The 144,179-nt window shown below is 35.4% G+C and overlaps 3 protein-coding genes across 6 annotated transcripts; 1 reads left to right on the top strand and 2 right to left on the bottom strand.

The window, feature by feature from the left end:
- Window positions 1-2,811: 2,811 nt before the first annotated feature.
- LOC149410130 (putative peptidyl-prolyl cis-trans isomerase dodo) lies at window positions 2,812-9,390 on the top strand. Its single transcript, XM_089648510.1, has one exon. It carries the CDS (start codon window positions 3,066-3,068, stop codon window positions 3,549-3,551), a length of 486 nt encoding a protein of 161 aa, XP_089504636.1. The 5' UTR covers window positions 2,812-3,065; the 3' UTR covers window positions 3,552-9,390.
- A 4,817-nt stretch (window positions 9,391-14,207) lies between these two features.
- On the bottom strand, window positions 14,208-62,455 carry LOC149410129 (uncharacterized). 4 transcript variants are annotated; one of them, XM_089648478.1, is made up of 7 exons: window positions 62,098-62,455; window positions 61,443-61,737; window positions 31,308-31,748; window positions 23,721-23,966; window positions 20,739-21,278; window positions 18,440-18,667; window positions 14,208-15,014 (listed from the first exon to the last, which is right to left on the bottom strand). In XM_089648478.1, exons 2-7 carry the CDS (start codon window positions 61,635-61,637, stop codon window positions 14,418-14,420), a joined length of 2,247 nt encoding a protein of 748 aa, XP_089504604.1. In that variant the 5' UTR covers window positions 61,638-61,737; window positions 62,098-62,455; the 3' UTR covers window positions 14,208-14,417. The 4 variants fall into 4 exon arrangements, with proteins under 4 accessions (XP_089504604.1, XP_089504606.1, XP_089504607.1 ...); XM_089648480.1 differs by lacking the exon at window positions 62,098-62,455 and adding an exon at window positions 38,420-38,433 and having other exon boundaries at window positions 61,443-61,573; XM_089648481.1 differs by lacking the exon at window positions 62,098-62,455 and adding an exon at window positions 38,420-38,461 and having other exon boundaries at window positions 61,443-61,520.
- A 13,069-nt stretch (window positions 62,456-75,524) lies between these two features.
- Window positions 75,525-137,847, bottom strand: iav (transient receptor potential cation channel subfamily V iav). The gene is made up of 20 exons (XM_089648951.1): window positions 137,721-137,847; window positions 133,523-133,677; window positions 131,479-131,701; window positions 119,012-119,325; window positions 116,256-116,481; window positions 112,691-112,806; window positions 109,246-109,482; window positions 106,888-107,039; window positions 104,877-105,007; window positions 104,697-104,782; window positions 104,036-104,197; window positions 102,281-102,469; window positions 99,853-99,968; window positions 96,756-97,003; window positions 94,321-95,144; window positions 92,774-92,936; window positions 91,391-91,616; window positions 84,107-84,291; window positions 76,667-76,808; window positions 75,525-75,741 (listed from the first exon to the last, which is right to left on the bottom strand). The coding sequence occupies exons 1-20, from the start codon at window positions 137,845-137,847 to the stop codon at window positions 75,525-75,527; spliced, it is 4,239 nt and encodes a 1,412-aa protein (XP_089505077.1).
- Window positions 137,848-144,179: the final 6,332 nt, after the last annotated feature.

Below are 144,179 nucleotides of genomic sequence, written 5' to 3'. Positions count from 1 at the left end.
AAAACGTCCGAAAAAAAAATTCGCGTATTACAAAACATCGACTTTTCTCTACTTTCTATAAATATATGTAGTGGTACCCCACTACGCCAAGCACCAAGGTACCTAGGAGCTTATAGAAACATTCTAGAAATTTCAGCCGTTTGTTTGGCAATGTTTGCCATAGCAACTAGAATGTTCGGAAACGTTTTTCACCGCGACAGCGGGAAGGAATTCGCCAGCCATGAATTAGCAGTCCGCCAGTAATCAATTAGCATTTCTACAATCAACAATCAGCAGTGACCAACTTCCGAGCCTGCTTGATGCATGCTTGCTGCCTACTGAGGCGGCCGGCCGCTACGGCCAGCGCCGGATCCCCCGCGTCGCGCCCCACCGATACTCCACCGCGCTGTTACCCGGAACTACTTGCCTATGCCCGGCTTTGCACGGACTAGAATTATCATGGACTCCGCGGAATCACATCAGCGACCTGGCTATCATCCCTGGCCTGCGCTCCTTATGCGCCTAGACCCTGCGACACCTTCGCTGAGATTCCTGCGACATCTGCGACATCACATCCACCTTCTGCGACATCTTCGTCGATGGATCCGGAGTCATTTCAACTGCGCAACTCTACTGACTCAAAGTAAATGATGTGAAATATCTATCATCTTTAATTGTCTCACTACCAGATCCCCAAATATAATATGCAAGTATTATATGCATAAAACTTCCGGAAGAATATCTCTAAATGATAGTGGAAACCCTATTAAAATCCGTTGCGTAGTTAAGAAGAATTAAGCGCACAAACAGACAGACGCGGATAACGACTTTATTTTACTATTTAGAGATTAATCAAAATTTATTCTGGAGAAATTCAGAGAAAAACATTTTTTTTCGTTCAATAAAATTTGATCAACTAAAACCTAATGGGCGCACAGACCATTCAATTTGATTGACCAGTTGTATCAATCCGGATGAGTTGAACGTAAAGTTGAACCGTGTGGAGGTGTGTTTATGCAATAAGGGGGCGTGCCTATTAAGTTAACGGTTTTACCGCCAAAGCATCCAACCACAATCCAATAGGTAAGTACTTCATTTGCAATAAATGGGCAAAACCAATGTTTTCATGCTGGAAACGATATATATCTTATATATCGTAGAAGTGTTGGAACACACACTACATAATGCACGTTAATAATTACTTCATATTATCCATACTACTAAATTTCAATAATATGTAATTGTAATCCTCAGCACGGGAGATTCCAGTGAAGATCCGCTTTCTGCAATGCTCCACCAAATCTTGTGCAGTCAGCCAAAATTGAAAATTTTGAGTCGCAGATGTGTGGACAATATAAATAACACAATAATGACATTGGTATGTCAGATAATTTGTATTTGATTTATATTTAAAAAAAAATAACAACTTAGAACCATAACAGCGCATTCATAGAATGAAAACCGTTTAAATTATAATATATTTCTTCATGTATTCTTGGTTTGAGGCCCGTAGTAAGCGTTCAAACACGGTTTGAAAGGGAGATATGTAAAATCTTGTCGAATGCTTTGTCTAATCCTGTATTTTTCATTTTATTGTATTCGTGTTATTATTTTGTAATTTGGACGATGTCCGTTAATAAATAAATAAAATTTTCATGAAATCTAAAACAAATAATAGTGCATAGTATATTATACAACTAATGAGATATATTTTATTTGTTTAAGAATAAGTGACAAAATTGGCACACACTATATTTTTTACAATACAACATATTTCTTGCAAGAACCGTTCCATGATAACTCAAGCTAAAGCAATGAAAAAACTAACATATAAACCTAACCTATTTAACCAAGATTTTGTTGCATCACTTTATATCAATTTTGAAAGCTGTGTTGAATTGTCATTAATATGAGTTATCCGTTCACAAAACATACCCTTGTTTAATTTCGGTAATTATTTCTCTAACCGCCGCACTTTTAGGCACATATTATGGAAATTACACTCTGTTTCAAGAATTACTACGAGAAACAACTATTTACGTGCACAAAATAGGTTCTTAGTTTTGGTTAATTAAGTAATTGGTGCGTATTTAAACTGAAATAAACCCCTCTTAGGGTTATATATGACCGAGCGTCTATATTTTATTAAAGTATTTTTATCTTTTTTTCTATCATGAAAAACTTGCTTTCTCCCTATGAAATTCAAAATCCCCCAGATCTGGGGACTTCTCCCCAGACACACCATCACTGATTTTTCCGCGGGAACTTCTTGACAGCAAATGTCAACGATGTGGTAAGTAAAATAAGTAAGTTTAAGCTTTTTTTCAAATTTGAATGCAACTACAATCGCCATGATAATTTCTATGCGGAAAATTAAATTATTGAATCCGAAGTTAATGTTTGTTTCGAAACGTACTAATAATATTTTTTCTTTTAATACTTTTGCCGAATATTAGGTTTTTATACAGATTCTATGATCTATTTCAGGGGTGGGGAAACTACGACCCGCGTTCACTTTCGTTTACGGTCTGTTTGGGTCTGTTGAAAGCACCGCAAAAAATGTATTTGGAACACGATGGTAGTTTTTTTTCACGGTGTGTCAGATACATATAGTTAAAGATTTTTATTTGGGGTTCCAACGTGGTATCGGTATGAAAAAAAAAATTACTGCAAATATTTATTAAATATAGTCGGTATTGGATTATATCTCCAATCTGCACAATCATTATCAAACAATCATATTTCCTATTTTTTGCAGGAAACGGTCCATTGCAAAATGAAAGAAATTGTCTATGATTTTTACAGAAATTTTATTGTATCTATGGTCAGTCCCCTGTCAGAATGCGTTTTCTGTTGGCGTTGTATTAATTTTACTGCAGTTATCAAGCACCCAATTCAACGTTTCGCATCACTTTCCTCTGTAAACAAACGTTCCAAAAGTTTTCGTGTTAAGTTATTGCAAAATCTGTCGAATTCTAGTTCATAAACTTAAAAACCCACCGTTCTTTGAGGTTATAAGGAGGGTACGCGCCGTTGTCTCAGGGGAAGAGCAAACCGTCAAAATTGCGGACTCAAACTCTGAATCGATGGCAGACGACGAGCGTCCTCTGCCATCGGGTTGGGAGAAGCGCCTAAGCCGCTCCACCGGCCAGCATTATTACCTAAACATCTATACGAAGGTGTCTCAATGGGACAGGCCGGAAAAAGCAGCGGAACCCGCCAGTACAGAGGGGCCGACTCAAGTGCAGTGTAGCCACCTCCTGGTGAAGCATGAAGGCTCCCGCAGGCCTTCTTCCTGGCGGGAAGAGAACATAACTCGATCAAAGGACGAAGCGCTGGACCTCCTCAAGTCTTACAGAGAAGACATCGTTTCCGGAAAGTCGACTTTTGCAGAATTAGCGCAGAAGTATTCCGACTGTTCCTCCGCCAAGCGAGGAGGAGACTTGGGACTGTTTGGACGGGGTGCCATGCAGCGCCCGTTCGAAGAAGCGGCCTTCGCGCTTAAGCTCGGAGAACTGAGCAACCCTGTAGACACTGATTCTGGAGTTCACATCATTCTGAGAACGGCTTAACTAGATTTTGCCATCGGTACCTACTTTTAAAATTATTTGAAATGCTGGTATCATTATTTTTTATTTATATTTTGTTCTTTTTTAAAATTTGTTTTTTGCAGACTTTCACATTGACCATCAAATATAAAAGGTTCTTGAATTCATCTAAGAAAAAAATTGTTATACCATCTAATTTTTGAGAATTAATTATGTTAGTTTTTTTGGTCAAAATTAACTATTTTCATTGAAGTTTGATAATGTTTTAATCTAATTTTAGACGTCCATTTTTCGCATTTATAAATATTTGCAAACTGTTTTAATTAGGTTACTAAATTGCATTGTAAAACTGTTTCTAGCACTGAGTGGGACTTGCTATGGCTTAATGTGAAGTGATTTATTTTTTAAATTTAAATGTTTAGTATTAATCTCGATAATCTCGATGTTTTGCTAATTTGAGTAAGTTGCACAGAAGCTTAATTGATACATTAATAATACCCCCTCAATGTCACTGAATTAGAAGAAAAAAAAGAGTTTTTAATTTCACAGAAGAATATATCCTTTGGTTTCGCTTTTACTGTAACGCACAGAGTGACTTGCCCTCGATGTTACGCTTCCTCGGATAGCGTGTGTTCATCATCAGAGCAGATTGTAGATTGCGCTTCAGTGCGTGTTTACATATATAAGACACCGTGTTGGAAGCGTTATCCTGTTAATGTGGTATAGACGGCTAATACCGTATACCAAGAACTATTAAGCTTAGCCCCCTTGTCCCTACTAATATTAATAAGGTTTTTAAATTGCCTCCATAATTAGGCTTGCTTGACGCATTTTGTTCAGGCATGAATACAAAGTAATTGCTGGTTTCAATTAAGTGTTCGGCGATTGCCGATTTGTCCGGATGGCCGAGTAGGCACGCTCGAAAATATTCTGATATTCTTTTGGAGATTGTCCGTCCTATCTGACCTAGGTGTACCTGTATAAACTTAGCTGTTTGGTAGTATCACTTCTACCCAAATAAACACACTTCACCACAATGTAACCTGATGATGGGCACTGTAACGCTATCTGAAACATCGGCTAAAGAAGGAGGAAGCCTAACACGACACAATAACCCAAAAATTAATCACTATTAAATGTAAAAAATTGTAAAAATGCTTTTTTTTTTTAATATTTGCTTCGTTTTTTTGAAGTTATTTTTGAAGATTCCTAAATACTACACATTAGATTACAAAATGTGCACTTATAATTCAATTGAATGCTATCTCATCAGTATAAAACTGAAATAATTCTTATGACGCTAATAAAATTTTTAGATAATGTATTGTAAAAGAGTAATGGCCAGAAATTAATGCACCTAGCACTTGCGGAAATTTTATTAAGCATAAGTCTAGGATAGATTGTGTTTGTCTATTGTTATTAAATGTAATTACGCTACTGTCAGACTAGTAAAAAGTATTTAGTATTTTATAATAAGATAATAAAACTGCACTGAAGTATTCGTCTAGTAATAGAGCGTTTGATGGAATTTTTGCACATAGTTATTATATAGCTTGGCGTAATGAAGTCATTTACAGCGGGATTAGTCAAATTGCTACTTGCGAAACCACACATCACAAACAAACAGCCACATTTGTACAAGTCATTGGACATTTTGAAATAAAGTGTCTTTGTAAATGGATGATGATTTCAGTACTGCCCTGGCGGAAGGCACTCATTTAGAATTGAAGAATCGGAGACTAAGTCATTTAGAGTATGTTGTGAAGCTAAAGTAGGTACCGTGTTTGGTGACCAAAAAAAAGGCTGGTACTCCCGCCTTCCTTATCTCCTCTCTCACCCGAATACCTTCAGCCTCACAAAGTACCCCAATTGGGAATGCCATAGTCTCATTGGCTCCAAACGATTAGGAGCAGTTTGGACTCTGCTGTGGTATTCACAAAAAAAATAAATACATATATACAGGGTGTATCGGCACGTACCCGACAAACTTTAACCAGCTATTCCTTAGCACATTTGGAGTAAAAATGTTATGGGCACTTTGCTGTCCGGTAACGTTTTTTTTTTTATTAAAAAATTATTATTCATATTTTCACCACATGTCACCACTGTTTTATCCTTTATCAAAGTTTGAAAACCCATCTGGCAATATTTTATTTGAATTCCGTTGAATAATGCACGTGTGTACCTATATTGGCGCGCTTTTACAATCACAACGAAATGGCACGGCACCATTCGTCTCATTTTTAACTATTATTATTTAGTGTGTGCGAAAGAGCGAAGACGCTTTTCGACATACTTGCTTATAACAGCTGTTGAACACGAAAAGCAATGCCAATGACAGTGATGCAGTGTGAAAATTTTTAATTTTTTTGTTTTTAATTGAAAAAAAAATGCTACCGGACAGCAAAGTGCCCATAACATTTTTTACTCCAAATGTGCTAAGGAATAGCTGGTTAAAGTTTGCGGGTACGTGCCGATACACCCTGTATATATAAAACATCACATGGACGTTTTTTTACATCAATTTAAGTCAAAAAACTAAAATGTGGGCATTATAAAATTTAATTGCCAAAAATCTATTGCATTTGGGCTTGGATGATTTTAACAGATAAACATGTGTGATGGGGCTGACAGATTAGGCTATACGCATCATGACTTAGCCTATTTCAGCATATCGCTCGCCATACAATCCCAATGGGAATGTACGGTGAGCGATGTGCTGAATTAGGCCAAGCTACAAGAATATAGCTTGGTCTGTCGATTGATAAAAAAATCTTTTCTGTTTGTATATCTTATTGACCTGGAAGATAGAAATTAGCCCACAAACTATCAAAAATGACACTACATAATTTCCTCAGTACATCTGTTCCAGTGGTTTACTGCTAAATGCATAGGCCTCATTTTCAGTCCTTCACACTAAGTTAGTGGGCCTATCTGCCAATTTTATCTCAATGCTTTCCATCGATTCGCCATTGATAATACCTAGGTTAGAGAAATAGTTGTTAATATTTCGACATGCCCTATGTTAAGTCAAATTTACAAGTCTACAGCAGGTAATCTGAAGTATTTTTTTCATAGTTTTCACAAAATGCTGAAAACCTATTTGTATTTCTACTTAATAACCACTGGAGCATTTTTAACAACATTTTGGCCAATTTGAAAACACCCACGAGCTTTCCGCTGGCCAAAATAAATGCTTAAAAATTTCCAGGCGCTAAAGGCTGAAATTGATTATACATATATCTCCAGTGGCTAAAATCTAAAACATTACACAGGGCAAGTTGATTTGATATTAAATATGTGTACTTTTTTTAACACATCACCATTTTTAATGATTTTTCACCATTTTTATTCAAGAAAGACAACAATAGTGAGGAAAAATACATTTAAAATGTCTTTAATTAGAATAATATTATAACATTTGTGCACTATAAAAAATATTGTAATAGCTGTTATAATCCAATAAGCTACGTTTCATTATTAATCCATTCTGATTTTAATTTTCGTCATCGTTATTCACATGGGATGTCGATATACAATGTCGTGCAAGTGAGACAGAATGCATGCTAAATGGGCTAGAACCACAAGGAATTAAGTCAGTGGTGACATTGGTTTCCATTCAAATCTATGTGGAATGAATCTAAATCTACAGTGTTATGTATTTAGTGGTTATAAAGATCAACTTATCTGTATGTAGTATTTGTATGGGGGCGTTGCAAATAGAAATTGTGGATACAAAACTTTATGTATTTAAAAATAGCTCATTTATTCGTTAGTTCCTTTTTTGGCCACCTGCAGATTTAAGCGTGTCAAGCTCTGTACCTAGCTTTTATTTTTAAATAGACCATAAAAGTTAATAGTTCACGTGTTCATTGGAATTTTTTTTATACTGTTGTGACTTGTAGCACAATTTTAAAAATGTATATACAGTATTCTCTCAGTAATCCAACTATAATCTGCTGTTATTTTTTTACTAGTTGAAAGTGCAAAATCAAGCTCTATAATTGGCCAGTATTCGTTTGTCAAAATTTTGTAGACCGCCGCGTGTCTAACCTTGAGCACACTCAGTTACTATTCTACCGTCTAGCTTGCTAGAACTGACCATTTTACCTGTCGTTAGTGTTCATTATCGTTGTTTTAGGACATTTCGAATCCTCTGTCTATTCTAGTAACTGTTGGGTGTGTTTCGGTTCATTTCATTCCGTCACGTTTTTTGTTTGAATAAGTTTACAAAATGGAGTCTTCTCGCAAGCGTAAACATAACAATATTATGATTTATTTTCGGGGTGTTATGCTGTGTTGCGCTACCTCCTGCTCTAGCTAACGTTTCAATGTAATTACATTATACATTACACACATCTGCCCTGATTATGGATACTGTAATGCTGTCCGAAACGTCGGCTAAAGAAGATGGTAGCATAACACGGAATAATATTCCAAAAATAAATAGCTGGACACCTTAACATTAAACCAAAAAATAGAAATTTTGCCAGAAGCGGTTTTTCTTTGTTTTTAAAAAATATCTGTTATAATCTTTAGCGTATTTTGTATGTATGCACTTAGTAGGAGTACTGTATTTTAAATTTTTACTCTTCAATTTCTTGTTTTTTGCCATAGATTTGAATGATGTGCCCAAAATTATTATTGACTTTCTAAGCACAGCAATTTCAAAATTACACGTTAAACAATGCCATTTTTGAAACTGTTTTGTTAATTCTACGGGGTATTTTCACAACTTATGAATACCGTTAAAAACGTGATTTACAGTTTCTCTGATTCTGGTCATTATACGAAAAATGAAATTTTCATTCATAATTGATTTGAAAAACCATACATTCTGAAATGGTTCCAATTGGCCACAACATCATTATAACATGGAAAACGCTAATGTCTGGTAAGACAGCTGACACCAACGTTGCCCGGCGTGATGTCAATGCCGCCGAATTCACAAATAAATACTAACATGTCATTTTGGCGGCAAATCGAAAATGTCTGAAAATACCCTGTCGTAATAAAAACTTTATAACTATTTTCCACTTATTTATTTGATACTACACCGGTTTCACCCGCTACGGGCATCTTCAGATCTGCGAATGATCCATATAAGTTGAACAAAGTTGTAAAGTTTTAAATTATAAAATTAACACACTATGTCTGCTATCTGGAATTGCATTTTTAAGAATGCTAGTTTGTTGTAAGGGTACTTACAGTTTGACAATAAACTGTAGAAATTAAACTTAATTTTTTTATTATTGTGGCAACACTGATTTTGGAATATTATAGTACATCAGACCTGACGTTATTCACAAAGACTCATTTTGGTAAATATACAGAAAGTAAGTACATGCTTAGTATGCGTATTTTATTTTAAAATACTTCGCAGTAATAATGAGATGAATCCATCAATATTTTCCATTTACAGAAACTGAAATACTCATTTCTCATCATTATCTAACTAATACGAAGTGTTTTTTTAAAATGAAAGGCGCGCAATAAGCGTGCCCCTATTTTCTACATATTTACCCTAATTTTATTCAATTCATTTACCTTGGAACCAACTTGGAGTTGCCGTTCAAAGCAATTTAAATTCCCCCCACATTTATTTGTCAGACTGCACAGCATCTAACAGAGGATTTGTTATAGTTTTCTGTAATCTGATAGTTAATAACGTATTGTTTTGGTAAATTGCAATTTGATTATTCAATGTTTAGTTAAATAATAATAGCGTGTGGTGTTCTCTCAGCTCAGATAGTTCGTTCATCTCTAATTATATACTAATACTGTACCGTGTAATTTTTAGAAATAATATTGTATAAACGTTTAGATCGGCCAACTTGTGGAAAATTGGAAAAATAAACTTTCGTAATACTCGAATAAGATTTTTTATTTCTATGATTTCTGTATTAAAAAAATAATATTAATCATTGACGAAGAGGATAATGCTAACAAATCTAAACCAAACATGAAACAGAACAAAAGAGTGGTGTTGGGAGGTGCTGCTGGAATAAGCCCTACGCAACACATCCGAAGATCCCAGAACTAACTAACTAACCATCACGCCGTTTCCGAAAGGGTAGGCAGAGAGGACAAACCGCCAAACAACTCGGTCTTGGCACACACTCCTTGCCTCATTCACATTCATACATACTCTTCTATTATTCTGACTCTTGACATGGCCTGACTTAAGTATCTGATTCACTTGATCGTGCCATGTCTTCCTCGGGCGTCCCCGACTTCTGCTACCATTCACATTTGCATCGTATATTCTCCTTACATTCCTTTCTTCGCTCATTCACCCTACATGCCCTTATGTGTCCCTTTCTTGATCTTACTCATGACGCGTACATCAGCCTTGCACTCTTTGCGGATCTCTACATTTCTCACACGATCACACATGGTTTTACCACACATACGCCTCAGGGATATCATTTCTACAGCATTCAGTCTACTTTCATCCTTTCTTTGCCAGCTCCATGCCTCACTTCCATACATCAGGGTAGGTACCAGCACTCCATTGTGGACTGCTAACTTCGCTTCTTTGGACAATTTTTTGCTAGCGCCAACTACGTTCAGTCCTCCATTAATGGAGTTACCTGCATTTACCCTTCTTTCAATATCTCATAAACATACTCCTTAAATACACAAACTCATCCACCTGCTCCAAGTATTCCTCATTCACAACTATATGAATAAACATTGTTAATTTATAATTTTTCAGAACTATGTTAATTGCAATTGTGTTATTGGGACAATTTAATTTTATGCATCTGCTAAACTTGATACAGTATTCCTCATTGTTTTAAACCTGGGGTTAAACAACTCTAAACATGAGATAAGCCCCCAGATTGGAGTACAGGAAAAAAGGAACTCGTCGCAGTTGAGGCCGCAAACTCTGGTAAATTCTGGATGCACTCGGAACATGAACGTTAAAATGGTTATGTTATACATTAATCCTTCCTGTCTGAGATTATTTTACACTGAGCCCACAAATAAACCACTCACTAGATTGATATCATCGGGCTTTTTGTATGAAACAAATTGGTCCTCTATTTGACCATAGATGTGCCAATATATAGACTACTATTCTCATTCGGAGCCTACTTATTAGCCTAAAATACTTTAAAAATAAAAATGTTTGAAATGGCGAAATATCACCTCAAAACAGGAAAATGAAAAACTCAGTTACATGTTAAGTATTTTTATTCCAGCAAGACAATATATTATAGATACAGCTTAAATCACTAATGAATAAGGTAGAACGATAGAATTCTACCTGGCACGATATAATCACAATCCAGTACGGCCTCCAATTTATTCTGTAGACTTTCAGAGTTTTTCATTGGTGGATATAGTAAGGCAACAATATGAAGTCACAATATTCACAGTTCCAATTTTCGATAGGAGTTATACCAACTGCACCATAAATAAACCATTCGATAGATCGATATCTTCGGGCTTTTCGTATGAAACAAATTGGTCCTAAAAAAAATCATAGATATGCCAATATATAGACAGTAAAATTATCATTCGAAGCCTACTTATTATACTACACACTAATGAAAAACTCTGAAAGTTTATCCCATAGACCAGGGGTCTCCAAACTACGGCCCGCGGGCCGTATCCGGCCCGCCAGTGTCTTCCATCCGGCCCGCGACATCTAATGACCAGTGTCATCAAGGACCCGTGACAGCTAATGGCTAAGACCTTGCTCAGAAGGGGCGAAAACTCCGCGAATTTTTTCGTGCGAATAAATAAATATGCTCGTTGGCGAGGTACTTGGCACCAATACATTGCGACCACAAGTATCGCGCGAAAATATCTAGAGGATTTTTTTGAAAAATCTTTATTTGATTCGCAATGATATCAAGGTCTGAGAAACGAGTATCAAAAAATATCTTCAAAGCTACGTTATCTAAAGCTATATTTTCATCCCTGAAAAGTCTATTGTCTACCCCCTCCCCTCCCTAGGACAGAAAATATGGGTGTCTAGAAATTAAAACGATTTTGGCCCTCCGAACTCACTGGAGTAGTCAATGTGGCCCTCCGGCTGAAAAGTTTGGAGACCCCTGCCATAGACTATACACCAATATACTATACTATACACCAATGAAAAACTCTGAAAGTTTATCCCATAGACTATACACCAATATACTATACTATACACCATTGAAAAACTCTGAAAGTTTATTCCATAGACTATATCCACAAATGAAAATCTATGGAATAAACTTTCAAAGTTTTTCATTGGTGTATAGTATAATAAGTAATCACACATCTGCCCTGTCAATGGCACTGCAATGCTTTCCGAAACGTTGGCTAAAGAAGGAGGTAGCGCAACGTGGCATAATACCCCAAAAACAAATCACTAACCTAAAGGTATTTTGTTAATTTCGTTGAGTGTCCACAGAGATTTACATTTGTGTTGGTGGTAAAAATTTCTTGAGTACCAGGGCAACAATAATGTCTAGATAAAGTGTCAATGAAGTCCCACCTTTCTATTCTTTCTTTTACTGTTGGTAATTTTAGTTCCTCGAGTCTTCATTTTGTCAGTTTTCTCGTCGTATCGTCTCTGTAGCAAGGGGAATAACTCCGATTGAAAATTGAACCGAAATATTGTGACGTCATATGTTTGTCTAACTATATCCACCAATGAAAAACTCTGAAGATCTATGGAATAAACTTTCTAAGTTTTTCATTGGTGTATAGTATAATAAGTAGGCTCTGAATGAGAATTTTACTGTCTATATATTGGCATATCTATGGTTTTTTAGGTCCAATTTGTTGCATACAAAAAGCCCGAAGTTATCAATCTATAGAATATGATTAATGGTTCCAATTTTCGATATTGAGATGTTCTATCCACCAAGTCTGCGAATGCATACTTACCAATCCCATACATACAATCTGACGCACAGATGGGGCCTTAAAGATTCGGCGATGTGTGAATGTGGAGCGGTGCAGACCATCGAACATGTGGTCAATGAATGCCCGCTCCATTCATTCCCCGGCGGGATTGATGAGGTTCACATGGCGACGCCTGAGGCCCTAGACTGGCTCTCAGACCTAGATGTCCCCCACCATACGAAAGAAGAAGAATCCCATACATATTGCTTGAAAACAGAGAAAATAAAAATATAACAGTCTCAACTGGGAATCGAACCCAGGATTTCTGTGTCTTTAGTATTATCTTCTTCTTCAATAATATATTACATTCCTTCCTCCTTTCCTTCTTTCCTTTAATAGTTAAAATATAATATCAATCAACAGTTTGACGACTTCTGCTGGTTTGCTGATTGATGGGAAACTATCTTATATGACCTTATTTGATGGCCTTCTTGGTGGAGAGGTAAGGCTCTCCACAGCAATCCGAAGGTTGCGGGTTCAAATCGCGACAGTAAGTAAGTAAATTTTATTTGATGAATTTAATTAATATACAGGGTATATCGGCACTAACCTGACAAACTTTAACCAGCTATTCCTTAGCACATTTGGAGTAAAAAATGTAATTGGCACTTTGCTGTCCGGTAGCATTTTTTTTTCAATTAAAACAAAAAAATTAAAAATTTCCACACTCCATCACTGTCATTGGCATTGCTTTTCATGTTCAACAGCTGTTATAAGCAAGTATGTCGAAAAGCGTCTTCGCTCTTTCGCACACACTAAATAATAATAGTTAAAAATGAGACGAATGGTGCCGTGCCATTTCGTTGTGATTGTAAAAGTGCGCCAATATAGGTACACACGTGCATTATTCAACGGAATTCGAATAAAATATTGCCAGATGGGTTTTCAAACTTTGACAAAGGATAAAACAGTGGTGACATGTGGTGAAAATATGAATAATAATTTTTTTATTAAAAAAAACGTTACTGGACAGCAAAGTGCACATAAGATTTTTTACTCTAAATATGCTAAGGAATAGCTGGTTAAAGTTTGTCGGGTACGTGCCGATACACCCTGTATAGTATACTTGAGGCACTTTCCAGAATGGAAGATACTCTCAGTATCGCCCTGGTGTAAGACCACCATTCAGAATTGAAACATTGCATGAAATGGCTTTAGCCGTGTTTGGTGACCAGATCCGAATAGCCAGATACTACCTCCCTACATTCTTCTTCTCTATCTCCTTCCCCTCCACACTACCTTCAGCCTCACAACATACCTCAATTGGAGATGCCATAGTCTAAAGATGGTTGCGCATTTATTCACATAAAACAAAAAATAAGATTGGGCAAAGAATTGATATTGACGAATGCGATTACTGTATATGCAACATACTCATTTGTAAGCTGTAGAGCGTCCTTTGATCTGCGGCAGCCGTCAGCTCGCTAGTAACAGTTACACCTCGCAGATAAGTACGCAGCCAGCGAGACAATGACGTCCCCAATTCGTTTGGGGAATGCGACGGACTAAAGTGGTGAGTTTTGGGGTTATTTGTTGTTAAAGTGTTCAAATAATTTAATATAACGGTGATCAACTAGCCAAGGTGGGGCACAGGTTCAACAAGTCCTCTCGATAGCCGCTGCAGTAAAGCTGTTAGAAAGAAATTTACATAACAACTAAAGGCCGCACGCCAAATGCGCACAATTTCACTCCAGGCAGTTGACTAAATTAAATGAAAGAAGGGTAGCACAAACAACAACAAATAAATCAGCACAAATTATAAAAATAACAGTAATCATTTTATTTGATTCAAATATAAAAATGTATAAAAACTTCAAAATATCTAATCAACAAATAACTTATGTAAAAAAATATATCAATATTGTATAGAATATTAATTCGTTAATAATGTGTAAAAAAATAAATATTTGTAAATATATTAATTTAATATTATTGTAAAGATAATATAATATTGTTATTGATTTTTAGTATATTACGCTCCTAAGATTAATGTTCGATCGACACTTCTAAAAAATCACTCGGGTTGATAAATACCCCTTCTCCTGACACGTCCGAACTGTCGCCGGCGGATTTGCTCTTCTTGTCGAATCCGTCGTAGCTCATTCGCTCTTTGGACGCTGTTTCTCCGAGTTCGGAATGCTGGCGCATGTGCTTCTCGAAGCTCGCCGGTTGCGCGTATTTCTTCTTACAAATGTTGCATTCCAGAGGCTTGCGTCCTTCCGGTTTCGTGGGAGCTTCGTTGGCGAATTCCGGACCATTTTGTCCAGGGAACTTCATCTTGGAAGTCGCTTGTTCGATCATTTTAGTTTGTCGTGCGACGATTTCGTCGAGCATGTGCTTTTTGAGGTGTTTCTCGAAGCTGGCCTGCTGAATGTAGACCTTCTCGCACATGGTGCACTGGTGGGGCTTGTTCTTCTCGTGTTCCTTCATGTGTAGCGCGAGGGCGGAGTGGGTGGACACAACGGCGGAGCAGAGCGGACACGAGATGGACGCGACAGGATGGGGAATGCCCGCAGGGGGGGCGAGGGGAGCTTTGGAATTGAGTAGACTCTTCACATGTTGAAGATCATGAGGTAAATTGATCTGAAATTTAATACATCAATATATTAATACAATTAATTAAAATAATAAAATAATGTCTGTTTGCTCGCTTAGTTCTTCTAAACTACGCAACGGATTTTGATAGGGTTTTCACTATCATTTAGAGAATATCTTCCGGAAGGTTTATATATATAATACATGCATATTATATTTATAGAAAGTGGAGAAAAGTCGATGTTTATCACAAAATTCATAACCTCAAAACTTTACTCCGAATCATTCATAACCCCGCTTGTAGTATATTTGCGATTAAAAAAAGAACACATATAAATGGTGACAATTGATATATTTAGAAACAATTTCTCATGTGCTCAATCCAGGATACATTAGCATTTCATAATACGTAATAAATAATTATGAGTTTGCTAATAGGTAACAATAATATTATTATGAAATGATGTATGACACAAAGTGAAAGGTACAAGATGTCTGAGACGCCCGAGGAAGACATGGCACGATCAAGTGAATATAAAATTATGTATGAATGTGAATAAAAGCAAAATGTGCGTGGTGATCTGTCCTTTCTGCCTGCCCCTATGGGGAAACTGCGTGATGGTTAGTTGGTCACTAATGAATACCGCGTAAGCGCGTCCCAACAGCTCCCAACCGTCTGGAGCCAGTGAGACTATTGTATCCCAAATTGGGGTACGTTGTTTTGGGTACCGCCGCCCCGGGAACCATTTACTAGATAACCAACACCTCTGCCATAGGTCACCCCAAGTGGTTCGTCACGTTTGATGACTTAGCAGGGGTGCCCGGGAAACAGTGCGCGGCGTGAATTTTAGATACTTAGTAAATAAATTAAATAATTATAATAGTACCAAGCACATATTTGTTAAAAGTTTCATAACTACCTAATATAAGTGCATGCCTCATTGTTTTAAAATAACACAAAACTGTATTGTGTAAAATTATTATTATTATCGATTTCTTATAGTTACTACGAGTTAGAACCGCTGGCTGCAAGTGCAAGCCGGAAGATAGATATCTGACACCTATGAATTTTATTCATAATAACATATAACATAAAAATCAAAACTAATATTTTACCAGAATTGCTAATCACTTCATGCAATCTTTTTACTACAAACATTTTTGACTACAGGGTTTTCCAATAAGAGGTGTTATTTTGATATTCAATCGTAAAAGATCAATGATTTCGTTGCTTGTGTGGCACGTAGCGCCGTCTTGTTGAAAGTAAACGCTGTCCAGATCAATACCATCCAATTCCGGCTATAAAAAATCATTAATCATCTCTCGATAGCGGAATCCATTCACCGTAACTGTTGCTCCAGCCTCATTTTTGAAAAAGTGAGGTCCAATGACTCCGCCGGACCATAAACCGCACCAAACAGTCACACGTTGAGGATAGAGAGACTTTTCAACAATAACTCTTGAGTTTTCCGAGCCCCAGATGCGACAATTTTGCTTGTTGACGAAGCCACCGAGGTGGAAATGGGTCTCATCACTCAAGATGATTTGCATTTGATTCACTCAAGTGAATTTTAATAATTTTCAATGCGTTGTTGAAGCGTGTATTGTTCCATTTTTATTAATGGCGTAGTTTCTACTTGTCAAATGACTTCAATAATTGACTTCAATAATTTAGGCACATTTATCATGTTGTACAAAACCCTTGTTAGATGCCAACTAGAGTATAACTCTACATTATGGTCTCCCTTTTACAATATTCATTCCGATAATATTGAAAAGATTCAACATAAGTTCTTGAAGTATATAAACTATAAATTGCATATTCCTGTAGAAAACATTGATTATAACTACTTACTAGATAAATTGTCCCTATTAAAACTTTCTGAAAGAAGAATAAACACAGATTTAATAGTACTACATAAAATACTTCATTACAAAATTGACTGTCCTGAGTTACTCCAATTAATCAGCATCCACATACCCAAAAGATCTTGCCGAAATTTACTACCCTTTTATTTTTACAACACCAGGACACTGTCTTATCAAAATTCCCCAATTCCAAGACTTCAGTCTCGGAAATAAATACTCTGATCTGGGAGATATATTTCATCTTAAAAATAATCAATATAAATATTGTTTATTTCAATTCTTTTATAGATCGAGACACAAATAGACATCTATAATTTCCGCAATATATATATTTTTATTTTTATTTTGAATATCTATTTATGTGAGACTTCTTATCATTTTTACTAATGTATCTTATTTTATTATATGCTTTTGTTGTAACATTTAATATTTTTTCTTTTTTCGTTGTATTATGTTTCCTTTATTGTTTTAATTTTGTAGAATCTATAATAACTGTGATACTCTACTATTAAACTTTGTAGTGTGTAAAAGCCCATTAGGGCGTGTAATAATAATATTAATAATAAAAATGTCAAAAAATGACAGCTTCAAAAGTAACATCTACCGAAATAGCAGGCTATTCAAAATAACATACTTAATACAAATGTGCTGAAAGCGTGCTCGACGAAAGTATATCGGGACCGCTAACACACAAGTGTATCTCTTACTAATTAACCAATAAGCCGGGAGTACCTATATTGCAGGGTGCGTGTTTCAGTTAGCAGTGTCACGCTAACACCGGGATATAAATGGGATGAAAAAAAAAGCAGCGCGCCGGCAAGGCAAAGGTCCTGGAAAGTCCTAGATGCGACCATATCTTTATCTGATTTTTTAACATGGGTATTACAGTATTTTATTTTACTACAACACTCTTTTAAGGCGAAGCTTAATGCCAAATCACTATTTTGATTAATCTTTATAACGAATTGGTGTACATTATGAATACCAAAAAATATGCTTTAGAAATTGAAGGTTTTCCTATCGCTTGAGTAGAATACAAATAAAATAATAAATTACTCAATAAAAAATATAAATGCAAACTACTAAAAAAAATATTTTTTCAATAGAAATGTATGAACGCGTAAAGGAAACAACTTAAAAAAAAATACAGTATTATAGCTAAGATTATCTGTGACAGTTTCACTTGATTAACTTTTTTGCTTTCTTATAAAATTATTTACAAAACAAATAAAAACCAGTTTTTTGTTTGAAATCGAATGTTTCTAGACTCCGTTTGTCAAGCGATTTTAATGCCTATTGCCTACAATATAAGGTATACCAAGAATATACACATTTTTGGCTTGTAGCTTCCTCTTAAATTATGAATATGCTTAAATTGTCAGAAGGATTTTCACTGACTTGGTATTTCTATATAAAATTCTAAATTATGCATTTGATAGTTCAGAATTGCTTGCATTCGACTACGCAATACTACTATTACGAACTATTGTATGTATTCCTCATTGCCCAGAATAATTTGACCGAGTCAGTGAGCATCTTCAATTTATCACTTAACAAATACAAAAGATAGTTAATGAGGCAGTTGAGTTAGGTATAATTCTCACCTGCATAGACTTGGCTATGCCCCTATCGTCCTTCCTGGCGATGAGGGTCTTTGGTTGGCGAACAAACGCCTGCACGAACTTGGCGGCGTCGAACGGCTCGCTGGCGTCCACGTCCATCACGTGCTTGCCGGCGTCCACCTCCGTCACCTCCATCTCGTGCGTGCTGTCCGAGGAGTAATCTCCGCAGCTGGAGTCGCTGTCTGTCTCGTAGTCGGAGCGCATTATCACCTAAACAACACACACACACACAGTCACGGTCACAATGCATACTTTAGAAATGATTTGAGATTGTCATAAGTACTACAGGGTTTTCCAATAAGAGGTGTTATTTTGATATTCAATCGTAAAAGATCAATGGTTTCATTGCTTGTGTGGCACGTAGCGCCGTCTTGTTGAAAGTAAACGTTGTCCAGATCAATACCATCCGATTCCGGCCATGAAAAATCATTAATCATCTCTCGATAGCGCAATCCATTCACCGTAACTGTTGCTCCAGCCTCATTTTCGAAAAAGTAAGGTCCAACCGCACAAAACAGTCACACGTTGAGGATAGAGAGGCTTTGCAACAATAACTCTTGGGTTTTCCGAGCCCTAGATGCGACAATTTTGCTTGTTGACGAAGCCACCGAGGTGGAAATGGGCCTCATCACTCAAGATGATTTGCATTTGATTCACTCAAGTAAATTTTAATAATTTCAATGCGTTGTTGAAGCGCGTATCGTTCCATTTTTATTAATGGCGTAGTTTCTACTTGTCAAATGTCAAAAAATGACAGCTTCAAAAGTAACATCTACCGAAATAGCGGGCTATTCAAAATAACACCTCTATTGGAAAACCCTGCTATGGCCTTTCAATGTCGAAACGGTTGTGTTATGATTAATTTTTGGGTTTTTATGCCTTCTTGCACTTCCTTATATAGCCAACGTTTCAGACAGAGTTACAGTGTTCAAAACAATGGCTAAAGGAGGAAGTGCAACATGGCGTAGTAACCCAAAAATTTAACACAATGATGTACCAAATATAACACTGTCAAATCAATTAATAATGTTTATTTCTCAATGAGTTATTTGGGAGTGGCCTATATAACCATATCTCTCGCCATAAAATTCTATACATACTTAGAGAACATATTATACGTGTGGGCGTGGCCTAGATGATATGCCGTGATCTGCTAGTTGAGTGATATTTGAAAATTATGAATTAGCTGCAGTAGTCACGCTATCAGCTGTCGAGATGACAGATCCGGCGTAAAGAAAAATGATATTCCGTGCTCTCTTGAGGAAGATTATCCACTAGAGATGGGAGATTTCCAGGTGTTGGTTAATTAATCTAATATCTCCAAATATAAATATGGAAACAAACAAACTGATTACTACGGTTTAACCACTCAGAACATTAGAACGTCAAAAGACGTAAATATGATAATAGCGGTCAAGACATTAGAACGTGTTTTCACGTAAACGCGCAAGATTTTACAAAAATCGATTTATTTCCATCACTAGTATACGGATTGCCATGATTTAAAAAACAGAGTATCGATAATGAATAACGCTACGCGTCTGTATTCAAGAATATCTATGGAACGTAGAGGTGCATTATCTAAGCCGATTGAATCTGTCATCTTGTTCGTTCATAATTTATTGCGTTTCTAAATAATTTATTAAAAATATTTTAGTTTGGACGGTTAATATTTTGAGGTGACTAATAGTTTTTAATTATATTTCTTCAATATATAAAGTGTTATTTCTTTATGATACTCAGAAAAAAGTAGATTTTCCAGGCTTTGAAATAATGGTAAGCGATTTTTACATATTTTTGACGTTTTCATAAAATGTATATTTAGAAACGCAAATATTTACGTATAACAACACAATGCGATAGTGGATTTCATAATCTTTCCAAAACATTTTTCAGAATGAGGCTACGTTTCCCAAAACGTGAGTTATGAAGCTTTTAGCAAAACTCGTAAATAACACAAAAATTATCACGTTTTGACAGTTCTCAAAGGAACACATAGTAAATAAAAGTCTTTGTCTGAGAGGTTAAAGCCAATAAATCCACCTAGATTTCATAGTGTATACCATATTCCTATGTTTTATAAATAAAATTCAAAAAAATCTTTAATTTGAAAAATTTAAATTTGGGTAGCTATCGCTCGAGTGGAAATAGATTTAGTGTGAGACTAGAGCATATAATCTATATACTATAATATTTACTATGCAATGTATATAATCATCTTTGGGTTATTATAAGTAATTTGAAATGTTTTAGGTTATGAAGGAATCAAACATAATTTCACCTTTTTGGGTTGACTTTGTTTCCGCTTATTGGGTGTGACCGGCACACCCCTTGTATCCCCCGCCTCCTTCTCGGTGGGAGGGGGCGAAACCGACACCTCCTTCTTCTTGTGCAAGTCCTCCAGCCGCACATGCGGGTGTATCCGTGTCACGTGCAGCTCCAGGAAGTATTTCAACTTGAAGGACTTCTCGCAGGCCGGGCACTCAAACGGACGCTCGTTATTATGCGACTTGACGTGCATTATCAGATTCCGTTTCATGTTGAACTCGCGCCCGCAGATATCGCAACGAAACGGGCTTGTGTTGTTGAGCGGCAAGCCGATAGTTTGATGCAGGTTCTGCGTGTGGTGTTGTGCGTGGGTGAGGGCGTGCGCTACGAGCAGGCCGCGCGATGCGAAGGTGCGTCGGCACACGCCGCAGTCGAAGTGCGTCGGGGCCACTTCCCCGCCGTAGCCGTGCTTCTTCATGTGATTGGTCTTGTTGCGCTCGTACGTGAACTTCTTATCGCAGAAGTCGCACTCAATGAGTTTTTCGCGTTGCCCCTGGAATCAACAAACAGTCTATTATAGAATATTAATTATATTATAATATATTATTGATTGCTAGGAGGCTAGGTTTAGAAAAAGGCAAATACTCATATGATGAAATTGAACTAACTCTAAACCTCTCTCCTTTGGAAGTCCGTCGGGAAAGAAATGACCTCATTTGCTTCTTCAAAATTATAAATGGTATTATTGATTCACCTACTCTACTGCAACTCATTCCCTTCAATATCCCATCGCACAGACTCAGAAATAATGAACTGCTCTTCCTCAACCATCATTCGACAAATTATGGATATTATTCACCATTGTCCAGAATGTATAGACTGGTCAACTCAAGTCAAAACCTTAACTTTTTTGGGATAAGTCTGAATGATTTTTGCCGGTCGCTAAACAAGTGACGGAATATTATAAGTGTCCCGTGGTCCTGACCCACGGCGTATTCTTGACTTGATTCGACTTGTCACTTTATTTTCTTATATTATATCTACCATATGTCTTTGCTTTCATGTACCTTTGTCTACTCCTGTATTTTTCATTTTACTTTATTCGTGTTATTATTTTGTAATTTGGACGATGTCCGTTAATAAATAAATAAATAAATATATAAATATTTTGGAGAGTTTGTTAGTGGTGCGTTTTCTATAAACTAGAAATGATAAACACGCCGTATTGCAACATTTATGATGAACTCTGTATCGAATTCAAGAAGCCACTGTCCCTGGAGTGCTGATGTGGCTGTCACCTGTTTATTGTAAACTCCTCAAATAAAAATTGTGGAGTCAACGAACATTTTTATTTAGTTATAGATTACAATGAGCTAAGATGGATTTATTAGCAGGCGGTAGGAAATATTCTGGGCCCTGACCTTGAGCTCGCAATCATGTTTATCTCTTAAGCTTTATTGTTACCAGTGCCATCTATGAGTAACCTCTTAAACTACTATTTAGGACATCACGTCAAAAATAAATAAATTGTCCCGGTAAGACAGAGATCCTGGATTCGATCCCCAGTTGCGACCGTTTCCTTTTTATTTTCTGTTTCATGTTTCGTTTAACTATTAATTAATTAATTAATAAACTCTATGTGCATTTGTTACGTTGCCATTTCGCGGTAAATGGTTCTGTCTAGCTCAGTATCTTCGTGAGCCAGCTCCTGCCACCGTTCAGCACGGCGACGGCAGCCACTTAATAATATAACGCATTACCTAGTAATCTAAAACTTCCGCCAACGAACAAAAAAACATTGGAAAAAGCTCTTAAAAGCTATTTCCTCAGCAGTTTTATTAATGACTGACACATTCTTTCTTTGGAACTCCAAAAGAACTTCTGTGTTTATTTTTTTTATTTATATTTAATATAGATATAAATGGGTACAGTGGTGTTAAATAAATAACATATGGGTACAAAATATATTTATAATCGCAATCTCACCAAAGAAGAAACTGGTTCTTGTGCTTGGTGAGCGAGTTACACTAATTATAAGGAAAATAGAATAACATTATGCAATAGGTAAGTATATATATAATAGGAACAATTAAAAAATTTGGATCATCTATGTGTGTAGGTGTAGGTACATATATAGGATTCTGTTACATATTAAGTATTGAGCAATTAAGAGAGTAATTAGAAACATCTAAATAAAGTAGAGATGACTATAGACTGATAATAAATATAAAGAAAGGGGAAAAAACAGGCACTTATTTAATTAATTATTCCTGACAAGTATAACTTCAGTTTGTTATTACATTTATTTTAATGTATTTATGAAATATTTTCAATTTAACTATATTAAGTCTGTTTTAAAATCCATGTACACTGTTCCTTTGAACTCCCTTTTAAATTAGTTTTCTTGTCTAAAATAAATTTCTTTTATTTTATTAATGTTCTCTTTCACAAAATTAGTTTATTTTTTAACTCAGTGGGAATAATATATTATAAATTTTATAATATATTATAAATTTGAATTTGGCATTCTCAGACTATAAAAATATTACCATTTGTTATTTCGGCTACTGGCATTATACCTAGCTCTCTCATTCAAAATTTAGGCGTATTGGATCTATCAAAAAATTTATATATAAAAATGCAAAAATCAGTCATTTTAAATACATGTAGGATAACGAAAGATTTTTTAAATATTTATATTGAGGGATCAGTAGGATTTATAGGCCCTGTTAGGAGTTCTACCGATCCGAACCCTCTGATATGAAAATATTTGGAGTCGGTGAATTATTTTCCCATTTGATCTCTGGTGAGTTGACGTGTTGTTCTCGTATTGTTTTGTATTTATTTTGCTTATATAATGCACTTGCATAATGTTGATTGACTAGATGATCATTTGTGGAAAAGTGTGTGGAAGGATTTAGTTTTTCCTATGGGGAAGATTTAACCCGGACATAAAATCGGAAAAGACAAATTATTGTTATTGTTTTATACTCACGCTTAGTATGGAGAGGTCCATCTGTGTGGGCATGCCGTCCAGGCTGATGGGTGATGAGGTGTTGCGGTGAGGTGTGAGGTGGTTGAGGTGGTTGAGGTGTTGTGAGGTAATGTTATTTTGGCTGTAGGCTAATAGACTTAATACTGATTTGTTGTCCGCGGGCGTGGTCTGCATCGCTGGCTGCATCTCGCCACCTCTCTGGTAATCTACTTTGTTCTTTGGAATATGTATGCGGACCATGTGACCCTGGAATTAAACAATTCATATACTAAAGTTAAATAATCATTAAAAAACATTTGAGAAATCTCCTGGAATATGCTTTACAAATAATATGGAGTCCATATTTTGCAAAGGATAAAGATCTATTAGAGCAGAGGTTGCCAAAGTCGTCTATATGGACCCCCAGGGGTCAATATCGGCATGCTGGGGGTCTATGTCAGCGAGAAAAAAATTGAGGGTCCACGAGATTCAAATGGGGGTGCATACAAACGGACCCCCTTTTACCTCAAATCAACATTTAGGAGTTCCGTAAATGACACAATAGACCTAACACAAATATAATAGACTGAGAAATTACTTATTTGATATTTGTATTTTTATATTTCGTAAAGTTGTTAATTGAGGTATATAAATAGAGTCTACGATCCTTTTCTTGTCAGAATTAATATATTCAAGCAAAACATTGCACATTGGAAGCCGCCAATTTTCCTAGTTTCCCAACTTGTTTTTGTAAAACGTCCAGGGTAATAATGACATCCAACATTTAAATGCACTTCACACAAGACTTCAAAACTAAGTTTGAAGACATTTTGACTATGGAAATGCAACGTTGAAGAATTGGATATAATGTGACAAGAAGAACTGACCGGAATAAGCACTGACAAATAACTTAAGGGGCAGTTCTGTAGGGCCAGCTACAGAAAGAAATTCCCGTTGCTTATCCTGCTTCATTTTAATTTGGTGTAATACCTCACAAGGGTGCCCCTGTCTGCACAGTGTAAAGACAGAGGAACTATACCGCCACCCGGTTGTTGGACAGGCAAGGGAAGGGAATATTTTTACTAAAAAAATAAATGATTATTACATGGGACGTTAATAGTTTTAGGAAAATTCAATATTCGGCAGGCAGGGGGTCTACGGAAAAAAAAAATATTTGGCAAGTGGTCTACGGGGCAAAAAAGTTTGGGAACCTCTGTATTAGAGAGAGTAAAGATCATAAATCAACTTCTATAGATTGATAACTTCGTGCTTTTTATATGAAACCAATTTGTCTTAAAAAACCATAGATATGCCAATATATAGACAGTAAAATTCTCATACGGAGCCTACTTATTACACTATACACCAATGTAAAACTTTGAAAGTTTATTCCATAGATTTTCAGAGTTTTTCATTGGTGGATATAGTTAGGCAAACATATGACATCACAATATTTCAGTTCAAATTTTCAATCAGAGTTATACCCCCCTGGTGCAGAGACGATTCGACGAGAAAACTGACATAATGAAAATAGACTCTAGGAACTAAAATTACCAACACTAAAAGAAAGAAGGATAAGATGACGTCCCCATCACAAAAAAAGGCCTCGGGAATGATTTCTCCAGTGGTTGAAGATGAGGAATCTGACGGAGCATCGGACTATTCCGACGTGTCTGAAAATGAGAGTGAAATCCCAGTGTCCTCAGTCCAGATACTGAACGACACTGAAGCAAGTCTAAGAGCACTCCAAGATGTCCTTGCTGAAAAGCAGTCAAGAGTCTCAAAGGATCAACAACTGCGGATAAGCGCATATGTATCCGCTGTATTCAGATCAGTTTCACAGCAGTTATTGGAACGAGAGGGCTTCAAAGCTGATCTGGCAACAGTCAATGCCAAATTAATAGTGGCAAAGGGAGAGATCGCGATTGAAAAAGCAGAAAACCAACACAGGTTAGAAAAAATATTGCAGTTGGAGTCAGATCTAGGACCAGTGATGCGTAGAGTAGCCGATGCCACGGAAGCAAGCCTATCGTTTGCCGATATTGTGAAAAATGGCCCACAGAAGATGATACCATCAATCAACCGCTCAGGACTTAACGTTGGGACCCCCAAACCTGCTGTATGCATCTTCCCAAAGCTGGATTCTACAAAAGATAGCGACGATACGAAACAGCTACTAAAAGATACATTACGACCATCAGAACTTGGAATCCGTGTGACGGGCATTAGGAGTATCCGAAACAAAGGCGTTGTAATCCATACTGCAACACAAGAAGATCAGGATAAAATACTGAAAACCCCATGTCTAGCAAACTCGGACACTCTAAGCGCTCGATTACCAACAAAACGGCTTCCAAGGGTGATTTTCTTCAACGTTCCTCGTAACCTAACGGACGAGTGCTTCCTAAAAAATGCCTTAGCAGGAGCCCAGGACAAAGCAGGCCTAGATTTCGCAGTAAAAAGTTGCAAGCTAAGTCACCTTGCTGGCGCTCGAACTGGATCAACTTGCCACCGGGTCTTCGAGGTTCCTGCCCACATTCGTCACGTGCTGGTGGAGCAGGGGAAAGTCTTTGTGGACTGGAATGTGTGCCGTGTTCGTGACTTCATTGGACTTACAGTGTGCTCCAAGTGCCAAATGATCGGACATTCCTTCAAGTTTTGCAAGGACCAGCAAAGATGTGGACGCGCGGATAAACTGCCCAAAAGCCGCCGCCGAGCCTGTCTGCGCCACCTGTACAAGATTTGGGAAGCCCGCTGCACATCCGACTGGAGACAAGGACTCCTGCCCGGCCTACAAGGCTGCCCTTGCCAAGGACTTTGCAACTATTGATTATGGCGTCTAATTACATTGAAGAAGATGACGAGGTAGATTATGAAAATACTCATAATTTCTGTGATTGGCTAAAGGTTCATAGCAACTACAATATGGAAAATATTAATATTGTTCAGTTGAATGTTAGATCGATTTATAAATACTGGGATACTTTGAATGTCTACTTAAATACTTGTTGGAAGCATATTCATGTGTTAATGTTATGTGAAACGGCTATAACACCGAATCTTGTCTGTCTGTATAATATTCCTGGATTTAATTGTTACAACTATTGCCGAACTAAAAAATCTGGAGGAGGTATATTGCTATATGTTCGAAATGAATTCACATTTCAACAGAAAACAATAGAAACAAATCATTTTGAATGTGTGCTTGGCTCTATGACACTTCCAAACAAGAGTATTTTAAACATCATAGCAATATACCGCCCCCCCAACTCTAGCCAACCACAATTTCTTAATGAAATATCTGCCATTCTGCATACTATAAGCCCCAAAGAAAATGTTTTACTTATAGGAGATATTAATCTAGACTTGTTAAATTGTCAAAACCCTATTATTATGGCATATGAAAATATAATGTCGGATAATTATTTAATCAAATGTATTTGTGACGTAACTAGAGAAGCAGTTTTAGCAGGAAAAGTTACTCGTACTTGTTTAGACCACATATTTGTCCGATTTAACAGTGGATGTAAACAAAGCGATTCTCTTTCCTCATGTGTATGTAATAATATTACTATAGCGGATCACTTTTTAACTGCAGTTAATATTAAATATAGTGCAAGGAAAGAAGCCCCAGAACACGGGGAAAGAATTTCGTTTTTATCGCAAAACAAAATCGACAAAAACATTCATAATTTTAAGTGGCACTCCTTGCTTGAGGAACAAGATTGCAATATACTATACAGGGTGTCCGGAAACTCGTAGTACAAGCGGGAAACTGGTGATTCTACATCACATTTGGAGTCGATTTTGTAGTATATATTTTTTTTATTTGAGCTTTCGTTATCGAGTAAATCGAGTTTGAAGTTGATTTTTTTTTTTTTTTTTTTTTAATCAAATTCTTATAAATTATTACTGAAGATCAAAGTACCCAACTAATTAAAACTATTTGAAAGTAAAACAAATGAAGAAACTCGGATTTGAAGCATTATTTTGAAATCACCCTTCATTTAACCCGGTGTAATCATAAAATATTTCTGCTCTGCAGGGTTAAAACATCTGTTATTCAACCCTAAACACCAGAAAAAACTTTAACCCTAAAATAGCCGAAAAATATTTTTTTTTGGTTTTTTTTTTTTTTTTTTTGAAAATGCTCAAATCAAAAAACTTTATGTTTTTTTGGGTTCCCCATGTGGTGTAGATTCTCCAGTTTCCCGCTTGTACTACGAGTTTCCGGACACCGTGTATAGTAAAATTAAAAACAACTTTAAGAATTTGTATGAACAGAGTAAAATCGTTATGAATTATAAACCCAAAAAAAGACCTCTGTCAATAAAACCTTGGATAACTTCTAATATCTTAGAAAACATAAAAAAAAAGATTCATTGTACAGAAGGTGGAAGAATTTTCCTAGCAATCAATTCTTTGAATTGGAATATAAAACTTTCAGAAATAAGGTGACAAAAGAAATTATTAAATGTAAGTCTACCTTTTTTAACAATAAATTCAAAAATTATTTTGGAAATACAAAAAAAACTTGGGGATGAAATAAATAAATTATTAGGACGCAAGTCCAAAAGTAGTTGTGACGAAATAATCTCGAAATATATGTTAAATACGAATAATGAAGAAACCGTAGCAGATAAGTTTGTTGAATATTTTACAAATAGTGTTAGCTCTATGATACATAAATGTGATTATTTAGCATCGACCGTCAGGTCGAATGAAGTGCAACATAGTATGTACCTACCCAGAGCTACCTGCCAAGAAATCAATATTATTGTTAGCAAATTAAACAATTCAAAGTCACCAGGGATTGACAACATTCGAATGTTTGACATTAAGACACATATTAATATTTTAGGGCCTGTTATAACACACTTTATCAATTTAATTTTATCGCAAGCAGTAACACCAGATGAACTAAAAAGTAGCATCATTAGGCCAATTTACAAAGGGGGCAAACATACAGATATTCAAAATTATAGGCCAATAAGTATATTGCCAGCCCTAGAAAAAATACTTGAAAAATACATTTCCATAAAACTTAATAAATATCTAGAATCTTTCTCTTTGTTGGATCCCAACCAATATGGATTTCAAAAGAAAAAAAGTACGGAAATGCTGCTTCAGGAATTTTCAAATCACATAAATTATGAATTAAATCTAAAAAAACAAGTTTTGGTTTTATTCATAGATAACTCTAAGGCATTTGATACCATTGATACAAATAAACTATTAGAAACACTGGAGGCAATAGGAATTAGAGGAAAGCTGCTAGTTTTATTAAAAAATTTACTAACTGATCGACAAATAAGAGTAGAAATTCTTAAAAAATTTAGCAAAAGAAAATATATCTCAACAGGTGTTGCACAGGGGTCAATTCTAGGGCCAACCCTTTATATTATTTATGTCTCAATTATGAGAAAATTGTTTTCATTTGTTAAACATTTTGTATATGCAGACGATACGGCGCTCGTAATATCGCACGAAGATCTGGTTACTGCAATGAACCTTATGCAACATGATTTTATTGCCCTACTGAAATGGTCGCATGATGCAGGCCTCTTTATAAACGCCAAAAAAACTAAAATTATGCACATCAGATCTCCACACGCCAGATGTAATGTAATTCCTTCATTATATACACACACATTTGACTGCATACATAAAAATGTTGCACAGCCCTGTTCATGTGAAACCATTGATTTTGTCAAAAGTTATGTATATTTGGGTGTTACTATTGACTGCTACATGAAATGGGATGTACAAATTGCTAATGTTTGTAAACGTCTACGAGCTATTGTGGGTAGGATTTATAAAATAAAATATTTCGTGCCTATAAGTACTTTAAAGTTAATCTACTTATCTCTGGCTGAATCCACTATACGTTATGGAATTACTTCTTGGGGACATTCTTGTAAAACTAATATAAGCTATATACAAACATTACAAAACTCCATTATAAAATTGTTAATCCATAAATATGACAATCAACACAGAAGTAACATTAAATTAATATACAAGTCTCTGAATATTTTACCTGTCAGAGGATTATTGTTTTATAATATTGTAAGTCAACATGTTATATTGTCTGATTCATTGTATAGGGAAAGAGTTTGCCATAAACATAACACAAGATTCACTCAAAATGAAGGACTGGTAGTTCCGAAATGTACTAATAAATATGGTGAAAGAACTTTAAACTATATAGTACCCAAAATGTTTAACTTATTACCAATGACAATTAAAAATAATAACATGTATACTGCTAATGTTAAATATAATCTAAGGAAATGGTTATTGGATAATAATGATCTATACTGATGCCCCTGAAATGGAATTCATATTCTTAGAAAATGGAAAAACAATTATTTTGTAATACCTGACTACCTACCTCTATTTATGAAACTATTGATGTACTTGTTGATAATACTAATTTGTTCATACATTTATTTTTACTTGCTTATTATATAAGGCTTTTATGCTGCTATTTAAACTTTTCTGCAATGTAACCAATTTATGTAATTATGTACCGTTCAAATTGTATCTTATGAGTGTATAAATGTTGTCTCTATGTCCCTGCTGACAAACTACATAAGTAGTTTAGCGGGTTTAAATGTGAATAAATAAAAAATAAAAAAAATAAGAGAAAGGTGGGACTTGATTGACACTTTATCTAGACATTATTGTTGCCCTGGTACTCAAGAAATTTTTACCACCAACACTAATGTAAATTTAATTATTGAAGGCAATATTAGCGATTTCTAAACGAAAATCTGAAACAGAAAAATCAGAAAAGGATACGGTCACATCTAGGACTTGAACCCAGGACCCTTGCCTTGCCGGGGAACTGCTCTACCACTGAGCTAATGGGACCCTATCTCCTTCGGTCATATTTAACTGTATCATACTTCGAATAAGAACTACCAACATTGTCTTCATTTTTTCACCGCACATTTTTTATTGGCAACTATCTTTAGGTATGATCGCAAGATTCAACCCGAACTAAATGCAAATGTAAATCTCCGTGGACACTCAACAAAATGAACAAAATACCTTTCGGTTAGTGATTTGTTTTTGGGGTATCATGCCATGTTGCGCTACCTCTTTCTTTAGCCAACGTTTCGGAGAGCATTGCAGTGTACATCATCAGGGCAGACGTTGGCTAAAGAAGGAGGTAGCTCAACACGGCATAATATCCTAAAAACCTCTTTTTGGGGTATTTGAATCTCATGCAATGTAAGCGCCCGAAAATATGAGTTTTACGACTTCATTACAAAACATTGACTTTTCTCTACTTTCTATAAATATAATATGCATGTATTATACATATAAACCTTCCGGAAGAAATTCTCTAAATGACAGTGAAAACCTTATCAAAATCCGTTACGTAGTTTAGAAGAACTAAGCGCACAAACAGACATATACGGATAGCGAATTTGTTTTATACTATTTAGAAATATGTACCAACATTTTTCTTTTGATATTTAAATATTAATAATTTATTTATTTTCTATTTACTACAAATACTTTTTGTGAATGTATTGGATTGAAAACATGGGATTTACAACCTCCATGACTCTTATATAGGTACTGGTTTATAGTCACCTGCAAGTGAGCCTTCTGCGTGAAGGTCCTGTCGCAGAACTGGCAAGGAAAGGGCCGCTCCCCAGTGTGCATGCGCAGGTGCACGATGAGCGCCTTCTTCTGCGGGAAGCCCTTGAGGCAGAAGCGACACTCAAAGGGCTTGTCGGAGCGGTGCACGCGCGAGTGTTGCAGCAACTCTGCCTCGTGCGCGTAGGCCACGAAGCACACGGCGCACTCATGGGGAGTCTCCTCCGTGTGCAGGCGCAGATGGTGCACGAGCTGGAACTTGCGGTCGTAGGCCTTGGCGCAGTGCGGGCACGGGTAGCGCTTGCGCACGTCGTGCAGTTTCATGTGAATCAGGAAGGAGTTGCGCGATGTGAAGCGGCCCGCGCATAGGCGGCAGCCGTAGAAGAACACCTCGCCCGGGTGCTTCGTCAGGAACTCCAAATGGTATTCCACCAACTGCAAACACCAGACACAATCCGTCAGCAATGAAATAATATAATGATTTAATGGGATACTCTATTGTGCTCATAGATAGTCCGTACTAGGGACATGCTTAATATGCAGTTTATTATAGTTAGATAATAATGAGAAGTAAGTCTTTCAGTTTCCAGAAATGCATTAAAATCTATTGTTCACTTCACGGCCATTGTTATTGATATGAAAGTATTAAGGATATGATCCTAAAATAGGATCTGAGTTTGGGTTTAGTAAAGAAATAAAAAAAACCAGCTTAAACAAACTATTTTAATATTTAATGTCAAAGACCCTCTTCCCTCGTGGGATCTTTAGGGAACTAAGGAGGAGTGGAGAGGAGCGTTCCTATTTTACCCTAGTGACTACTCAATATAGACGGGAATTGTTGCTCTTTTGCAACCGGCAAAAAAATTCCGAATTGTGATTGACCACACTAGTTATGATCCCGTAGGACGGGACGACTTATCGGTTGAAACACGTGTGGGTGAAGGTACCCTACATAAGCAGCTCCCCCGCACGTTCCATCCACACCGGTTCCATCCCCAAAAAACAGAATTATATCTAGAGGTTAGAAATAATTACTCGGGGAGTGGAGAACTCTAACATCTCCAATACATTCATCCGTGATGGTAACGTCTTGCCTTGATGGGATGATGAACCAGGGTTATTATAATATATATATATTATAATAACCCTGGTTAACTGGGCTACTGTCGAAGGAATCGAATAAGGAGAAATGTGTTAGTGGGAGAAAGCGTAAAGACGTTAGGAACCGTGCAGAAGTACTACATAATGATAAATGTTAAAACACACACAATAAAGCTAAATATGTTAATATATATATTTTTTAAAAGTAAGATAAACATTCTCGGGTTACGGATAACCTGACAATATTTGAACTACCACACCACACTAAGTGGAAAATGTTGCTTGTGTTGTGATGGAGGACTTAGCCAGTCGAGGAATCGCTACGCCTGGGTGGGACCCAAACACAATGTCAACTCAGCCACCGACCGGTCAAACACCGGTCTACATATCTAATGCTGGTTGACTTTTATGCCCGAGCGACACGAGGCTAGTATTTCAAGCTAGACCAGTTTACACGATGGTAGGAAATTTTAAGCCAGTATCATTGCAGTGACTAAGGTAACAACATGTCCGTGTGGAAAAATGAACAGATTATGTCGGAGAAACACCGTTCACTAGCTTCGGCGGCCACACGAAGCTGAACGCAAAGCCAGGATATTGACTTCGGCGGATGGGGGCGTTACCAGTTCAAATAATATAACCATATCCTTTTAAATTATCCTGGCATGATATGCTAGCTTAATGCCTCCCTCAATAGCTTAATGTCATGAATTTGTGTCTAAATGTATGAAAAAGACATACGTGTATGAAAGAGGTAGCATGATTATGCTGACGTATAAAAGGGTATGTCTGCTTTATTATTACTATTATTACTACTATTTAGCATTTATCTTTCTTATTGTAGTAACTTTTACAACAGAGCAACAATAAATAGTATAAATATTATACTGACACTCTAATTATTATGTTCTTCCCAACATTAATAATTCACTTCATTATTCATTACTACATTTACTAGGTTAAAAGCTAAGCTACATGTAGCTAGAGTTTGGTAGATCCCTTGCTAGATTGCTAAGCTATTGCTAGCTTGCTGTCCTAGCTTGAAATACTAGCTTAGTGTGGCTTGGGCAATTACATGTAGCTAGAATTTGTTAGATTGCTTGCTAGATTACTAAGCTATTGCTAGCTTGCTGTCCTGGCTTGAAATACTAGCTTGAGCATTACATGTAGCTACAGTTTGCCAGATTGCTTGCAAGATTACTAAGCTATTGCTAGCTTGCCGTCCTGGCTTCAAATGCTTGCTTAATGTGGCTCGGGGATTAGGGTGATGGCGTCATGTTGCTGTTCTTACTTCTGTGCAGTGTCTATCAATTAGGAAGTTGTGCCCCGATGATTGACACCTCAAACATGTCCCAAACTTTGGCTCAACAAGGAGAAAGTGCAAACCATGGGTATAATATCAACAAACTACTGTAAACTTCACATTTAAAGTACCTATCTACATAATATGTGATCTTTTTTATGCTGTTCTAACCAGACTTATTCAATATTTAAATATCTTTCTACTGAGAAATTAGAGGTTTGATATTATACTCCCAAAATAATAAATACTGAAGCAATTATTATAAAATTCAATTACATACAATCTCTAGTATACTACAATAAAGTCGCTATCGGCGTCTGTCTGTTTGTACGCTTAGTTCTCATAAACTACACAACGGATTTTGATAGGATTTTCACTATCATTTAGAGAATTTCTTCCGGAAGGTTCATATATATAATACATGTATATTACATTTATAGAAAGTAGAGAAAATTCGAGCAAGCATGTCAGCTAGTTCAAACTAACACATAAAAAAATGCGTGTTTGACAAAAGCAAGATAACAAAAATTCTACATAAAAATGTCAGTTACCTACGAATTTTACATTGTTGTTACTTCTGCACTGCGAAAGCATTCTTTAATGTATGTTAACATTAATTAATTACCTTATTTAATTAAGAATCCAGGATATCTTAGGCATCAAACAAAAGGGCAGTCAGAATTCAGAATGAGGATACTAAAATTATAGTAGTACCTTGATCAATCTACTTATGAATATTATTAATAATAAATCACAGGTTAAGCAAATCCACAGAAAAAAAAACTTATTTTTTATAAGTGTTAATGTTCTACGAAAGATAAAGGTGTGACTCAAGAACTATATAAGTTTTTCAGAGATTAAAAACAAAATTCATATAACTATGTAGCTAATCAATCACATATTTATCTTCAGATCAAAAGATAAACAGAATACTTTTACATGATTAAAAAACGTTAAATAGAACTTACTTTCAAACTTGTAAACAACACATTTCATGACTTGACAAAAATATAAAAAAAATTGTTTTTTTTTTTAAATTGACACAGGAGGCCCTGATGAAAATAATTTCACTCACAGTCTATGTCATCTTTGGGGATGCTGTGTGGATGGTTTTTTTGAGGAGAGGAAGGAGTTAACATTGGTCTTGAAGAGACCCGTGTTGTAGGAGGGATGAAACAGAGGTGGGCAAATCGTTCCACAGCCGAGCTGTTGAAATCAAGAATGAGTCGAAATGACCCATTCTCATGTTTAACCACTCGGAACATTAGAACGTCAAAAGACGTAAATATGATAATAGCGGTCAAGACATTAGAACGTCTTTTCACGTAAACGCGCGAGATTTTACAAAAATCGATTTATTTCCATCACTAGTAAACGGATTGCCATGATTTAAAAAACAGAGTATCGATAATGAATAACGCTACGCGTCTGCATTCAAGAATATCTATGGAATGTAGAGGTGCATTATCTGAGTCGATTGAATCTGTCATCTTGTTCGTTCATAATTTATTGCGTTTTTAAATAATTTATTAAAAATATTTTAGTTTGGACGGTTAATATTTTGAGGTGACTAATAGTTTTTAATTATATTTCTTCAATATATAAAGTGTTATTTCTTTATGATACTCAGAAAAAAGTACATTTTTCACAGCTTTGAAATAATGGTCAGCGATTTTTACATATTTTTGACGTTTTCAGAAAATGTATATTTAGACACGCAAATATTTACGTATAACAAAACAATACAATAGTGAATTTCATAATCTTTCCAAAACATTTTTTAGAATGAGGCTACGTTTCCCAAAACGTGAGTTATGAAGCTTTTAACAAAACTCGTGAATAACACAAAAAATTTCGCGTTTTGACAGTTCGCAAAGGAACACAAAGTAAATAAAAGTCCTTTTCTGAGAGGTTATATAATATTTTGAATCCTTGCGAAATTATTTTTCAAACCAGCTGAATATTTGATTGGTGTGATCAATTTGAAAATATCTCATTTGGAGAAAAATATTTTTAGAAATTTAATATTATTGGTACTAAGACGGTCTGCATGGCTCCTATAAAAATCCTCAGGGTATCTACCGTGGTCGATCGATATATCCATTATTTATGGTCAGTTGACGATATTTGCGAGGACGGTCAGCATATGATTCTGACAGTCGGTAAGCAAAAGCCACCGCTTTTAGAAGATAAGTTGTCAATATACACAATTTTTTTTAATAATGTTGTTCGTTACGCAAAATTACTGGCTTATTAAGGAACGGAGGTGAACTAACGAAGCTCTCAGAATTAAAAGAAGTTGTGTCAAAATTACTGGCTTATTAAAGAATGGAGCTGAACTAACGAAGCTCTCAGAATTGAAAAAAGTTGTGTAAGCGGTCAATTGAATCAGTTCGAGTGGAAACAAAAGTTGTTCAAATATCACAAGTTATCTAAAGACCCTGTTTACTTATTAACTCCCTTTTTAGTCTAAAAAAAGTACATGCGGACTAACAATGTTTTTTAAAGTCGGTATTTTAATTCGACATTGTCAATTTATTCATATTTTACGTAGCCGTTTGACGTTCAGTCATGTCAATCCGTAGATAGATCCCCCTGTGTTGCCATCGTAAAACGATTTTTTATTAATTTTTCGTCAATATCAGTTTGGCTATCAACAGCCCAACTGTGCTAGGGATATCGATATAAAATCGTTGTAGGTTAAGCCTATCGATCCAATATTGTTAAGTTATCGAATTGACCTGATTACTAAAGCAATCGACCCCCAGAGACTTTAAAATATCGGATCGACGGGATTATTTACAGGATTATTTATACGGATTTTCCGAGCATGTTCGCGCTGTTGATATCTAGATCGATATTGGCAATGCGATAAATAAGAAGTCGACATATGATGGCAAGACTGAAGGTATTGTCCATGAATTGACATTTCGAAACGTTAAACGTCATACAGTTATGTAAAAATATTAATAAATTGGCAATGTCGAATTGAAATACTACCTAAATATGCATTGACAGTCCACATTTACTTTTTGTCACTAAAAAAGAGAGTTGATTAGTTAATGTGGTCTTTATTCACAATGCGTCATTGGCTCGAACGGATTCAACTGGCCGCGTATATGAATTCTTTCAATTCTAAGAGCTTCATTACTTCAATTCCAGTAATTTTGCATTACGAACGACATTATTTTTTAAAAAAGATGTGTATATTGAGAGTTAACGGAAGCTTACCTCATATTATGGAGGTTGCGCTAAAATTTGTCTATAGTCGGTAGGAATATTTCTTATCAATCGTTGACTGTTTTCGCAAATATTGCTAACTGACCTGAGAGCTTTATAGATCGTCCGTGCTAGAACTCTTGGTCGTCATAGCTAATTGTGGTATCTCCCATGTTTACCTGTTGACAGTACCTTTAATGAAGTACAATCACGGTTGGTCATGTCGGGTGTTTGACCATATCTCCTGGTTCCACAACTTGGTATGCAGCCCCCCCAAGGTATCTGAACCTGTTGACCGTCAAGGTGAGACACTGAACACCACCGGTGAATGGGATTTCAAATTGAAAACTGCATATACATATAATACGAAGATTGAGTCCGTAAGCAATGTAAGCATTCATTTTTATGATTTTAAATTTATCATTAGGTCTGCGTAGACCTATTGTCAAAAATGATTTATGTAGATGGTATCAGATATAGCCATTTACACCTAATGACCATTTGCACACACAGAATATACAAGGTGTCCGTAAACTCGTAGTACAAGCGGGAAACTGGTGAATCTGCATCACATTCTGAGTTGATTTTGTTCTGTATATTTTTTAATTTTAGCCTTAATTTTCGAATAAATGGAGTCCAAAGTTGTCTTTTAAATTTGCGTTGAAGCATAGACTTGGCTCCAAAAGTTATCTTAAACCTTTAGTTGTCAAAGAAAAAGGAATCAAAAAAAAAAAAAAATATATATATATATATTTATACAAGGTGTCCGTCAAGTGCACTAACTTCGGCAGGTGATTCTACATGATAATACAAGTAAAAAAGATAAATAACATTTTTAGAAATTACAACATTTTAAGCTTAAAAAGCTGAATTGTTTAAAAGGAAAAAAAAACAATGGAATTTCGAAAAAAGTTATTTATCACCTCCCGAAGTTTGTGCACTTCATATAGTCACCCTGTATATTGAAATACTCTTATATTTTTTAATGACTCGTGACTAGTTTTCTGCTTTTACTACGAGTTTCCGGACACCCTATATTAAATATGGTGACCGGATAAATCATCACAATGATAATTCATCACATCTTTAAAAAGTTATATGAAGTCATGGAAAGTGATGAAACAAAAACTTTTTTAACTGGGTTAAGTAGGTTAGGTTAGGATAGATTAAAAAAAAAAATTTCATCGTTTCTTATGACTTTATATCACTTTTTAAAAGTGTGTTGAATTGTCACTGTGTTGAGTTATCATGGAACCATTGAATATTCCTACCGTATTATAAATAAATACCTCATTTATACAAACAATTTTTAAAGCCATATATCACAAAAATAAACACACATTATTTACATCTACAAATAATAAAAATGTTATAGCGTGCTCAAATAAAACTATTAAAAACAACAAAGAGTAAAACTATGACAAAATTAACAATGACAACCAAAAAAAACAAAACATTTATCAGGTGAAGGAAGTGTACTAACTGTTTTTACACAATCTGGAACTCATCGACGATCACATTATTCCTGGCAACTCCCACATGGAAAATGCAACAGAAATCTTCATTACCATAGGGTTACACAATCATTTCAACAGCTTGACACACTTAACTTTGCAACCGCCACCGACAGCAAACTTAACTGTCTCAAGCTGCACTGCAAATAAGAAAGGAATGAAGATGATTCATGGTGAAATATCATTAGGTAAAACTCTATAAAAATCATTGAGCTATACAATTCGAGCCACTAATATCTCGTTGAAACGTGTTACGTTAGCGACAATCGGTGCGCACTGTGCGTAGACCGGTGTTAGAGCCTTGGAGGACAGACAAAAGTAGAACTTATTTTTAATACATCTATTTGAACATACATACAGGGTTTTCCAATAAGAGGTGTTATTTTGATATTCGATCGTAAAAGATCAATGGTTTCGTTGCTTGTGTGGCACGTAGCGCCGTCTTGTTGAAAGTGAACGTTGTCCAGATCAATACCATTCAATTCCGAACATAAAAAATCATTAATCATCTCTCGATAGCGCAATCCATTCACCGTAACTGTTGCTCCAGCCTTATTTTCGAAAAAGTAAGGTCCAATGAGTCCCCCGGACCATAAAACGCACCAAACAGTCACACGTTGAGGATAGAGAGGCTTTTCAACAATAACTCTTGGGTTTTCCGAGCCCCAGATGCGACAATTTTGCTTGTTGACGAAGCCACCGAGGTGGAAATGAGCCTCATCACTCAAGATGATTTGCATTTGATTCACTCAAGTGAATTTTAATAATTTCAATGCGTTGTTGAAGCGTGTATCGTTCCATTTTTATTAATGGCGTAGTTTCTACTTGTCAAATGTCAAAAAATGACAGCTTCAAAAGTAACATCTACCGAAATAGCGGGTTATTCAAAATAACACCTCTTATTGGAAAACCCAATCACTTTCCGACATCCGATCAAGCTGTAACTCAGCATATAGACTCGTTGTCGATGAAAATGCATTCTATCAACTTTTGGTAGCAACCACGAATACACTCGCAGACATTTACGCATAAAATTGGATGACAAAACAATTCGAGATTTCCATTTCCAAGATTTGCATTTTACATTCAATCCTGAAATCAAAAGTAAAATTCAAATATATGTATTTAAAAACAATATAATGGTCATCAAAGTTTTGCCAACACAATATTTTTGAATAACGAAATGGCTATCTTTTCGTTGAGTTGCAATAATCATACAGTATTGTTCAATTTGACCGCTTTAAAATGACAAATGGACGTTAAAATGACAAATGGACTGTTCCAACTTCCAGCGAACAATGGATTTTGCTTGCTAATTGGTATTTAATTAAAAAAAACACTATGTTTTAGTTAGATAACAAAGACGAACAACGATTTCGGGTCAATCCGCACCAAATCATCCAGAAAATTTTGGATTTGTCACCCACCATCTCAGATTTTGATGAAACTTTAAATTTTTAATCCTTCCATATAGATAAGAAAATATACCAAATTTTACCTTCCTACCTCAACTAGTTTTTTTTTTATGGGCAGTTGAAGTTTGGGCAAAATAAGCGTTTTTACATATTCCGAGCACTCCGGAAGAGCTTGTACCTTCAATGAAAAAAAATTGTATCTTTGTCATTTATAGTGCAAATGCAATGAAAATTTTCAATATTATCAAGAAAACTATGCTGATTGCAGAAAAAAAAATAAACCCTTTACATTTATCTACTTGACTTTAAAAAATTACCAAAAGTAATTTTTTAAGTAATTTTTGGGACGGAAAAGGTACTTTACAAAAAAGCAATATCTCGGGAAGGTACAGTGTTAATGAAGTATTTTTTTTTTTATTCATATCTACAAATAGCATAGAATCACATACAAAAATAAAATTCATGGCATTTTACTTGCTTCAATAAATAAAATCCATTTTAAACTTTTTTCAAACTTTTTGTAATTTTTTTTTTATTCTTATCTACAATAAACATAGTACAACCTAAAAAAATAAAACTCCTGGTATTTTGTGTGCTTCACAGTGTAGAAACGTTTTTAAAATGAGAAATCTTAATCATACAGAATTGTTCCAAGTTTTTTAAAATCTAGATACTGTATTTGCAAATAAAAAAAGTCAAACTTATTCGGTCCTTTACAACATGCTGGTAAGCTTGCAATGTAAGCTTAAGGCACCAACAAAATAATGTACCTTGTTCCTTACCCTGAATGCATACACCATAGCAATATTTTATAACAAGATCAACTTTTTAACTCTTTTCAATACAAAGTTAACTCTTTAAAAAACAAATACAATAAAAATAAAACAGGCAATGTAGGATTAGGTTAAATGAAAGTACATTACAATAATATTGTTTACAAATAAATGTTCAAGTTCATTTTTTACTTTTATTCTTGATCTGACCCATAAGATGGTTGAACTTTTGATCAGCATGATGAACGTCTTTTTCAAGAAAGTAGTAAGCTCTTCCTGAACCTTTTGTTGTGGGAGGGTCAACGATATTAAAAATATTTTGTAGTGGAACAAAACAAATATCTTCTTTTTGATGTGGCCAGTAAAAGGATGGAGCTGGGCCAAAAGGATGCATAAACTTGATTGATACATCACACTCGTCTTCATCTTTGGAAACCACAAGTCCAAAAAACCAATGGTTGTCATATACGCAAGCTACATAAGAGTTTGTACAAATTTGTACCATACTTAGTTGCTCAGAGCGATTTCGTTCCCCACTGAAGTTAAAAATCAAAGCATAATCTGAATCTGAACTTATCCTTTTTGTGCCAACTTCATTTTCAGACAGAGGAACAAAGCAGTGGAAACCTCGAGTGCCTGGTATTGTTTTAGCTTGTGAAAAACGCTGCTGTAATTGTTGCCTGCAAGTGAATAAGCTTTCTTTTCTCAGCAAGTAAAAATATATATTTTCTACTCTCGACTGACAAAACTTAAAAGTTTTGTCTACAGTTGTGATAGTGTTGCCAGGGCCAAGTTGCAAACTTTCTCTAGTTAGAAGACGTTTTACTGTTCCACCTATTCCATCACAGGGAGATTTCCCATGACTCGTAGCAAAAAACGACCAACATGCTTTCAAGTTGAAGTCTTTTTGATGGTGACACAGATTTAAAAAGTTTTTGCAGTTTTTATATTGCGTTGCGCAACCATCAGTAAAATAATGAACACTTTGAATTTGGGGAAATTTTTGATTTAAAAATTGAGCAACAATTTTTTGAGTTTCGTAAACGAAACTTACATCATGTTCCAAGTCATCTGAAATTACACACAAGCTTGACACTGTGAGATCTTTGCCAGGCTCTTCACAAGTGTAAATTACCACTGGGTGGAGTGAACAACTGTCTTGCGTCCAGTGGTAACCCTGGACTTCATTCTGGATAACATAGGAGAAGTTTTCACTGAAGTCTAATAACACAACAGCTTCATTTATCTGAAGCTGTGCTTTTAGGGACTCTTTGAGATATTTTGATTGAGACTTTGTTGTAAAAGAATGAGGAAGAAGTTTTACAAGACTCTTCACAAGATGTTCTACATATTCATGAAAGGGAACTGTAACTGAAACCTGCTGTGTTCTATCAGTAGTTACCCATGCACTGTATGTAATTTCATCTTCTTGGTCCCATTCTTCAAATTTTTCTAACAAATGTTTCTTAAGATTTTCACTAGATGTTGAACACTTATCGCAATGTCGAAGCATACAGTCTCTATTGTTCTTTGAGCACACTAAGTAGTCCATTAAATCATTGTACGTTTCTTCACTGTCACAAGCATTAAGAAGCAACACTACATTTTGATGAATTGCACAAACGCAGACAGAATGAGAGCCTGGAGAACCTACTGGCACACACCATTTGGGACGCAACCAACAAAATTTCGAAATCCCAATTTTTGAAGCAGGGTATTCAAACTTGAAGGTAGCATAAAGTTCATTCAGGTTACAAAGCAATAGTCTTTTTTGTTCATAAACATTTTTGGTTATGCTAACTTTATCTTTTTTCCCTGGCATAACACGAGAAAATTCATCGTTTTGGTAGAAATTTTTAACCAAAGTAACTGTTCCTTGGTCTAATGGTTTTCCTTTTTTTGGATCAGGTAAAGCAATGATACCATTTTCATTTAGTAGCTCTCGTGCTTTACGAACTGAGTATTCACCAACACTGAATTCTTCAGCAACCTTTTTTCTACTCCACGAAGTTGGAGCGAGAGTTAGAAGCTGAATTCTCTCACGGCGTGTAACTTGTGTTTCCAATTTTTTTTTAACCAACTCAACAAGCCTGTCCATGTCATTAGCTTTTTCTTGAATACATCTTGGTATTTTTGCATCACATTTTACTGGGGAAAATTCTTTTTCTAAAACTTTACTTACTTTTTTCTTTAAGGTTGAACAAGCAGAATCTAACTTCCGTTTAGCGTAACTAGACTTACTGTGGGATGGTATTGCATGTAGTTTAAATGGAGATTCTCCAATGTCAGTTAAAGAAGTGTTGATTTCTTGTAAAAAAATTTCTTTGTTTAAAACATTTTCAACTTCACTTATGTCTTCTTGAAAAGTGTTAAGCTCTTCAATTTCATTGTTAAGGTTTTGGCTCTTACTAATTTTTGCTCTGCATGCATTACAAATTTTTTGTCCAGGGATTGCTTTATTAGTTACTTTTAGAATGGTATTAATGTTCTCTGAAAATTCCAAGGATACTGTTCTTAAAGTTTTTGTAATTTTCCTTTTGTGGCTTTGGAACGGGTCAAAACAAGCTTTTTGAAATGTTTCATATTTATTTACGTTAAATATTCTGTGGTGCTCACAAATGTTGAAAACCAAGTCTGTAGATACAAAACTTCTTTGTTGAATAAGCTTTTTTTCAAATTCACTTAACAAATCCACACTCGTTAATTTCTCTGACTTAGTATAACTTTTTTTGTGACATTCAGTACCATTATGTTGTCCCACACTACATTTAACTAAACTTGTTTCGATTAGAGACATTTTAACAACGTACACCATAACATGAAACAACTACTGTATTTATATAGATGATCACTGCTTTGAAGCTGACTCAGAACTAAGCATGTCAGAGGAAACAAAGCATGTAGTATCCTGCAAACTTAGTGATGAGGCAGATAGTAATTTTCATGTTCTGTCTTGTTCTTGTTGCAGATACATCATTTCCATGTAGTGACTTGTCTCTAGGACTGTTTCTTTGATATTAGTCCATTCATTCAACCTATATTACTAGCTATATACCTAAACTATAACTTGCCCAATTACAAACTAAAAATAGATATAAAAAAATCACAAAAAGTTTGAAAAAAGTTTAAAATGGATTTTATTTATTTTTGTATCTAGATTTAAAAAAACCTAGAACAATTCTGTATGATAAAGATTTCTTATTTTAAAAACGTTTCTACACTGTGAAGCACACAAAATACCAGGAGTTTTATTTTTTTAGGTTGTACTATGTTTATTGTAGATAAGAATAAAAAAAAATTACAAAAAGTTTGAAAAAAGTTTAAAATGGATTTTATTTATTGAAGCAAGTAAAATGCCATGAATTTTATTTTTGTATGTGATTCTATGCTATTTGTAGATATGAATAAAAAAAAAAATTACTTCATTAACACTGTACCTTCCCGAGATATTGCTTTTTTGTAAAGTACCTTTTCCGTCCCAAAAATTACTTAAAAAATTACTTTTGGTAATTTTTTAAAGTCAAGTAGATAAATGTAAAGGGTTTATTTTTTTTTTCTGCAATCAGCATAGTTTTCTTGATAATATTGAAAATTTTCATTGCATTTGCACTATAAATGACAAAGATACAATTTTTTTTCATTGAAGGTACAAGCTCTTCCGGAGTGCTCGGAATATGTAAAAACGCTTATTTTGCCCAAACTTCAACTGCCCATAAAAAAAAAATGAGTTGAGGTAGGAAGGTAAAATTTGGTATATTTTCTTATCTATATGGAAGGATTAAAAATTTAAAGTTTCATCAAAATCTGAGATGGTGGGTGACATGGCCTGGATGATTTGGTGCGGATTGACCCTTTCAGTAACCAAAAATAGAAATAATATATTTTAGTAGATTTTTCGTTAAAAAAAACTGATAATTTCTCTGCGCCATGTTTTGACATAATAGTACAGGGTGTCCGGGGGTAAAGTGCGCTGACTTTGGAAGGTGATTCTACATGATAGTACAAGTAAAAAATATAAATAACTTCTTTCGAAAATTCAACATTTTAAGGTAGTTTTTAGGTAAAAAGGTTGAATTGTTAGTAAGAGAAAATAAATATACTTCTATTGAATTTCGAAAAAAGTTATGTATCTTTTTTTCTCTAACTTCTATACCTCCCGAAGTTAGCGCACTTTACCACTAGGGGTGACCGGGTATCTCATCAAAATGGCAGTTCAACACATCTACAAAAAGTGATATAAAGTCATGAAAGGTGATGAAACAAAAACTAGTTTAAATAGGTTACATAGGTAACTATTTAACCTAGTTTTTGTTTCATCACTTTTAATGACTCTATATCACTTTTTAAAGGTGTGTTTAAGGCGATACACTACGTTGTGTAATATTTTAAATTGGGCCGCTATCAATAACAACCCTTACGTAAATGGCGATAAGGTTTATTTTTGTTTCATCCGCCTGTTTTGATTTATGCAAGAAAAAAACATGGCCAAAAAGTGCCTTTTATTTTATTTTGTGGATAAATAGGCATAAATATATATTTTTTTTTCGATCATTTTATAAATAACTTAATTTTCCACATTATACAATAAAATCATAACCGAAAATGGGTTCGTAAGTGGGAGATTTTGAACTTTAAAGCAGTTTTCATAGGCCTTTACATTATTTTTTTCTGGGCTTATAAAAAGACTTATCTAAAAAACACTCGATTATTTCAAAGGCCAAGATGTATTCTACTCGCAGTATTTAATTAAAGCATCTGAAACATTTCTAGGCGAACAAATTTTCAAACCAAAAACACATGATTTTGCATTACTACGTATGGCATCGCCTTAATTGCCATTTTGATGAAATACCATGGAACCACCACTAGGACAACTATTAAAATAGTTTAATTATTTATTTTCTAACCAAACCCAAACTAAGAACGTGATAACCTATTTTTGGTTCATATTTTGGGTTTAAGAGAAGAAAAAAAAAACTATCTCTAAAACTTTCATATCAATAACAATAGCTGCCAAATGAACAATCGATTTTAATTTGGACGAAATACCTATTAAAATGTATTATTTTCCATTCATGGAAACGAAAATAAATACTTCTCATTATTATGTAACTGATACAAAGAAGTGGGTATTAACCGTGTGGCATTTTTCTGTATATTTGCTGGTATTTCATGATTGGGATATGGATATTGGCAACTTTGCTGTAGAGTAGTTTAACCGCTTAAGGACTGCGCCTGTGTCCTCTCGAGATAACTCGGGCAAACTTTACCTGCAGAAAATACCACTCCCGAATATACTCCGGTGAAAATAAATACAATTAATTTATTAATATAATACAATTAATTTACAATGAAAAATCTCCTGATAAAAGATACATGACGCCAACGGGACATGAACCCGTGTCCTTTCGATTTCCGGCCGACAGCTCTGACCACTGAGCTATAGCGGCTTATCTCTCATCCGCGAAATAATTCAATATATACTAGTGTTTCATTCAATAATTACTGCTTGTTACATTTTTTCACCTGAAACAACCAACTTTATTTTATATGATAAAGGCATTGTAAGTGCTAACTCTCTCACTAGATGGCGTCGAGACAGATTGTCTACATTTTTGGTGAAGATACTAGAACTTGTCAAATATTAATTATTATTTTTTTGGTAAACTAATGTTTAAGACAAGATTTTTTATGCATAGCACAAAGGGTAACAATTATTTTATAAGCAATAATTATTAGCCTGAAACACTCATCCACATTGAAAAATCTCCTGATAAAAGATACATGACGCCAACGGGACATGAACCCGTGTCCTTTCGATTTCCGGCCGACAGCTCTGATTAATTAATTTATGTGAAAGTGATACAAAAGACCGCTGCGATGATTTAAAACAAGGTACTACCCCCCTATCTCCAAATCTCCACAAATCGGGTTACATAAAGCGATGCGCAGTGTTTTTAATATTTTTTTTATTTTGCAAAGTTCAGGCACAAATATTTAAATGTTTTACGATCATTTTCTAAAGAACTTAATTTGCCACATAATACAATAAAACCATAACCAAAAATGGGGTTCGTAAGTAAGAGATTTTGAACTTCAAAGCAGTTCTTATGTGGCTGATACTTTATTTTTTTCTGGGCAAATAAAAAGACGTATCAAAAAAAATACTTGATTATTTCAAAGGCCAAGATGTGTTCCACTCGCAGTATTTTATTTAAGCATCTGAGATAATTCTAAGTGGTCAAAATTTCAAATCAAAAACACATGTTTTTGTGTTATGTACTTCTTGGTGCTTCGCCTTAAACACAAGTTTTCGAAATGAAGACTTGTATTTTTGTTAACTTTTGGGAACAAACAGTTATTATCTGCAGAGGCAATTTGTTGACTTTTGGGAACAAACAGTTATTACCTGCAGAGTCAATTTGTTAACTTTTGGGAACAAACCGTTATTACCTGCGGAGTCAATTTGTTAACTTTTGGGAACAAACAGTTATTACCTGCAGAGTCAATTTGTTAACTTTTGGGAACAAACAGTTATTACCTGCAGAGTCAATTTGTTAACTTTTGGGAACAAACAGTTATTACCTGCAGAGTCAATTTGTTAACTTTTGGGAACAAACAGTTATTACCTGCAGAGTCAATTTGTTAACTTTTGGGAACAAACAGTTATTACCTGCAGAGTCAATTTGTTAACTTTTGGGAACAAACAGTTATTACCTGCAGAGTCAATTTGTTAACTTTTGGGAACAGTTGGTATGGTCTCATAGAAATCGTCGTCTCCCTTACCCTCATGGTTACAAATATGAATTAAATGGTGTTAAAAAGAGAAAAAACCACGCTTTATATTCAAATATAGAAGTTCGTGATGACCACAGATTAATTAAAATGTAATCCTCTATGAAACCAAAGGTTCCGACCGCATTTTAAGAAAAATTAGTTTTTTATTAATTTTATTTTTATTTTTTATTGTTGATACATTTTTTTACAATATTTCATATTTCAATTCAGTAATGTTGGCCTCACTGGGTTGTTTACCCGTGCTGAGGCCCCCATTTTACAATTTAAGAAATTATTTACATTTTTTATTTGTCGGAATAACTTAATGAGTAAAACCCCAAATTGTAATATTTAATAATAATTATTATTGTGATGTTTGGTAATAAGTTGGGTTTTCAAGCAATAGATGGCACCAGTCATAAAGCTTACTCAGAGTCCGACAGATGTCGCTAGAGTGTAGCATTTGCCTGTGGGATATTATTGCCAGACAACAAGCTTCTAGAAACAGATAATTACCAACCCTCGGGTAATGAACAGTGTAGCTAAATACAGATTTATTTATTGTAACGTAAATAGACACAATTATTGTAAAGAACCTTTTACTTTTCACAAGAGTTCCCAACACTAAATCTGCATAGTAAAGCAGAGATATAACAATTATTGACGACAATATTAGCTATTCCTAAACGAAAATTTGAAACAGAAACATCAGAAAAAGATACGGTCACATCTAGGACTCGAACCCTGGTCCTTGCCTTGCCGGGGCACCGCTCTACCACTGAGCTAATGGGACCCTATCCCCTTCGGTCATATTTAACTGTATCATACTATTGGAGTCCTAGATGTGACCGTATCTTTTTCTGTTTCAAATTTTCGTTTAGGAATCGCTAATATTGTCTTCAATAATTAAATTATTACATTTGACAAAAAGGTGAGGTGGCAGTAATGTTTAAAATACATTTGTGTAATAAATTTTTTCATTATCGGTAATTTTAGTTCGGTGTTTAAACAAACAAACGTAAGGTGAGCCATTTAAAAAAATATATATTTAATAATAGAATGTGAAAGCGTATTTCATCACCTTTCAAAAACAGTTTTGGATTATCAGATACAATCAGAAATATTCCAATTATTTGGATTTTATTGAGAAGGAAATGCACACAAATTCTTCGACTTTCTGACAGCGTCTTTAAGAAACGATAAATTTTCCATAGGCCTGAAGAGTTAAAGGAGAGTTAGCTATTAATTACTGGTTACTCAATCCACTTCCACCCGAAGGTTCCCACTAAACTACGAATATTAAACCAGATCATTTCCAAATAGGTTAATGGAATTCGGTACTTTCACGTGATTTGGTATTTCAAATAGTTGACTACGAAAGGAAAGAGATGTTGTAAATCACTATATATATATATGTATATCCCAACTGCCCAGAGCCAGTGGATGAAGGAACCGGGGAGAGGAAGGAGATGGGGAAGTGTATGGCTATCCAGGTTTAGTCAATAAACATACTTAAACCCGTTTCAACAAATATTTCATTCTTGTACCAACAGTTCCAGTCTGAAACAAGGTAAAAACGAAGGGGAGAAACATTTCCTCAGGGCCTATGTCATCTTAGAGCAGTGTTTCCCAGCCTTCTTTATGCCATGCCCCACCATAGTCTTTTCAAAAGTCAGATTTTTATTTTTTTTAATTTTTTTATAGTGATATCTCACAAGAGTCCCAACTGCTCCCGTCTGGAGCCAGTGAGACTATGGCATCCCCAATTGGGGGATGTTGTGAGGCTGAAGGTAAGTGGGGAAGGGAAAGAGGAAGGTGGGGAAGTACCTGGCTATTCAGATCTAGTCATTAAACACGGCTAAAGCCATTTGGAGCAACGTTTCAATTCTGAATGGTGGTCTTACACCAGGGCGATACTGGTAGTATCTTCCACTCTGGAACGTGCCGCATATATACTATATATTATTTTAATTAATTAATTGTGAAATAACACAAATCAATCAAATAAAATTTATTTGCGCACGCCGGGTTTGAACCCGCGACCTTCGGAATGGCAGTCCAATGCGTTACCACTGGACTATGCCGGCCGTCAAATGCCCCACTGGCATCTTTTTTAATTAAACAGCAGGTAAATTTTCAATTCACATTGTAATATGTTTCTAAAGATATGAACCCCTATTCTAATAACACAAATTGAAAATGTAATTAAGTAGAAAAAAATAATAAAACACAAGTTACAATTACATTTTGGTACAAACACACACTTCATTATTAAATTCAGTTACGCTTGCGACAAAGAAATTTTATGTCCGGATCTAACTTATTTAATTTCAGTCTTAGGTCCCCTGTATTAGTTATATCCAATCGATTTCGTTTTTTAATGAGTAAATCGCTTATGGTGCTAAATTTTTTTTGTATGATTGATGAGTGTTCCCCTTTGTATGTGGAATGCCTACGTGTCTCATCTCTGAAGTGTGGTGCCCCACCTCTGAGGCGTTATGTCCCACCGTGGGAAACACTGTCTTAGAGGATGCTTTTGAGGAGAGGAAGTCTTGAAGAGACCCATGTTGTAGGACGAAGGAAACACAGAGGCCGGCAAATCGTTCCACAACCGAGCTGTTGAATTAAAGAACCACTTGTAGAAACAACCAGTTCTTGGCGCGTGTCAATGTTGGGCGCCTTTTTGGCGTGTTTTACAACTATGCCCCGGTGCCGAAGGGATCAATGACGCTATTTCTTCGAAGTACCTCCTACTGAAATACCGCTAAAGATTACAACCCGTTTGTTAAGATGCAAAGTCAAGAATTTTGGGACTCTAGACTGATGGCTGTCAAATTCAACAGTGGGTCACATTTTTCTACAGGGTTTAGAGCCAAGGAGTCTAACACAGACAGCAACAGAGGACATGAGTTTAAATTTACTGCTTTATAGTAAAAATTAAAAACACCAGCGCGGTTTTTAATTTTTTTTTTTTAAATATGACAACTAAATAGAAAAGTTTTAAATGAGATAAAAAAGATGAATGTAATCTGAACTTTTATGTATCATTTGTTAAATTTTGATCTAACCAATAAAATAAAATTTTAATAATTGTGTACTATCTTATCATAGATTGATAACATGAATTAAGAATGTTAAATCTATTAATTTATCAATGTTGCTACCAACAGTTTTAAAAGTCCTTCAAACTGAAAAGACTCACGGTCGTTTCCGCCGAGGTAGATCGCTATAAGATAAAATTTTACTCAAATGCAAAATCTCGGTGCAGGGCGCTGAGTCAAACGGCTCCTGGCGATAGGTGTTATCTGCACCTTAGCAAATTGGCGCCGGGAGCGGACTGCTCCAATTGCACCTGCACGGGGCCAGCCCTATCTTGGTAGTAAAAATTATATTTAAGCCGTCTTTTAGCGTGGATTAACATTTGCAACGACAATAGACCTGCTCATGAGGGAGAGGGAAACAAACGAAGTGACGGGGAGCGGGGAGATAGAAAGTGAATAAATGAATCTTACACTATACAGGCAACTCGCATTGTCCTATCAGTATCTTGTGTCCAAAAATATAATCTGTTCACATAGTCCTTTTTACAATGGTGTGTAAATTGCTGACTGCGTAAAAACCTTAATCGAAAATCTCAAATCGGGTAAAAAAAAATTTGGGCTCGTTTCCTAAATCAAATATTTTGTTACAGTATTTAATTACGTGTGCTTTTACGTGTCAAAATTTACTCACCTCACTCATGTTTACATCGATTGATTTGTAGATGGTTCGGCTAAAAATAAACATTCCGACTCTGCGCAGAAAAGTCCTACAATGGACTGTGCTGCAGAACAGTTATCATACTTTAGCAAACTTTAATTTTCTGCGCAGGCATTCTCGAACCCTCTTGGTGCCAAAAATATGGTCACATGGTTTGTCTCCAGCTCTTCGAAATGATACCCAGATTTTACATTAGGGCAAGTCTACTGTTTTGTAAAGTCTATGATCAAAATAATGTTTGCATTATTTTTTGCAGGTAAAATTCATAACGTTGTTTACAAAAGTGTGTTAAGGCGATGCCATACGTAGTAATGCAAAATCATGTGTTTTTGGTTTGAAAATTTGGTCACCTAGAAATGTTTCAGATGCTTTAATTAAATACTGCGAGTAGAATACATCTTGGCCTTTTAAATAATCGAGTATTTTTTAGATAAGTCTTTTTATAAGCCCAGAAAAAAATAATGTAAAGGCCTATGAAAACTGCTTTAAAGTTCAAAATCTCCTACTTACGAACCCAGTTTCGGTTATATTTTATTGTATAATGTGGCAAATTAAGTTATTTGTAAAATGATTGAAAAATAATTAAATATTTATGCCTGAACATCCACAAAATAAAATGAAAGGCACTTTTTGGCCATGTTTTTTTCTTGCAAAATCAAAACAGGCGGATGGTGTTAAGCGGGAATTTAAACATTATCGCCATCTACGTAAGGGTTGTTATTGATAGCGGCTCAATTTAAAATATTACACGACGTAGTGCATCGCCTTAAGAATGCAAACAATTTAGGTATACGCATACCAGAACTAAAAGATAAAACAAAAACATGTTAATATCACTTGAATAAATATTATTATTATTAACAGTTTTACTTTTGACAGTTTGTGTCAAAATTTCAAAGCAATCTGTGTAGAACTTTCGGAGATTTAAGATTTTGAACAAACGAACATTTACATTTTTATTTATATAGAAGATTTAATAATAATTGACTAAGCGTGGAGAAGTTTTGCATTTCTTGTCTGTAAATTTGTTTGTTCCTTTCATTTCAGTTTCAAGATGGTAGCCATTTTAATGGGTCAGTAAAGATTCGTTTTTCAAATGTGGAGCCCTCGTGTTTATTTGGACTTTCTTACTTGATTTTTTTAAAAATATTATGGTACCTATCTGCTCGAAGAATGTTTGAAAAAAGAATTGTCATTGAGATTATGACTTTACTTTGGACAAATTGAATGATTCCTTATTTGAAATTTCAAATATGTTACATAAAATGCATGGTTTGCAATTAAGTAGATATTTATTTAAGTACCTACTTACAAATCATACGATTACAGAGGAAATTTTAGTTCCAATTTATTAAATTGGAAAATTATTACTGTTTATAGAATTACTAGCTATAATAATTTATTTTTTTAATGTGAATACTGCCCAAGATTACTAACTGCTACTGCTCTGAACCGTATGGACCGTATTTTTTAAATATAATTAAAATATTATGGTACCTATCTGCTCGAAGAATGTTTGAAAAAAGAATTTTCATTGATATTATGACTTTACTTTGGACAAATTGAATGATTCCTTATTTGAAATTTCAAATATGTTACATAAAATGCATGGTTTGCAATTAAGTAGATAGTTATTTAAGTACCTACTTACAAATCTTACGATTTCAGAGGAAATTTTGGTTCTAATTTATTAAATTAAAAAATTATTACTTTTTATAGAATTACTAGCTATAATAATTTTTTTTTAATGTGAATACTGCCCAAGATTACTAACTGCTACTGCTCTCAACCGTATGGAGCCAGTGAGACTATGGCATCCCAAATTGGGTATGTTGTGAGTCTGGAGGTATTGCGGAGGGAAAGGAGATGGGAGAGAGAGGAAGGTGAAGAGTACCTGGTTCAGATCTGATCACCAAACACGACAGTATACTATACATTATTTTATATAAATGTTGTTGAGGCCGTGGTCGAGGGCGTAAGGCTCTCGACTAGCAAGCCAGATGTCACGGCCAGAGTGGGAGATACTCTCAGTATCGCTCTAGTCTAAAACTTTGAGACCATTATGAATTGAAATGTTGCTTGAAATGGCTTTGGCTGTGTTTGGTGACCAGATTTGAATAGCCCGGTACTTCCCCACCTTCCATCACCTTTCCCTCCCCAATATCTTCAGCCTCACAATATACTCCAATCGGGAATGTCATAAACTCCCTGGCTCCAAACGGTTGGGTTAAAACTCTGCAGTTTCGCATTAAAAAATAGAATGTACTTTTCAATAATACTCTCCAACTATCACAGCACACTTAAACTAACCAATTATAATATTCTGTATCTAAATTAGAATTTCTTACCAGATGTACATGTATATTTATGTCAGGTATTCACAATTCATGAGATGTATTTCACACCAGCTGCCAAATACTGTATCATCTACAGTCACACAAAATGCTTTCTTTTTGTTTCGCGGACCATTCGCCCCTGTTATGGCAATAAGCCACATCTGTAGATACAGTACTTTGGCTTGACGGCGCTTAACTAAACTTACTTATATAAAAATTTTATTGGCATAACTTTAATGTATAGTATCTAATAACATTGAAGAAGAAGATAATACTGATAAATCTGAACGAAACATGAAACAGAACAAGACACAGAAAACTAAAAAGGTAATGGTCTCGACTGGGAATCGAACTCGGGATCTCTGTCTTAAAGGGACAACGCCTCTAACCACTCGGCCATTATTCGGAGTCAGACGGTCGGAGTATTTCCGCTTTGCAATAAAATCCAAATAAACGGAATATTTCTGTACGTATCCGAAAACTAAAAACTGTTTTTGAAAGGTGATGAAAGTTGTTTTTTAAAGGTGATGAAAGCTGTTTTTGAAAGGTGATGAAAGTTGTTTTTGAAAGGTCATGAAAGATGTTTTTGAAAGGTGATGAAAGGTGTTTTTGAAAGGTGATGAAAGGTGTTTTTGAAAGGTGATGAAAGGTGTTTTTGAAAGGTGATGAAAATTGTTTTTGAAAGGTGAAATGAAGGAACGCTCTCATATTTGATTTATTATCAGAAATAAACATATATTTTTTGAAACACTAAAAATTTTGAATGCTAACTTAAATAAAAATTAAAATTGTAATGAAAAAATATATAAAAACACACTTATTTAGACAAATGTATAACAAACTTTGAAATGTATAAGAAACTACGCCATTAATAAAAATGGAACGATACACGCTTCAACAACGCATTGAAATTATTAAAATTCACTTAAGAGTGAATCAAATGCAAATCATCTTGAGTGATGAGGCCCATTTCCACCTCCGTGGCTTCGTCAACAAGCAAAATTGTCGCATCTGGGGCTCGGAAAAGAGTTATTGTTGAAAAGCCTCTCTATCCTCAACGTGTGACTGTTTGGTGCGGTTTATGGTCCGGCGAAGTCATTGGACCTTACTTTTTCGAAAATGAGGCTGGAGCAACAGTTACGGTGAATGGATTGCGCTATCGAGAGTTTGATTAATGATTTTTTATGGCCGGAATTGAATGGTATTGATCTGGACAACGTTTACTTTCAACAAGACGGCGCTACGTGCCACACAAGCAACGAAACCATTGATCTTTTACGATTGAATATCAAAATAACACCTCTTATTGGAAAACCCTGTATTTTTATAAATATATAATCACATTATCTGGTAAGACTAGACTATACAATTTACAAAAACATCATTTTGCAAAATACAATTAAGTTATTATGAAAATAGAATCAGCTGGCGCGCGGTAATAATTTAGCGCCGGCCATCAAGAAGTTAACGCACCCTGTATGCTAGACTTTGAATCCTTCCGACCACCCCAACATTTAAAAGACTCATTGGCACTCCACAAACTATCAACATTAGCAGATAGAAGAGATATGTCTGAACAAAAAATTATCCACAAAGCTGTTGACAACAATTACCATTTGGAAAATGTTCATTTCCACTATCCAGTTTAAAACACACAGTCAAACAAACTATTCCACATCCCACACTCAAAAAATAACTACATACAACATTCATTTTTCAGAAGGACGTGCACAAAATACAATAATATATTTTCAGATGCCGATATTTTCCTTTTGTCCCTAGTTCAGTTTACGAAATGCATATTGGAGAAAATAAAATCAAATTGTTAATTACGTACCCTCTCCCCTTGCTGTGTGTGAGATATCTAAGATATCTCAGTTATTTTCATTATGGTGTGTAAGATATCTAAGATATCTCAGTTATTTTCATTATTGTGTGTAAGATATCTAAGATATCTCAGTTATTTTCATTATGGTGTGTAAGATATCAAAGATATCTCAGTTATTTTCATTATGGTGTGTAAGATATCTAAGGGTGACCGGATAAATCATCACAATGATAATTCATCACATCTTTAAAAAGTTATATAAAGTCATGGAAAGCGATGAAACAAAAACTTTATTAACTGGGTTAAGTAGATTAGGTTAGGTCAAAAAAAAATTTTTTTTTCATCGTTTCTAATGACTTTATATAACTTTTTAAAAGTGTGTTGAATTGTCACTGTGTTGAGTTATCATGGAACCATATCTAAGATATCTCAGTTATTTTCATTAAGGTGTTTTTTTATGTGGAAACATGAATTTTATGTGGAAACTTCACTGGTTATAAAATTGAAAAACTGTTTGTTTCCTCAATAAACTTAAATAATTAAAAATGCATTAGAAAAACACACAAGGGAAAAAAGTTTATTGAAACTACTGGGATTCGAACCACAGAGGTTTAAATCCAAAAACAAAAATATCAACTTTATAAACTTTAGTTTTAATGAACCCAGAAATTAGATATAGTATTTAATGGTATGATGTTCAATTTATTTCATTATGAATAACTTGTAAAACAAGGATTGTAAAGAGTATAAGTTATATTTTTATATACCTACCTAAAAAGATTAGGTTTTAAAATAACACTCTATCTACTTTTAATAATGGTATTTTTATCTCTACTTGAAAATATGTTGATAAAAACAAGATTTAATAAAGTCAATGTACAAAAAATTAGTACATTATGTATACAGGACGACTGGTAATTGATATACAATATTGAAGGAAATTTTAATATATAAAAATTCAACCTGCATATGATACGTTTAAGCCGATATTACTGAAAATTTTAAAGTTTGTTCTTATTAGTGCCAATAGTATTTAGAGAGCAGTTTGAATGGTATAAGATGTCGGGGACGCGTGAGGAATACTTAACGCAATATCTGTGCATTGGAATGAGATAGGGAGTCGAATGAAAGTCGATGTAATGCAGTTTTTTTAACAGTAACATTGTAGTATACAGTAGTGAATGGTGAAAGAAGTTGGAGACACCCAAGAAGGACATTAGCAATAGCGAAGAATTGCGGGGTCCACTAGTTATTTATAAAAGTATCATGAACATGGTATCGTATTGATACCCACACACCCGCTATTCTCATACATGATATTTGTAGCGAAAGTGTATTTAAAAAAAAAATGTTTTAAGTGATAGAGATTTCTGGGCATTCAGTTTTGTATTCGACCGCGCTCTTTCCAAAAATCATACTTACGAATATTAATATGGAAACATATAAACTGCATACTGTGGTTTAAAGACAGTAAATCCACGTATATTTCATCGCTTATCTCATATTTTTAGGTTTTAAAGAAACAAAAAATTAAAATCTTTTAATTTATAAATGCGTGTATTCTGTATATTAATTAGCGAAATGATAACATATACTTATTTGGGACAATATTTGTCAACTTATATATATTCTCTGGAAATGTCTATAGTCAGACATTAAAAAATGATATTTTTAACAGGTAACCAGATATTAACAGTGGCGTTTACGCGACACAAAACATTATCTAGAATATTTCACGAGGAATTTTGGTATTAAATTGAAGCTTAATAAAGTTAGCAACTAAACATATTAGCTGGTAGCGGGAAGTACAAAATTTGGGTACCAATCGCTAAAGATTATTAGCAGTGCTGCCCAAATTTGGGTAGCTATCGCTCAAGATTTTTAGCGGTGCTGCCCAAATTTGGGTAGCTATCGCTCAAGTTATTAGCAGTGCTACTCAAATTTGGGTAGCTATCACTCAAGATTATTAGCGGTGCTACCCAAATTTGGGTAACTATCGCTCAAACTATAGCTATCATTACGGTGGTTATATTAAAGGAAAATGTATGAATATTCGGTTTATTTATTAACGCTTCACATTTCCTAGATCCATTGATCCTTTCTACTCCCAACAGATGCATATGTGAGTGTGTCTGTGCGTGCGAGTAGACAGTAACCTAGTAATAGTTCTACTACTTCCCTCAGTGAGTTTCTATCGATATTGAGTAATTGCCGAGCGCTTAATAGGAACTGGACATTACTTTTAATTTGTACCTGAAGTCCTGGGAAGACCCAAAACGCATTGAACAAACATAATTACGGAGGCAATCTATCCACGAAAACTCCGCTAATACTAATAGTTACGACGAGGCTAAGCTTAATAGTTCTTGTTATCCTGTATTTGACGGCTATACCAAAACAAAAAACCAAAAATAATTTAACTTATTTAATTATTATACTGAAATACCGGCCCTAAGATAGGATTATTTTTTTAGTGCGTAATACATAATATCAATTAAATTTTCAATTTAAGGCTCCGTAGTAAGTGTTCAAAAAGAAGAAGAAGATGGTTTGAAAGGCAGATAAGTAAATATGAATTATACAGGGATGGTGCTAATATAAAAAAAACGATAATTATCAAAATAGAGCAAAAATCTCTCGACAAATGCCTAAGTTGCATTAAGATACTGTGAATTTTTTCATGTTTATAACATGTTAAATAATAGAAAAAAATGTTGTTTTAATATTTTCGGAGCATACTTCATGATTATTTTCTATCAAGGAATTTCATATAATTACTGATTCAGATCTATAAATGTTATCGTCAAAACAAAACACATATTTTTTAGGAACTTATGGCAAGAGAAATTTGTTATACAGGGTGTATCGGCACTAACCCGACAAAATTTAACCAGCTATTCCTTAGCACATTTGGAGTAAAAAATGTTATGGGCACTTTGCTGTCCGGTAGCATTTTTTTTTCAATTAAAAACAAAAAAAAATAAAATTTCCACACTACATCACTGTCATTGGCATTGCGTTTCGTGTTCAACAGCTGTTATAAGCAAGTATGTCAAAAAGCGTCTTCGCTCTTTCGCACACACTAAATAATAATAGTTAAAAATGAGACGAATGGTGCCGTGCCATTTCGCTGTGCTTGTAAAAGTGCGCCAATATAGGTACACACGTGCATTATTCAACGGAATTCGAATAAAATATTTGCCAGATGGGTTTTCAAACTTTGACAAAGGATAAAACAGTGGTGATATGTGGTGAAAATATGAATAATAAATTTTTTATTAAAAAAAAACGTTACCGGACAGCAAAGTGCCCATAACATTTTTTACTCCAAATGTGCTAAGGAATAGCTGGTTAAAGTTTGTCGGGTACGTGCCGATACACCCTGTATATCGGTAGAAATTCGGAATGCGGGGGATAATGCATCACTTACCAAACGCCCTGTGTGGAGTCTGTTATAATTATTATGTTCTTTCAATCGTTTAGTTGCGGAACACACAATTAAATTAAAATTTAAGCTTTTTATCTATTAAAATGTAAAGATAAAGGTTCTATAATGTTATTCAGAGATATGTAATCATGTAACAAACGGTATATTGAAAACCAAACACATGTATATGGAATATTTAAAAATCCATGGAATATGGACTAATAATAAAAATAAATATTTCAAGAAACAGTTAGGTACTTTGATCTGTGTTTACTGTAAATACTGAATATTAAATTAAGGACTGTAATACGGGGTGACTTTTGAATCGGGGGGCGACTTTGATCATCGCAGAAATCTGCAACAATAGGGTATTTTGAGTTTTTTTTATTCCCGAAAAAAATTATGATAGTGAAGATATTTTATTTTTTATGTTGACGAATAATTTTTGGTAAACTTGTCGAATTCTGCTGCATGCAAAAGGCTCTTTTAAAAAACAACACTTGATTTCAACTTATATTTATAATAACAATGCATGTAAATATGCACAAAATGGGTTTTTAGAGTGTTAGTTTGGTATATTTTAATAATTTATGCTTATTTCCTAACCTTCAAGCTTAACTTTGATTGAGAAAAATGGAACTTTTGACATGACAGCCATCTTACCAGACACTGGCGTTTTCTATGTCATAATGACGTTGTAGCCAGTTGGAACCGTTTTTGAATTTGCGGTTTTAGATTGTTTTTGATATTAATATTTATGAATGAAAATTAAATATTTTTAATACAATAATCCTAATCAGAAAAATAAATCTTAAATGTTCCACAGATTTATAAAGGTATTTAAAATTTGTGAAAATATCCCACTGAAAGACACCATTCAGAATCAAAACGTTGCTTGAAATGGCTTTAGCCGTGTTTGCAGATCTGAATAGATAGGGACTTCTCCATCTCCTTCCACACCCCACTACCTACTGCCTTACAACATACCCCAATTGAGGATGCCATAGTATCACTGGCAGTTAAGAGCAGTTGGGACTCTTGGGCGGTACAATAAAATAAACAGGTATATATACAGAAAATACACATTTTATTTATAAAAAAAACTTTGTATCAGTTAGACATGGATGAGAATTGAGTATTTCAATTTCCAGAAATGAAAATAGCGTAATTTAATAGTTATGTTGTTAAAAAAACTGAAAATTTGATGACTTTTGTTCACGCCATGTTTTGACAAAAAAATAATTTTTTTTAGGCTCGGTTTTATTTATTTTTCAATTAAACCCAAACTAAGAATCTAAGAAGCTATTTTAGGATCACAGGTTAATATTTTAGGTTAAATAAGAGAAGAACAAACTAACCTTAAAACTTTGACATCAATAACAATAGCCACTAAGTGAACGAAAGATTTTAATTGAATTAAAAATGCATCATTTTTCATTTCGGGAAACTGAAATGCTTACATCTCATTATTTTCTAACTGATACAAAGTGATTTTAAAATAAAATTTGCATATTAAACGTCTCCCTATATATATAAATAAAAATTTAAGTGTTTGTTTGTTCAAATTCTTAAATATCCGAAAATTCTTCACCGATTGCTTTGAAATGTTGACACAACTTTGCTTTCGTTTACGCATGTGTTTTTATATACCTATATTATATAGATGTCACTTGTGACTTGTGACCGGTAAAAAACATGCTTTTAGGACGTAAAAGCAAAACGCGCTATTGTTTCTCTATCTACACAGATAGTCTGAGCCACAGCAACGCATGTCGGGGTACAGCTAGTTGTCTATAAATTTACCAAAGTTATTTAGTTTCAAAGTTGAAAATTGAAAAAGTCACCCCATTTTACGGTATGTAATGCCTCTGTTAATCATATTGAATTCAATGGTAGGTAGGTAGGTACTAAAAATAATTACAAATGGAATCATTTAAAAACATATATTTCTTGAAACAGTTATGTAGTGCAGGTACATACTATGAAATAATGTTAATATTGAATAACAAATTAAATAATATGTAATGAACACTTTATCTATTAAAATGTATAGATAAAGGTTCAATAATTAATGTTATTCCAAGATAATTATGAGAGTTGAGTTTCCTACTGTGTAAATTTCGTTTATGACTTTATGAATGGTAGCTAATTAAAAAAAATGTATAATATCACATGAAACAGTTACTTGAAAGCCAACTGAATATTTTACATGGCTACAGACCATCACAATAGCAACCAAATTCTTGTTAAAAAACCAAATAAATTGCAGATCTAACATGATTACTCTGAAAAATCTAAAAACTTACATGATTACTCTAATTTTAAAATTTTGAAATATAATTGTATTTAAGTTAGTGTGGCAGGGGTGCATTTTCGGGATTTTGCGAATTATAATTCATAAAACATAAACATAGGGTCACTGATTAGGTTGTTCATCCCACAACTATAATGGCTTAAAAACAAAAGTGTCCCCATTTCATTAAAATAAAAAAATCGGATGTTGAACTTTGATTGATATCAATAAATTAGGAGTGACACAATAATATGTAATTATAACAGTACTTACATAAATAAATAAAAGATTTCGAATGTGTGGATTATGATGCTGAAACGGGTCATTGTTGGCATGTTTAAGGAATTTATGATGTATGAATTAGTTATAATTATAGTAATTTACCGTTTTTACTTTTACAACTGGGTGGTTCGGGGAATTAGCGTCTTCGCTATCGCCTTCATTCTCCGTGGCCGTTCCGTCTTCAACACTTTCAAAATCAAATTGATCCGAACTTTGGTCTTCCTTAATATCAGAGCTCCCAATTAATTCTACACTGCCATATTTACTGACATCCGTAGCACTGTCATCTGTCATCATTTCTTAACCATCTTCCGCAACTTTACACGCATTAAATGTAGCATTTAAAACTAATTAAAAATAATATCACGCGTAAACCCGACTGAAGTAAAACTCCGATCTACGACATCAACGTATTACAAATTACAACGCATCTAGGGAGATCTTCCGTCAACTTTTACATTCTTTCGATAAAACACATCAATTCGAAAGTAGAACACTCGTAATAAATTATTACACCTTTCGATGAAAAAGATAATTTTGAAAGCTAAAACTTTGACGATTTTTATGACATCTTTTAAAGAGTTAAATTAGAATATCAATTGTAATAATTATTTAGCCCGTCTTTTTGAATATATTATTATAAATATAAAGTGAACCGCGGCCGAACATGGTTTGTTTTATTGAATCTTCTGAAACTGTCTAATAACGGATTATAAAAATACAACTAGATCAAGTCTAGTGTGGTATGCATTCATACAAGATATTTCCCCACGTAATTAGAACATTAGTGGCATTTTTGTTTGTAGCACCACTCCACTACTAACACCAACTACTTGACCTCAAAACTTTCGTAACTTTATCTAAGACGACGTTTCACTCGGATGAATTTAATATTATTGTCGAGACGGAGTTTGATTTACGAAAGTTAAAAAGTTTTCACGGCACACATGAACATCGAGACCGTCATTTTTAACAATTTCACAGTTTTCACACGCAACAAATAAAAGAACACGCCATAATAGAATAAAAACTAGTTGTGTTTTGTTGAAGAGAGATAGCATTCGTCATCTTCTCTTGTTGACATCAGATGACAGCTCACTACAGTCACACTTGTAATGTTTATTACACAACGGTAAAGTAGGTCTCTATAAAGTACATAATCGAGATGCGTAGGTAGATACGACTTTTTTCAAGAATTTTGTTCAATGAATATCATTAAACCGGAATCTAATCTGTAATTTATACAACTAAAAACACACTCAACCCTGGCGAAACGAACGTGAACTAAAACAACACACATCAACATTATTATTTTCAAACTAAAAATACTTTGAATAATTTCATAGTGTACTTTCATGCCGCTAGATAGTGCTGCTACAAATATCAGCGTCCGATACATTCACAAAATTACGAGAGCTTCCTGAAACGTCATCCATTGTGATACGTAAATATTGTAAGTATGTACGTGGATAGAATGTGATTCCTGTTATCGTGGAAACTTATTCACGTTAAAAATAATTTAAAGATCAGCGATCTTGGCGGGGAAAAAGCGAACTAAAAAAATAACTGTATCAAAATGTATTTTCGCATTTAATTACTTAGATGATTTTACTATTTAACATTCATTTTGCTAGATGGCGTTATTTAAATAGGTCAAATTACAAAATGTATCTAAATTGTTGGAGCTTCTCTAAACGCATAGATCATTTTGTAATAAGTATACCGAATAAGTACCTATGTTGTAGGAAGTAAAGTAGCCAGCTGTGAGCTTTGTAGCAAGTAACGAGGTAGGTACCTACGCCTTACCTACCTAACTGGTATGTAGGATGGGAGCAGCGAGTTTTGAGGTATTTAATTTAATGAAGAGGACAAGAATGCGCCCATGATTTTGGTTGAAGACTGGTTTGATAGGTTTTCATTGGCCTATTTGCCTTCAGCTGATGGAGCCAAGTGCATTTTACCGCTTAGAGACACACATATGAAAAATATGCTCGCGTGCAGCTCGATGTACCGATTCTACATAACATTACATTTCGAGCAAAAGAAGATTTATGGGATGCGAGAGGGGAGTGCCGCTCTCTACTTTAGAATAACTTATTTAACATCTATCAGTATAGAGTATTCCGTTTACATTATTCTAAATCACGAAAGTAGCGCTACAATTTCTTGATTTGTCAGTTTCATTATTATTACTTATTTCGTTTAGTGCTTTCTCATTATAATTATTATTTCGGACTAATTAAATTTGATGGAGATAAATCGCGTTGAGTAAATTAACTGGTTTCCTATCGCGGTACTTGCCTACAATCCAAATGTTTCCTCGAAGTGCAGTTAGATATTATATAGGCGTGTCATAAATAGTTGCGTAAATTTAAAAAAAAATACCCGTGAAAGAAACGCAAGTAACTTAACACTTTCAGGCCGTGTGTGTATTTGTCACCACCTCACTATCTAAAGCCATCCGATTTAGGCAGTCACCAAAATTTTGGCTTCCCGTAAATGTAATCAAAGACAATTAATTAAACACAGAAAGTACCTATGTAGGTACTTACATAGAACTTAATTATTCCTAATTATCATATCTACTGCGTTTTGGTAAAACCATTCAAGCTACATTATTTGGGAATGTCACTTTTATGTGGTTTCTTTCATATAGAATAGTTTTCAAAATATAGCATAATAAAGTAATTTTTGCTCATTGAAACATTGTCATTTTGAAATTATTTGTTGTTGTTGTATATAATATAATGTTACTAGATTTGTATTCTGTCTTTTACTTCATAAATGCTTAACTACAAAGCAACAACATTTACAAGGATATTACACTTAAAAAAAATACAACATATTGAAAAGGAAAAGAAAAATAAATAAGCTTTGTCGAATCCTACAAATTAGAGTAGCGTTGGTAAATTATTTTGAATGTTTTGTCTTAATTTATTTATTTATTTTATTTATTTATTTGTTAAGACATACACAGTACAATTAGATACAATTAGATATTTTTAGTTATTACATAGTTGTAGTACCTATTACGTATGTCCATAAAATATCATTATGTAATTTCGCCTGAGATTGTTATAAAAGGAAGGAAGTGTGTGGATAAAAATAAAAATAATAAATAATAAATGAATTGAAAACAAGAATTATAATAAGCTCACGAATTGTAATTGACTGTTAATAAATAGGAGTTTTGAAAATTGATGTGAAAATATTTTTGAAATATGTCATGCTAAGAAATTTAATAAGTTAGTTTTGTATGTTAGAAAGGAATCATGAAAGATGTCTAAATGTAGTAATTTTTCGTAATGGGTGTATGTTGTGATTGCGCGAGTAATAACTGAATTGTTTGCTGCATTGGTATTGTTGGCTTCAATATGAAATAGTGTAGTGTGCCTGGTACGCCTCGTTGGAACATTTAAACCAATTACGGATAGCAATTCGGGACAATCTATTTTATTATTTAGCAGATTATGTAGAAACAACAGGTCTGACAATGTGCGTCTTTTTTGTAAAGTTAACATATTATTTGTAGTATTGTTGTATTTCTTGAGTAAATGTTTCGAAAATTTATTCTGTATACTTTCTACTAAATCTATGTATACCTTATATTGAGGATTCCATATTGTGGAAGCATACTCCAGTGGACTTCTGACCAATGAACAAAACAACATTTTCAGAGTTTTAGCACTTTTGAAAACTTTGCATATTCTTAATAAGAAACCTAGCATTCTGTAGGATTTTGAAATAATGTGTTCAATGTGCTTGTCAAAAATTAATTTGCTATCTAAGTAAACACCTAGATCTTTACACGTAGACATAGGTTGTAAAGGTTTGTTATTCAAGTTGTATGGATAGATGATTTTGTTTTTATTTCTAGTAAATGTAATCGAGTGACACTTAGATATGTTTAAGGACAATAAATTTGATTCACAGTATATGCACAAATTATCAAGATCGCTTTGCAATTCCATACAATCGGATAAACACTGTATAGCTTTATAAATTTTCATGTCATCCGCGTATAAAACAAAGTAACTATTTTTAAAGCAAACGTAAATGTCATTTATATAAATATTAAATAAGAGTGGTCCAAGATGCGACCCCTGGGGCACACCTGAGACGATTTCCGTTAAGCAAGATGCAAAACCATTGACAACCGTGATTTGGTGCCGATTATTGACGTATGATGCGATCCATCTATAGAGGTCACCGTGAATTCCTAGACCTAATAACTTTTGTAAAAGAATATAATGATTAACACGGTCAAATGCTTTAGAATAATCCGTATAAATGGCATCTACCTGGCATCGCATATCCATTTGAGCATGAAGAAAATTTGTAAAAAATGCCAGATTTGAAGTTGTGGAGCGATTTTTGATGAAGCCGTGTTGATTATTTAAGAGTGAGGGTGAGATAGTTGAATATAATTGATCGTAAACAATTTTTTCCAATACTTTACTTAGTATTGGTAATTTGGATATAGGTCGATAGTTCGAGACATCATTTTTACTGCCATTTTTATATATTGGGGTAATCAAGGCTGTTTTCCACTTGTCGGGAAATGTTCCTTCAGTTAATGACAGTTTGAAAATAGCAAAAATGGGGGGTGTCAATTGTTTACTACAATAATTTATGAAGATCCCTGGAAGTTGATCGTCCCCTGGTCCCTTTTTGATATCAATGGACTTAAGGTATTTGAATGTGATGTCTTCATTGATCTCGATTGAGTTGATTATGCTATTTGAATTAGAGCAAAAACTGGCATTGCTTGTATGTGCAGGTTGAGCATTAGAAAATACAGATCCAAAATACTCAGAAAATAAGTTGGCTACTCCTCTACTGTCATTAGCAGTTTTTTCACCGTAAATCATATGATCAGGGATGGCAGGAGATTTTCTTTGAGAATTGACGTAGGACCATATTTTTTTAACATTATGCTGTATACCGGATTCTATCGTAGAAATGTAGGTTTTGTAAGCTGCTGAAGCGACTGTTTTTTGCCTTTTGCGAAGCAATGAAAATGAAAGATAATCAAGGGGGTTCCGATGGCGCTTCCATTTTCTAAAGAATTTTAATTTTTCGTTTGTTATTTTTATTAAGGCTGCCGTGTACCATAGTGGGTATTTTCCAGATTTTACAACTTTCTTAGGAATAAACACTTCGATAATCTGTTCAATTATAGCATAAAACGAATTTAACGCTGTATTTACATCCGGTGCATTTATAACGGTTGACCAGTCGGTTTCTTTCAGTCTCTCATTGATCTCTGCATAATCTGCTTTATGGAATAATTTTATTGTTCGAGGAGTTGAGAGGGTTGCAATAGTGGATGGAAATTCTAGTTCTACAATCAATGATTTATGATGAGCATCTTCTTTAACTAATGGGTGGTCGGCAAGCGACACATTAACTGAAGTGTTACAGAAGACGAGGTCCAGAATTCGACCGAATTTGTTAGGTAAATGGTTAAATTGGGTTAAATTTGCAAAAGATAAGCAGTTAAGTAACGCGATTGCACATTGATCTCTATTACTTGGCATTTGTTGATTATTCCATTCGATATTGGGCATGTTATAGTCGCCAATGATTAAAAACTTGTCATTGGGAAAACGGATTGTTAAGTCAGAAATAGTATTGGTATGACTAGTAAATAATGCTAATCTTTCTGATGATGTTAATTTTGGACCGACGCTAGGTAAATACACGCAGCACATATGAATATTATAACAATGACGATTCGATTTTGATGTATTGACAGTTATCCAGATATCCTCAGCGTCTGATTTCCAAGAGCGGGGGGTAACAAAAAAATCTTTTTTAATTCCTATGAGTACGCCTCCGCCAGTTGATTTACTAGTGCGGTGTATATCTCTATCATTTCTGTAAACAGAATAGCGATTATCAAATAATTCCTCATCTCGGATACTATCAACCAACCAACTTTCCGTAATGAAGATCAAGTCATAATTATTGAGCAGTATATTTTGATGAAATTCCTGTGTTTTCGAGCGCAAACCTCTTGAATTTTGATAAAAAATTATTAATGAATCATGCATTGCGAATTTTCGGTAATTACATTATTATGTTCGGTTTCTGTAGAATATATTTGAAGAATATTATATTCTAGAGTTATGTTATTAGTCATGAGTCCACTGGGCTTAGCAAAGCACAACACACTATTATTATGAATTAAAGTGAGTGAGTATATTATAGAATGTAGTAGTGAGCAGTTAGTGTAATTATTAGCATGTGGGGTTAATGTAAAAAGGGTGATATTGAAAAAAATATGAAAAAAAATACGAAAAAAATAGTAGTTATCAGAGGATAGGTGGTTTAACATTGCAATGGTAGTTAGACAAGGTTTTTTAGCTGTAATTCGCATGAGACGTGTATGGGTGGTGATGTTTCGTTTTTCCGTAGGTAGATTTTTGCACTTCTTATCCATAAAAACTGATAGTTGTGTTCGTTTTTAAATGCTTTAGCGCACCTCAATATAGATTTATTCTTCCGCGTGAGATGGTCGTTGATGAAGATCCTCTGGTCAGCTCCAACCATCCCGATGGCCTTGGTAGTGATTCCTTTTCTTTTTTTGATGGCTGCGACGAATTCGTCCTTCTTCTTGCGGGAGGTGAATTTGGCGATTATGTTGCCCGAACGTCCATCTGTCGTGGCTTGTGTACGATGGCGCTTACTGATTCTGCTAACGTATTCAATGTCGCTTTGATGGATGTATAGTGTTGTAATTTCTGTAATGAATATGTAGTGTTGTAATTTCTTTATGTTACTCTTACGTTTTACTAATATTGCTTCATATTTAGTTTTTTTTTATTATTTCTTAATATTTTCTCAATATTATTGTAATCACAATTTTACAATTGTGTATTTTTTACCTACTTTACAATGGATTACATCTATTTACTGTCAGTATCTCCTGTATAATACAGATATTCTCCTATGTACGCTGCATCATGTATCACTTTTATGTAAAAGCCTTTTTAGGCGTATATATAAATAATTAAATAAACATAATATAAATATATTTTTTTATCTATAAATGACTTTGGAGTTTTTTTTTTTATCTATAATTGACTTATTTCAATGACATTTGAGTTATCTTTGACTCCAAATTACGCTTCTTGAATCACATTAATAGCATTACCAGTAAGGGATTACAAATGCTTGGATTTATTCTCGAAATCGAATCGCTAAAGACTTTAATAACATAAAAACTATAAAATTACTATACACGTCTCTGGTTAGAAGTCAGGTTGAATACAATGCAACCATTTGGTGTCCTAATTTCAACTCTCATTGTTTACAAATTGAAAAAATTAAAAAAAAAATTTTACGTTTTATTAATTTCAAAATTGGTATTCCTATTATTGAAATCAATTATGTCAATTTACGCAGTAAACTTAACTTATCGAAATTATCTGAAAGGCGAAAAATATTTGATCTTCTTTTATTATATGTATAAAATTGTTCATTCAAGGTTAGACTGCCCTGACACTATAAACTTGCTATCTTTACATATACCTCCAAAATATACTAGACGGAATATTTTATTCTACAACAATAACTTCGCTACGAATTCTGTGTTAGAAAGAATACATAGGTTGGGCAATGAACTAAGTGATGTCGCTGACATATTTAATTTAAACTTCAATACATAAAGCCAAATTAGTCCACCACTTTTTAAATGTAAATAATGTATGAGAAATCATTATATTTTATTTCGATTTTGTATTGTTTGTTTTATACTGTTGCTAAAAATGAAATTTGTAATTTGTATGTACTTAAAAGCCCAATAGGGCGTCAATAAATACATAAATATAAATAGTATGAAACAAAGTCGCTATCTGCGTCTGTCTGTTTATCGCGATTAGTTCTTTTAAACTATGCAACGGATTTTGATAGGGTTTTCACTATCATTTAGAGAATTTCTTCCGGAAGGTTTATATATATAATACATGCACATTATATTTACAGAAAGTAGAGAAAAGTCGATTTTTTGTAATCAGGTCGTAAAAATATTTTTTCTGGCGCTTACATTGCTAACGCTGGCTAAAGCTTGAGAGATAAACGACTTGATTACAACACATCGACTTTTTTCTACTTTCTATAAATATAATATGCATGTATTTAATATATAGACCTTTCGGAAGAAATTCTCTAAATTATAGTGGAAACCCTATAAAAATACGTTGCGTAGTTTAGAAGAACTAAGCGTACAAACAGACAGACACGAACAGTGATTTTATTTTAGTTCCGTTTTGTTTTCAAACGTCAAAAAATTTCTACAACAACTGCCAGTATTAATTCAGGTTAGATATTCCGTTTATTTACGAGGTTTTTGACCGAGGGTCGTAGAAAATGTATACAGGTAAGTACATAAATATTTTTGTTACGAACTAGAGGTGAGGCGTATTTATCGTACCCAGTAAAAGTACCGGGTATTTCTATGCGATACTTTGTACTTGTGACAGATCTCTAAAATACCTGGTTCCAAAATACTCATGAGTATTTTATACCGGGACTAAATATTTAGGTATTTTTACCAGGTATTTTTGGTAGGTATTTTTAATAGGTATTTTTGATGGGTATTTTCAGTAGGTATTTTTGATAGGTATTTTCAATGGGTATTTTTATGGGTATTTTCAGTAGGTATTTTTGATGGGTATTTTTAGTAGGTATTTCTGATAGGTATTTTCGATGGGTATTTTTGATGAGTATTTTTGTTGGGTATTTTTAGTAGGTATTTATGATAGGTATTTATGATAGGTATTTTCTTGATGGGTAGTATTCGATCTGACATTTAGCGACGGGAAAAATGTGGGTAATTTTTTCGAAATGGAATTCCGTAGCTACCCCCCCCCCCACATGGATTATGAAAAATTATTGTGGGGAATCACATATGATGATTTTGCCTGTGCGGAATATTTTTTCAGCGAAGTTCTGTAATAACCCCCCCCATGGATTTCAAATATTTCGTGGGGAGTATTCATTTTGAAATTTTTTTGTGGGGAATAATGTTTTTCAGAAATTCTGTAACTACCCCCCCCCCACGGATTTCGAATAATAAAACGGGGAATCAAGCTCCCCTAGAATATTTGTGGGGAATATGTGGGCAGAATTTATGCGAGTTCATTAGAATTACTTATTCTGAATCAATACTTTTGAGTATTTTGTCACAGGTATTTTTTTGTACCTGTACTCATTGTACCCAGTAACGAAGAGTACTCATAGGACCCACCTCTATTACGAACCTTGGTTTTTGACCGAATAAAACAATCGTTTCATAAACAAATATTATTTTTTATTAATAATATGATTAATAAATGATAAGTACCTACTTACACAATAATTCAAGGCAGGTTACTAGATTAATTACGCAATATTAAAATGCTCAATTTTCAATTGGGTATTTAAAGCCATTTCTGCAGAAAGAATTTAACCTGCTTTTTGATACTTAAAACAAATTCTTTGAAATAAATACAACTTATTACCTAATTCATGCAAAAGCTTTTTTATACACGGTGTCCGGTAACTCGTAGTACCCAAAAAAATTTCAATCTCAATAGATTTATAAAGATTTTTTTTTTCGGCAACCGAGAGGTTAAAATTTTTTTTTTCGATTATTCAAAATTTTTTCAAATAACTGCTGTTGTTATGTTTACAGCAGAGATGTGCTTTATTTCAAATAAATCCATTTCAAATGGAAATGCAAAATGCAAAATGGGTATTTTCCATTTTGCATTTTAAATGCTTTTCTAAAAACCATTTTGCATTTTGCATTTTAAATGCTTTTCTCAGTGCATTTTCCATTTTAAATGCTTTTGCAACATTCTTCCTACTATCTCCACTCAATTTTTTTTCTTAAGCCCAAATATCAGTCGGTCCTCAACCTCGCTATGAGAGATAATTTCCATTTGTCAAGTTGCTCCCTGGTAGAAGCCCTGGCAATTGAGTGATACCATTACAAAAAATACTGATTCAAATACTGAAAATGGGGCCATGACTCTGTAATATTAAATCTTAGATAGCAGTTTCTATGTTTTTACGTTGGCAATATTAGTCCCGCGCAAATTTTTTGTGGTTTCATAATCTGTAGTCGTGGTGTTTTTGGATTTACCATCATGTAATATGTTTGTTCTACATTGATGTCCATTATTAAATGACAAAATTGTTTAAAAATTCTATAATTATTTTAATTGAAACCTGAGAAACCATTTTGCATTTTCATTGCATTTTGAAAATAGGTATTTTGCATTTTGCATTTGAAATGCTTTTCTAAAACCCATTTTGCATTTTGCATTTTCAAATGGAAAATTTTTGACCCATTTCCATTTTGCATTTCAAATGGTTTTGGGTACCCATTTTGCACATCTCTGGTTTATAGCCTGTAAATTCCACAAATTCAGATGGCGAGATGTCAGTTTTTTTTGTAGACTTTCCTGCAATGCTCCATTTTCTTTAACCAATATTTTATTATAATCTTATTAGTTACAAATATGAAAATTCAAAATTTGGTGCAAGTTGTTTATATGTGAAATTTGTTAGGGTAAAATTTTAGAATCTCTGGACATGAATAAGAAATAATAATACCATAAACCGCACCAAACAGTCACACGTTGAGGATAGAGAGGCTTTTCAATAATAACTCTTGGGTTTTCCGAGCCCCAGATGCGACAATTTTGCTTGTTGACGAAGCCACCGAGGTGGAAATGGGCCTCATCACTCAAGATGATTTGCATTTGATTCACTCAAGTGAATTTTAATAATTTCAATGCGTTGTTGAAGCGTGTATCGTTCAATTTTTATTAATGGCGTAGTTTCTACTTGTCAAATGTAAAAAAATGACAGCTTCAAAAGTAACATCTACCGAAATAGCGGGCTATTCAAAATAACACCTCTTATTGGAAAACCCTGTACATTATTATTAAAACAACCAATAGTTTGAAACCAAACTGAGAAACTGTGGAGATTTTAGACTTTAGACAAAATCAAATTTGTCAGGAACCCAAAATAATCACTATTTTAAAGGGCTTAAGATTTTTAATGAGCTACCAACAGATGTTAAAGAAGATAAAAGCCTTTTGCTGCTTTTCGTTGGTTATGCCTAAATACTATAAAGAATAAGTTTTAGGTGTATTGTAAAGTGTCCTTAATGTCATAGAAATAAGTTGTTGAAGTTTGTACTAGATACGAAAATGTAATTTTTTATAACTAAATAAAAACCATTTCACTGGAAATGTAGAATGACATGAAAATTTTTGCACATGTTCATGTTTGAGTTTGAGTTGATTTTTATCATGAAAGTTATGACCGTGGATGATACAACAAAGGATTCGTTATCATTGTTACTTCGATCAGATTTTGTAAAACTTTGCATTTTTTGAAAATGTGATTTCGATTTGGTTAACGCCAATCGAATTTGCACCTTATTCGCTAAGTTAATTATCTTATACATATTAAATTTGTATGATTTATTAAGTACACTTGGGGTAAATCTTAATTATTTCATTAATTAGTGGAATTAAAATAAAATAAAATTTTATAACTTTCTCATAAAAAGTAAAATGAATTAAACGCGTAGACATTTTAATTAATTGAACAGCCAATAAGGGAAAGGAGAACAAACCAATTTGAGCTAAGTGCAGGAGACAACGTTATACTATCCCTTTCTGTGATTTTTCAATGAATGAATCTGATAGTATACAGGCAACTCGCATTGTAATATCACCATTCGGTCCTTGAAAATAAAGTCCACTTACGAATTAGTAGTCCTTTTTACAATTTTTTTACAAGTGAAAAAATTTATAATAAGCAGTAATTGTTGATTGAAGTACTTGTACAAATTGAATTATTTGGAGGGTTGGGAATAAGCCGACGTGGCTCAGTGATCCAGAGCACCTGACCGGAAATCGGAAGGTGCGGGTTCGATTCTCGTCGGCGGCATTTATTTTTACTCGGGAGATATTTTACAATTTGTATGGATATTTCAGGCGAGTAATTTATGCTTATAATAATTTGTTATCCTTTGTGCTATGCATAAAAATCTTGTCTTATTAGTTTTTCATTAAAAAAAATAAAATCATATCAAATCAACTCACAATGCTGTAACCTAACTACTTACTTAAATAATAACTGATTAAATATATCAACTTACAAAGACTGTTAGATACCATATTATTATGTACTGTTCCATTATTGAATTAATTTGTTAATTTATTTAAATTTACACTTAAAATAGTGGTCAATTTTAATTTTCAATGAAAACAACTCTCGCTAATTAATTTTTACATATTATTACCTATTTATTATGGTTCTTAGGGCTGGTATTTCAGTTGCTTTTTGAATTTATACACGCAGCTGTCTAATATGTGATTCATTGCGGCTATTTCCGTATGTGGATATGATCCATGATGTTTCCCTAAACCACGCATGAACATTGTGTCACAATGTGCTGCGTGGTGGGATAGATTCTGTTGAAAAGGCAAGAAAAATGTTAAGCCCGGCTTGGGAGTTATCTACATTCTCTAGTTGTTATCGGATAGGTTTCCTGATAATCTGAACCGACTTATACAACATTTCTGCATGTACTGAAATACCGGGCCCTAGCGTTACATTTACACAATACCTATTAGACTTATTATAGGTTCTACAACCGCATTCCAATCATTGCCTAAAATGACATATAAAGTGAAAAATGTCAGACATTTGGTTTTAGCCAACCTCTTTGCACTGCGGATTAATGATCACCTGTCAATAGACACTAAATGATGTCAAAGTTGAACTTTGTATAAATTACTTAAACTAAATATGTACTATGTATTACAGTTATTGTCAATAAATTGATTAAAACAAATCTCTTGACAATAATTGAATCTATTTAACTGAATTTAATCCTGGCAAATAGATTCTCTAACTTAATTGGCGTAACTTACGCTAGGTCGTTAAAGATTTTAAGGTAATGCACCCTTCAGATATATTATAGATCTAAGGTCACAAAATCTATAGTTCTTAACATCACACTATGTCAATACCCACTCTGCATACATTATAGATTTGTGGGTCATAATTTAAATACCTTCAAGATTTGTTAACTTCCTATCTCATACTTTTAATACCGGTTTGATTTACTATAGTTTCTTTGGGTCATACTTTCAATACCTGTTTGATTTAAGTACTATAGATTCTTTGGGTCATACTTTCAACATCCGTCAGATAAATTATAGATTTGGGTCATAATTTCAACACTCGTCAGATAAATTTTAGATGCTTGGGTGATTGTTACACTTACACACTTTCTACCCCCATCAGATATATTCTAAATCTTTGGGTCATACTTTCAACAGCCGTCAGACACTTTATAGATATTTGTGTCAGATAATTTATAGATCTTTGGGTCATGCTTTCAACACCCGTCAGAAACCGAGAGATCTTTGGGTCATACTTTTAACATCCGTTAGAAACTTTAAAGGTCTTTGCGTCATACATTCAACACCCGTCAGATACCTTATAGATTGTTGGATCATTGTTACACTTACAAACTTTCTACGCTCATCAGAAACATTCTAGATCTTTGGGTCATACTTTTGACATCCGTTAGATAGTTTAAAGGTCTTTGCGTCATACATTCAACACCCGTCAGATATCTCAGAGATCGTTGGATCATTGTTACACTTACATACTTTCTACACTCATCAGAAACTTTCTAGATCTTTGGGTCACACTTTAAACATCCATCAGATACTTTAAAGATCTTTGGGTCACACTTTAAACATCCATCAGAAACTTTCTATATCTTTGGGTCACACTTTAAACATTCATCAGATACTTTAAAGATCTTTGGGTCACACTTTTGGCAACCGTTAGATACTTTAAAGATCTTTGGGTCACATTTTCAACACCCATCAAGATTCATAAGAGTTCTTAACACGCATGATCTCAGCTTAAAAAAACCTAAATGTTTTACAAATTAATGAATATGTTAGATGGTTAATTATATGCGAATGACAAAAGATTCCTCTAATGGACTTTTCTCATGTCATTTTCTTTTATATTATAATACATCCAAGTTTGCTGTGAGGCGTTTAGTACAGTCTAGGTGTCTGAGACTAAGAAGGTTAATGTCACAATTTCGACACTTGTAAATTCAATATAGTTCTCAGTGTCATATTTTCAATAACCATCAGACTCGTTCTCCCACGATAGCAGCGAGTTCATGGAGGCAAGTCCAGCTGTGGACCAGTTTTCCAGAGGGTCGGGCGGAGATTGGGGCTCCGTGTCAGGCCTCTTCCAGTCCAGTCGCTTGGTGTGATGGGCAGACTTTCCCCTCTTCTTCATTGCTGACTTGGTTGTGACCGTCTCGTCATTTACATAAACCATCGGGGCCACCCTGTAATGGTAAAATTTAATGGTTTGCAGGTTACACCATAAAGAACAAGAATCATACACAACAGTTATCTGTTGTGTTAAATTTAAAACATGTTTACTTAGTAAGTCTGTAATTCTCTACAGGTTGTTCTGATTTTCTTGCAACCATTTGGATGGGTCGAGAGACAGGCTGGAGAGGTCAACGGTTCTCCATCAACTGGCTTCTTCCGATCTGCAGTCAACTCAATCGGCAGGCAGATGCATCCGCCGCCAAGACCTGGAAGAATCCGGGCACTCCTGCTACGTCACCGGCCATAGCTAGCCACTTGGAGTGACCTAGAGCAGACGTGTTATCCATACTCACCCCTCAAATTTTTGAAGAGGATTTAAAAGATAACAGGCACATTATGCTACAAGAAAGACTCTAATTTAAGCAAATTTTATGCGTAGATAATAGATATACATATGTAATTACGAACTGGTATTAAAAAAATATATTTTTTAGTAGTTTACATTTATATTTTTTATTGAGTAATTTATTTTTTATTTGTATTCTACTCAAGCGAAACGATAGGAAAACCTTCAATTTATTTAAAGCATATTTTTTGGTATTCATAATGTACACCAATTCGTTATAAACATTAATACAAAATACTGATTTAGCATTAAGCTTCGCCTTAAAAGATATGTATGAATGCGTAAAGGAAACAACTTTAAAAAAATACAGTATTATAGCTAAAACTATCTGTGACAGTTTGATTAAATTTTTTGCTTTCTTATAAAATTATTTACAAAATAAATAAAAACCAGTTTTGTGCTTGAAATCGAACGTTTCTAGAGTCCCTTTGTCAAGCGATTTTGACTTCGTCAAGGTATACCAACAATATACACATTTTTGACTTGTATGAAGAAGAATAATAATGTTCTAACATGTGGTGTGTACTTACCTATTATGACGAGCAGTTTTTGGACGGGTCCTAGTTTTTCTCTTTTCAATTTTCCTTTTATCCTTGCTAAAGGTTTTTTCCTCCCTAAAATGCTCCGCATGTTCGTTGTTACCACTCTCCACTTCTATCCCAGATCCTTCACCTAAAATAAATTTTAATTATTATAATCTCAAGTCCATTGATAGCTGACTAATCTTAATATATATAAATTCAGTCTGCGGATGTTTGTGCTCGCTAAACTTGAAAATAGTCGACCGATATCGATGGAAATTTCAAAGTTTTTTCTGATTAGTGTCGAGAGGGTTTGAATGCATGAATAAGTCGGGGATGCCTGAGGAATACTTAACGCAATATCTCTGCACCGGAACGAGATACGAATTGAATTTAAGTCGATGTAATGTAGTTTTTTAACAGTAACATTGTGGTATACAGTAGTTTTTTTTTTTTTTTTTTTTTTTTTTTTTTTTCTTTATTCATGAAATATTAATGTGTACAGTTTTTACATGCTTTTCGACTACCACACTAGACACACGCCCGTATTATGGTAGTCGAAATTTATATACATAGGTTTATATAATTATATAAATGTAATATTTGATAACTTGTTAATCTAAGTATTTTTTTTCTTACATGTAATGTATGTGTATAATAGGTGACACTTTTACTGGTTCCCAGTTCAGTAGATTGCTCAAGTGTATATCAACCGTATTTTAAACTGTTGATATTAATGAGATAAAATGAACACAATCAGCAAATAAATAGGTTACTTTACTTGTTAAAATAATGAAAATAAAGTAGAAATTATGAAAATGAACTTGTTGAAATAATGAAAATAAAGATTAATTAATTAATTATTAAACTTTTTTCTTTACAGAATTGAATGAAAAACAAAAATGACTAATAAAGAAAATGAGCTTAATTTAATGATGGCAGGCATTCCTTGAAAAAGTTCCTTCCCTTTATAAATAACCAATTTTGAACACTTATGACATACAAATTGTGAGTTTTTGATTTTCTGATATCAATACTCAGCGAGTTGAATATTTTGGGAGCAATATAAGAAAACTGCCGCTGGGCGAAAGCTGTTTTCGTTTGTGGAATTTTACATTTTAGGTGTGACGAGTAACGGGTGTTAATTTTTTGTTGTGTTTTATTCACCAAGTCATTTTTCCGTATGTATATGAGAATGGTCTTAACATATAATTGTCGAATATCTAATATTCTGAGTTTTCTAAAAAGTGGTTCTGATGGGTTTGTTGGCTTACATTTGAATATTATCCTTAGTAACAGTTTTTGAATTAAAACCATGGGATGAAGAATCGTTTTTGCACAACCTCCCCATCCCACTATACCATATGTAGTAATTGATTGAAAAAGTGCAAAGTATACACATCTTAGTGTTTGTAGGTTAAGGATAGATCTGAGAGAGTAGAAAATGTAGCATAATTTGCGAAGCCTTTTTGTTGTAGAATTTATATGGGCCTCCCATCGCAGTTGATTGTCTATAATGACCCCCAAGTACTTAATTTCGTTTGATATTATAAGGTTATCGCATGAACAATTTTTGTGAGGTGATGTAGCCATGTTGAAGTTCTGTGAACATGAATGTATGGTAAGTTTATGATAGTTTTGAGGGAGATTAGGTTTGCGTATGGAAAAAAGTAAGTATTTAGTTTTCTCAATATTTAGAGTGAGGAGGTTGGAATCTAACCAGTGTTTTATTTCATTTATACCATGATTTGCTTTTTCAAATGTTGAATTCAAATTTTCATCTGCAAATATGATAACCGTATCATCGGCAAAAGATATTATAGTGCCACCAGTATCCAAATTGCATAACGAGTTAATGTATATTAGAAACAGAAGTGGGCCCAACACACTGCCTTGGGGCACGCCATATGTGATTGGCAAGCTTGTACTTCTATACTCTTTAGCGGAGTTAATAATAGTTGACTGGGACCTATTTGTTAGATAGCTCTCAAACCATTTAAGAGGAACACCTTTTATTCCTATCTGTGAGAGTTTTTTCAAAAGTATGCGGTGAGATACAGTGTCAAAGGCTTTAGCCAGATCCAAGAATACAGCGAGGGGCTTGCGACTTTTATCGAGGTTATCAGAAATTAATTTAGTAAAAGCTGCAATTGCATCTGATGCACTAAGACCTTTGCGGAAGCCGTATTGGTTTTTTGACAGGATTTTATTTTCTTCGAGAAACTTGTAGAGCCTTTGTTTTACTGTTTTTTCGATTATTTTAGAGATTGGACTCAGTAGAGATATTGGTCTATAGTTATTGACGATTGATCTGTCCCCTGATTTAAAGATAAGAATAATTGTTGAATGTTTTAGAGTGTTTGGGAAAAGGCCAGTTCGAAAACTTAGATTTGTGATGTATACAAGGGGCTTAGCAATGATTGGTTTAAGGTGTTTAATTAGTTTAGTGGATATATTGTCAACTCCCGTGGAGTGTGTATTTTTGAGTGAATTGATGATTTCATTGATTTCTTGTTCTGTTGTTAGTGTAAGATTGAAAGGGTCATAACTCAGATTATCGAGAAAGATAGTATTTGCAAGATTATTTTCAGACTTGCTATTTCTTTTTAAAATATTATTTGCTAGATCCGATCCGATTGTAGAGAAGAATTGGTTGAAGTGATTTGCGATTGTTTCTGAATTTTCGGTTGCATTTAGTGTTTTATTTGTGATGGTTATTTTATTTATGGGTGTGGTAATTTTGTCGGTGTAGCATATTTCTTTGACAATGTTCCAGATTTTTTTATTATCATTCGCAGCTTCCTCTATCTGTTTCCTATAATAATCTTCTCTGGCCGTACAGGTTATTTTTTTAAAGGCATTTCTGTATCTTTTATAAAATAAGAGAGATTCGTAATCAGTGGGGTTATTTTTACAATATTTATGAAGTTTATCACGTTTGCGGATACAGTGTAAAATACCAGTAGTTATCCAAGGTTTTAGTTTAATTGTACGACTACTTTGATTGTTGTGTGTGTGGGATGTGGCATTTTTCAGATGCTTATGTAGGATGTTGATGAGAGATTCACACGCTAAGTTTGGATCGCTAATTTTGTAGAAATTTGACCAGTTTTCATTGGAAACCAGTTTGAAGAGAGTGTCATAAGAAATTTTCTTTAGTTGTATAGTGGATGCTGGTAATTTTTGAATTTTATGAGAAATGGAGGTGATAGTAGCGTAGTGATCTGTCACAGTGCACTGATATATGAGAGATTTGATATTTAGCTTACATTTGACAAAGACGTGGTCTATGCAACTGGCGGATAACTCTGAGACACGAGTAGGGGCTGTAATAGCTGGGATAAATCCTTGAAGAGTTAATAAATTTATGTAATCGTTTGCTTGGGGATGCATTGTATTTATAATATTAATATTTAGGTCACCAATAATTAGAACATTTTCATGATCTCTAATACATGCCAGAAACTGATTAAGCGAGTTTAAAAATGGTGTTATATTGGAAGTGCTCGGTGATCGGTATATAGTTAGAACAGTAACGCTATTTTCTATTTCAAGTTTAAGACAATTTGAGTGAGTTATTGTGATTTCCTTTATAGAGTATTGTATATGATTTTTTATGTATATAATAACGCCATCATTTTGTAATTGGTTATTCTGAGTACTGTATTGATTATAGTTTTTTATGTTTTTAGGAATAAAGTTATCTCTGATCCAGCATTCGCTCAGAATAATCAAGTCAAAGTCTGAGTAAAGTTCTGTAAGTAGTATCATTAGTTCATTGAAATTTTTGTTCATGCTTCTGATATTCATGGAAAATATTTTTATGTTGGATTTATTTAGGGTTTTTTGAACTTCTACAGAACTACTTGTTTCGATACATGGAATCTGCGACAAATTGTCTAAAATATTATTTATATTATCTTCCATTTTTTAAATTGGTGTAGGGTGTTGGTAGCTAAACTTTGGATGAAGACTAGAAGCTGAACAAAACTTGGCGAGCAATTTAGAAAACAAGTTGTATGTAGAGTTTTTACTGTTGGCAATGTTAGAAAATAATGTTGATGTTTCAAAGCAATAGAAATAGGAATAGTATCTTTTACCGGATTCTTGATTCTGACACTAGTACAATATATGTGATACCTCAAAACAAGTACAATAAAAAAATAATAATACGATACACTAAAAGTTTTACACATGATAATTTTAGAACTATAATTGTGATGAATTTGGTGAGAGTAGTGCCAGTGTCTCCGCATTAGAAACAAGAATTGCAGGTGTTCCGATATCTCTACGTACGTAGATCTGCCCTGATTTGATCCACGAATACTTAAAAAAAAATTTCCTTTGTAGCTTTGCGGGCCAGGTACCACAAGTGGTTAGCACGAAATGTCAGGTGTTCCGCAACGTAGACTGGTGAGCTTGGTCCGGCAATCCCTAAGTTCAGAGTGTTGAGCTTCTCCTCGGGACTGGATGCTTGTTTGTGGAAGGCTTTTATATCCGATAGTAATTGTTCTCGATCGCGATTCGAGGTCAGTTTAAAAACAATAGGTCCATTTTTGTGTTTTTGTGTCCTGTAGGACGCTTCAATGTTTGAAGTATTTACTTTTGATTGAATGGTTTGGCATATATTGTGGAATATATTTTTCAAACTTTCTCCCTTTATTTCGGGTATTCCCCTCACCTCTATATTTTTGGCTCTTGCCGACCTTTCGACATTTTCAAGCTGGCCTTCTAGTAGGTCAATTCGGGATTCTAAAGAGGAATTTTGTTTTGTTAACACCATATTTTTATCTTCTAACTCCCGCACGCGGAGGAGAATATCTTCATACTGCTTGCTCATGAAGGTTATTGTATCCAGTATTTTATTATTTTGTAAGATGATTGCATTTTGACTTTTCAGGATTTTGCTGTTCTCCGATCCAATGGGTTTATCACAACTGATATCGTAAACCGGTGACTGCGCCTGGGAAGAAGTGCCAACCGCTACGGTTGCGCACTTCTTGCATTTAATTTGAGTGCGCCGTTCCATTGTCAGTCGTCGATAAGCGGTTTCTGTGATTCCACCGCAGAGAAGATGGTATGCTCCTTTACATACTAGGCATACAAATGTAGTTCCCGTCGATTCGGGACATGCTAAGCAGTTAGGCATAGTTAGAAGATTTTTAATATTTTTAATTTATTCAATTTTCGATGGATTCTCTGGGCCTTGAACGCGCCCCGCAACTTAACAGTCGTGCGTTAGAGATTAAATAAAATAAAAATAAAATATAAAATTTTTAGTTGGTTTGGTTGGGGCTCGAACGTACGCCGTTGATATAACTTTCAGCGTGACCGATTTATCCACTGAACCACTTCCGAGTTATGAGTAGGCGAGATAATAGATCTTCATAATATATTGTAATTCAGCTTGAGAGATGACAGTGCTGTTTTTGCTAAATCTTTCACTTTCAATATTTGATAGTTTTACTTTTATATTAATAGAATTGGATTTAAAAATTAAAAAAAAAAAAAAAAGAAAAAACTGGGTGATTTAACACTGTTACACTTAGCAAAAAACAAAATTGAGCACTTTTGATGTAGTTTGAACGTAATCTTGAAAACAATTAATTTTGACAGTTCCGTATTATTTAAATTCGTACACTTTTAATGGAATGCAATGCAGAATTTAACTTATTAATCACGTAGATTGTGGATTTTTAAAGTCTTTATCGTTTGATCACTTAAATATATAGGTTTGATTACTTTTTACTGCAATTTTTATAAATTTAACAGAGCTCAGCAGTTGTTGACAATAGCGTGCACTTGTCTCGGTAATTACTGTACTTAGTACTGTACTTAGTAGTAGTGTACTTAGTAGTGAATTGTGAAGAATGAAAAGAGACATTAGCAGTAGCATATTTGAAGTATGTTTACAAGAGATGGAAAGACTGATTATAACGTATATTAAAAAAGGAAACTCTAATAATGGATGACTGAACGCAGTTGGTGCTAACAAAAATTGTTCAAAGCTAAGCTAGCAGTCCATAACGGAGGGTTGGTACCTAGTGAGAAAGGATTAAAGTAGACTGAATGAACAGAAATGAGATCTCTGCGGCAAACGTGTGCTAAACCTCGTATAATCGTAAAAGAAATGTGGAGAGTTGCAAAGAATGCAACGCTGACGTAATGAATAAAGTGACACTTAAATGATTTGGGCATGTAGAATGAATGAACATAGAAAGGAGTGAAAGGAGAATACATATACGACACGAACGTGAATGGTAGTAGAAGTCGGGGATGCCCGAGGAAGATATGGCATGATCAAGTGAACTAAATACTTGAATCAAAAGGGTATGTATGAATGTAAATAAGGCAAGGAGTGTGTGCCAAGATCAAGTTTCGCGGTCCATCCTTTCTGCCTGTCCCTGTGGAGAAACAGCGTGATGGTTATTTAGTTGTATAATATGATACTGCATGTTTTGTTGGAAATCGCAAAAAATTGATACTGGTATCAAATATGTGATTTCATATCTGTGTGTTTTTTAAAGTAATAGACAACACAATCTTTGAATAATCTGATTTTGAAATTTAACACAACTGACAGCGACTTCCATTCATAATAAACTAGGTGGCCATTTTGTCACATGACCAAATGCTCTGTTTCAATTGGTTGAAATGGAAAAAGCCTGTTTGATAGTATTACTGGATGGAAAATGCGAGTTTGGTAGAAATATTAATTTTTAAGTTATTTTTCTATGGGAATAAGTAGCTTTTGCAACATCGTATTGGAAAAATATTGCATTCGCAAGATTATTAATATAACTGCAATAATAAAAACTCCATTATTGCTCCACATTTTAATTACTGCTCAACTATCCTTTCCTGTGTAACGACCGAGAACAAAATAAATTTCAAATTATCCAAAATAGGGCAATGAGAACAATACTTAGAGGAAATAGATATTCAAAAGTAAATAAAATGTTAAACGAACTAAATTGGCTAACGGTGAAACAGATGCAGACCTTGAACACAATGATATTTGTACATAAAATAGTAAACAACCTGTTACCCAAATATTTCTCAAATAAAATTGTATACAACAAGGACATACACAAACATAAAACAAGGACGTGCAATGAAATCAGGCTACCAAAAAAGGACAAGGCGAATACTCTGAATAGTATACTATATAAAGGGATGAAGTAATATAATGCAATTGGAAGGTTCAAGATGTTGTGTAGGAGAGCTACATGAAGTAGAAGAAAATATGATATATATGTATTTAACAATTAATTAGTAATTTGAAACCTTAAATGAACAAATTACCAAAATAAAATAAATAAATAAAAAATAAAAATTGGAATAAGTCAATTGCCTTGTAATATCTGTTGTCACACTAACATAGAAATGAGCAATATGTGTTAGACAACCTTATTATTGAAAATGTAGAGTTATAAAGGACTGTTGTACCTTTAAAGATGACGGCCTTCTCGGCAATGGTGTCCATGGTCCTGTGTCCTGGTCCTGCTGCCTGTGGCCCTGGCATCACAGCGTGGCTGCCCGCCGCCTGCTCGATGTTGCTGGGACGGACGTCCTTCAGAGCCAAAGTCTTGCGGATCTCTGCCACTTCGGAATCGTGAGACACATTTGGGACTCTATAAAGGAACAATAACTGTAGTCACTTCATTCCCATTGGTTCCACTTTCACTCACACAACACAGTATGTATTTACCACTCATAGGCAACGTGAGAATCTGAACGCCACTGGCGTACAACTTATACGATCAATTATTCACTTGGCCACAACAATCAGTGAAATATAATCGATATGTATAAGAAATCTACTACATACGATCAAAACAAATAAACTAAACAGAGTTGACCTTGGGCTATCGCAAGAAGTCAGTGCATTTATGTATCTGAACATTTAACACCAAAAGGAAAATTTCTATTATCTCAAATAAAATTTAAAATTTATCTCAAACAAGATTTAACGTTCTTATTCAAAATACTTAAATTCGACTGTTGTGAACTCCTGCAACTTATAAACATACATACACCCACAGTAACAACACGACAAAATACAATATTCTACAGCAGCACACATAAGCGTAACTACATTGCCCACTCTCCAATACAACGACTTCACACCATGGGAAATCATTACTTGGGTGATGTTGACATATTCAATACCAACTTGGCAAGTTTTGTGGATCATTTAAAACATTTATTTGAACAATACTCCTAAACACATCATATAAACCTACAAATAGCTGTAATTTTCTGTTTTTGTTTCTTGTGTTTGTATGACTTGTTGCATAGCTTTTATCAAATGTAATTTTATTCTTATTTTTTATGTTTCAAAGTATCTGTCAAATTAAAATCATACTTCCAACCATGTAAAAGCCCTCTGGGCGTTAAATAAATAAATAAAAAAATCGCAAGAGATAACAACTTCAAACACTCTTGGACGACTTCAGGATGTATTTTACTGAGATAAACTGATACCTCCAAAATTATTACAATAACCAATGTCCTGGGTCTCGATCGAGAAAAACGTCAATTTTTTTTTATTTTTTTTTTTTTATTGGTTTTCAAGTTACAATCCCGTTAAACTTCAATAAAGCAGTTTGTCAACAGGATGTTAATGATCAATTACATACATACACACATAATATTATTACTATAACTATACAATTAACACACATAAATTAATATAAACTATCTCTATTTAGTAACCATTGTTTCAGTATATATCTTAATCTATTTGTGGAATCGCAATTTTTTATATTAATGGGTAACATGTTAAGCATTTTTGGCACGTTAAATTCTAGGGTTCGCCGTCCGTATTTATTATTATATTTTGGAACAAGCATTCCTTCATTCTTCGTAAACCTTGTATTATATTCATGTTCCACTTTTCTTTTATAATCAGACTCAGATATATGTTGAATCAATATTTTGTACCATAATAAGGCCTGCACCGGTAATATTGTTAAATTCCGATACAACATTGATATGTTTCGTCTCTGTGAAAAAATATGTTTTTGGGCTAATAACTTCACCATAGAATTTTGTACTGATTGCAGGTGGTTTAAATTAGTTTTACAAGAGTGACCCCAAGTAGTTAAACCATACCGTAAAGTTGATTCTGCGAGTGATAGGTAAATAATTTTTAAAATATTCACCGGAACGAAACATTTCAGTTTGTATATCCTACCCACTATCGCTCTCAGCCGCTTGCAAGTTTTGTTTATTTGTGAATCCCATTTGAAATGACAATCAACAGTCACCCCCAAATAAACGTATTCATTTACCAGTTCAATACTTTCACACATACATGGCTGTAAAATGTTTTGATGAATACATATAAAGTTATGTGAAATTATTTTAGGCATGATCTGAAATGAAGCATGTGGAGACCGTATGTGCATCAATTTAGTTTTCTTGGTATTAATGATTAGACCTGCGTCATGTGACCATTTTATCAGGGACGTAAAGTCATGTTGCATATATTTAATCGCAATGGATAATTGTTCATCAGATATGACAAGAGCAGTGTCGTCAGCATATACAAAGTGTCTTACATATTTAAATATTTTTTTCATTATTGATACAAATATAATATAAAGGGTTGGACCCAAAATCGACCCCTGCGGGACTCCAGCACAGATTTTTTTCCTCCCACTCATTTTTTCTAATATTTTTACACATATATGTCTATTAGATAAATAATTTTTAAACAAATTAAGTAGGTTACCTCTAATTCCAATTGCTTCTAAGATTTTTAATAATTTTTGTGGGTCAATTGTATCAAACGCTTTGGAGTTATCTATAAATAGTACTAAAACATGTCTTTTATGGTTTAATTCATTATTAATATAATTTGAAAAATCCTGTAATAAATGCTCTGTGCTTTTTTTCTTTTGAAAGCCATATTGTTTTTGGTCTATAATGTCAAATTTTTCTAAGTATTTATTTAATTTTAAGGAAATATATTTTTCAAAAATTTTTTTCAAGTGCAGGCATTATACTGATAGGTCGATAGTTTCCTATTTCTGAGTGCTTTCCTCCTTTGTATATAGGTCTAATAATAGCACATTTAAGATCATTTGGCAATTCAGCTTCTATAATAAGTCTATTAACTAAGTGCGTTATAATAGGTCCTAAAATATCTATATGTCTTTTTATGTCGTACATTCTTATGTTGTCCATTCCCAAGGATTTTGAATTTTTCATTTTCTTAACAATATTTTTTATCTCAGTGAGAGTTGCCTTTGGTAAATACATACTGTGAGGTAATTCTATTTGATTAACATTGGATGCCTTAAAATCACATCTGTGCAACATTTGGTTTATACTATCTGAGAAATAATTTACATATTGGTTTGTTACACTTTCCACCGTTTGTTCCTTTAACACATATCGTGAGATGACTTCATCACAATTACTTTTAGTTTTTCTTCCCAACAATTTATTTATTTCATCCCATGTTTGCTTAGTATTATTGAAACTACGTTTGAATTTATCTTTAAAATAACAATTTTTTTCTTTTAGTAATTAATTTGTTGACATTATTTCGCATGTACCTGTATTCATTTTCATAAGTTTTATTACAAGGAGAATTTTTCCATCTTCGAAACAATAAATCCCTTTTTTTTATTAACTCTAAAATATCTGTAGTTATCCATTTTTTGATCGCATGTGGTCTTTTGGTTGGTTTTTCAAAAATTGACACAGTGCTTTTTTCATATAAATTAATGAAATTATTTTTAATTTGATGATACAAAAAGGTACTTTCTTGTTCATTAAGTAAAGAATTCCAATGTATTTCTCGGATGTGATTATCAATATGTTTTTGGGACAAAATTGTTATCTTTTTCATGTTTTTTAATGGTTCTTTTTGCACATCATATTTAATATTAACGGCTGTCATATAGTGATCTGCTATGGAAATCTCGCATACACACGCTGATAGCGAGTCCACTTTTTTAAGCCCGTTACTGTACCTAACGTATATATGATCTATGCATGATTGTGTTATGCGCCCGCTAACAATTGCTTCACGCGTCACACCGTCTATGCATTTGATCAAATAATTGCTTGCAAGAATATTTTCATATGAGTTTACTACAGGATCATTAAAATTCATCAAGTTTATATTAGTGTCCCCAAAGAACAAAACATTGTCTCGAAGGCCTATGAAATCCGTCAGAATAGATTCAATTTCCCTGATAAAAGATAGTTTGTTAAGATTCGGTGGTCGATATATCGCTAATATACTCAAACTTTGTTTATTTGGAAGAGTAATTATACCAAAAACATTTTCAAAATAATTTGATTCTAGTGGTGATTGTTTAAATACCATACTGTTTCTTATATATAGCGATATGCCCCCACCTGATTTATTATTACGACAATAGTTGTAATTTGAATAGCCCGGAATCTCATACATATTAATTTGGTCAGCTTGTATATTTGTTTCGCTAATCATTAAAATATCTATACGCTCCCAACAATTTCTTAAATAAACATGCAAAACATCCCAATTCTTACATAATGATCTGATATTTACATGAATACAAATTAATTCCCCTACATCACTTTTTTTAATATTTATCCACTGTTGTAGATCGTTAGTTCTTAAAAAATCTACTTCATTATCTTCTTCTAGATAATTACTTAAAGCAATGTTTTATAAAATAATTAGTTCAAATTCTGTGCTATTAATATGATAATTTATTACAACCTCTCTGGTTACTATACCTAAGTATTTATTTGAGTAATGATTGAAAGGTAGGTTTACATATGTCATTTTTATATTTATTTCAATTTTAATGCAGTTTGTAAGAATTATTGGGTAATCTAAAATATTAACAATAATGAATTTCGTCAGAATGAGTACTGCAACACCTCTATTATTATTTTTGTTTATTGTCGTCTGAATATATTTAAAATAAGAGTGCCGCCGCTGATAAGCAATCGGCAGTGACTCATGATTTGTAAATGGCTTGTTTAACACTATGCCGTCAGGCTGAATATTTAAATTATTGATTTTAATTAAAATAGTTAATTTATTCTGCATTGTAATCAATTTTTTGTTTGGCAACTTTTAACATATAATTTCTAAACTTACATGCTATACTATTTGGTAGGTGATCCGTAGGGATGTTTCTTTTGATTAGAATCCCAGCAGTTGGCACATTTGGGGGGGCAGTCCAGAGATTTGCATTCCCGGTATTGGTGGTCTCCGGCGCAGTGCATACATCTTGGATCCTTTATTTTATCTAGGCATTTATGTGCAGTATGGCCAAATCTTAGACAGTGGTAGCATTGCGTTAAAGGGTAGCAGTCTTCAACATATACACAACATTGTCTTCTTATGGTTATGGTTATGATATGATATGATATGATTTATATGCACAATATTGTTTGTATTCTTATGGTTACCAATGTATCGATAATCTTTTATTTTATATAAATTTTAGTTTTTTTTTTCCCCTTTATTTTTATTTTTGTTGTATTATTTTTTTCTATTATTTTATACAATTCTTTTATTTTATATAATTATAACTTCACATTTCTCATAAATTTAATTATTTCTTCTAATGCTGTCTTACGTAAAATCACAAGGAGGAAATCCGTAATTGGTTTTATTTTGGCTATTTTACTTATGTACAATCTGTAAAAATGTAAACTGTTGATTTTCCCAAAAATGAATAAATGAATGAATAAATGAATAAATGAATAAATAAATATATCCTCAAGAATCCTAAGTTGACACGTTTTTTTCTTATAAGGTAATCTCTCATGTTTCCATTTGTTTCGACAATTATATTGTGGGACTTATTTCTTTTGTTGTCGGTGATAGCTTTCACCTGAAATATATCAGGATTTTGATCTGTCATTATTTTAATGTCATCATTTTGGAGTCTTAAGTCTGTTAAAAATTCTTCTTTTGTGTAATTTGTTTGTATTCCTTTGAATATTACACACGGTTTTTTTCTTTGTATTTCTTCTGCCGTAATGTCTTTTTTTGATATTTTGTTTATTTCATTTTTCAGTTTGGTTGCATCTTCTTTTTTAGGGCAAGTTATAATTAATCTGTTGTTAGTTATTTTTTTCATGCTGTTTACTCCGATGCCCAGAGCAGATATTTTAATTTTATTTTGTATTGTTTCCTTAAGTTGGTCTTGATTTTGGTTCGTATTTAATGAAGTTATTATAATTGGAAAGTTTTTTTCTTCAATCTCTTCTTGGTGATAGTTGGTTTTTACTGCTGACGCGTACGTTACTCTTTCATTTTTAGTTTTTAGCATTTCCTTCAGCATTGTATTTTTTTCTTTCAGTTTTGCTAGGTCTATCGCCATATGCGAAATATTTTCCATAATAGAGCTCATTTTTTTCGAGATTTCTATTTTTGTTTCTTTTGTGATTCTTGATTCATCGAATAATGCGGTCATTTCAGCAATTTCTTTCTTAGCTTTGGATATGTAGTCATGCGGATCAACTTCTTCCTCCATCGCAACGTTTTATTTATCCTGTTTTGTATTCGGGTCTCAACGTGTTAGTGCGACTAACGTACAGTTACACGCGTCCGTTGCCTGCCAGGTTGCAGACCGGTTTTGTTTTTCATATGACTAATGATACAAGATATGTCCAACTCGCAAACTAGTAACCACATCTGCTGCTATATTTTCATCCAGGGATTACTTACAACACTTGATACAATTATCTCAAAATATAAAACTTGGAAAAAATTTTACTACAAATGCTCATACTCCGTATTAATCTCGTTTTTTAATATTACATACACGTATTATTATAATTGTTTATTTTGTTTTTACATGTTTATTGTATCTATCTTTCTCCAGCACTAAACTTGATGTTATCTATTTTGTTTAGGTAAGTAATATCCTTGAAGAAAATAGTAGATAATTTTGTATTTATTTTTATCATCCCCTGTTTTTACATGTATCATACCACTATTAACGTTTTAAACAACACCCTTTAAACATGAAATTTATCGTTATGTTGTAACTTATGTTTTAATCAAAGTTACATTGTATACTACTATGTTAAATGTGTGGAAAACTAACTTCTAACATTATATCATCTTATAATATAAGAAGACGGTAGTTTTAAAACATCCAAAGCAGAATAATTCATTCCCTAGCTTGGAAAACTACACAAAGCCTGTCTCTTGGGCATTCGTTGGCTAACCATCACCTCTGACACAGGTCACTCCAAGTGAAAATCTATGGCTAGCGACTTAGCACGGGTGCCTGGGTTCATTGGGTGAGGTTTGTCCAAGTCTTGGTGGCGATACATCTGTCATCTGCAGCGTGGCGGGCCAGACCGAGAGAAGCTGCTGGAGGGAGACTCTTCGAACTCTCCAGCTGGGCTCTCTCGACCCTCGACCCATCGCCTTGCAGCACAGTGGGAGGGTAGAATTCATACTTCAGTCACTCCTGAACACACTGCCCCCAGATTCCTACTCATTCCTCATGCCTTTTCCCTTCCCAAAACTTCTTTTCCTCAAAAAGACTCTCCACACAGCATTTACACTAATGACATTGGCCCAGAGTGAAATCATTGCCTCCTGTGTGGAGCCAATGTAAAAATAATCTAAAAAAGTCTCAAAGTGTGCTGAGCTTTTGCAGTAACTGTAAAACTAATGCATACCGTATTTGGCATGGCTGTCCATGGCTGTCCTACAAGAGTACCGTCAGCAGATCTCCCATTATGGCTCACCTATAGATGTTTCCGTCAGTTTGCATAACCTCCAGGCCCTGCTGGGAGTCCTGCAAGCCCGACCTGTCCTGCGCCCCCCCGTCCCCCGAGCTGCTGTCCTGCGCCAGCAGTAGGCGACCGCTTCGCGTTACCGCTGAGCTTGGCTTTGTTTTGCCGCTCCCGATGTTGCGCTTAGTGGCTGAGCGGGCACGACGTGTGCGAGCTGAACGCCCCAGCAACGGGGCTTCTGAAATTTTAACATTCAGTTAGTACGATATTTGTGGAGATTATATTCTGAAAGCTGCTTTAACTCAGAACTCTTATGTTCCACATCGATATATCATATATGATATTCACATTTATCACAAAATGACATAAACCAGGATGTACATTAGCCTGGAGCGACATTATAGCAGAAAAAAAGATGCGCCATCTTCAATATGTAAAAAGTCTTTTTTATAAGCTTAGAAAAAAAAAATCAGGTCTATAAAAACTGCTTTAACCTTTCCTTATCTGTGGTGTGTATTTACTACACATTGCTTCTAATGACTTTAATAACTCTATAAATAAAATAAATTTTGGGTTCAGATTTTAGGTATTCCTCCGTTATACATTTATGCACTGAATTAAGAAATAATATTTTACATAGTTTTCAAAATCAATTAAAAATCAGCGATTTTTGTTAAAAAACGGGAACAAATACACCAATACAATCAACCGTGTGATACCAATACGCGAAGATTGTGCGAGGAAATGACACGCTATTGATGTCCCGCTTTAGTTCGCCATGCCGGAACATGAAAAATCCACACGTCCGCGGTTGTATTTTGATTTAGACCATCGATACCTACGATCGCATAGCTATGTGAGTACCAGCCGCCAGCTGAGAAAGTCGTGGACCGTCGTTAGATGTGGACTCCTCGCACGTTTTTTTAGCATCTGCCGATGGTTTTTTCATGTTTTCAGCAATTAAATTACAATTATTATCACTTTTGATATAATATATAATAAACATAAGCGATAAGCTATGAATATTCATATTTTTCTGATATTAAGTTGCTTATTTTGAGATGTGTATTGACTACACAGCACCGGAACGCGTGGATTTTTTTAGCACAGTAAGGGAAAGGTTAAAGTGCAAAATCTCTTATTTACGAACTCCTTTTCGGTTATGATATTATTGTATAATGTGGCAAATTAAGTTCTTTAGAAAACGATCAGATAACATTTTCATATTTGTCCCTGAAGTAAACTTCACAATAAATGACATTATGCTGAAATTTCAACCTTATCGCCATCTACATAAGAATTGTTATTGTTAGTGGCCCGATTCCGAATTTCACATAACATGGTGCAGGTTTTTAAAAGGAATTGAAAATCAAACGGTTATTTAATGAGATTTACCTCCTAGGCCATCGCTGTCACTAGGCTCCATGGCTGACAGTTTCTTCTGTCGCTTGTCCCCGGCGTGCCAGTCCACCGTGGGGCCGCTGCCCGCCTCCACGCCAAACAGATTGGTCAGGGCCCCCGCCACACTGACCTGTGGCGCAGCCGGCTTCACCAAGGGCTGCAAATACACAGTTTAGATGCTTATATGAAATTAGGTATCAAAGTCAAATTATAGTAGAGATTCTAAGTTTTTAAAATTTAGTTCCTACTTTGTTAACTATAAACTTCGGTCAATTAAGGGAAGTGTGGCTTAAAATTAACGAGTAAGATTCAATTTCATATCAATAAGTAGCGTATTCGGTGTGCTTTCGAGAAATAAACGATTTATAACAATAGTTACAGATTTCTTTATTAATTATAGCACTTTAGAATGTGGTTCCATGGCAACTCACGACAGTTGCAATTCAATAAACTTTTGAAAAGTGATGAAAAAAAATAGCCATCATAGAACGTCTGATAGACCTGAATCATCGAAATTGATATTTTCGAAGGAAGTTAAAATGAAAGTAAACTAATCTTTATATTTTTTATGGTAAAACAATTCTTTTATTATTATTAAAATATACACAAAGAAATATACTACGAATTAAAATTTCATCATCACATAGAAAAGATTCATCGCTAATATTAATAAAGCAAATATACCGCATAGAGTTTTGGCAGCCGGACGGAAAGAGCCGACGCGTCGTTCCGTGTAAGAGCGTCGTCCCATCTTGCCACGCTAGCTACGCAAGGCTTCTAGGAGTGACAACAGATGTTTCATCTTTCAACCTAACCTAACCTAACTTCAATTCATCGTTTTTCATGACTTCATATCATTTTTCAAAAGTGTGTTGAAGTGTCTTTAATTGCCACAGTCCTGTGTTGCCCGGTTACTGTAGAATTTAATAAAATCATTTTAGTAAAAGCCATCACCTGGACACATATACAATGTGAAATGGGGCAAATACTTCTGTCTACTATGTCTTTTTTATAATAAGCACAGAATTTTATTAATATACTGTCTGAAAAACTCTTTTATAGAGACTACGAAATAAAATAACATCAGGTTTCAATTTGGGAGACGGGTATAGGTACCACCGCCCCGGGAACAACCTAATCAACACCTCTGCCGTAGGTCAGCTTAAATGGTTTGCTACGTTTGGTGGGTTCTTGGGGTGAGATTTGTCAAGGTTTTAGCGGTGGATGTGTCTTCCACCTACTGCATGGCAGGCCGAATCGAGAGAGACTGGTTGGTAGAGGCCTTTTGACCTCTCCAGCAGGCCTCTCCTGATTCTTTGCCTTGCACTGCAGTGGGAGGTATGGATATTCATACGTTTGTTACTCCTGGACTCACTGACACCAGATTCTTTCCCATCCCTCATACCCTTTTCCTTCCCAGAAATTCCTCTCCTTGCTGTCATTAAAAATACCCTCCATACAGTATCCCCTGAGATGACATAATAAATTATTTATCTCTCATGTGTGGAGCTAATTAAAATAAATTTAAATGCTTTTCTCACCCTTGTAAGTGGAATAACTTCTTCTACATGGTACAGATTGGCCGCCTCCGCTGCAAGACTCTTAATTTTATCCTCAAACTCGGAAGAGTCCTTCGAGTCCGAGAGATGAATGATCTCCCTCAGTGGGTCGCTGTATATCTTGATGGCCACTTGCTGACCAGCCATCTGCATCATTGGCTGGCCAGTCAGCATGTTTAAGTTGGCCATTGGTTGACCAGCCATTATCATATTGTTGATGATGTTTGTCCCGGCAGTAGCCTGCATCATTGTTTGACCAGTTAACATCATGTTATTTACCACGTGGTTTGCAGCTGTTCCCTGCATCAACGGCTGACCAGTCATCATTGGTTGACCAGTCATCATTGTGTTATTCCCAGCCATTCCCTGCATTATTGGTTGTCCAGTCATCATTGGTTGACCAGTCATCATCATGTTGTTCCCAGCCATTCCCTGCATTATTGGTTGTCCAGTCATGTTATTAGCAGCCATCATTGGTTGACCAGTCATCATCATGTTACTCCCAGCCATTCCCTGCGTTGACTGACCAGCCATCATCATATTGTTTACATTTACGTTCCCTGTAGTCATCTGCGATATTGGTTTTCCAGTCATCATTGTATTGTTTCCAGCAGCTATTGGTTGACCAGTCATTGTATTTGTATTGGTTCCCTGCATGATTATGCCACTGGAGATCTGAGACTGTGTGGGTAATGTCGACTGCGATTGATTCATTATCATCTGAGTTGATATGGGGATTGTAACGCCAGTGTTTATTGCCTGGGGTTGAAAGTTGATGGCGTTGTTTGAAGTATTCATTGGCATTCCTGATGAAAATAACAGTTTTGTTAAATACAAATTACGTTAACTAAAAAAAAAAACAATTATAATGTACATATTGTCAGACGCAGGGTAAACAAAAAATGTAAATAAATAACAAAGAAAATATATGAATGGTCCAATTAATAACTAAAACAACAAAAACCAAAACAAAATCAAGAGACAATAAAGTTTGGATCAAGTAAAGTCAAGCGACAACAAGAGATTTGAGAAATTTTGTAAAGTTCTGAGGGCCATCGCTAATTACGTCTGGAATCTGTCCAATAAAGAGGATGTTATAATATGGTTGACACATTCGCATAAGAGGTTGGGAGAAGGTTAATTGGGTTCTTTGGAAAGGAATATGGAAAGTTTCAAGGTTTCTTAGTAAAGGGAGGACAATTATTGATTTAGACAACTTAATCTATTGCTGCTTGCATTGCATATATTATGTAACCAGTGCAAGATGTGAAGTGAAAAACCTCTAAAGGTGCTATAACCAATAAAAAATACTAAACTTTTTAACAAGGTTCTTAATTTGCTCAAAAATGATGATGAACACAATTAATTATTACTAAATTAGTTAGTTATCCTTACTTAAAAAGCTTTCTGGACTTTCATTTAAATTTATACCTGCTTTTGTTTATCCACGACCCTTGGGCGATACTAATAATGGTTCCATGACAAATAAACACACCTTTTAAAAGTGGTATAAGGTCATTAAAAGCGATGAAAAAAACTAACCTATAAACCTAACCTTACTAAGGATGGGCTGTTTCACCATCAAATTTCAACGTCAATTTTCAAGTTCTGTTATTAAATCATTGTGGGCCAAATGTTTCACAGAACAGAAATAATAAGAGAGCTTGAATAGAACTCTCACAGAACTTGTAAAATAACTCTGAAATTTGAGGATTTGTTCAAATTTTGTGAAACAAACCATCCTTAATCTATTTAGACTGTTTAACTTCTTTTCATCAATTTTCATGTCACTTTTCAAAAGGGTCTTGATTTGTCACTGTGTTGAGTTATCCGTTTACCCTACTAATTATTTAACACAAGGAATCTTTCTAATAGGTAAACAGTAAGCCAATCGTCTAATATAAAATGTAATAAATTAAAAGTATGGTTAAAATCATCGATAATGGAAACAACGGGAGATTTGGCATGGAAGCATGCCAACTGTCGCCAGTTTAGGACCAAACTGCACAGACCATTAAAGCGGCTAGGTAATGAAAGTATTGCGTTTGTTTCAGCAAATATCATGCATAGTTAGAAACCATAGAATCAAGAAGAACACTAGAATTGTGTTCTGTATATATTTTATTAGAAACCAATGTCGCAACTGACTAACATAGTATGTACCTTTTGGTTCTACCCCATTTAGCATGCGCTTTGTCTCTCTTTAACTTGCCTGACATTGGATATCCCATTTGAATTTCATAAAAAAATGTTGAAACACGGTTTTGCGTGTGAAATTTAAGCAGAGAATCCTCAGACTTTTGAATATGGGTGAACAATGTTTGCGACTCGTGTTCTGTACGCAGCATTTCATGACCGATTTACGTTGTTTCTATTATCCACGGTTAAAATGAATGATAAAAGCAAAGCCTACAAACCTCCGGGAACCTTCAGCTCATTCCCCGTGCTTTTACCTGCCCCCACTCCCGAGACCTGCAAACCGTTAGCCGTGTGACCGGGTGGAAGGGCCACCCTCGCTGCGTTGCTGTGCAGGCTGATGCCGTTGGCACCCGCCATGTCGAGGTTATGTGTGAAGGCCATCACGTCCAGGGCCGACGACATGGCTTCTCCAAACCCGCCAGCGATGTTCAGCCCGGTTTGTTGGATAGATGGGTCAAGCAGTGGTCTGGAATTATTTTTATTTACATTGCCAAATGTCCAATAACGGTGCACAAAATTGTAGACATTCGCTTGCCATAATGTGCCAAATTTATAGATCATCTAAATATGCGATAAGCGGTGAAATCTAGTTGGATTCATTGGCTTTAAACCGCAGTAAGCAGTTTTATATGTTTTCATATTAATATTTTGAGGAATAGTTTAAGTTAAATAATATGGTAAATGTAAATATAAATGATACCAATCGCTCATATAGTTGACACATTCGCACGAGAGGTTGGAATAAGGTTAAGTTTGTTCTTTGGTAAAGAATATGGAAAGTTTAGGGGTTTTTTAGTAGACAGTGATCAATATTGATTTTGATTGTGGCGTAGAGTTACGATTCTACAAAGTTATTCATAATTTTGAAAAGAAATTTGATGTCATTTTTGTTACGACGACGTTCGGTAAAGATGGGTTGTTTCGCAGAATTTGAACAGTTCATCAAATTTCAAAGTTGATTTTCAAGTTCTGTTAAGGTTCTATTCATGTTCTGTTGTTATATCATTATTGGCCAGTTGTTTCACAAAACTGAAATGATGAAAGAACTTGAATAGAACCTTCACACAACTTGAAAGTCAACTTATAATATAGTTAATATGAATTTAAATGTATCATTTTGCTTCTCTGCCAACGTTGATAGTTGTTTCTTGTATTAGTTAAGTTGAAGTGTTATCTCTAAATAATATAAAATAAAGTTGCTCTTCGCGTCTGTCTGTTTGTGCGCTTAGTTCTTCTAAACTACGCACCGGATTTTGTTACGGTTTTCACTATCATTTAAAGAATTATTTTCCGGAAGGTTTACATAGGTATATAATACATGCATATTTTATTTGTAGAAAGTAGAGAAAAGTTATGTTTTATAGTAAAGACGAAAAAATATATGTTCGAGCACTACATTGCTAACGCTGTCTAAATCTTATGAGGTACATCAAAATGATATACTACGGAATTGTATATCTTAAAAAGGCCTACATAAAAGTCGCCCGTGCTATATGTCTATCTCTTAAGGATAATCACCAGCAAGGCCGGGTAAACGTCAGCTAGTTTTGATAATAACACTGGTCAACACATTTTTTGTCCCTTTAACGAAAGTAGCCAAATCTGGCAGGAAATTTCACGCTGATTTCAGATATGTGATAAGTTTTTTTCTATCACGTCAAGTTTTTATGGGTTTTAAGTTTTACTAAAATGTGTATTAATTCATTTTTATTCGTGAGTTATAATTGATTTTTTTTATAATATGGCAACACTAGGCTCGAATGTCATTTGAATTTGAATGTCACAAATCACAAAGTGATTGGTTTATTTATGGTCACAAACATGAAAGAGAACTATGACAACATGAAGCTGCTGTTAACAAAAATAAAATATGTAAAATACGAATGGAAAATATGTGGTGATCTAAAAGTAATAGGGCTCCTACTAGGACTGCAAGCGGGATACACAAAGTATTGTTGTTTTCTGTGCGAGTGGGACAGCAGAGACAGGAAAGACCAAGGACTGGCCTACTAGAAAGCACCTTAACCCTAGAACCGTACCCATCATAGATCATACACTAACAGTACCCAGGGGTACTGGAGTACCCCGTTAAATAAAACATCTTTTTTACGTGAGAAAAAACATTTATTCAAAATTAACTTACATAGACTGTTATGGCACTTATTTCAGTCTTACATAATACAATAAGGCTTAATTAAAAGTAACTTTTCTTAACAATTTCGGCAAATCTTTGTTTGGTGCTCTAAACATATGAAACGTTTACATTTCTGACATTGAGCGCGTGACTTACGATCTTTTGACCTGGGAAAAAATGAACATCTTCTAGATTTTGATTTTGAAGGGGTTGTAGCATCATAAGACCGCTTTTTTCCTAATATTCCGCCAATACTTTCTTGGAGATGCATCGGCAAAGTTTTGTATAAAAATCGATCCTCCAAGTGAGGTTTTATAAGGTCAAAAGCTAAAGTCTTCAGATAAGTTCGTCTATCCCCAAGAACCACATCTTCTTCATCATCAGCATACAGAAGAAGGCATTGAATTTCATCTTGCGATAGATTTTGACGTAAAGCCATCTAAAAAAAAATAATTATTCAAGTTACACGCAACTAAATGCAAAATACCTTAATATAATAAATAATTACACATTTTTTCCAAAACAAAGTTATGTGTAAGGTTATTATGCAAATAAAAATAACATTCAAATAAAGAAACACGTATCAAATAGCACAATAACATGCTTTATTTCGCAAAAACATTAAAATCATAGTAATGAAAATAATTACCTTAACCGTACCCAGGGGTACTGGAGCGCCCCACGCACGTTTTGCCACGACCACACACTATCAGGACTCCCGCTCGACTGATGCTTCGAAGCGACTCCCCCCCACTTGCAAATACGCGGCGGCGCGAAAAGATCCGTTGTGAAACGAAAAAGTTATCGCAAATTTTCAATTTTTTTTTAAATTTGTACCCCAGGGTACGGTTCTAGGGTTAAACCTGGCACGAAGAATGTTCAACATGCTCCTTTAGTAAAATCTAAAGATATCTTACTTTCACCCTTACACATTAAATTGGGTTTAATGAATTGATTGACATTTAAAATCCATTTGTTAAATGTTTGAAATAGCGGTAGGGCAGGCGTCAAATGGCATCTGTCGCTAGTAAAAATGTCAAGGGTGTTGTGTTAGATATTATCAGTGTTTTGGCTCCTTGGCAAGTCGGTGCCCGGAGCGGATTGCTCCAGTTGCGCCTGTCCAGGGCCGGCCCGAATGGAAGAGTGGTGTTTTTAAAAGCGGGTAATGAATGATGACTTACTTGGTAGGTATCTTGGTGGGAGTTGATATGGAAGCCCGGCCCCACATAATGCGGCGTAAGTCTTCCCCGGTCATTCCGCGCTTGCGTAGCTCGTTGATAGTCACCTTGCCAACACGCTGAAAGAGTTCATCATTAATTAACATTATTTTAACATTTTTAGTTTTTATTTTTTAATTACGACAGATTATTTAATTACTCGACATAACCCGTACAAAACAGTTCCATGATATTTCATCAAAATGAAAATTCAACACACCTTTAAAAAGTGATATAGAGTCATTAAAAGTAATGAAACAAAAACTAGGTTCAATTGTTACCTATGTAACATATTTAATTTATTTAACGTAGTTTGTGTTTCATCACTTTTTACATGACTTCATATAACTTTTTGTAGGTGTGTTGAATTGTCATTTTGATGACATACCCGGTCACCGTACAAAACAGTTTGAAGCTTAGGTATATAGAGTAATTAAATATGTCTACTGTTTTAGATATTTCATTCAATAGCACCATTCCTTTTGTCATGCTATGCTGTGCTAGAACTCCTTATTCTGTGTGGTATCTCGAACGTAGTTGTGGTGATGACTATGGCTGAAATTTTCAGGCACGTAGGTATAATCCATCAAAGAGTAATGGGATATATGCACTATTAATATAATTGGAGAAAATTATGAAGAACTAATACATATTTTAAATAATGAACTAGATAATGTATCAAGATGGCTAAAAATAAATAAGCTTAAATTAAATTTAAAAAAAACCCAAAATGTATGGTAATTGGTTATAAGAAGACATCCAGTGAAAGCAAAATCAAAATTGATGGTGAAATTATTGAAAATGTTACCGATATAAAATACTTAGGAGTTATAATAGATTCCAAACTCAACTTTAACAAACATGCTGAATATACCCAAAAGAAAATTGGAAAAAAGATATCTTTTTTGGGAAGAATTCGCCAAAAACTGTCCGAAAAAACTGCAATCACCATTTATAACTCCATTATTGCTCCACATTTTAATTACTGCTCAACTATCCTTTTCCTGTGTAACGACCGAGAGCAAAATAAATTTCAAATTCTCCAAAATAGGGCAATGAGAACAATACTCAGACGAAATAGATATTCAAAAGTAAATAAAATGTTAAACGAACTAAATTGGCTAACGGTGAAGCAGATGTTGACCTTGAACACGATGATATTTTTACACATAATAGTAAACAACCTGCTACCCAAATATTTTTCGAATAAAATTGTATACAACAAGGACATACACAAACATAAAACTAGGACGTGCAATGAAATCAGGCTACCAAAACAGGACAAGGCGAATACTCAGAATAGTATATTATATAAAGGGATGAAATACTATAACGCGCTGCCGGAAAACCTTAAGTCTGCCCCAATTGAAAAATTCAAGATGTTGTATAGGAGCCACATCAAGCAAGAAAAAAAACAACATAGTATATTTATTAATTAGTCATTTGTAAACTTAAATGTACAAATAACTAAAATAAAATCAATAAATAAAAATAAAAATATTAAAACAAAGCGCAAGATTTGCATAGCGCCTGGTTTTTAGGCTAATGGGACTTACAGCCCACTCAATTTGGTTGGTTCAACCGTTGACATACGAGGCACCTCCACACGGTTCAATTTTACCTTCAACTTAAACAGATTGATAACAACTGCTCAACCAAATTGGAGGCGGGCATTCCAACAGAAGGATTCGAACTGAAGGAAAACATAACCTTAAAGTTTATTATTATGTAATAAACGTACTGACTGAATATGCTTAATAAACATTTGGCGTTTTGTTTATCGTTTAGTGTATAGATTTCACCTCTTTTTTTTTCAAATAATTTATAAAAGCAAGACTGAAAACAATTGCTCTGGATACTAGCTAAACTTTCTTAATCAAAAAACCATAAACACTGTGTTTGTGTGTTTCTGCCAGTTGTTGTATAACTTTGTCTCTTTCTTATATAGGGAACTCTCATAAAGTAGTCTATATACGTGTTGTATGAATACAAAAAAGACAGAAGATACTAGAACGATGACGTCACATACAACCTCTCTTCTCTGGGGCTACTGTACTAAGTACACAAGTATACAATACATTGATTAAAAAATTGACCTGCACCCCCGTTTAACCTGTTGAATTTTGATTAATAATAACCATTTTTGATTAATTAAATCAAAAATGGAATCTAAAGTTTTATCAATCATGGAAAATCTCATCGCAAATTATTCTAACATGGATAATTATTAGAATCAGTCCTCTTTACTAATACATTTTACACAACTGATAACCAACTGTTTCTGTATCGTAAACGGTTGTTTATTAGTTGTGCAAAATTTTAAATACGTTTATTAGAAAGGCCCATTGTGTACTTATGTGAAAATGATAGGTACAGGTTTACGTGCTGTTACCTTCCAGTTGGTGACGGCCCCCTTGCGTTGCTTGGCGCGTGTCTTGGCTTTGGACTTGATGACCATGACGCCCCTCTGCTCGTATCGAGGGTCATCTGAGGGCCCCAGGCCGATGGAGTACTCCTGAAGGTAGTGGTGGCAGTCTCCTTGCGGCACAGCGCGCTCCAGTGTGACCACGATCTTAGCCCACTGACAACAAACAAACAAGATATATTCTTACATCATTGATAATTAATATCTCCAAAAACAAACACGTAACCAAACACTGATGTCCTGTGAAGTCACACGCTTGGCAGGCTTCGGCCGGCCGCAAAAATCAACATTTTTATGGCTTATATCTTCGGTACACTAAAATCGAAACCATTACTACTCCGAAAACCAATTTAATATTCCTTATTATTATTCTGAAATACCATATCTCGGGCGATTTTTGGCTTACTATGGCAAATTTGCAAAAAACGTTTTGAGCTGAAAATCTAAATAAATAAAAAAGTAAATATTTGTTTGTTCAAATCTTAAATCTCCGAAAGTTCTTCGATGATTGGTTTAAAATTTTGACACAACGATGAATTTTTATATACCTTTATTATATAGATGTCACCTATGACAGGTAAAAACATGTTTTTTATTTATTGTTAAAACAGCGCCATCTGTTGGACGTAAAATCAACATGCGCTATTGTTTCTCTATCTGCACAGATAGACTGAGTCACAGCAACGCGTGGCGGGGTAGAGCCAGTATGGGATAAACGGAAAATTTAAGTGGATTTGTTGGCTTTAAATTGCAGTAAGCTGTTCATATGTTTCCATATTAATATTTTATGTAATGATGTTAATAAAATAAATATTAATTGTTATTATTCCAAATTCCTGTAATATTCAAAAATCTTTTTCTGAAAAAATAAGAAAATACACAGATTTAGGAAATGAAATTAAAAGAATTTGGCATTCTCAGACTATAAAAATATTACCATTTGTTATTTCGTCTACTGACAATACTTATAATACTTAGCTCTCTCATTCAAAATTTAGGCATATTAGATCTGTTAAAGAATTTATACATAAAAATGCAAAAATCAGTCATTTTAAATACACATAGGATTACAAAAGATTTTTTAAATATTTATATTGAGGGATCAGTAGGATTAGTAGGTCCAATTAGAAGTTCTACCGAGCCGAACCCTCTGATATGAAAATATCTGGAGTCGGTGAATTATTTTCCAATTTGATCTCTGGTGAGTTGACGTGTTTTTGTATTGTTTTGTATTTATTATGCTTATATAATGCACTTGCATAATGTGGATTGACTAGATGATCATTTGTGGAAGGTTTAGTTTTTCCTGTGGGGAAGATTTAACCCGGACATAAAGTCGGAGTAAATAAAAATATACCGCCGTTTCGTGAAAAATCACCTTAAGTGCGGTGCACAAATATATTTCTTAAACAGTTAATACTAGAACTACTGACTTAAAACTAGTGACTTACATCTAAGACTTATATCGAGTGACTTACGACTAAGGTAAATAAATACAACGAATTGCTTGAGTGGATAAAAAATACGTTGTCTCTTCTACATAAACGCACACTTCAGCATAATCTACATCTCTGGCCTGATGATGGATACTATAACGCTGACCGAAACGTTGGCTAAATAAGAAAGTAGCACAACACGGAACAGTAACCCAAAAATGAATAACGGTAATTAAAAAATATAATATTTGTGTCGTTTATTGCAAATGATGAAATAATAGTGTACCTGCTTCATCCACTCCTTTTCGGATTGCTCGATGACGTGCGCGTACGTATTGCCCATCATGGCGATCAACATGTTGAGCAGCAGGATAGGCACAAACACCATGAAGATGGCAAACACCGACTTGCTGAGGTTCGGGTATGTCGTGGAGCCCAGGTCCGAGTACTGGAATTAGAAATCATACAAGCGAACAATGTACAGTTAAACCCTGACCGGTTCTGGCAACTACTAAATATGAATAGAAACTCACTGAGGAAGCTAGGAATTTATTTATTTACTAGCTGTACCCCGCCATGTGTTGTGCACAGCAAATCTACCAATTTGAACATTTTTATCACAGATGGGGAATCACAGAGGAATGGAAAGGAGAAATGAGGCCACCTCCGTGAACACTTCCTTTGTGAGGCCTTCACGGAAGCAAAGGGGAATGGAGAGGAGAGATGAGACCTGGGAAGACACATTGTGGAAGCAGAAGACATAGCCACATATACAATAACAACCCTGGTGAACTTTATAAAAGGGACCGGGTGACTCTCAAAGGAATGAGGTAAAATGGGAGATGGCACAATGAGCCAATGGCCTAAGTGCTCACGGGAACTACATGTAAACCGTCTCCGCTCTATAAATAAAGAAATCACAAAAAAAGACCCATTGTAATACTCACGCTGTAATCTCCTAAAGTGATTTGAAATAAAGCCATCCAGGTGCTGGGGTAACTTCCAAACAGGGAATTCTTCACTCCGGGAAATCCTAGAACAAGCGTACAGAAAAGTGTAACATTACAAACTTATTTGGGAACAGTAAAGATACATAATATTTAAGAAAGATTGAAGGAAGGACTCACCTTTGTAGAGGAAGTAAAATGATTGCGAAAAACCAAACAGTACGATCATGTAAATGATGCCGAACGTTAACATGTCACCTGTGATCATGCTGTAGATCATGGTGACGAAGGGGCCAGTCAAACGAACAGCTCTGCAACACACATAATCTACATTATTTCAACAAGCAAAGCTACGGACAGACGTGCTCATTAGTAGTACGAAAGCACGCTGGGCCGGCCCTGTGTAGGCACAATTGGAGCAGTCTGCTGCGGGCGTTACCAAGACGCCAAGGAGCTAAGGCGCTGATAATACCTAACACCTCACAATGCCTATGAAGTTTTTACCAGCATCAAGCGCCGTTTGGCTCAGAGCTGTCCCTGAAAGCACGCTGTTATTGAGTAATTGCCACTTAGTGGCACATTGCTAGTATTCAGCATGCTCATAGAGCGTGCTCACAAATCAACAGCCGATTGTTTTGTGAGCACGCTACTCGAGGCGCGGGCGGAAGAGAGTGGTCTCTTAGCATGTCTGAACATGCTTGCTTATAAGCAAGCTAATATCGATTATTGTAGGCAGAGCTGGCACTAAGCAAAATGGCGCCTGGCGTTAGAAAATTTTTATCGCCCGGGCGATATCTGTGGACTGTTAGGTTTTAGGTATTATCAGCGCCTTGGTATCTTGACAATTCGAAGTCCGGAGTGGAATGCATCGATTGCGCCCGCACAGGCCCGGCCCTGATGGCAGGGAACTGACAATGTTTTGATTGCTTGTATTTTCTTGCAAAGCTTCCGTGTTGTCCGAGAGCCTGCTTTTAAATAGCATGTATGTTCAATTCTTTGCTTTGAGCATGCTTATTCACGAGTATGCTTAAAGCAAATATCCCTAACGCAACCAAATGCGTACAATTGAAGAGCGTGCTAGTTTTAAGCATGCTTGCAAGCATGGCTTTATGAGCATATGTGTCCGTACCTTTAACATCTGTTGATAGTTCATGGAGCTTTTTCTTGGGCAAAATTTAATAATACTAATGTTTAAAAATTTGACGATGTTATGTTATGTGATGTGAATTGGTCGATGGGAATTAGAAAGGTTCTATAGCTTGTTAGGTACTTGAATAAAGAGAGAGAGAGAGAGAGAGAGAGAGTACATATTATGCGCAAGTTCATACAATCACCATTTGTGAAAGAACTAATGTTTTAAAAACTAAAACTAACTAACTAACCATCATACGCCTCAGGAATCTCATTTCAAAAGCATTCAATCTACTTTCATCCTTTCTTTGCCAGTTCCATGCCTCACTTCCATACATCAGGGTAGGTACCAGCACTCCATTGTGGACTGCTAACTTCGCTTCTTTGGACAATTTTTTATTAGCGCCAACTGCGTTCAGTCCTCCATTAATGGAGTTACCTGCATTTACCCTTCTTTCAATATCTCTGTCATCCTTCCCATCTCTCGTAAACATACTCCCTAAATACACAAACTCATCTACCTACTCCAAGTATTCCTCATTCACAGCTATATTGCACACTGTTTTCGTACTCTCTCTTTCAAACACCATTGCTTTAGACTTACTTACATTCATCATTAACTCATTCTTCATGAATACTTCATTCATCCTAGACAAGAGAGACTGCAGATCATCTATACTATTAGCAATCAGCACCGCATCATCAGCATACAACAGGCAACATACTTTCAGATTACTCAAATTCGCGCCCAATCCCACCTATTTCAATTCTTGCATACAATTATCCATGTATAGATTGAATAACCACGGTGACATTACACAGCCTTGTTTAACACCTTTTGTGATATCAAACCACCAACAATGTTTTACAATCTTTTTTAACATTAACTCATGGAAGGAGCATTAAGTTTGGCGAACAATAAAGGTATGAGATGTTGGTAGGAATCTGAGGGTAGTGTGTCCAGGAGTAACGAAAGTATGATCCTATTCCACTCTCGAGTTAAAACAGGACTTCGCTGCGTTCGGTCAATAAAACAATAAAGGTTGTATTCAGATCTTACCCGGCAAAGAACATCAGTAAAAACCAGGAGCCGGGTACAGCGAAGACCAGAATAGCTTCCTCCGTCTCCTTGTCTCCAATGAGCCGGTACGGGATGCACGCCAAGATTAACAGGTTGGACACCAGGAAGATGGCCTTGGCTGGGGCGTGGGTCTGCAATCACACCAAGACATTAATAATATATTTAAAACGATGATATTACAAACTATAGTGATAGGTAAGGTAATTGTCGAACTTTTGATTTAGTGGTTTCAGTGAAAATCTGTGAGGCTGTGTGTTATCTCTAACTAAATTACATGAGTATAAAAATGCCATCGTGCGTGATGAGAAAGTGTTTCCATTACATGATAAACACTCATGTTTCCATTACATTATAAACACTAATAAAAGTGTTTCCATTACATGATAAACACTAATAAAAGTGTTTCCATTACAAAATAAACACTAATAAAAGTGTTTCCATTACACGATAAACACTAATAAAAGCGTTTCCATTACATGATAAACACTAATGAAGTGTTTCCATTACATGATAAACATTAATAAAAGTGTTTCCATTACATGATAAACACTAATAAAAGTGTTTCCATTACACGATAAACACTAATAAAAGTATTATTTTTTAATGAACTAATAACTAGTTTATAAGACAAGGTTTTTATGCATAGCATAAAGGATAACAAATAATTATAAGCAATAACTAGTCGCCTGAAATATCAATGCCAACGGTAATTGAACCCGTGCCTTCTGATGTGCTGAGGTGCTCTGAAACCACTGAGCTATGTCGGCTTATTTCTAACCCGCCAACACGGCATTTATTTTTACTCTGGAGATATTTTCAATTTGTATTGATATTTCAGGCGAATAATTATTGCTTATAATTATTTGTTACTAATAAAAGTGTTTCCATTACACGATAAGCACTAATAAAAATGTTTCCATTACACGATAAACCCTAATAAAAGTGTTTTCATTATATGATAAACACTAATAAAAGCCAAGAAATAACATTTAATTTGTAAATATACGCAAATTATTTATAAATAATGCACTTATTTCGATTGTTTCCTGAAGATTTTAAGCGCCGTAAGAGAAAGAGAGATAGCGAACGTAACAACGCTGTATTAGATGGAAAACCTGCTGGTAGTAGGTCGTCTCATACAGCGTTCCGTATTCATCTAAGCCCGTCGTCCAGGGGTCGGTAAGCAATCGACATAAACCGTATGCTGCATGACCCCTGTGCAGAAAATTAAGTTTTGCCATAGTAAAATAATGATCTGCATCACAGTTCAGCGTGGAAATTTTCTGTACAGGGTCTTACAGCATTTAATTTATGTCGGTTGATTATCGACCAGTGAGTCCAAAGAGTACAAATTACATAGTGTTCCCTCCAACTTTTAAATACTAAAACGCTGCCTGGTCCGAATTCTATTTCATACACACACACATATTCTTCGAATGTCTATCTTTGTCATACATGAACAACGTTTAAATTAAGAATTTACTGGAAACATGCATAAAAGTCCTCTTTTTACTTGCCACATTTTCGATTGACAATAACGGGTCATAGGTTTAGATGTATTGTAATGTCATTGTTGAAAATGTTTTCCACTCTAGCAAAATCTCATCCTTATGAGAGATCATCTTTCATATCCTAAAGCTCAAAACCATCCTTCAGTAATAGATTTGTAAGAGTCACACTGACTAATGTCCTGGCTCCATACTATGATGAAGAATAGATTCCAACGACAGTTTGCAAATGGCGGCAATTATTGTTGATACTCGTTGTTACTGCTGATTTGTGTCATGGACCTAATAAGCCCTGGACGGAACTATCAAGATGTGTGAATAATACCAAAACCTAAATACATTTTTTAAAAACATATTCCAATCTCATCATCAAGTACCCAATCATCATCATCTCATCAAGTACTCAAAAAATAATCACAAGCCGTTATAATTGCACGAACAATACAAAAAAAATTAAATAGTTCATTATTTACTTATTTGCATACAAATCATTTCAAAAGTTTGTCATTCAAGATGGCTGCCAGGCAATTCCCCTGACCAATTCCTAGATCAATGCCGCTTCTACAATATCGCACTAATGCTCTGTCCAGGGCTTTTTAGGTTCATGGTTTGTGTCAACAGTCTGATTAGACTATCTTAAACAGTGAAGCGACAGCACTGACTTTGTAATTTGACAGTTCTAGTTTATTAAACACCTTAGATTTTTAAAGAGAAATACAATTTATTAAAACATCTAAAATTCAAGTAAAATGCTCGGTGCAACGACCCAGAAAAGGCGAAATCATACATTATCTAATTGTGCATTGTTGTTAAAGGCATTGATGGTTACCAGTTGTTTGAGGAAAGCTCCCAGACCCTGGTTCTTGACCTCATCTCCTTGCTGCAGCAGCACGTAGCTGAGCACGCCGATGAGCGTGCCCAGCTCGCAGGCGTAGCGCAGCGCGTCCTTGGCACTATCAGGCGTGCCCAGCAGCGGGGCGGTCCGCTCCGAGGGCCGCAGGTATACGGCCAGAGACAGCGATACCAGGTGGATGAAAAGAATCAGCAATCGCTTCAGGAACTGATTCTGCAACCAAGATACGTTATTCATCAATATTATAATTTATTTTTAATTAAAGGTAAACATAATATATGTTAACAAAATAAGGTTTCATGAAAAGCACAAAAGATAACAAGTTATTACCCTGAAACACAAATATAGATTGAAAAACTCTTCCCGAATTGAACCCGCATCTGATTGCACCAGTATATTAAATGAGGTGAAATGAAATATTTCACCACATTACTGTAAGATATAATATATCTCGACGCCATCTAGCGAAAAATTAAGTATTTTTATTTATTTATTGACGCCCTATTGGGCTTTTAAGTACATAAAAATTACAAATTTCATTTTTAACAACAGTATAAAACAAACAATAGAAAATCGAAATAAAATATAATGATTTCTCATACATTATTAACATTTAAAAAGTGGTGGACTAATTTGGCTTTAAATGTAAAGAAGTTTAAATTAAATATGTCAGCGACATCACTTAGTTCATTGCCCAACCTATGTATTCTTTCTAACACAGAATTCGTAGCGAAGTTATTGTTGTAGAATAAAATATTGCGTCTAGTATATTTTGGAGGTATATGTAAAGATAGCAAGTTTATAGTGTCAGGGCAGTCTAACCTTGAATGAACAATTTTATATAATAAAAGGAGATCAAATATTTTTCGCCTTTCAGATAATTTCGATAAGTTAAGTTTACTGCGTAAATTGACATAATTGATTTTAATAATAGGAATACCAATTTTGAAATTAATAAAATGTAAAAATTTATTTTGAATTTTTTCAATTAGTAAACAATGAGAGTTGAAATGAGGACACCAAATGGTTGCATTGTATTCAACCTGACTTCTAACCAGAGACGTGTATAGTAATTTTATAGTTTTTATGTTATTAAAGTCTTTAGCGATTCTGAGAATAAATCCAAGCATTTGTAATCCCTTACTGGTAATGCTATTAATGTGATTCAAGAAGCGTAATTTGGAGTCAAAGATAACTCCAAGGTCATTCAATTCAAAAACTCTTTTTAGATTGGCATTGTTAATTGAGTAGTCGAATAATAAAGGGGTTTTAGATCTATGGAATCTGATCGTTTGGCATTTGTTGATATTAAATATTTATTTAACAATACCTTTCCTACAAACATAAAATTGGTTGTTTTCAGTAATCAATCAAAAAGCAATAATTTTTGAATTAAATACTAGTATTAATTGAATTATTTGGCGGTTAAAAATAAGCCAACGTAGAACAGTCGCACAGTGGTTCCATGCACCTGACCGGCAATCAGACGGTGCAGGTTCGATTCACGTCAGCGGCATGTATTTTTTCTCAGAAGATTTTTTCAATTTATATTTGTGTTTCGGGTTAATAATTATCGCTATAATATATATGTTCCATACCCATACCCTGAATGCGACTAAATATCATAGACACACCAGTGTCGGTTCTTGCAAAGAGGCAGGGAAGGCTCCCTAAATGACAGAGGAGAAAAGCAATGACAAGACCTAGGAATTATCATATCAGAAGACTTGAAATTGGAACCGCATATCTCTAGGATTGTAAAAAGAGTCCATATTTTGCCAAGGATATATAGATTTAATAGATAGAGTATAGAGATGTTTCTTAAAAACACCAAGAGCTTTGAAAGACTAGCAATATGAAGATATAATCAAGGAACTAAGATGACCAATGTCAAAAGAAAGAAGAGAAAGGGGTGATTTGATTGAGACTTAAAACTAATTTTATCTGAACATTATAGTTGCCCTGGCATCCAAGAAATCTTTGCCAAAAAAATATAAATCACTCATAAAAATTAATAAAACTCCTTGCACCAATCCTAGGAGACACTTCCTTGCAAAGAATATTGGAAGCATTGAACAAACCTCCATAACATGTAATCGATTCTGCTAACATGAACTAATTTAAAATTCGATTGGATTCTTATTTGAGAGCTCTAAAATAAGAATCCAATCGTAGTAAGTAGCTCTAAATCTTTTCAAAGAATATCTCCATGAAAGAAAACAGGTAACAAAAGTGGAAAGCTCAGAATCAGAACCGATAGAAAACAACCTCGGTGTTCCACAAGGGTCGGTATTAGGTCCAATTCTATTCATTATTTACATTAATGATATAATTAAAACCATAAAACATTGCAAAATTAGATTATTTGCAGACGATACATTAATCTATATTTCATGTAAAGAGTACATAGATGCAATCAATAAATTAAATGAAGACCTACAAAATATAGCGAAATGGCTGAAATTAAACAAATTAAAACTGAATGTCAACAAAACAAAATATATGGAAATAGGCAACAAAACGCATAACACAGAGTTAAAATTGACAATTAATGACGAAAAAATTGAAAAAGTAAATGAAATTAAGTACCTAGGTGTGATACTAGATTCAAAACTAACTTTCGCAGCAAATTTTGAATATGTGCTAAAGAAGGTATCTAAAAAAGTCAATTTTCTTAGAAGATTAAGAAATAAACTAAATGGAAACACTACAGAGCTGATTTATAAAACTATAGTTGCTCCACATTTAGATTATTGCTCTACTATGTTGTATTTGGCCAATGAAGGAAACTTGAACAAGCTAGATGTTATACAGAATAGAGCTATGAGATGTATACTAGGAAAAGGAAAATACGCAAGCATAGATCAAATGAGAGAACAGATAAATTGGATTTCTATAAAAAAGAGACTTATTATATAATGTGTTAATTTTTGTACATAAAATCATGAACAACCAAATGCCAAAATATTTTAAGGATGAAATTGTTTTTAATAGAGATGTTCATAATTACGAAACCAGAAATGTAAATAGGATTAGATTGCCACATATGAAAAAAACAAAATCACAGAACTGCCTAATGTACAAAGGACTAAAAATGTATGATGAAGTACCTGAAAGTCTGAAGAATGAAGGAAGAATGAATGTATTTAAAAATAAATGTTATATTTACTGTAAAAATATGTAAAATTACAAAATGAAATATGATCTTGTTTATATTAGTTTATATTCAAATGTATAAACTAACTCAATAAATAATAAAAAATAAAAAAAAATTTGAAGAGAAGAAAGGATTAACTTATTTTAAATTTAAACAACTCAATTACTGTAAAATGTGGAATTAAGCTTGTCCAGCTACTACCATTGGCTAAACAACGCAGTACAATAATATGCCACTGAAAAGAAGACACAGTAATTTCTTTACCCTGGCGAACGTCTTCCACTTTTCTTCCAACAGCCTCTGAATGATGCCACCGTCCAGCATATCCAGATGCTCCTCTTTCGTACCGTTGAGGATAATAAATAAGGCAGAGTTCCAATCTGAAATCATAAAATACAATATTTACCGATGAAAGGTAAATTATCTATCTTTGCAAGAACAGTTAGTACAGTATCTTAGCGTACACTAGCTGCGCTCGGCGTTGATGGGGGTTATCCTTAGGAGATAGACATATACAATTATAGTAGGCCTTTTTAAGATATACAATTCCGTAGTACAGAGTTTTCCAATAAGAGGTGTTATTTTGATATTCAATCGTAAAATAGCAATGGTTTCGTTGCTTGTGTAGCACGTAGCGCCGTTTTCTTGAAATTAAACGTTGTACAGTAGCCTGGGCCGCCACTGTATGGCGAAAAAAAAATTGACTTATTTCAATAAGCGCTACCGATAAAAAGTTGTCTTAGGTCTTTATTGTTAATAAAAAATTAAAAAAGTCATTGAATTTTATCATTTTTAGGTTCCATTTTGCGATCGAAAATTGATTAAAATACATTTTTTGTGAATTATTCCCAAGTGATAAGGTAATGAAAGAGTTATAATTATAATTTTCACAATAATTTATTTAGTATCAAATGCTGTTTCAACATTAAGAATTTAACTCATAAATATTACAGATATCGTATAGAAATAAACGTAATCAATTATTCCGGTATGAAATCACGCATATTTTCAATTTTTGGCATATTTTTTCTTGATATTATAGTGGTAGTAATAAGGCCTTCCCTGTTCTTCTTGCCACACACTTTCGAAGATGCTTCAGTTACAACCTTCACACAGCGTTCTACCGATTGTGTGTGACAGGGGAATCTCTCAAATTTTATTAAAATGGAACTGATTTCTGAAGTTAGGTTAAGATCCTCCAGGTCTTGATTTGTTACACCTTCTAAAATGGGAGGATATGTGATCGGCGTATCTTGCCAAGATATCATATCAATATAGCATTGTGTATTAAAATTTAATGTTCGGAGCTCTGTCCGGGAAAACTCTCTGGCTTTCAACAAACGTCTTATCCCAAGTTCTTTGATGATAGGCGATTCATCGGTTATCATTGATAAGAGTAATTTTTCCGGATGAGCGTAGTAAGCATTTCGCTGTATTACGGGATAAATGATGGCTTTTAATTCGTCCTTAAGATAGCGCGAATAGTTTATCATATTATAAATATGCCTCGCACCATCTTTGCACGACCCATGTAGTTTTATATCAAACCACATGGGAACATATACCCTCATGATAAATGTGGTTAATATGACCAGATTTTCTGATGGCGTTGCGCATCCAATATACAGTCGTAGGATACGACTCGCTGTAGTAAGCCATCGTGCATGTGACATCACTCCTGGGTTTCTTCGGGCAATATCAGGATGACAACGTCCGCTGGAAACTGTTTTGAAATTTTTTGATCGGTGCTTAAATCAGCATGTAGGACATCCGTCGAGTACTCCACATCAATATTTAAAAAATATTGAACCGTAAATTATGACAATTATGAAGAGCCGAACCTACGGTGCCGGGAAAAGCACGAGGTCCAGTAGTTGTGCCATCCAACTTAATAATCAAATGGCGTAGAAGCAGCTCGTTGCAATGAAAAAGACAGATCAGTCACTGTACTGGACGATTTAAGTGTCTCTCCATCGTTCGAATCACACCACCAGTTGTTCCCGTGTTAACATTTGTACCATCACAACCAATTGCTTTTGAATGGTCAAGTGAAATGTTTTGACAAGCAAAGTATTCTATAATTGCTTTGGTTATATTAACGGCAGTGCCTGACCTAGGGGTAATATGGGTCACGAAATGAGATCCTGGTTCCACGATTAACGATACGTGTTCTTCAAGTACCGTGCTTTTATAATATTTCTGTGCTTTTTTTAAGGCGGCAGAGGCAATTGCTGCACCAGTTCAATCCGATATCCTGAACCTGTCACAGATCTTGGAGAGAACTGTAAAAGATGGAGATTTGCTGGTCGTCGGAAAAGCAGTGGTATTAGTCTTAAGTGTCCTACTTGATTTTGCGATCGGAGAAGATGATTTTGATGTTGAAGTGGAAGATAATGATACAGTGTCTACAAATTCTTTTTCTTCACACATCTGGTCTTTTATTTTAGTGAGATCTTTTCTCTTTCTCTTCATAGATTTTTCAATTTGTTTCGTAGTCGGTGTATCAACACTGCCGATGAATATTTTTCTCTCACCTCTTTGGTCTTCCAAAAACTGTTTTTCTTTAAGGGAAACTTTCCTTGCTTTCGAACAAGTACAATAATTGTCTTTACATTTACAAGAACAAATATCGAACAGTCGGGAGCTTGTTTCCTACTTTTTTTTGAAACAGGAACTGCGGGCGGGAACTTTTTTGTGTCGTATTATTACAAAAATAATAGATTCTAGTTATATACAGTAAAGCTACATACTTTATTAAAGAAGATTTCATAAATTCACATGGTTAAACTGATCCAGAATAATTTATAATGAGACTGAAAAAAACTATTTTTTAACATATTTTCTCCAACTTTAAAGGCAAAGTGGAGCCTTAAGATATTTTTTGAATTTTTTTAAAGTATATTATTTTGATGTTTTAGATACAAAGACAACTTTTTATAAGTAGCGTCAAATGGAATTCTGAAGAAAAAAAAATCGGCCCACGCTATTGTACAGATCAATACCATCCAATTCCGGCCATAAAAATCATTAATCATCTCTCGATAGCGCAATCCATTCACCGTAACTGTTGCTCCAGCCTCATTTTCGAAAAAGTAAGATCCAATGACTCCGCCGGACCATAAACCGCACCAAAAAGTCACACGTTGAGGATAAAGAGGCTTTTTAACAATAACTTTTTGATTTTCCGAGCCCCAGATGCGACAATTTTGCTTGTTGACGAAGCCACTGAGGTGGAAATGGGCCTCATCACTCAAGATGATTTGCATTTGATTCACTCAAGTTAATTTTAATAATTTCAATGCGTTGTTGAAGCGTGTATCGTTCCATTTTTATTAATGGCGTAGTTTCTACTTGTCAAATGTAAAAAAATGACAGCTTCAAAAGTAACATCTACCGAAATAGCGGGCTATTCAAAATAACACCTCTTATTGGAAAACCCTGTATCTCATAAGGTTTAGCCAGCGTTCGCAATGTAGTGCCCGAAAATATATTTTTACGACTTCGTTACAAAACATCGACTTTTCTCTACTTTCTAAACATATAATATGCATGATTTATATGTGTAAACCTTCCGGAAGAAAATCTCTAAATGATAGTAAAAACCCAATCAAATTCCGGTGCGGCGTTTAGAAGAACTAAGCGCACAAACAGACAGACGCGGATAGCGACTTTATTTTATACTATTTAGGCCGAGAGCTTGTACCCGACTGAAGCCGTGTTATCGCTATGAAGTAAATTGGTTCAATGCTGTTGCCCATATTTCGAACGCTGGTGTTTCCTCCGTACATAATACTTCAATGGAAGGCATACGAATAATAACTCCACTCACTGGTCCTTCCGTCTGGCAGCAGCGTGTCGAGCGCGTTGAGCGGGTAGGCAGAGCACGTGATGTTGGAGTAGCGCCAGAACTCCTTGGCGCTCAGCTCGAGCATCTCCTTGAACACCTCTGCGCGGCCCAGCTTGCAGGCCAGCGTGAGCGGCGTGAGTCCTTGCGTGTTGGACTTGCCGTTGCTGGCTGGCAGCTTGGGGTGGCGAAGCGCATAGCCGAACATGTCCTGCAGATGAAGAATATCATTCATAAATATCCCTGGAACATCCTTATATCCAAGAAGGCTAATGCAGAGCTAAAACAGTACTTAAAGTAATAATGTCAAATATTTGTGTTATTTGACAGCTTTTATTTGCGGTACAGTCCAGAGTGGAAGATATTCTCAGTATCGCGATGGTGTAAGACCACCATTATGAATTGAAACGTTGCTTGAAAAGGCTTTAGCTGTGTTTGGTGACAAGATCAGAATAGCCAGGTACTCCCCCTACTTCCTCTTCTCCATTTCCTTCCCCTCTCCACTACCTTCAGCTTCACAACATACCCATATGTCATATTAATAATATTATCAACAAGGCCCTAAAGACTCTTGGCTTTGTTTTGAGAGCCTCAAAAGATTTCAATAATTTAGGAACATTTATTATGTTATATAAAACCCTTGTCAGATGCCAAGTTGAGTATAACTCTACGTTATGGTCTCCATTTTTCAATATTCATTCAGATAACATCATTGAAAAGATTCAACGGAAGTTTCTAAGGTTTATAAATTATAAATTGCATATTCCTATACAAAACATAAATTACAATTACCTCTTGGATAAAATGTCTCTATTGAACTTTCAGAAAGAAGAATAAGCACAGATTTAATACTGCTACAAAGAATACTACATTTTAAAATTGACTGTCCCGAATTACTTCAATGTATCAATATCCATGTTCCCAAAAAATCATGCCGACATTTCTTACCTTTTTACTTCAATAACACCAGGACACTAGCTTACCAAAATTCTCCGATTCCGAGACTTCACAATCTCGGAAACAAATATTCTGATCTGGGTGATATATTTCATTTGAAAACTAATCAGTATAAATGTTGTATATTCTATCACTTAGGGGTATTTCACTATGTCGGGCTAAATATCTGAATAGCTATCCGTTGGCTGGCTTTAAAGTTCAGAATAACTTCGTTATTCAACGGCGACCGTTTCACCATTGTTTCGAGCTGCCGGATAGATAATACTCGAAATAGTCTGGCAACATCGCAAAATGTTTGCAGTTACTCCATCTACTGCCACGGCTGTCATGCGTCACAGTCCGCACACCGCGAAGTGTGCATTTGTTTGGTTATGTTATGTTGATTATCAGGTCATTTTAGATAGATTCGTGTCGAATTAATACATTGTTTCTTATTTTGAACACAATCAAATAATTCAGGATGGATCATACAAGCATTCAAATTCATTCTACAAAATTCGACTCACTTCTCAGCTGTTAAACTCGGAATGTTTTGACGCCATCTTTGATTCGAGGAATAGCGCCTAACGTGAAGTTTGAGCACTGATTAGTCAAATCTAACTTTAACCCGAGCGTTAGCGTTATTCAGATATAGTGAAAACGAAAAAATGACTAATCCGCGGATTAGTGCTTGGTCAGAACATAATCAGAGATAGTGAAAAACCCCCTAATCTTCTAGACACAAATAGACCTATGTACCCATATAATTTCTCCGCTTCTACTATTTTGTTTTGTTGAATATTATTCAATTATATGCGTAAGGATTCATTTTTGCCATTGTGTTTACATTCTTCTTTATTGTATTAATTTTTAAGTGTTTACTCTGATACAAAATGCTTGTATTTTTTTTAAGAAAAGCCCACTAGGTCGTATAATAAATAAATAAATACCCAATTGGGAATGCGATAGTCTCACTAAGTCCAGACTATTGGGAGCAGCTGGGCGGTATTGCTATATATACAGTGTAGCAGTTGTAAAATTACTATAATGGAGGTATTTTCATTTTATTTTTATGTTGACGTATAAGTTTTACATTTCATTTAAATTTTTATTTTAAAATCACTTATTCAGTCCGCGAGAATGAAATCTGCTTACGAATTACTTGTCCTTTTTACAAATGGAGCGCAAATTGCCGGCTGCGCCAAAAACAGGCTTGTCTCAGAAATTTGTATATTCTGTTACCTGTTGAGAAGTGAGTTAGTTAAGAGCTTCACAGATGCACTCATAGAGGGCAGTGCAAAGAGCTTGCTTGGAAGTCCGCAAGATGGCAGCTAGTAGTCAGTAGTCGCCAGGGCCAGTGAGAATGCTCCCAGACAAACTAACTGTTCTCAGATCTCAATTAGCCAGCTTTTAGTTAGGTCGAATATCGAGTCACCATTGTAATACGCGAAGTATTAATAAATCCCTTATTTATCACAAAGAACCAATTATTTATGACCTCTTTCCACGACGAGTTGGATAACTGTTTGTGGGAACACAACAAGTATTAAGTTAGAAATTTTTACTAATGCGTAATAATTTACCGACCTCACTCATTTTTAGTGTCGCTACACTGGCGGTTCGTTTTAAAACGAACATACAGATCCTGGACAGAAAAGACCCACAATGGACCGCGCTGAAAACTGTTGCCTTTCGGCGGTCAAAGTAATGACTAATATGGTAGATTTTCCTCCAGCTTGTCATTAATAGATTTTACGTTAGGGCAAGTCCATCATTTTGGATGTCTTTGGAGTAAATGAACTAACCAGTTTATCGCACACCACCACCATGTGAAGTATCATGTTTCCAAAAGAGTCCTGCAGGTCGGGGTCCGCCCCCGAGTCCAGCAGCAAGTTGTAGACGGACTCGTTAGCGCAGCAGGCGGCCCAGGCCAGCGGGAACTCGCCCAGGTAGGCCAGACCCTCGTAGTCCGTGGTGCGCGTGGGTCGTGGTCGCTGCTGGTCGCGTGGTAGGAAGAAACTCCCGATGGCCTTCTGGTTCACGTTGGCTCCGGCCTCCACAAGGTCTTGCACTAGCTCGTTGTTGAAGTAGGCGATCGCGAGGTGGAGAGCGCTGGCCCCTAACAACATGAAACGTGAATGGACAATCATTATATTGAGGCGGTAAAATTACAATCTGGTCTCCTTCAACGGAAGCAATTTGCTATTTGTTTTTTTTTTAGGTACAATACCTATATATTTCAAACCATTATTTGAAAATCTGGGTGCTTTACCTTGCTGATGCTCCCATTTTACATTTTACTAATATTTAATAATTGGCAGTGCGTCCTCTCTGCCTACCCCTGCGGAGAAACGGCGTGATGATTAGTTAGTTACATAATACGAAATGAAATAATAAATTGAAAATAAAATAAACTAAGCTGAAATTAAATAAAATACAATAATCAAGGAGGTAATTGAGAAAAACAAAATCTGTGTTTTTTCGTACCTTCTATAAGGTACGGTTGTTGCGGCGTGAATGGACTGTAATTGCGGTATTTGTGATATTGTTTGATTGACTTACCAATATCTCCAAGCTGTCGGCACCTTCCACTTTGCTCTGTTTTAATCACCGGTAGGGTAATTGTTAGTATTGGAGGAGGTCAAGGAAAGGGAATAGTGATATTGGATTTGCGAAATGGTTCAATGCGTTATAGATTGCTATTTTTATGCACTTTTTACGGCGTTCTTTGCGGTATAACATTTGCCGTTTATAGCGCGGCGCGGTTTTTAATAACTCAAGATAGGTTATGCGGAAAGCGGTTGTACTTGCGGCGCGGTTACTTAAACAACTGACTCATGTAGGTAAAAGGCGCGGAACGCGGGTGGGAAACAACAGAACCAAATACTATGCAACAATAACTGGCCCGAGCATGCCCCCCGCCTTGACCAATGGTCAAAGTAACTAATACAACAAAAGAAACACGTTATGAAAGGATTCAATAAACAATACTGAACCCGCGGTAGAACTAAATTCTAAATTAACTAAATCTAAGATAACGTTAAAGTTATTGTGTAGGCAGGGGACAGAGTTTAACGACTGCCCTGCGATATGTTCCGGAGTTAGTCTTAACGTCCGCAACGCGGATCACCCCATCTACGCCGGGGTGGACGTTTACCACTACGCCAATAGGCCATTGTAGTGGTGCGATATTGTCACTCTTAATTATTACCACGGTGCCTTTCGTTATTGGATTCGAATTTGTATTCCATTTCTGACGCGATTGCAGCGTGTTCAGATACTCCATTCGCCATCGATTCCAGAAAGTCTGGACGAGACGATCGACAAGATGTTTTCGTTGCAGCAAATTTACTGGCGCATCTGACAAATCAGCAGCGGGTAAAGATTGTAATGGAGTGAGCGTTAAAGAATGCGCGGGTGTTAAAGGCAATGGAGCCGAAACATCGGTAACGCTGAGCACTGATAATGGGCGTGAATTTAGAATAGCTTCAATCTGATGAAGAACCGTTTGCATCTCTTCGTATGTGAGAAGAGATGTACCCGCAACTTTATTTAAGTAACATTTAATGCACTTAATGTTACTCTCCCAGATCCCACCGAAGTGGGGTGCTTGTGGAGGATTCATCTTCCACTCGATACGGTTTTCCAACAAATTTTCTGAGAATTCTTTCTTGTAGTCCGGTGACTCTAAAAGTTCGAATAAAGCCTTCAAATGCGATTTAGCTCCTACGAAATTTGTCCCATTATCAGAATACATTACATTTACAGGCCCTCGACAGGATAGAAAACGTTTGAACGCGTTGAGAAAGACTTCGGTCGAGAGGTCCGAAGCGAGTTCAATGTGAACCGCGCGGGTCACCAGACAGATAAATAAGCAAATGTATGCCTTTTGGCTTCTAACACCCCGACGTTTATGCGGGATTATTTGAAGCGGCCCAGCGTAGTCGACCCCCGTGTGCAGAAAGGCCTTAGCTTCGCGGACGCGGCAAGCGGGTAAATCTCCCATTATTGGGAATTGCGGTTTGGGATTGACTTTAAAGCATGTATTGCACTGATGCACGCGTTTCCGAATCAAATTGCGCGAAGAAAGTATCCAAAACCTTTGCCTCAACAGAGACATAAGTAAGGTGGGTCCCGTATGCAAATTCTTAGTGTGGTAATAATCTACTATTAAATCAACTATATGATCATGAGCGGGTAATAAAATAGGATGACGACTATCAAATTCGAGTTCGGCGTTTCTCAATCTGCCTCCTACTCTTAGGAGACCGTCCTGAATAAATGGATTTAATTTAGCAAGAACTTGCCGTACTTTCTTGCCGTCGTTCACTGACTTCATATCATCGGAAAAATGTACTTGCTGAACTGCCTTTATAATAGCGATTTCTGCAATGTCAATATGGCTTAACTCAAATTTACGCGGCAATTTCCTAATGAAGCGAAACACGTAAATGACAATTCGAATCAATTTCGACCACGAATGAATGCGAGAAGCCAATGTGCATAATAAAGGTGACACGATTGTCTTGAGGCGATTATCGGTTTTAGGTTTCATTTCGGGTGGATCAGCTACACGAGAGCACAAGCCAAAAGTAGTTGGCTGTTCATACTGATTGAGTTTCAATTCCGGTAACTGTTCTGAATTTGCGTGCTTAAATGGTGAAATAGGCCACTCAAAATGCGGCTGGCAAAGCCATTTTGGACCATTCTACCAAATGTCATTTGCTATCAATTGCGATGGTAACATACCTCTTGACAGGCAGTCGCTAGGGTTATCAGCACCTGCGACATGATAAAAATGACTACTGTTTAAATTTTCGTGTATTTTTGCTACACGATTGGCAACAAAGGTTTGCCAGCGGTGAGGTGATGAATGAATCCAACTTAAAGTTACAGTCGAATCAGAAAAGGCAAATGTTGAATGAATAGTAAACCTAGCGGAGTAATTATCAATTACCTTTTTTAACAGGTGCGATAACAATAATGCAGCGCATAATTCTAGGCGTGCTAAGGAGACGATTTTTAGCGGCACTACCTTTGATTTTGCGCAAACTAATTGAACCTTAATTCGGTTATCAGGAGTGGTCACATGAGCGTATACCACTCCTCCATATGCCTTTTCGCTGGCATCCGCAAATCCAACAAGTATTAACGTGCATCCTTCCGTGACTCCTATATGACGTGGAATACGAATCGACGATATTGACGGCAATTCCGCGTTGAACTGCTGCCACTGTTGTGATATCCTTGCGGGTGGGATTTCGTCCCAATCGATTTTCAAATTCCACAGCTCCTTTATTAGAAGCTTGGCTTGTACAATTATAGGTGCTACCAGACCCATCACGTCAAAGAGTCTATTTATTTGTTTGTACACGCCCAATTAGGGCTTTTACATATGATACAATTATAATACATTTGATATAATCAGAGAGTAGAAGAGATAAAACAATTAAAAATGTACCGAGTATAAAAATATTAAGTTAAAAACAACAAACAGAGTAAACTATAGGATGCACATTTCTATAACTTTAGATACATTGAAAATTATAAACATTACAAAGCTCAAGATAGACATACAGATATAACAATGAATCTCAAAAAAATCAAGATAGACATACAGATTTAATAACAATGTTTTTATAGGCTGACAGACATTCAGTACCGTTGGTGTTCATGTTATATTTATTCCCTGCACTGTGCAGTCGGTTCATTACTGAATTTAATTCTGCTTTCGTACCTGCAATGTTACAATGGTAAGGTACCTTCTGACGAACCGTTCTACTAGGCACATGAAAGTCAATCAGCCTAAGGAGTTCAGGGGAGTCAAACATGTTATTAAAAATTTTATAAAGAAAAAAGAGATCAGAACATATTCTTCTTTCTTTTAAAGTGGCAAGGCCCATGACTTTCAATAGTGAGGTGTTGTTAATGTTTTCAATGGGAATACCTAATCTATAATTTATGTTTCGTAAAAATTTATGTTGGATTCGCTCGATAGATTTTTCATAAACATTGTAAAATGGATTCCAAATGGTTGAGTTAAATTCTAAATGGCTTCTGACAATGGATGAATACAATATTTTTAAGGTTTTTAAATTTTTGAAATCTTTTGATGTTCTTAATATGAAACCCAACATTCGCATCGCTTTGTCATGAGTGTATACATGCCAGTGGACAATACTGATAATTTACCGGAATATTTATCCTGTCTATCAAAAATGCACACGATAATTGAGGAAAGAGACAACCCTAATTGTATTATTCTGGGAGACTTTAATGCCGACATGAATTCGCCATTTGGACGTGAGCTTAAATCATTCTGCTCCGAATATAACCTACAAATTGCGGATGTTGACATACTCCCGCTCGACTCCTACACATACGTAAGCGATGCACATAATACCACGAAGTGGCTCGACCACTGTCTAGTGACTCAGGCAGTACTCAATACAATAGAAAATATGTATATTGACTACAAGTCCGACTGGTCTGATCATAGACCAATGCACACCACTCTAAGAACTAATGGGTTACCCACATATACCGCAAGTCACACAAAAGTAGAGGATCCGTGTCGATGGCGGCCCAAAAGTCATGTAGAAGTGCAGTCTTACTCCAGGTATGCCCAATTTGCAATAGGTCAACTTCAGATAATTTATGGAACCAACACAGAAACTTATGACAGCACCACGATGAATGTAGCCCAAATCGATGACCTATACAAAAACATTGTACAAGCATTGAGTAACTCAGCTATATCTGCGTTTAACATAGAGAGAAGGCTAAAAAATGGGAGAAAATGGAAGGCTACAGCGGGTTGGAATGAGCAGGTTGCCTTATATTATGAAGCGTCTAGAAATGCACATATAAATTGGCTGCAGAATGGACGACCTACTGAAGGTCCCATCATGGAAGCTAGAAAAGAAACCAGATTGCTTTTTAAGAAAAAATATAAGAATTGTCAAAGAAGCTTTGAGCAGAACAAAATGGACAAAATAGCGAACAGCTTTGAATGCAAGAATTTTTCATCTTTCTGGAATAAAACCAATGCCGTATTGAAGGCGAAATACACCGCACCGAGCCAAATTGATGGAAAATCTGTAAATAAAGATATTGCTGAAGTTTTCAGAAATACATTCTGCTCCGCACCAGATCAACCGCGAATAATGGTTAAAGAGATTGAGACAACAACGCATCAACCAGAACAACAGCCGTCCATCGTCATATTACCTGAGATGATCCAGCGAGCAATACGCAACATGGCAGGAGGTAAATCTGCAGGTCACGATGGACTAGTGATAGAACATGTAAAGCATGCGGGGGAGTATTTAACAATACTGCTTGCCTCTCTCTTCACTGCCATGATCGGCCTCGGACACATTCCGAAAGAGCTGTCCAAAACAATAATAATACCGATCCCAAAAAGCCGCCAGTTGAACTTGACATCATCTGTTAATTACAGACCCATATCTCTTGCCACAATAATTGCAAGAATCTTCGAAAAGGTCATCTTAAATTTAACGGAAGACAAGCTCAATACAGAGGACTCTCAAATGGGCTTCAAAGCTGGATGCTCTACTGATACGGCCATATATAGCATGAAACAAACAATCGAATACTATAAAGCCAGAAAAACAATGGTGTACGCATGCTTCCTAGACTTAAGCAAAGCCTTTGACAGGGTTTGTCATAATGCGTTGTGGAAAAAACTGACCGAACGACAAGTTCCACCACAAATTGTTAATATATTGAGAACATGGTACAACCAACAGGAAAACTTTGTCAGATGGAATGAAAGCCTATCAGAAGCAGCCAAATTAAAGTGCGGCGTTAGACAAGGAGGCTCAATGTCCCCAGTACTTTTCAACGTGTATATGGATGAACTTAGTAAAACACTAAATACGACAAGAATCGGATGCCATATTGCCGGGGTATGTATGAACAATATTAGCTATGCAGACGACATGGTCATACTAGCTCCATCGATAAGAGCGATGAGAAAACTTCTGGCAATATGCGAAGCTTACGTTGACAGTCATGGGCTGATGTACAATGCTAAAAAGTCATCCCTGCTGATATTTAAAGCAAATACTGGTCCCACTGTCATTCCACCCATACGTCTCGGCGGGGCCAACCTGACAATTTGCAGCGAAATCAAATATTTGGGGCATGTCATCACCGATGACCTAAATGATAAAAAAGACATAGAACGTCAAAGAAGAGTACTGAGTGTGCGAGCTAACATGCTTGCCAGGAGATTCAACAAATGCAGTCCTCCGGTGAAGAAGCAACTTTTCCAAACATATTGTATGAGCTTCTACACTAGCGAGCTATGGACGACATACACACAAGGCGTCATGAACACACTCCGAGTACAGTACAACCACGCATACAGAGCCCTATTTGGCCTCCCCTGGCGATGCAGCGCCTCACAGATGTTCACCGAAGGAAGGGTGCATGGGTTCGCTGCTTTGATGCGCCACAGAATAGCCGGGACGAGTCAGCGCTACCAGAGATCGGACAACACTCTTGTCCAGGCCGTTGCCCAGTGGCAGGGAGCGCCTCTACACCGGAGATGGAGAATTTCACTCAAGCCACCATAACGTCCTAATGTGCACATCAATGTATTGATTTTTTATTTATTATTTTTATTTTCATTTATGTCTTTATTCATTTTATTTTTATGTATTATGTAAACTTTTATGGCAGGCAGAGCATTGCACACACCGCTCTGTCCAGCTGAAATAAACATTATTATTATAATTATTATTATTTAGTGGTTATATTGTTAATGTGGGAGATAAATGTTAATTTGGTGTCAAATATTATCCCCAGGTCTTTTATTTCGGGAACAGATACTAAGACTTGATTATTCATACAGTATGTGAAAATCAATGGGTTTTTCTTCCTATAAAATTTCATGACTTGACACTTTTTTACATTAAGGGTTAATTTATTTCGGATACACCATTCAGAAAAGCTAATGAGGTTTGATTGTAATAATAAGCAGTCATTAATATTGTCAATAATTCGGTAAATTTTCATATCATCTGCGAACATCAAAGAAAATACACGTATAAATACATTTGTAACGTCATTTATAAATATGTTGAAAAGAATGGGTCCTAGATGTGATCCCTGGGGCACGCCGCTTGTAGCTTTAAAGGTGTAGGACAGTTGACCTTTAATGCAGACAGTAAGCTCTCGATTAAACAGATAATTCTTAAACCAGGATAGTACGTTACCGGTTATGCCAATTTTCGCCAGCTTGTTAACAAGAATTTTATGGCAAACCTTATCAAACGCTTTGCTGAAATCAGTATATATAGAATCGACTTGTTGTCTATTAGCAACTGTCTAGCGACAGATGATAAAATATTGCGTTTCGTACAAGTTCGATTGTCTGGAGTAACTTCAAATGCGAAAATGTCATCCGAAGGATGCCATCGTAGCCCAAGGATTTTTAGCGATGCATCATTATCGAAAGTTACACTTTGCGACAGGCGAAGTTCCAATGGAACGTTTTCTAAAACTGTGCTGGAATTGGATGCCCACTTAGCGAGTTGAAAACCTCCTGACTGGAAGAGCTCAATCAACTCTTCAGCCGCGCGGATAGCTTCTTGCTCATTTAAAGCAGAGCTAGCGATGTCGTCTACATAAACATCTCTATTAATAATATCCTTTGCAAGAGGGAAGCGAGCGCCTTCATCTAACATTAATTGTTTGATTGCTCGAAGGGCTATGAACGGACTACATTTAAGACCGAATGTTACGCGATTGTATTGGTAAGCCTGAAGCGGCTTTTGCGGATCGAATCTATATAAAATTCGTTGATAACGACGATCTTCTTTGCGAACATTTATACATAAATACATTTGACGAACGTCTGCGGATATTGCGATAGGAAAAAGGCGTAAATTCAGAAGAATGCAAAATAAATCATTCTGTAGGCTTGGTCCCGTGTGTAAAATATCGTTCAAAGATAAACCAGTTTTTGTCTTTGCGCTTGCGTCCAGAACCACTCTCACCTTTGTTGTCATTTTATCTTCACGCCTAACTGCGTGATGCGGGATGTAGTATGCGTTTTCTGACGGTAAGGCTTCCACCTGGGACAGATAACCTTTATGAATATGTTCTCTTATCACTTCATCATAAAGCGGTTTTAGTTCTGGCAGATGATTAAATTTTCTTTCTAGTGCATAAAACCGATTTTGCGCAGCTTGCAATGAATCACCTAAGTCACAAGGGTTGCTTTTGAATGGCAAAGCCACTTCATAAGAACCGTCCTCGAGGCGAGTTGTGGTGCCTTTAAAAATGTCTTCAGCTTCTTTTTCTTCGAGGCTGTGAACTGGTTCCGAACCAATATCTTCGATTTCCCAGAATTTTTGCATTAAGTTCTCAATTTCGTGCGTAGCGCAGAAAGTTAATGCGATGTTTGGTTGAGAATTTACTGGGGCGTCACCCATAAAAACATAACCTAATGTGGTTTGAATCGCGACTGGAAAACCGGGGGTGATTATCTTATTTGGTAGCAACAGTTGAGAGAACAGACTGACGCCAATTAGCAAATCGATTGGGCCTGGCATTGCCCAGGTGTCGTCTGCCAGCGGAACATTTATAAATTTATATGACGTCAAGTCCACCTTGCAAGTAGGTAAATGAGCGGTAATTTTTTCTAAAACTAGAGCGGTTATGGAGTATTTGAAGTAGGGATCAATCCTAGATTGAATTGTCAATGTGACACTTCCTCTTATTGATTGCGTTTTGCCACCTAAACCCTGGACTGCGAAGCGCGTTCCTGAACTGACTGCCAGGCCTAATTTTTCACAACATTGTGAAGTTATATAATGTTTTTGTGAGCCTGGGTCTAGAAGACAGCGGACGGTATTCTCTTCACCGTTTCAATTAACTGTGTGAACTTTGGCGGTAGCAAGAACTTCAGTGGTTGCCCCTTGTCGCGTGGTTGCTGACATAGTACATATCGGCGGTTCTGCATCGTTAGGTTGAGTTTCTCCATTGGATGTGGAGGCGTTTGCTTGACTGGGTTTATCAAAATGAAGAAAAGTATGGTGCTTGCCATGACACTTATGACAAGTGCCTTTTGATTTACATTTTGTAGATGTATGTTGCGGGCTCAAGCAATTAAAACACAAAGATTTTTCCTTTGCGAAGGAAAACCTTTCCTTTGGTGATAATTTTAAAAATTGTGTACAAGTGTACAGTTGCGTGTGGTTCTCATTTTGACAATAAAGGCATTTTGATTGCGTACTCGTGTAAGTATGATGTGTGCGGAGTTGAGCTGTGCGACCAGTTCCACCGGAACTGGTTGAATGTGTGTTGGCGGTGTTAGGTCCACGAGTTGTTGAAGTTCGTTGCAGAATTTTGACCTGATCTTGCACAAACGACACCAATTGCTTGCAGGTGGGAATCTCGATTTCTCGAACTGAGAGCTCAAATGCTTGTGCAGTTTGCGACTCTAACTTCTGCAAAGCGCATTGTAGTAATATAAAATCCGAAAGGTCTTCTATTCCCAATTGTTTTAGTGCGGCGATAGATGCTGAATATTTTTCTATAAAAACTGTCAGATTGTTTGCGTTGTGAGCTACGGTTTTTGAATGAAATATGTTATTCAGGTAATAAGTGGCAAGAGATCGCTTATCTTGATATTTATTGACTAGCGTATCCCAGATTATTTTATATGTGTCTCCAGTTGGCACTAAACCTGACGTAACATTTTTCGCGGTTCCAGTTAATTTTCCAATTAAATATTGTACGCGTTGCGAATCAGATAGTTGTGAATTTAAATGAACATTTGTTTTGAATGTTTCATAAAATAGGTGCCAATTTTCCATCCGTCCATCAAACGTAGGTAATTCTATAGCGGGTAACTTAATAAAATTATTATTATTAGTCGTAGCAGCACACGCAGATGTAGATGTTTGCGGTTTTGTGGCTAAATTTGGTTTTAAATTATTTCGTGCGCGAATAATACGTGTGTATAATTCTTCAAACTGTTCCCAGCTTGAATAATCTGGTTCAGAATTCGGGTCTGACGTAAGAGTATTCTCGTTAATTTGATCAATAATTAATTCAAATTTATTTTTAATTTCTAAAATACTTTCAGATTCGGACATAAATGCCTCACCTGAGCGTGACGCTTCGAAATTGATTGGCAAATTATTTGCAAGCAAAACTAAATTTTGAACCCTTTTTAGAATAATATCTCTTTTACCTTTTAGTAAAACTAATTGTTTTTTTTGTTTGTCTTCCATTTTTAGAATTATTTGCAAACTAAAAGTTTAATTATTTATAAAATAATGCGCAAGAAACACAAGTGTACTGGGCGACAATTTGTACTGACGAATTATAGTGGAGAAGTTATTTTCCAAATAATTAAATATATTGAGCGATACTCAAAGCGATGTTTACGTACGTACTTAGGTTGGCATTAATACATATAGACGAATATATATTACGCTGTAATATCTTTGCGATTTGCACCGAATAAATTTGCTACAACAACATCGATAAATAATTTAATTACCCAAGATAGCAAAGAGTACCTATACCTAGGCATGTAATTTCAAATAGCGGACGAGTATTGCTAACTGAATTCTTACACAAAATGAATGCAATTGAGTAGGAACAAATATATGGTTCTCGAATTACCAAAATGTAATTCTCAATTTAAATAATGCGGCTCGAATAGGACCAAATGTTGCGGCGTGAATGGACTGTAATTGCGGTATTTGTGATATTGTTTGATTGACTTACCAATATCTCCAAGCTGTCGGCACCTTCCACTTTGCTCTGCTTTAATCACCGGTAGGGTAATTGTTAGTATTGGAGGAGGTCAAGGAAAGGGAATAGTGATATTGGATTTGCGAAATGGTTCAATGCGTTATAGATTGCTATTTTTATGCACTTTTCACGGCGTTCTTTGCGGTATAACATTTGCCGTTTATAGCGCGGCGCGGTGGTTTTAATAACTCAAGATAGGTTATGCGGAAAGCGGTTGTACTTGCGGCGCGGTTACTAAAACAACTGACTCATGTAGGTAAAAGGCGCGGAACGCGGGTGGGAAACAACAGAACCAAATACTATGCAACAATAACTGGCCCGAGCAACGGTTGTACATAAGGATGTATATAGTCGTATTGATATTGTGTTGTGTAATACGTATATATGTTTGATTACTGTAATTTTTCTTTTTTTTGTTCCGTAATCCATCTTTTTGTTTCCCTCGCTTTTCATATTGAGTGAAAGATTGTTGAATGCTTTTTTGCCTGTTATTTGTGGTGTCCAAAGCTTGTATTTACCGTCGGAGTTTTTATGTTTTTTTGTACGCTTTGTATAATTGGTCTATTTATGATATTTTGTGTTGAGGTTTGTTTTTTTTTTGTCAAAAATTTATTCTGTATAATTGGCGTTTATCTAGTAGCTCAAATATGTTGAATAGTAGTTGGTCTGGGTCAGTTATTATATGTTTATTATATATTATTTATGTTGCTTGGTGTACATCTAACTGACCAGCTCAGGCGCTGGGAGTCCATCAAGTTAGCTTATCAGCAGCTGGACGTACTGTACAAGGCGTGAATACTATGGTATACCACCCTTTATAAAACGCAATTGTGCCGCACTGTTGAATTTGGCTGCCACATCTGATCTATAGCCCCAAAATACCTTAAAAAACCATTGACTCTGCAGAAAAGGGCGATCCGTTTGATAGATTACCCTATTTGAACAGACGGATCTTTAGAGCACAGGCGTCGGGTGGGAATGCTGTCCTTTTTCTACCGATATTTGAATGGATGATGCTCCCAGGAACTAGCATCATTGATCCCTTTGGCACCAGTGCTCAGTCGAAAAACACAACATTTGTACAAAGTTGAGGTTTGTCACATGATAATGGGTCTCCACAACTTGAGTTCAACAATTGGTATTTGATTTGATCATGATTTGCTGACCTCTGTGTTTACTTTCACCTACAAGATGGGTCTCTAAAGACCCAGGTTCACTCCTTCTTTTCCCCAAAAGGGCCCCCAAAACCGCATCCTCAAATATGACATAGGCCCTGAGAGAAATCGTTTTCCTTAGGGCCTTCTCTGTGGAGCTAATGTAAAAAAAAACACTGGAATTGATGAACTATGTGCAATTTGCTATTGTGACAGGTTTTTCGCCTTTTTTGATCTTTGACAATATTACGATAAATTATGTGTATTGTTATGTTTGAGGGTACCGTGTGAACGAATTACCGCATTTCAGTTCTTACCCAGATACTCCTCCCCCTCCACCACGTCGAGCGCCAGCTTCGGGAAGCACTTGAGCAGCGTGCGCGCCAGCCGCGTGTGCACGCGCGTGTCGCAGATGATGAGCACGTGCAGCAGAGACTCGCCCAACGCGCCGCGATGCCGCATCTGCCAGCACGCGGGGTGGTCGTGCCAGCGCGACAGCGGGTCGTGCCGGGAGAGGGAAGCCTCTATCGGAAGCACGACCTGGACAAATACACAATCGTTCATATATATTTTATAGATTGGGATTTAGATCAGTTTTTAGGGGATTGTGATTATCGCCGATTTAAAAGGGTTGTTGGTTGAATGATTCTGTGGTTTTCCAATCCGCAGAATCCAAGGTTACGTGATTACTCTCGGTGTGTAAAAATGAGAATTCGGATATTTCCAATTTTTTTTTATTTTAACAAAATTCACGTTGCAATAATTTTATGAACAAAGCAGATCGCGTACGGTAGAGGAGATTTAGGGCTAAACTGACGGCTAGACCGCTGGAGACAGAATAAATTATTTGCCGCGCGAGGTATCGACTCTGTGCAGAAACGGGCGGTCCGTTTGATAGATTCCCCAATCTTAACAAACGGACTGCAATCTTTAGAGCACAGGCGTCAGGTAGGTATGCTGTCCTTGTTCTATCGGTATTACAATGGAAGATGCTCTGAGGAACTAGCGTCATTGATCCCTTCGGCACCGGTGCGTAGTCGGGATACACGCCAAACGCGCGCCCAACATTTGTACACGGTTGACATTTGTCACATGAGAACGGGTCGTTTCTACGATTCGTTCTTAAGTACAACAGCTCGGCTGTGGAACGAACTGCCGGCCTCTGTGTTTCCTCCTTCCCACAACATGGGACTCTTCAAGACCCATGTTCACTCCTTCCTCTCCACAAAAAGACCCCCCACACAGCATCCCCAAAGATGACATAGGCCCTGAGGGAAATTATTTTCTTCAGGGAATCCTGTGTGGAGTTAACATAAAAAATAATAAAAAATCGCGCGCAGGTTCACAGTGATACCAGCCTCACAAGAATGTGGGTAAAAGTAATGTTGTCATTATTTTCGGGAGATGTAAACTCCCCATAATTTACCCTGCAAGTTGTTAGCGCGTTTGACTCCAGTACCTGGGGAGTAAGGTTCAATCTTCAGACAAAATATATATTTTCTTGATACATCTATTAATAAAAATACATGTATAATAGTAAAAAAACGGGTTGATATTTTTCTGGCTTAAATTTTCCAGAGTTTGGTTTCTTTCTTTAATTTGTCAACCTCCATTCATCATTGATCATTATCTGAATCTACGAATACATCTTCCATACTACTAATTCCTGTCGTGCAGGGATATTCGAGGATCTATATTCGTAAAATGCAAATGTAGCTTCCCTTAGCACAAATGTTTGCACACATTGTCTGTTCTACAGGTATTTCAATGGAGCCTGCTCCAAGGAGCTAGCAGCATTGATTCCTGATGCACCGGTGCACGTGCGCGAAACTCGACGGACACGAACTGAACACCCGTTCACGGTTGACGTTGGCTTTATGAGAACGGGCCGTTTTTACGACTCGTTTTTGTGTAAGTCGGCTCGTATGTAGAACGAACTACCGGCATCTGTTTTTCTTCCCTCCTATAATCCGAGCCTCTTCAAGGCCCGCATTAACAAATCCCTTCCTACAGCCCCTACCTTATTCCGCCTCACAACGCCGCCCAACCGGGTGGTGACATAGTTCCCCTGTCTGTACACTGCACAGACAGGGACGCTCTTGTGAGGTGTCACATAAAAAAATAATAACAATAAAGTCCTTGAGACATCCTAAAAGAGTAACCTGCATCAAATCAACACTCGAGTATCGTTAAGGTTTTCTGGTAAAAGAATCTCGTATTACACCGCGTTCATGGTAATGTGACACACATGAGCGTGGAACCAGAATAATTTGAAGACCATTCGCATCTCTCCCCCGAACTGTCTGCATCAATTAACATTTGAATATCTGTTTCAACTACCATAAGTTAAACAATGTCTACCTGTTTGTGATCTCGAAACTTCCATCGGAGGTACTCGGCTCTGTTTATGATCTGTCCTTTTCCTTCGTTGTACATCAGCATGCCGAACTGCTCTCGAATCAGCTTTTCCACTTCGGCTTGCCCCCCCAAGTTGTAGGCGTCAATCAATTCACCACCTGGAAGAGTAAATCATTTAATCTTCATCATCCTTAATTTGGGAGGTGGTCAATGGGTACCGCCGCCCCGGGAACCATACTCTGGGTTACCAACACCTCTGCCACAGGTCACCTGAAGTGGTTCGCTACGTTTGGTGACTTAGCAGGGGTGCCCGGGCTCATGGAGGGTTGTGCGTTCTGGATCACACTGATGAATGGGTCGGCCTACTCACTGCGGGGCGGGCCGGGCTGGGAGAGGCCGGTTGAGGGAGATCCAGTAAACCGGTTATCGCTGTCCGGGCCGCTGGATAGTACAGGGGCCCGACCCTTGGGCTCACGACCAAGGGTGGGCTGCCCCATCAGCCAGCGAAAAAACCCTGCCGCTGATGTTGTGCCGGTTCGTGACCGGTGAGGACCCAGCATCTAGCGTTTGGGGCGCACTGGGCAACCTCCACAGCCGGACTCTCCTGCCCATTGCCTAGAACCGCAGTCAGAAGAACATACCTTACATTTGGTGTATCCAGTTGCTCCACTCTCCAACTCCCCACCCAACCTTTTTAACCTTATCCTTCCCAACCAATCCTAAATCCCACAAACAAATAAAACAAACTTAAAAACTTCGAACTCACAACAAATTAATATAAACTCAGCGACAGCGAACAGTAGGAGTCCTCAGTGTGGACCGAGGATGAAGGTGAATTTCGCTAACATTCGCGGTCTGCACACCAACCTAACTCCCATCCACCACCACCTTCTCTCACAAAATCCCCATCTCCTCTTCCTTACGGAAACACAGATTGCCGAGCCCCCAGATAACTCCTATCTGAACTGCCCAGGATATCATCTGGAAAGCCTTTTCAGGCCCAAAGGAGGTGTCTGCCTTTACAGCCGTGCTGACATCAGCTGCGCTCGTCTCGCAAATATCGAGAGCGCAAAACACGAAGTGTTATGGGTACGTGTGGATCTCACCGGTATGATGAGAATCTATGCGTGCCTATATCGCTCACCAAACCTTGCCGAATCAGACACTGTTGAGTTGTTTAAATACTTGAGTGACACTGTAGATATTCTCTTGCCCCGTTACCCATCGGCCGAGTTTGTAATCCTGGGGGACTTCAATGTTCATAATGAACAATGGCTGAAGTTCTCGGGCCCAACAAACTCTGCCGGTAGATCTGCGGAATCCTTTGCCCTTATCCATGGACTAAGCCAACTCGTAGAATCTCCGACCAGAATACCAGACATCCCATCACTTCGAGCCAACCTACTCGATTTGTTTCTCACTAGTGAGCCACTCGGGTACAGAGTGGAGGTGACAGCGCCCTTAGGATCCTCTGACCACTGCCTGATTACCACCTCTGTCCCATCCTCCATGAACCGTCAACCCGACAAACATGTAAAGAGGAAGGTATGGCACTACAGCAAAATGGGACGGCATGCGGTCTTTCTTCGGCGCCTTTCCTTGGAGTACTGTATGCTTTAGCTCCGAGGACCCATCAATTTGTGCACGCGAGGTAGAAGAAGTAATCACATCAGCAATGGATTGCTACATTCCCTTCTCCGTCAAATCCTCTGGAGCGGGCACAAAACCGTGGTTTGACCATCGCTGTGCTGAAGCTGTCAGACTCAAAAATACGGCTTTTAATGCACTCCGGAAGATTAGCTCCATGAATAACCTTTCGGATTACCGAAAACGGGCAAGGGATTGTAAGAGAGTTCTAAATAGAGCTAAAAGCGATCACGACCAGAGAATTGCGAAAAAGCTGGCTGACTGCCCCACTGGTAGCTGTGCTTTCTGGTCACTCGCTAGCTCGATCGGAAGAAATTTCTGCAGAACCACTTTCCCACCTCTGACCAAGCCTGATGGTCGGCTGGCTAACTCGGCCCGCGAGAAAGCTGAATTATTAGGCAAAATTTTCGCGGAAAACTCAACTCTTCAAGATAACGGAGAGACTCCCCCTTCCATTCCGCACTGCGGTTTTCAAATGGAGGAACCGAAGATCCGGAACAGAGAGGTTCTCCGAGTCTTGAACGAGCTGAAAGTCGACAAAGCCAGTGGGCCGGACGGAATACCTGCCTTGGTCCTCAAGAGGTGTTCTGCAGAAATGACTCCAGTGCTCGCGAAATTATTTAGGCTCTCTCTCAAAGGTGGAAAGGTGCCAGATCTTTGGAAAAAGGCAATCGTCCACCCAATCCCAAAAAAGGGGGACCGTTCCGACCCTTCTAACTACCGCCCCATAGCCATCACTTCCATACTCTCGAAGGTATTAGAAAGGGTGGTTAACAACAAATTTCTCACATATCTCGAGAATAACAATATCCTAAGCGATCGGCAATATGGATTTCGTCGAAACCGATCGTGTGGCGATCTACTCGGATATGTAACGCATATTTGGGGGCGGTACTCATTATTTTCGGGAGATGTAAACTCCCCATAATTTACCCTGCAAGTTGTTAGCGCGTTTGACTCCAGTACCTGGGGAGTAAGGTTCAATCTTCAGACAAAATATATTTTTTCTTGATACATCTATTAATAAAAATACATGTATAATAGTAAAAAAACGGGTTGATATTTTTCTGGCTTAAATTTTCCAGAGTTTGGTTTCTTTCTTTAATTTGTCAACCTCCATTCATCATTGATCATTATCTGAATCTACGAATACATCTTCCATACTACTAATTCCTGTCGTGCAGGGATATTCGAGGATCTATATTCGTAAAATGCAAATGTAGCTTCCCTTAGCACAAATGTTTGCACACATTGTCTGTTCTACAGGTATTTCAATGGAGCCTGCTCCAAGGAGCTAGCAGCATTGATTCCTGATGCACCGGTGCACGTGCGCGAAACTCGACGGACACGAACTGAACACCCGTTCGCGGTTGACGTTGGCTTCATGAGAACGGGCCGTTTTTACGACTCGTTTTTGTGTAAGTCGGCTCGTATGTGGAACGAGCTACCGGCATCTATTTTTCCTCCCTCCTATAATCCGAGCCTCTTCAAGGCCCGCATTAACAAATCCCTTCCTACAGCCCCTACCTTACTCCGCCTCACAACGCCGCCCAACCGGGTGGTGACATAGTTCCCCTGTCTGTGCACTGCACAGGCAGGGAAACTCTTGTGAGGTGTCACATAAAAAAAATAAAAAAAAAATCAACGGCACAAGGATACAATATAACTTATAAATTCATCCTCGTTCAAGTACACCATACTGCAACACTGACTGCACTAGAGCAAAGTAAACCATATTAATATTGGAACGTTTTAGGATATTTCTTAATCGTATAAACATACTAGCTGACGTGAACCCGGCGTTGCTGGGGGTTATTATTAGGAGATAGACACATGTTAAAACGAACTTCTCTGTAGGCTTTTCTAAGATACACAATTCAGTAATACAGTATTTTGATGTAACTCATAAGGTTTAGCCAGCGTTAGCAATGTAACGCCCGAAAATATTCTATTTATGATTTGGTAACGAAATATCGACTTTTCTCTACTTTCTATAAAATAAAATATAAACGTTTTATATATATGTAAACCTTTCGAAAGAAATTATCTAAATGATAATGAAAACCGTATCAAAATCCATTGCGCATTTTAGAAGAACTAATAGCACAAACAGACAGACGCAAATAGCGATTTTATTTTATACTATTTAAAGATAAGTGAATTTTATTATTTTTAAGCACAGATATCTATCTACATGTATCTTAAATTTCATTTAACTTCCTACGATCCCCTGATATTTGACATCTGTAGTTTTACCATAACTCCAATGTTGGGGTCGGTGCAGGGTCATTAAGGTAAAAATGCATACATAATATATCATAATTCACAGATACTGTCATATATGACCATGTTATTTCTTCGACGATGATGTCAACGGCACATGAGATGACACTTTTACTAATAGGGAGACTGAACATATTATCATTAACGTATATGAAGAACAGTACAGGACCGAACATTGTGCCTTGTGGAACTCCAAACTCAGAACACATAGATTCGTAATCGACATTAGGTGATAATATAATTAATAAAATAGTCTATATTACGTTGTTACCTTTCTTATAGTTGGCCAGCTTGTACAGCAGACACTGGTCCTCATTGGAAGCCTGGCTGATAACCCTGTCGAGTACAGATCCGTCCGCCTGTACGGCGCTGTTTCCCCGGCACGGGCCGCATCCCATGGCACCATTCACCTCCTCACCCTGGTCACTCCACGGGTCATCGACACCAGCACAATTGACAAGACTTCATCGCAACCCACACTGGACCAACAATTTACTAGCGTCCAACGCTGCTGTGACGCCCAAAACGAGAGCTGGATAAAGAGAACAAACAATTTACAGCAAGAGGTAAGTTTAGACATGCGGATATTAAAAGGTGCAAATGTAGTGACGACTGACGACCCGTTTATAAAACTGTGTAATTTATATTGAAATAAAAAAAAATGCTGGAACGACGTGTTTAGGTCATACGTGCAAAACATTCAAACCACCCTTTTTTAAATTTTAAACCTCACAAGAGTCCCAACTGCTACCAACCGTCTGGAGCCATTGAGACTATGGCATCTCAAATTGGGGTATGTTGTGAGGCTGAAGATGGTGAGGAGAGGAAGGAGAAGTACCTGGCTCTTCAGATCTGGTCACCACAAACAGCCAAAGCCATTTAAAGCAACCTATCAATTTTGAATGGTTGTCTTACACTAGGGCTATACTGAGAGTATATTCCACTCTGGAACGTGCCGCAAATATACAATATATTATTATAAATGAGCAATTTGTGAAACAACACAAATTTACTTGCGCACGCCGGGATTTGAACCCGCGACCTCCAGCTTGCTAGTAGAGAGCCTTACTTCTTGACCACGGAGGTTGTCATGCTGTTGTGTCTCTGAGTTTTCTAATCATAAACTCTCTAATTAAATAAAACTCCGGCTTCAACACAACACTTGGACATTTGATGTGACAGATTATGATCATTTTTATTATTATTTCATGTGTGATTCATACTTACATACTTATGTTTCTATAAAATAATATTTTTTAGTTCTTTTAAGTTATTTTTATTATTATCTCATGTATGATTCATACTTGCACACTTATTTTTCTATAAAATAGTATTTTTTAGTTCTTTTATGTTATTTTTATTATTATTTCATGTATGATTCATACTTGCATACTTATGTTTCTATAAAATAGTATTTTTTAGTTCTTTTATGTTATCTTTATTATTATTTCATGTATAACTACCACAACAAGGGCATTAGCCTAGTATGGTAGTTAAAAAAAATGACAAAAAATGTAACATGTAAACATTTATTAGATAATAAAAAAAATAAATCTTAATTAGCAGGCTGTTGGAATAATATGGACCGACCTTGAGGTTCCCACCTTATTTAATACCCTCGGTCTTTACGACACTCGACAGCTAACGCCATCTATGGGTAACCTTATAGACTAATCTTGTGCCATCTATGGGTGAGCTCATTAAAGTATACTCATAATACAGGCCCCCAAGGCCTGTCACTAATAACGGGTTGTTTCACGGAATTTGAACAAAGTTAATATTCAAGTTCTGTGAAAGACGTAATCAAGTTTTGTTATTATCCAAGTTTTGTGAAACGACGTGAAGTTTAAAATAGTTCAATCACATTTAGTTTAAAATGCTTGCGGAAAAAAAAGCGAATCAGCAGTGGTAACGAGTATCAACAACAATAATTACCGCCATTCGCAAACTGTATTTACTCGATGGTACTGACTTGATCACGTGACACTTCAAAATACGTCTCGCGCCAACGCCTGCACTGAAGTCAGCCTTGCAGAGTCAACCCGCTCGAAGGGACAAGAGTGAGTTTCTGAATTAATAAAAATTTAATTCCAGCCGTATTTGTTGATCAGATAAGAATATCCAGGTACTTTCCCACCTTTCTCCTTCCCATCTCCTTTCCCTTAACACTATTTTCAGCCTCAAAACATACCCCAATTATTGAGGATGCCATAGTCTAACTGGCTCCATACGGCTGGGAGCAATTGGGACTCTCGTGCTGTATTCGCATTAAAAAATGCGTGGTTTGAATGTTTTGCGTTATGTGTCATCCGCTTTGATTTCCGTAGCCTTATTTACTTTAATTATCAGCTTTCTGACTGTATATTAAGATAGAGTGTGCTGAAGTGGACATTTTCTTCGATAATTTATACGGATTCCGAAAAAATGTCCTGCTGTTGCTTAAAAATATGTAATCTATTCGTGTCTCTATTTGTGTCTCTTTCGTATATTGCCTTTCTTTTGTTTTACTTGAGTGAGCTTTCTATAATTTAATATTTTAACTCTTTTGTTTTTGAATCTTTATTTAGATGTATCCAAATTAATGTATCCTATATCTGAATAGATTTTTGTAATTGTTTGTATGTAACTATGTTTTTGTAACCAGATTGTTCTCACACACATAGAATAAACGTTGGAATATAATCCAACGATAACAAAATATTACGTATTCATTAATTACACATAAATTAATCATTGGCTCCCGGATCTACCAAAGATAATGAAAAGTATACAAATGAAAAATTAAAAAGGATATACCTTTACTAATATATTATATAGATAATAGTGTTAAGGCTACGTATTAAGCGTTGAAAAAGAAGAAAAAATTGGTTTGAAAGGGAGATATTTGTATAGTGTAAGAGGGAGTAAATATATTTAAAAAAAAAACGATTTAATTAAAATATTTAAGCCCCCGCATACTCAATTTCTACCGATTTATAACAAGTTTCACGTTAACTCTTTATGTTTGTAAATTAAAAAAAAACATATGTTATTTTTGAAGATAATATCTATACATTTGTTATGCTGAAACGTTAATTATATGAAAATCCCTCGATAGAAAAAAATATCAAAGTAAGCTCCGAAAATTATTAAAAACACGTTTTGCTCTGTTATTTAATATGTTACAGGCATGAAAAAATTCACAGTGTATCTTTAAATGCAACTAAAGCATTTGTTGAGCGATTTTAGTTTTATTTCAAACTAGTCGTGTTTTATTAAATATTTTCTCCATTTTCGCTTAAATATTAACGGGGTTTTTTTAAATATTAACGCGCTCCCTCTAACACGTGTATTTACATATCTCCCTTTAAAACCATCTTTGAACGCTTACTATGAGGCCTTAATAAAGCATGACTTATTTAAAATACAGCAACAATCTCTCGACAAATGTTGTAAGTAACATTTAAAGAAACACTGTGATATTTTTCATACCTTAAACATATTAAATAACAGACAAATTTGCGTTTTTTTTAGATATTTTTCTATCGATGATATTTCAAATAATTACTTTTTTCAACTCAGCATTGTGTAAAAACTGTAGAGATTATCTTAAAACATATATGTTTATTAAGAGCTAAAAGTATGGTTTATATTTCGATCAAAATGTAATAGGAGGGATGATTCGTACGTCCATCACTACTGGACACACTGACCCACCGATTTCTACTGACCCCCGATTTCTACTGAACCCCGATTTCTACTGACCCCGATTTCTACTGATCCCCGATTTCTACTGATCCCCGATTTCTACTGACCCCCGATTTCTACTGAACCCCGATTTCTACTGACCCCGATTTCTACTGATCCCCGATTTCTACTGATCCCCGATTTCTACTGACCCCCGATTTCTACTGAACCCCGATTTCTACTGACCCCGATTTCTACTGATCCCCGATTTCTACTGACCCCCGATTTTTAACTAAGCGCACAAACAGACAGACGCGGATAGCGACTTTATTTTATACTATTTAGATATACCCACATCACATTGGTGTTTGTATTGTTTTGTATTTTAGAAAAATACACCGAAAATAAGTACACGGTTATTATGCACTTTTAATAGAAAAAACACTATATCAGTTAGATACAATTTTCTGTATGTTTAACGTATTTTATATTTACCTTTTTCAAACTTTTATCCCTTCTGTTGTTGCACTGTTCAATAATAATTGACATACAAAACAACCATATCAAATTATTAACACTTGTAACCTATTTACAAATCTTTTTGAAAATAAATATTTTTTATGTTATTGTTTCGAAGCACAAACAAAGAAAATATTTTTCACTCACACAAACAAGTTTTGACAGAAGAGCGGCCGCCATTTTGTCGCATTTCCGGAAAACAAACGTCATTAAAACATAACCTCAATTTACCTTTTTGCTAAGTTATCCAGTTCAACAAACAATAAACACTTCCTTTGTCGTAGAAAACTAACAAATTAATTCACAAAAACATTTATTCTTATTTAGTTGATATTATTAAACATAAAAACAAGTATTTTTTGTGTTTCAATAATTATATTGTTTTTTTTTAGTATATAAATCACTGTATTTAATTAATAAATCTGAAAAAATGTTTTATATAAATGAATTGTCATTTATTGTTGTTTGGTTTTAGTAACTATTTATGTATTTTAAACTTGTTTTCACTCGGATTCAAGTATGTAAATATTTTTTGTATCGTTTTTAAAACTGGATAAATGTCGTATTTGTAATCGGGATAACTATGAAATTTTATGTATTTTGTATCGGGAACAATGCTTTGTTAAATTTGCTTGTAAGTTTTCACTTTATTTATGTAAAAGCGGTTTTAAACGTAAATAATCTGTTAAAATGTTTATTGAAATTAGGTTAGATTGTGAAATTGGGTGATTTTAGAAATATTTGACTATAAGATTTTGTGTTGCACAGTTTTGATTAGGTTTTAGCGTTTATTGTGATGGGGGTATAATAGAAACGATTTCTACGGTGTTTCTAGAAGGAATTAATAATTACATCACCATGGTGCCTATTGTGGCGTTTCATGGTGTTTATTCGTCACTGCAGGTGGGGGGAGGTGGGTGTGGTTGCTATGGACTATTTATTATTTGGTATCCAATAGGTATTACAATATGACCCACTGCCTTCGAATCATTCTGACTAATTGAATATCAAATGAACTAAATAAACTTATATAAACCAACAGAAGTATTACATATCCGGGTGAATACAGGGTGTCCGGGGTAAAGTGTACATACTTCGGGAGGCGTATCTACATGACAGCACAAGTAAAATGAAATAACTAACCATTACCCCGTTTTTCATTCTCATTCAAATTATATATTCTCTTCTATTATTCTGACTCTTGAAGTGGCCCGACTCAAGTGTTTGATTCGCTTGATCGTGCCATGTCTCCTCGGCGTCTTCATGCGTCCACGACTCCAAATCTCAAATAAAAAGCTGGACACGAAACATAGGGAGATCAGAAATAGAAAATATACTGACACCAATTACAGACTTAAACTAAAACCACTCAACTAAACATAAAAACACCATGTATATATTTATATTATTTTAGAAAAAAAAACTATTTAATATATTTATAATTACATACTACTAAATTTTAATAATATATAAATGAAATCCTCAGCACTGGAGATCCTAGAAGATAATAAAACATTTATTTATTTTTCGGAATAACTTTATTGAGTAAAACCTCAAATTGTAATATTTAATTATTGAAGACAATATTAGCGATTTCTAAACGAAAATCTGAAACAGAAAAATCAGAAAAGGATACGGTCACATCTAGGACTCGAACCCAGGACCCTTGTCTTTCCGGGACACTAAATAAAAATAAAAATGTGCGGTGAAAAAATGTAGACAATGTTGGTAGTTCTTATTCGAAGTATGATACAGTTAAAAGTGAGCGAGGGGGATAGGGTCCCATTAGCTCAGTTGGTAGAGCAGTGTCCCGGAAAGACAAGGGTCCTGGGTTCGAGTCCTAGATGTGACCGTATCCTTTTCTGATTTTTCTGTTTCAGATTTTCGTTTAGAAATCGCTAAAATTGTCTTAAATAATTAGATAATAAAACACTTACTATTATTATATATACTTCGTCTACTAATCACATTTTCGTCATATATTCTCCTCTCTTCTTCGCTCATTCGCTCTACATGCCCAAACCATTAAGGCCTCCCTTTCTTAATCTTACTCATTACGCTTACATCAGCCTTGGATTATTTGCGGATCTCCACATTTCTCTCTCGATAATACCTACATGGTTTTACCACACATACGCCTCAGGGATTTCATTTCAACAGCATTCAGTCTACTTTCATCCTTTCTCTGCCAGTTCCATGCCTCACTTCCATACATCAGGGTAGGCACCAGCACTCCATTGTGGACTCCTAGCTTCGCTTCTTTGTAAAGTTTTTTTATTAGTTTAATATCTAAATAGTATAAAATAAAGTCGCCATCCGCGTCTGTCTGTTTGTGCGCTTAGTTCTTCTAAACTTTGCAACAGATTTTGATAAGGGTTTCACTATCATTTAGAGAAATTATTCTGGAAGGCTTATATGTAAATATAGTACATAATAATAATAATAATAATTGGATGACTTGTATAGCGCCGTTTTTGTGCAAAATCACCTCAAGGGCGCTGTACAAACTTATAATACATCTCTACAGTGATCTATGTTATTATTT

The sequence above is a fragment of the Hesperophylax consimilis genome, chromosome 28 (assembly GCF_061612785.1).
Source record: "Hesperophylax consimilis isolate HC1 chromosome 28, BYU_Hcon_1.0, whole genome shotgun sequence".
Taxonomy (NCBI): domain Eukaryota; kingdom Metazoa; phylum Arthropoda; class Insecta; order Trichoptera; family Limnephilidae; genus Hesperophylax; species Hesperophylax consimilis.
This window is presented reverse-complemented; position numbering and strand designations above follow the sequence as displayed.

Excerpts from the sequence above, each read along its gene's own strand:
- LOC149410129 (XM_089648478.1), bottom strand. The coding sequence starts at position 61,637 with ATGATGACAGATGACAGTGCTACGGATGTCAGTAAATATGGCAGTGTA. Across the intron at positions 23,967-31,307 it reads CGCAGAAGGCTCACTTGCAG|GGTCACATGGTCCGCATACA; the intron begins GTGACTATAAAC and ends GTTTAATTCCAG. Across the intron at positions 21,279-23,720 it reads TGGACCTCTCCATACTAAGC|GGGCAACGCGAAAAACTCAT; the intron begins GTGAGTATAAAA and ends TGTTGATTCCAG.
- iav (XM_089648951.1), bottom strand. The coding sequence starts at position 137,847 with ATGGGATGCGGCCCGTGCCGGGGAAACAGCGCCGTACAGGCGGACGGA. Across the intron at positions 112,807-116,255 it reads GCTGCCAGACGGAAGGACCA|ATTGGAACTCTGCCTTATTT; the intron begins GTGAGTGGAGTT and ends TTATGATTTCAG. Across the intron at positions 109,483-112,690 it reads AGTGGAAGACGTTCGCCAGG|AATCAGTTCCTGAAGCGATT; the intron begins GTAAAGAAATTA and ends TCTTGGTTGCAG.
- LOC149410130 (XM_089648510.1), top strand. The coding sequence starts at position 3,066 with ATGGCAGACGACGAGCGTCCTCTGCCATCGGGTTGGGAGAAGCGCCTA.